At 37.6% G+C, this 144,179-nt stretch overlaps 1 long non-coding RNA gene and 2 pseudogenes across 1 annotated transcript; 2 read left to right on the forward strand and 1 right to left on the reverse strand.

The window, feature by feature from the left end:
- The first annotated feature begins 5,402 nt into the window (after positions 1–5,402).
- Positions 5,403–10,479, forward strand: LOC122738773 (annotated as a pseudogene).
- An 8,463-nt stretch (positions 10,480–18,942) lies between these two features.
- LOC122743472 lies at positions 18,943–21,289 on the forward strand (annotated as a pseudogene).
- A 17,757-nt stretch (positions 21,290–39,046) lies between these two features.
- On the reverse strand, positions 39,047–116,134 carry LOC122743753. The gene is made up of 2 exons (XR_006355019.1): positions 114,642–116,134; positions 39,047–41,018 (listed from the first exon to the last, which is right to left on the reverse strand). It is a non-coding gene; the product is annotated as an uncharacterized LOC122743753 (long non-coding RNA).
- Positions 116,135–144,179: the final 28,045 nt, after the last annotated feature.

The raw sequence follows: 144,179 nt of genomic DNA on the forward strand, positions 1-144,179 counted from the left end.
TCCACTCCCAGTCTCCAAGCATCTTGCAACAAGGAAGGAAGACAGCTATCTTCCTTCAGACTACATATCCTAGTGACTGTATGTCTCCTCTATCAAAGCTAGAAGCCAGAAAACCAGGATTTCTTTTCTCTCTTTTATCTCACCAACTCCATGCCTCATACAGGCTCTCTTCATTGGTGGAGATGGAGAGCCTTATGTTAATAAATAACCTTTGATACACTTAATGAATATAATAAATCATTTAACCATAATTTATTAAGTGTCTACTATGAGCCAATCATTATAATAGACATGGGGATACAAAGACAAAAATAAAAGTACCTGTCCTAAAGGAGCTTACATTCTATATTCCTATGGCATTTCATACACATGTGGCATTTAGTTTCTGAATATAATAACATCAAATTATCCAAAGAATTTGAAAATCAGCATGTGAGTGACCACATTTGTAACAAAATTAATACTCTTTCTTTCTTCTTCTGATATTAAGAGGCTTCAGCCTTTGTTACCAAGCCCCTTCCTTCTTCCAGGCATTGATTCGATTTGCTGGCATCATGCTAGTAGACTGTCCAGGTTTCACAGGAATAAAACATGAAGTCAGGACAATGGCTCTGTAGACCTTCAGTTTGGTATGCAACCTAATACTTTTTCTCCCCCTCCCCACTTTCTTCTGGAGCCTCCCAAATATTGAGCTAGCTCTGGCAATATGTGGGTTAAGCTCATCATCTATGTGGACATCTCTGGAAAGCATATTCCTAAAACAAGCAAACTTATCCATAGTATTCAAAATATCTCCATTTGCTATAACCAATAGTACTGAGTATGAATGGTGCATTGCTGCCTGATGGAGAATCTCTGTTTCTTAGTATTGACTTTCAGGTCAAAATTAACACAAGTAGCAGAGAATCAATTCATACTTTGTAGTATACTAGCTTTGGAGGCTGCATTGAGTACATAATCAACTGCAAAAACAATTGTGCACCAACTCTGTCTCTACTTAGTCTTGGATTGTAACCTTTTCAAGTTAAATAGTTTACCATTGGTGTGGTAGCTGTTCTTGATGCCATTTTGGTCTTCATTGAAGACATCTGTCAACATTGAGCAAAACATCATGCTAAAAACATAGGAACCATCCTTACTTCACTCCATTGGTGACTGGAAATGTGTTAGAAGATCATTCTTTATCCAGAACCCAGGTAAGCATGCCATTGTGAAACTGGCATACAATACAGATGAACTTCTCCAAGCAACCAAATTTCTCCATGATTCTCCACAATCCCTCACAACTGAAAGTACCAAAGGCCTTGGACAGGTCAACAAACATTATGTATAGTTAGCAAACACTATGTTGACCATTCCTTGGACCTTCCTGAAGCCACACTGGTTCTTGGGGTAGATGATAATTTTTCAGGTAAAGGATAAATTGATTAAGGAGAACTTTGGCAAGAATGTTGCTAGCAATGACTAGAAGCAATACCCCTTTGTGATTGTCACAGGATAATTTGTTTCCTTTTCTTTATAGACATGGACAGTGGAGACTTCCTTGATCTCCTGGTGGATAATGTCTTCTTGTCATAGAACCTAGAAGATTTTATCCAGTTTCTGTATGAACACTGGATGCCCTGACTTATAGATTTATACTATGATGGAATCAGTGCCAGGTGTTTTGTCATACAAGAGCAGCCTATGGCATCCAAACCCCTTCTTCATTTCAAAGTTCAGGTAGAGAGGGATTGACTTCAACCTGAGGTATATGGTCAATGACTTCAGAACTGGTTGATGATGGTCCATTGAGAACACTATGGAAGTGTTCAGCCCTTCTCTCCAGGATCATGTCATATCAGGATCAGTGTGTCACTCAGCACTGAGTGGTTGAGATGCACCAAAGATCTTTGGTCCATAAAAGACTTCAGTGAATTCTAGAAGGATTTTGGATTGTTGCTATTGAAATAAAACTGAATCTTTTTTGTTGAGAATGGAGATAAGAATGCCTATGTTCCATGGCTTTTGGGATTATTGTGTGAAAGTACCAAAATGGGTATAAAATTTCAGCTATTATTATCACAATTCTGAATATAAAATACCACTTTTATATTTAGTCATAATTATATTGGATTTAGAGCTAGAAGGGAGCCTTGAGATAATCTAATCCCACACCTTCATTTCATCAATGTGGAAACTAGACCCAGAAAAAGTAAGTGACTTATTGAACATCACAGCTAATAAGCACATGTCATTTGACTCCAAATCCAGTGTCTTCTTTCAGCAAAAATATGGTATTACTTCAGAACAAAGGTGGAAAATGGCATATACTTAAATGAATGAATAGGTATAGCTCCAGCAATTATGTCTAGAACCTCATTCATCCCTATTGGCTGGGAAAACAGCATCTAGGAACTGTTCTTACCCAGAATTAACAGAGCTATTCCAGTCCCAATCAGGAAAAAATAAAGTGTTTTCTCCAAAAGGAGATTCCTCAAGGGTAATATCGGGGTTCAGAAAATAATGAGAGACCTCTAGGTCCAAAGTTTCCTCCCTTCCAAACTGTCCTTTTAGTTCTTCTCCCAGGCTAATAAGAAAGGAGATTAACAGACTCTTTTCCACAAACAAATCAGGTTTTATTAATGGGAACAAAATGTACAACAAAGGTGAAGTTAATAAAGCCAGGGACAAGGGAATAAGGGAAAGGAAAAACAAATAAGCTCCCTGGCTTTATCAAAGACTGACCCAAACCCCAAACTTGCTTTCTGGTCAGTTAGCTCAAAGAGCTGGCCTCAATTCCACTTACCACCTGGGGTCCATAGTTTCAATGGGAGTCAGCTGTGCAGTCCCTCTCCAATATTCTCCTCCGCTCACCAGAAGGAAAAAGAGAAAGCTTCTCTGAGCCAGCATTCCCTTTTTCTACTTTTTCTCTCCCTCCCCCAAAAGGGAGATCCTTCAAGTTGGATGGCTGAGAGTGGTCCCCCTAGTCAGGTCAGTAGTACACTAACATGTCACTCAGGGCAGGCCAGGTGTAGCCTATATCTAATCATCCCCAAGTAGGTACTTTGTCGGTTTCTCATTCTCACCCAATTCAAACAATACCAAATCAATCGGGTGGGGCCCCTGGGCATCTGCCAAATTCCATTATTTTATCACAGTTACTTACACTTGAGCTTTTACAAACTGTAAGGTTTTATGGGCTGCAAACAAGATTATTGCCCATAAGGTGCTTAGAACTAAGATTTACCCACAGTTTCTAAGTGTAATGAAAACAGAGAAGGAAATGTTTCATATATTAAAAATATTTAGCTTTTGCATGAGATTGAAGACATATCCTTGACAGCAGGTACCAGGCATCTTTGGACATGTGCATTGCCACACATTTCTTCTCCTACTTCTTCTTTGGAAATAATTGGCTCCAACTAGAACTCTCATCTTCAAGATTCAGAGATTTCTGTGACTGACAAGGTTCCTATATAAAAAACATAGAATGCTAGTGCTGGAAAGAGCCTTCTAATCATAAAACACAGAATGAAAAAAACTAGAATTATCAGCTGGAATATATAGTTATAAGTTGGAAGGAAAATTAGAGATCATATGATCCTATCCTGTCATTTTGAAGATGATCAAACAGACCCAGAAATAACTTATTTTCATGAAATCAATTAATGTTCTGGTTGTAGTGAATTTGTTTTGCTGTTGTTCATAAAAAGCCTAAAGGTAGATCTCATTAGAGTTGACCCTTGGTGATTTGGGGAAGTAGCTGCAAACAAGCACATAACCTGGTTATTGGGGAACACAAAAAGGATAAATAATCTGGTCCATAAAAAGTAGGAAGGAAGAGAAAGGCAGAAGGGAAAAGGGGAGAAGGGAAGGAAATGCATCTTTTCATCTAGGGTATGGGAACAATAAACAGTTTCTGGACCAAAAGAATGGTTTCAAGTGCCTAATGGCCTCTCTTCTTTTATTGGTTACACGTTTTTGGAAGGAATTCTATCTACATGGATGAGAGAACAACGTAACTACATTCATACTTCCTCCTGGTTGTGCCCATCTTGGTTCTCAACTCACAGAGAGATCATAGTCTACCAGATATAAAGATGTAAGAGATGTTAGAGATAATTTAGTATGGCCCTTTTATTTAAAAAAGTTTTTTACATCACTTTTACTTCTAAAGATATTTTCCACTGCACTACTAAATTAGCCAATCTAAATAATAAAGAACAACAAAAAGAATGACAAAAACAGTTCAGCAAAACAAACCTACATGTGAACTAAGTTTAACAGTATATACAATGTTCCACATTTATAGTCCCCAATCTTTGCAAGAAGAGAGACTAAACATTTTTACTTCCTCTTTAGGGTCAAAATTGGTCATTACAATTACCCAGTATTCAGGTTTTTTGCTGTTGCTCTTTCCATTTATATTGTTGTAGATATTGTTATTTTTTCTAGTTCTGCTTACTTCATTTAGCATCATTTCACATAAAGCTTCTCATGGCTTTCTTCAGTCCTCATAATTACTCAGTATAAAGAGATTACATGCCAGAGGAGGAGTCAGTGACAGACAAGGAGGTAGGTAGCCCATGTCTAATTCAGCACACAGGAGGGGGGGCAATGCCCAAGGAGCCAAAACCCAAGCTACAGCAGGAGCCACAGTAAGAGATAAGTCCAGGATATTATTTGTGATGCAAAGTACCTAAGGTCTTTCAGCAAGACTACTACTAGTATAATCAATAACATTTGGTTGGAGTTAAAGTTGGATTTTTAGATTGTGCAAGGAAAAAGGAATCAGAGAAGGGGTTGAGGCTCAAACCTAAGTCAAATAATAAGGAAACTGATTCTGGCAGAGAGGGTGGGGCATAGTCTTAAATACCAAATCAGACCAATGGGAGCCTGCTCACTCCATGCAAAAGTATGGGGGAAGTAGAGTATGATCCAAGAACAATATCTTAATCTAGAACCTGTCTGGAAAGATGAATAAACAGAAGAAAACATCAAACACAGTGAAGAAATATTCTGGCTTGAAAGAAGCCTAAGAAGAAACTGCAAAAATCCAAGTAGAAAGTCACAGAAAAGAATGGCTTGACCACAATGATTACCAGAGGACTTGGAATAAATTAAATAAAAGACACAAAATGAGTGTTATAAAGTTATAATTGGAAGAATTGATACCTTAGTCAAAATTTTGACTTCTTGAAAATTAGAATAGAATAAACAGAAATCAATGACTCCATATGAAAATAAGGCATATTAGAACAATATCAAGATTTTTTAAAAGGACAATGTAAGGTGTGTGCCATCAAAAACAAATAATGTGACCTTCTGGGGGGAGCTGTAGCAAGTGGCTGTGCAGACAGCAATGAGTTCTTCAACTTTGGCCCTTTCTCACTAGCTTTCTTTTTCCAACATCCATAACCATGACAGAAAAAGCCATCTCCTTCACCAAGGACTTACTGGCCGATGGCATTGCCACTACTATCTCCAAGACTGCAGTGGCCCCATAGAGAGAGTCAAACTACTATTGCAGGGGCAGCTAGATGGTGCAGTGGATAGAGCACCGGCCCTGGAGTCAGGAGTACCTGAGTTCAAATCCGACCTCAGACACTTAACACTTTACTAGCTGTGTGACCCTGGGCAAGTCACTTAACCCCAATTGCCTCACTAAAAAAAAAATTAAAAAAAAAAACCCTACTATTGCAGATGAAGTATGAAAGTAAAAAAACTGCTACAGATAAGCAGTACAAAGGCATAATGAATTGTATAGTCTGATTTTCCAAAGAAACAAGGGATGCTTTCCTTCTGGTGAGGAATTTAGCAAATGTCATCAGATATTTCCCCACCTAAGTCCTTAACTTTGCTTTAAAGGATAAGTATAAGCAGATGTTTTTGGGAGGAGTGGACAAGCACACACAATTTTGAAGGTATTTTGTTGGCAATCTTGCCTCTAGTGGTATAGCTGGAGCAACTTCTCTCTGTTTTGTCTACCCCTTGGATTTTGCAACAACATGCTTCACAGCTGATGTTGGGAAATCTGGCACTGAAAGAGAATTCAAAGGCCTGGGAGACTGCCTTGCAAAAAATCACCAAGTCTGATGGAATTCATGGCTTGTATCAAGGTTTCAATGTCTCAGTGCAGGGTATTATTATCTATAGAGCGGCCTACTTCAAAATCTATGATACAGCAAAAGGTATGCTCCCAGATCTGAAAGAAAAACATATTGTTGTGAGAAAATAATGGGATTTGGCAGATACTCCAAGGCCCACCTGAAGATTAATCTACACTGATTGAATTAAGTGAGAGTGATTGACTTTGAAGATTAGCCTAATTAAATTTAATTAGATTGTAACCACACCTGGCCAGCCCTTAAGAAGGTATTGTTCTCAGAAGCTAAGGACTTTGAACTCAACAAGAGACCACCTTCAAGTCCAGTGAACCAATGATTTTGGATGACACTAACCAATCAGCTTGAAACAGTGAGAAAGGACTGCCTCTCCTCCAGGCCTATAAAAAGCTTCCACACTCAGTTTGCTCAGGGGGTTCATGGTTGAAGCAGGCTCATGGCAGAAGACTTGAGAAAGAACCAGACCAGGCTAGATAGGCCTTTTCTTAACTCCGCATGTCCTTTTTTTCCTAATACCTAGTATGCCTTAATAAATGCCCAAAGACTGGTGCTAAAGCTTCTAATTTAAGGCAACCACACTTTAGACTTTTTAGACATCACAGCTAGATTTTAAACATTACATTGTGATAAGTTGGATGATTGCACAAATAGTGACTGCATTAGCAGGTATGGTTTCCTGTCCCTTTGATACAGCAAGGTGGCAAATGATGATGCAGTCTGGGTGCAAAGGAGCTGATATCATGTACACTGGGACAATTGACTACTGGAGGAACATTGCTAAAGATGAGGGTGGCAAAGCTTTCTTTTATCTTATGTATATATGATATTTTATTTTCCCAAATAACATGTAAAAACAGATTTTGACATCAATTTATTTAAAACTTTGTGTTCCAACTTCTCTTCCTCCCTCCGTTCCCACCCCCTCCAATGAACTCAAGCAATTCAATATAAGTTATACATGAGTAGTCATGTAAAACATCTCCACATTAGCCAGGTTGTGAAAGAAAACAGACAAAACCAAAACTTCAGATTAAGGAACTATCAAAAAATTATGCTTCAATCTGTTTTCAGATACCATCAGTTCTTTCTCTGTAGATGGATTGTAATTTTCAAAAGTCCTTCAGAGTTATCTTGGATTATTGCATTGCTGAAAATAACCAAGTTATTCACAGCAGTTCATTTTATAATACTGCTGTTACTTTGTATACAGTATATTTCACTCTTCATAAGTTCATGTATGTCTTTTCAGGTTTTTCTAATACCATCCTGCTCATCATTTTTTTATTTCCAATAAAGGAACTAACAAAAAAATTATGTTTCAATCTGTATTCAAGTACCATCAGTTCTCTCTCTGTAGATTGATTGCATTTTTCATAAGACTGTCAGAGTTTTCTTGGATGATTGCATTGCTGAAAATAACTGTAATTCACAGCAGGTCATTTCACAATATTACTGTTATTTTGTATACAGTCCATTTCACTTTGCATGAGCTCATGCAGATCCCTCCAGGTCTTTCTGATAGTATCTTGCTCATCATTTTTAATAGTAAACAACATTTTTATAGTACTTTAAAGAGAGATCTCCTTACAATAAACCCATGAGGTTGAGGATTGCAACAACAGTAATAGATAACATTTATATAGTACCTTAAACTTGACAAAGAATTTTCTTCACAATAGCCCAGCAGAGTAAATACCGTACATTTTGCCATCCTCATCTGCCAATCCTCATCATAATCTTCAGTCAGTCCTAATTATTTTCAATCAATGCTCATCTTCTTCATTCAATTCTCCTCATCATCTATCAGTACTTATCATCAAATAATTCTCATCAATCGATCCGCATCTTCCCCCAATTATCATCAATCTATCAATCCTCAATCATCATCACCATAAATCATCATTTTACATTAGTCTTGCATCTGTTTCAAAATTTTTTCACAATTACTGTTGTTAACTATTTCTCTCCATCCTGTTCATTACTCTATTTTCCATCTTCCTTTACCCTATCCCTCCTCAAAAGTATTTTGCTTCTGACTGCCCCCTATCCTGCTCTGCCCTCCCTTCCTTTTTCACTCCCTCCTTATCCCCTTCCCTTCCTCCTTTCCTGTGGGGTTAGATAGATTATTCCAGCCAATTGAGTGTTGGCCAACTCTGACAGGATTAATGTCTTTGAGCTAATTCTGATGAGTATAAGGCTCATTCACTTCCCCCCTCTTCCCCCATCTCTCCCCCACTTCATAGGCCCTTTCTTGCTTCTTTAATGTAAGATTTCACCACATTCTATCTCACCCCTTCCCCATCCCCAAGTGCAATCCTCTCCCCCCCTCAATTTTATCCTGAAGATGCCATCATGGGGCAACTAGGTGATACAGTGGACAAAACACCCACCCTGGACCCAGGAGGACCCAATCCCAAATTTGGCCTCAGAAACAAGACACTCACCAACTCTGTGACCCCAGGCATGCCACTCAGCCCCAACTGCCCTACAAAAAAAGATAAACATAAATAAATGCTTTGCAGATATCATCCCACTAGTGCCCTCTGTCTAAATTTATTCCTATCATCTTCCCTAATACTCAGAAAGCTCTTATGAGTTAGACATATCATCTTCCCAGGTGGGAATGTAAACAATTTAACCTTTTAACATTTCTCATGATTTCTTTTTCCTGTTTACCTTTTTATGCTTCTCTAGGGTCTTGAATTTGAAAGTAAAATTTTCTATTCAGTTCAGGTCTTTTCATTACAAATACCTCAAAGTCCTCTTTTTCATTGAAGTCCCATTTTTTCCCCCTGAAAGTTTATACGCAGTTTTGCTGGGTAGGTGATTCTTGGTTGTAATCCCAATTCCTTTGCCCTCTGGAATATCATATTACATTCCCTCTGATCATTTAATGTAGAAGCTGCTAGATTCTGTGCCATCCCGACTGTGGCTCCACAGTATTTGAATGGTTTCTTTCTTGCTGCTTGCAATATTTTCTTCTTGACCTGGAAGCTCTGGAATTTGGCTATAATATTTCTGGAAGTTTTCATTTTGGCATCTCTTTCAGGAGGTGATTGGTTGATTCTTTCAATTTCTATTTTACCTTCTGATTCTGGAAAATCAGGGCAATTTTCCCTGACAATCTCTTGGAAGACAATGTCTAAGCCCTTATTTCGATCATGGTTTTCAAGTAGTCCAATAATTTTCCATTTATCTCTCCTAGATCTATTTGCCAGGTCAGCTGTTTTTCCAAGAAGATACTATTTTTTTATTCACTTGTATTTACTTTATTGTGTCTTGGTTTCTCATAAAGTCACTAGCTTCCATTTGTTCAATCCTAATGCTTAGGCAATTATTTTCTTCACATTGCTTTTGTATCACCTTTTCCATTTGGCTTTTCAAGCTGTTGACTTTTTTCTCATGACTTTCCTTCATCATTCTCATTTCTCTGTTCATTTTTTCCTCTACCTTTCTTACTTTATCTTCAAAGTCCTTCTTGAGTGCCTCTATGGCCTGAGACCAATTCACAGCTTGCTTGGAATCTTTGGATGTAGGAGCCCTGATGTTGCTATCCTCTGCTGAAGGTGCACCTCAATCTTCCTTGTCACTGAAGAAACGTTCTACGGTTTGCATCTTTCTTTGCCTGCTCATCTTGCCTGCCTATTTCTTGACTTTTAACTCCTTCTTAAAGTGGGGGCACTGCTTCCAGGCTTCACAGTGCCAAGCTTCAGAGGGTCCCACGTGGTATGATTTAAGGAGGGGAAGGTTATTCTCTCACGTGGCCTACGATCTGGTCTGAAAATATCCCCAGGCCAACTTGCTATTTAACCAGGCAACACTATTTTTTTGCTGATTGTTAGCTCTGATGAGCCTGAACCCCTTTCCCACCTGGGTCTCTGCCACTCAAGCTTTCTCTTGGTTCCCCACAGAGGTAGGACAACTGAATTCCCCCTCAGTGCCTACTAAAACCCCTGTAGCCCACCCACCCCCCACCCCGACAGCTCTTCTGCCCTCTTACCAGACTATGAGCTTAGTTCTAGAAGATACTGGTGCTGTAGCTTGTTTGGAGGCTTGGGGTTAAATTTCTCTGGCAGGGTTGGACTCAACGCCCATTCAGGCACTGCAGCCCCATCCTGTTGAACTTCTAAGCTCTCTTTGGCTGGAAAAAGATCTCAGGCCAACTTTTTGTGGGTTCTGCTGCTCTAGGAGTTGTCTTATGTCTATGTTTGGAGTTTTTGGAGTTATTGTGTTAGGAGCTCTGAGCGTTTACTGCCTTTCCTCTGCCATCTTGGCTCTGCCTTCCAAGACTGACAAAGCTTTCTTCAAGGGTGCCCGGTCCAATATTCTTAGAGGCATGGGTGAAACTTTCATGTTTTTCCTGTATTATTAATTGAAGATAGTAATCTAAGTATACCCTAACTAAAAATAAAACTAATGAATATAGGTAATGCAGAATACTTAATCATACTTAGCATTTTGGAGTATTGACCTTCAAGAAATTCCTGTTGTTTTTTTATCCAGAAAAGATAATGTTTGTAGAGGAGCCAAGAAAAGCTCTTAGAAAAAAGGAGCTCATTGATTGTGATCCATTATTCACACAGTGAAACTGATGATGATTCAGTGTATCAATTCTATTGGTTTTGGGGAAAATAACAGTTATTGTGGGTTCAAAGAGGCAGATGAACTTAGACCTTCTAGTTTAGATGCTCTTTTTGTAGGACCATAAATTTGAGTTTAAGTATTTTTTTAAATCATGTCCCCCTTTTGTACTTAAGCACTATATATAATATTTTGCACAGCTGACTATTTGACAGTTATGATGATTTGCGTTGGACATTCTGTTGTAAAACAATAAATACACAGAAGACTCTAAAATAAGACTCTAAAAATAATGTGGAACACAAGTCAAGGGAAAATAAACTAGTAATCCATGGACTACAGGAAAACAGTGAAAAACAAAAATATGCATGCCACATTTCAAGAAGGCATAAATGAAAATTTCCCAGCTCTATTAAAACCATAGAACAAAAGTAAAATAGAATAATGGTCATGTCATAAGGGAAATACCTTAATTAAAACTGCTCAGAATGTTGTAAATAAAACCCAATGGGTCCAGTTCAAGGGAAGGAAAGCAACAAACTCTTGGAAAGTAGAGTTCAAGTTCCAAGGAACCAGATTTGGAATCACATAAGACTTGACAGTTACCACAATTAAGGAAAAGAGATATTGTAACATAATATTACAAAAGGTAAAACCAAGAATAAGATGGAGTATAATGACTATAGGGAAAAGGAAAAGTTTTGTGTCAGCAAGAAATCATCAAAAAGGTCAGTGTGATTAGGCCATCTAGTTAAGAAATTTGGGGATTCATACAAACCAAAAGTCAAGTAAAATCTGTTACATACTGAGAGTTTTTAAATCTTTTGTAGTGGAATAGCTTAAACAAAAAACACAGGAAAAGTATGAAAATGCTTAGAATATATAGTTCTCGGCTGAATTAATACTAAAATGAAATTATCAATTGAGGTTCTATATGATATCATTTGGAAAATAGATTCAGGTGTAATTGAATAAATTCTGATCTCATTTTAAGTGAAATTTATTAATATGATGCTCTGTTAGGAAATGTTTTCAGTTTAAGCTATTACCTCAGTTATGTGATTTGTAATATGTAAAGGAAAAGTGCCCAACAGTTTAATAGTTCATTGTATTAGAGATATTCTCAGAATGAGGAGTCTTTAAATTCTTTTGGGTTATGAATTTAATTGACTGTAATAATGGTTTTCTGTGAAATAGCCATAGTAAGAACTTTTTAGAATATCTTCAGCTGTATTTTAAGGCTTTAAGATCTACCCACATGCTCAGTAAAGTACAGTGATTTGGTTTTGTTATGAGCTAGAAAAAAAAAAATCAGTCTCTAACCATTGGACAATACAGTCCTGAACATGACTTTCAGAATTCTGTCTTCGGTTTCCCAACTAGCATGGTTAGATAATCATCTACTTAATCATGTCTAGCCATCTTTTAGGATAAATCTCTAGAAAGACATGAAAACTAATGTTCTATAAGTATTGAATATGGTAAAAATATTGGTTATTGGTTAATGTGCTTATTATATGGAATCTTAAATATCTCCTTGTGCTGTCCAAAGTGAACAATTATTTAACTCCTGTGAAATAGGGCACACCCTGTCAACATTTAATGAAATTCTTTACCTGCAGGCTAGAAAACCCTTGTGACAGAGAAGCCACTGTAAGGAAGAAAAAAAAAAGCCTGTACATTCTAACCTCAACTTTGTTATCTGATTTCAAAGGTAGGGGCAGAGGTCCCAATTCCTTAGAGAAAAGCAGGAAACAAATCTTCACATAGCAGGGAAATTGTCACTACATGCCTATCACAAATGAATTACATGACTTTTTGAATGATAATGTTTTTCACAGAGTACTAGGCCATAGAAATGAAAATGTTACCATTAGCTATTATAATTCCATAGTTGATTTGATTTAAGCCAAAATCTGGCCTAAAAGAAATAAAATGATCTGATTGTATGCTCTTCTATCAGGATTATTATGGTAAACTAGGACTTAACATTAAAAAGATTTGGCATTAAGAAAAATCTACAAGCTATGTGACCCCAAGGAAGGTCTATCTGTCTCAGTTTACTTTTCTGTAAAGGGGATGATAATGAGGATGACATGATAGTAAATTTATTAGCATGGGGCAAATATTATACAAATTATTTTTCTGTGTAAGGTATAGAGCAAAAGCACATGTAACTAAATTAAGAACATCTTATTGGTAATTAATTGTTTTTGTTTCAAGTAAAACAAAGAAATATTCCTAATATTTGTGGGGGTTTTTTGTTTTTTGTTTTTTGCAGGGCAATGAAGGTTAAGTGACTTGCCCAAGGTCACACAGCTAGTAAGTGTCAAATGTCTGAGGCCGGATTTGAACTCAGGTCCTCCTGAATCCAGGGCTGGTGCTTTATCCACTGCACCACCTAGCTGTCCCTGTTTACTATTATTTTAATGAAATAATTGAGCAAAGAAATAAAAAGAAAAGGAAAAGGTACCTCAAAAATGATATAGTGCAAAAGGCTAGCTGCCCCAAATAATGTTTTTTCATTATATTTTATGATGAGATTCTTAATCTCTTTTTCCATATAAATATTTTATTATTTTCCAGTTACATTTAGAAATAGTTTTCAACATTTGTTTTTATAATATTTCTAGTTTCAAATATTTCTCTCTCCCTCTCCTCTCTCACCCCTCCCCAAGACAGCAAATAATCTGATATAGGTTATATATGTACAATCACATTAAACATATTTCTACATTAGTCATGTTATGAGATAAGAATCAGAGCAAAAAGGAAAAACCTCAAAAAAGAAAAAAAACAATAGAAATAGTCTGCTTAGATCTGAATCTAGATTCCACAGTTCTTCTTTTTCTGGGTTTGGAGAGCATTTTCCATTATGAATCCTTTGGAACTATCTTGGACCATGGTATGGCTGTCACAGGTGATCAAAAGGTAATGTTGTTGATACTGTGCACAATGTTCTCATCAGTTCATGCAAGTCCTTCCAGGTTTCTTTGAAATCCGCCTGCTCATCATTTTTTACAGTGCAATAGTATTCCATTACATTCATATACCACAACTTGTTTAGCCATTCCCCAATTGATGGGCATCTGCTCGATGGGCATCTGCTCAATTTCCAATTCCTTGCCACCACAAAAAGAGAAGCTATAAATATTTTTGTACATGTGGGTCCTTTTCCCTTTTCCATGATCTCTTTGGGAAAACACCTAATAATGGTTTTGCTGGGTCAAAGGGTATGCACAGCTTTATAGCCCTTTGGGTATAGTTCCAAATTGCTCTCCAGAATGGTTGGACTAGTTCGCAGTTCCATCAACAGTGCATTAGGGTTCCAATTTTTCTACAGCTTCTCCAACATTTATTATTTTCCTTTTTGTCATATTAGTCAATCTGAGGAGTTGTTTTAATTTACATTTCTCTAATCAAGAGTGATTCAGAGCATTTTTTCATATAGCAATAGATAGCTTTGATTTCTTCATCAGAAAACTGCCTGTTCCTGTCCTTTGACCATTTCTCAATTGGGAATAACTTGGATTCTTAGAAATTTGATTTAGTTCCTGATATATTTTAGAAATGAGTCCTTTATCAAAAGTACTGGCCATAAAAATTGTTTCCCAGCTTTCTGTCTCCCTTCTAATTTTGGATGCATTGCTTCTGTTTTACAACTTTTTTATTTAATGTAATCAAAATCATCCATTTTGCATTTCATAATATTCTCTATCTTTTGTTTGGACATAAACTGTTCTCCTTTCCAAACATCTAAGAGGTAAACTATTCCTTCCTCTCCTAATTTACCCATGGGATCACCTTTTATGTCTAAATCTTGTGCCCATTTTGACCTTATTTTAGTATAAGTTGTAAGATAGTGGTCTATGCCTAGTTTCTGCCATACTATCTCCCAGTTTTCCCAGCAGTTTTTGTCAAATACCGAGTTCCTATCCCAGAAGCTGGAGTCTTTGGGTTTATCAAACACTATATTACTAGTGTCATTTACTACTGTGTTTCCTGTGCCTAGCCTATTCCATTGATCCTCCCTCTATTTCTTAGACAGTACCAAATAGTTTTGATGACTGATGCTTTATAATATAGCTTCAGATTTGTTGCAGCTAGCCTACCTTCCTGTGAAATTTTTTTTATAATTCATTCCCCTGGTATTCTTGATCTTTTGTTTTTGGCAGGTAGACTCCCAAGTGTTTTATATTGTCTACCTTTTTTTTTTTATTTTTAGTGAGGCAATTGGGGTTAAGTGACTTGCCCAGGGTCACACAGCTAGTAAGTGTTAAGTGTCTGAGGCCAGATTTGAACTCAGGTACTCCTGACTCCAGGGCTGGTGCTCTATCCACTGTGCCATCTAGCTGCCCTGTCTACCATTACTTTAAATGAAATTTCTCTTTCTATCTCTTGCTGCTGACTTTGTTGGTCATGTATAGAAATGATGATGATTTATGTCGATTTATTTTATATCCTGCTACTTTGCTAAAGTTGTTAATTGTTTCAAGCAGTTTTTGAGTTGATTCTCTAGGATTCTCTAAGTATACCATCATATCATCTGCAAAGAGTGATAGTTTTGTTTCCTCCTTGCCTGTTCTAATTCCTTTAATTCCTTTTTCTTCTCTGATTGTTAAAGCTAATATTTCTAGTACAATATTAAATAATCGAAGTGATAATGGACATCCCTGTTTCACCCCTGATCTTATTGGGAAGGCCTCTAACTTATCTCTATTACCTATATTGCTTGCTGATAGTTTTAGGTAGATACTGCTTATTATTTTAAGGAAAGCTCCACCTATTCCTAAGCTCTCTAGTGTTTTTATTAGGAATGGGTGCCTTAATATTGTTTTAATGTATTATGCTTCTAAATTTTCCTATAGTGTATAAATTGGTAAACAATTGTACCAGCAATGGTATAAAAGCAAAATCTCTTATAATCTAGATGGTGTTAGAGAAAAAAATGTACTGTTAAAAAGAGAATGAATGGGTTAAGAATTTGGTATGCTCACCATGCGGTTTTTTTTGAAGTACTGTAACTAAGAACTTATACTGTTAACTAAGCTATTTAGAGTTATTGTTTTAATCATATATTTAGATTAAAAATAGAAAAATGGTTACTATAAAAAGAAAATACCCTGTAAAATATCCTTGTGGTTTAAAAAATTTTTTTTTGTTTGCTTTTTTAAATGGGAGTGAAATTTTCAGGCCTACTTGTGGAGTGGAGTGAATTTCATCTAAAGTTGTTATGTATCATTTGTGAAGGCTATATACATCTTGAAGTTATTAATTTTGATTTAAGGGTGGATGTGAAATTCCCTTAGGGAAGAATGTGCGGCTATCTGTTCATCCTTTTCTAAGGGTTTAATTAAACTCTCTTATAGTACCTATCAATGTGGGATTCTGGAATGTAATCAATTGTTTTGATACCTAGTGATCAGAAGGAGAGACATTAATTGAACCAGATGATTGGGTCTATAAAGAAAGACATATCCATAAAGACTCTTGTAAGACTCCTGAGAACTGATTCCTTGACTACATATCTCACACTTGGAAAGGGCTGCTGAACTGGTTTGGACTGCCTAGCCCAGTGAAAATCTTTGACTTTGACTCACCCAAGGCCCTAAGCAGAGAACAGCTGCTGCAGACAATATACCCCTGGAACCCCAAGGACAAGAAGTAGATGGGACCCAGAGGAAACTGTATTCCCAAGAATCTGGATGAGGTCTGAGTGTATGCATCCCAAGGACTCTGAGCCTTGCCCTCACAATTCGTGTACTATCCACCTTGTCAGGTCACCCTATGGTTTTGAATTTTCCTCAAGGTGAGATTGATTTTGGTATCTGGTGGTTTATTTGTGGTGGCTTTCTTCACAGCCAGCTCTGCCCCCCCATTTGATAATGATCAATTCTTCTCATGTGACCCCACACCCACTCAGACCCCTAGTTGAATAGGCTACAACCTTCCTGAATCTATTCTCCTTCTGGCTTTGTATACCTACTCAGACAGAAGCCTGGCCATTCCACTTTGATTTATGGATCAGTACTCCTGTGACAGGAATCCCTCATGTGTTGTTACAGTGAACCTCCATTCTTTTGTCAGATTTTTCAGGACTTACAGGCCTTCCTACTATTCTATTATCTCCCTGACTCCTCACCTTTCCCAATACCTTATTTTGCCTCTATGTATGCCTCTGATTGCCATCAAAGGAAGAGTTGGGTGCAGAGCAGCTTCTACTGCTGCCTTGATTGTGATTGTTGAATCACAGCTCTTTGGGAATCTTCCCTTGAGTTCTCACACAGCATGCAAGAGAAAAATTCCCTGACTTTGCTGAGATAGTGCTCCAGAACCAAAGGGCCCTGAATGCTGCTATGTTTACAATGCAAGGTGAAGTCTGTGCTTCTCCAAGTAAGGAGTGTTATTTTTCTGTAAACTCATCCCAACAAAATCACTGCCGGTGTGAGCAGGCCTTTAGACTAAAGACACAGGGCATATAATTTCCTTTATTTCCTACTGGAGGACTTGGAAGATTCATTCACTCTCTCCTGTTTGGTGCCATAATCCTCCTGTTCTTCAATCTCCTTTTCTTTCTTGTTATGAAGGCATCCTACGGTCATTGGAATTATCAAATGGTGTTCCTGTGAAAGTTAGGTTCCAAACAGAAGTTCCTTGGTCTATAGGGGTAAGTGAGACCCTTTGATCAACACGTGGTATTGTTAATGTGAATGTATGGATCACCTGTATTTGATGGAGTTACCTTATTATCCAAAATTATTTTTATGAAACCTTAGGTTAATATGAGAAAAATGTCCTTCAACTAAACCCAGATAGCTGGCAGATAAAAGTCCCTACCTGGTGACTTCTTTCCTCAGGATAGTAAGTCCCTAACTTATGGGAACAACTGGGCATCCTCATCCTTGCCAAACCCTTTTATGGAATCATGTAATGTTATCATGATGCTTCTGAATTTCTTCCATACTTGTTATAACTGAAATTTCTAAACTGCTTTTGCTTCTGGACTGAATTTATCATACTATAGAAACTGATAACCCTCTGTAACCAGTGGACAAAAAAACCTTATATACCCTCAGAAAGAGGGAGTCCCAGAGCTCCTTTTGGAAGGGGTCTCCACATGATCATAGTTCATTCTTCTTGGGATACAATGAATTGGTATTATGTTTTTCCTATCTGTCCCTAATCTGGTTTATCCTGTAGGAGACATCATGTTCTCTGATCTGGTTTTGTTCTGTAAGAGACATGTCTCTGATCTGTTTTTATTTTTTTGTAGGAGATATTATCAAATTAATTTTCTCTGATCTGTTTATTATATTTTTGCAGGAGACAGGCAGATTAAAAAAACTATATATTTAATTTTCAACAAAGGTTTAACGTGCAAACAAAGAAGTCAAGAGAAAACTAGAATAGACAGTACATTTTGAGTATTCAGAAGGCACCGTATAACAATAAAGTCCTTACATGTAATAGAGAGAGATGAAGCAAGTGTTTTTGTGGAATACAAATCTCTTCAAGGGTCATAGAGGGATGGAAATAAGACACAGAAGTCTGGGTTATGGTTTCGTTATATTTTGATATTCTTTTTTTTTAACATATAAGGTATTTTATTTTTTCCGTTACATGTAAAGATAGTTCTCAACTTTTGTTTATACAAGCTTTCCAATTTCAGATTTTTATCCCTCCCTCCCCCCTCCCCTAGACAGCAGGTAATCTGATATAGGTTATATCTATATATCTATATACATAGACATATATATATACACACACACGCACATATATATATACACATAATAACATCAATCCTATTTCTGCATTAATCCTGTTATAAGAGAAAAAATCGGGGGCAGCTAGATGGCGCAGTGGTTAAAGCGCTGGCCCTGGATTCAGGAGTACCTGAGTTCAAATCCAGCCTCAGACACTTAACACTTACTAGCTGTGTGACCCTGGGCAAGTCACTTAACCCCCATTGCCCCACAAAAACAAAAACAAAAAAAATAAGAGAAAAAATCAGAGCAGTGATGCAAAACCTCAAAATAGAAAAAAAAACAACAACAGCACCCAAAACAAAAGAAATAGTATGGTTCAATCAGCATCTATACTCCACAGTTCTTTTGTTTTTCCCCTTGGATTTGGAGATCCTCTTCTATCACGAGTTCCCTGGAACTCTTCTGTGCCATTGCATTGGTGAGAAGAGAGAGTCCATCACAGTAGGTCAACACTCAGTGTTGATGATGCTGTGTACAATGTTCTTCTGGTTTATATTTTGATATTCTTAAGAGAAGAAATTAAAAAGAAGCATGAAGGCAATACACTAGAGAAGAAAGAGGAAGGACAGGAAATTTGTTCTACTATGCCGCAGATGTCTTATGACCCCGGAAACTTACTCCAAAGCTCTATTTCTAACCCTGGAAGTACTCTTGATCCCTAGGATCTTTTCCTCTGATTGGCTTCCATTGTAAATAAATTGAACTCACTGAGCTTCCATTTTTAATGAATATCCAAGCCAGTCATATATTCATCATTGCCAAGCTTTACTTCTGACCCCCAAGATTTTATCTACCATTCCCTTACTCAGATATTTTTCTCACTTCCCCTTGCTTTTCAGGTCCCTTTTGTGTGTTCTTTCTTTTATTAGAATGTAAGTTCCTTGAGGGCAGGGGCTATATTTCTTTCTACTTGTATTGTATTCCCAGTGCATAGCACAGTGCCTAGCATATAGTAATAACATAACAAATGCTTTTTGACTTACTATTCACATAATTGAAGTACATGAGATGAAGAATATATAAACATGGGGAAAAGGGTAGTGAATTGTGGGCATCACATGAATGTCACTTTAATTGGCATCTGACAAGGGACAGTTGTCCATTCTCATACTGAAAAATAGTTTAGAAATGTAGGGTATTCCAAAAGTATCAGTGAAGTTTTAAGTTATGAAAGCTTAAAACAGCACTGATACTTTGGGGACACCTTTCATATTAAACTTATCAAGAAAACAGAAAAGGACAATAAGTGGAAGAGTAAAGTTTAAGGGTAAGAGTCAGATCACTGTGAAATTAGTCAAAAGAAAACAAGCTTCAGCTTCAGAAAGTGGCTCATGAAGTGGGGATTAAAAGGAAAGAAAATAAAAACCTATGAGCACTGATAGTGCAAGACAAAGAGAAAAGGAGAAGCAAAGCAGAAACTGATTGCTCCATATAATATAAAGTGCTAGTGTTAAGCATATTCCATTTCCTGTTTTTGTCAACATGAGCACAGGGGGGAAGAGCTTTTTTTTTTTTAAGTTTGAGAGTATAGGATGGGAGGAAACTCACAATTAATAGTCATAACATAAATGGAATGACCTCACTTCACAAAGTAGAAGATAACACAATAGATTAGAAAGCATAATTCAACGACAAGAAACACACCTGAAAAATAAATATTCACAAAGAATTAAAATGTTTAGAGTAAAATCCATTAGGCTTCAAGTGAATTTTTTTAAAACATGGATATCAGTCACGATCTAAGACAAGAAAAGAATAAAAACATTGTATAAGAAAAGATAGGGGGCAGCTAGATGGAGCAGTAGATAGAGCACCAGCCCTGGAGTCAGGAGTACCTGAGTTCAAATCCGGCCTCAGACACTTGACACTTACTAGCTATGTGACCCTGGGCAAGTCACTTAACCCCCATTGCCTCACTAAGAAAGAAAAAAAAAAGAAAAGATAGGGAGAAGGAGCCTTGATGGAGGCACAGCCGCCAAACCTGGCGGGGGGCAAGCCCCAAGCTGAAGAAAAGGGGCAGGGGCGGCAGAAACAGCAGAAGGAGGAGGACGCCATGGACGCCCTCTTGGGCAAGTTTCACAGCCAGTTGTTCTGGGGCCGCCTGCATGAGGACACGTGGGAGCAGGAGTTGGATGTTCATGAAGAAAGCTCTGTCGGAAATCAATCCCCAAGAGAATCCGCAGTTGGCTCATCGGCAGTCCCTTATTTTTGATGACCAGAGACCTCAGGAAGACCAAGCCAAAACCTACAAAGATGAGGGCAACAAATACTTCCAGGACAAAGACTATCAGAGAAGTCACCTTTGGCTTCTTACACAGAAGCCTGAAGAAGAAGTTCTGGGACCCGTCTCGATGTTGTGCTGCTGAACAACTCAGAGGCCATGAGCTGGTGTGATGAGGACCTGAGGATGGATTCCAAGGAGAAGAAGCTCCTGGACATGAGAACCAAGGCCAACAAGCTGAAGCAGGCTCAGCAGCGCGATATCAGGAAGGCAAAGCTGAAAGAGAGATAGGAGGTCGCCCAGCAGGGGGTGTTGCTCCCTACTGCCAAGGCAAGAAAGATCTGGTTGGCGTCCCAGCCTCAGATGAGGAGAAGGAGCCAGTGTCCCCTGACGGTGGCAGCGGCTCCCAGAATGCTGTGGGTGTCAGGGTGTCTCTGGAAGACTGCAGCCTAATAAACTGGCCCACACTGCTCCTGTACCCCGAATATGGCCAGACTGACTTTATCTCTGCTTTTCACCATTGTTCATCACACGATGTTGCTGTTACTGTATATAATGTTCTCCTACTTCTGCTCCTCTCAGTCAGCATCAGTTCATGTAAATCCTTCCAGGTTTCTCTGAACTCCTCCTGCTCATTGTTTCTTACAGTACAATAGTATTAAATTCATATATCACAACTTGTTTAGCCATTCCCCAATTGATGGGTATTCCCGATTTCCAATGCTTTGCCACCACAAATAGAGCTGCTATAGATATTTTTGTACATGTGGGTCTTTTTCCCTCTTCTTTGATCTCTTTGGGATACAGACTTAGCACTGGGTAAAAGGGTATGAACAGTCCCATAGGTCTCTGGGCATAGTTCCAACTGCTCACCAGAATGGTTGGATCAGTTCACAGCTCCACGGACAATGCATTAGTGTTCCAATTTTTCCACAGCTTCTCCAACATTTATTATTTTCCTTTTTATCATATTAGCCAATCTTATGGATGTACCTCAGAGTTGTTTTAATTTGCATTTCTCTGATCAATAGTGATTTGGAGCATTTTTTCATATGGCAATAGATAGCTTTGATTTTTCTTCATCAGAAAACTGCCTTTTCATATCCTTTGACCATTTCTCAATTGGGGAATGACTTGGATTTAGTTTCCAATATATTTTAGAAATGAGGCCTTTATCAGAAATTCTGGCTGTAAAGATTGTTTCCCAGTTTTCTGCCTCCCTTCTACTTTTAGCTGCATTGCTTCTGTTTGTATAACTTTTTAATTGAATGTAGTCAAAGTCTTCCATCTTGCATTTCACAATATTCGCTATCTCCTGTTTGGACATAAATTGTTTTCCTCTCCATAGATCTGAGAGGTAAACTATTTCTTCTTTTCCTAATTTATCTATGGTATTACCCTTCATGTCTAAATCTTGAATACATTTTTACTTTATTTTTGTATAAGGTGTAAGATAGTGGTCTATGACTAGTTTCTGCCATACTATCTTCCAGTTTTCCCAGCAATTTTTGTCAAATACTGAGTTCCTATCCCAGAAACTGGAGTCTTTGGATTTATCAAACAGTACATTTCTAAAGTAATTTACTACTATGTCTCCTGTGCCTAACCTATTCCATTAATCCACCACTCTATTTCTTAGCCAGTACCAACTAGTTTTGATGACTGCTGCTTTATAATATAGCTTCAGATTTGGTGTAGCTAGCCCACCTTCCTGTGCATTTTTTTATTAGTTCCCCTGATATTCTTGACCTTTTGTTCTTCCAGATGAATTTTATTAGTATTTTTTCTAGCTCTATAAAATAATTTTAGGTGATCTGATTGGTATGGCACTGAATAAGTAAATTAATTTAGGTAGAATTGTCATTTTTATTATATTAACTCAGCCTATCCATGAGCAATTGATATTTTTCCAATTATTTATATCTGATTTGATTTGTGTGAAATGTGTTTTGTAATTGTGTTCATAGAGTTCCTGGGTTTGTCTTGGCAGGTAGACTCCCAAGTATTTCATATTGTCTACCATTACCTTAAATGGAATTTCTCTTTCTATCTCTTACTGCTGAGTTTTGTTGGTCATGTATAGAAATTCTGATGATTTATGTGGGTTTATTTTATATCCTGCAACTTTGCTAAAGTTGTTAATTGTTTCAAGCAGTTTTTTTAGTTGATTCTTTAGGATTCTCTAAGTATATCATCATATCATCTGCAAAGAGTGATAGTTTTTTTTCCTCCTTGCCTATTCTAATTCCTTTTTCATCTCTGATTGTTAAAGCTAACATTTCTAGCACACTATTAAATAGAGGTCATAATGGACATCCCTCTTTCACCCCTGATCTTATTGGGAAGGCCCCTTACACATAATGTTTGCTGATAGTTTTAGGTAGATACTGCTTGTTATTTTAAGGAAAGATCCACCTATTCCTATACTCTCTAGTGTTTTTAATAGGAATGAACATTGTACTTTGTCAAATGCTTTCTCTGCATCTATTTAGATAATCATATGATTTTGTTTAGTTTTGTTATTGATGAAGTTGATCATGTTGATAGTTTTTCTAATATTGAACCAACCTTGCATTTCTGGTATAAATCCCACTTAGTCTTAACGTATTATCCTTGTGGTCACTTGCTGTAATCTCCTTGCTAATATTTTATTTAAGATTTTTACATTGATATTCATTAGGGAAATTGGTCTGTAATTTTCTTTCCCTGTTTTGGCTCTGCCTGGTTTAGGTATCAATACCATATCTGTGTCATGAAAGGAATTTGGTAGAACTCCTTCTTCACCTATTTTTTCCAAATAGTTTGTATAGTATTGGAATTAACTGGTCTTTAAATGGTTGGTAGGATTCACTTGTAAACCCATCTGACCCTGGAAATTTTTTCTTAGGGATTTCATTGATGACTTGTTCAACTTCTTTTTCTAAAATGGGCCTATTTAAGGATTTTATTTCCTCTTCAAGTAACCTGGGCAATTTGTATTTTTGTAAATATGCATCCATTCCATTTAGATTGTCAAATTTGCTGGCATACAGTTGGGTAAAATAGCTCCTAATTATTGATTTAATTTCCAGTTCACTGGTTGTGAATTCACCCCTTTCATTTTTGATACTGGTAATTTGGTTTTCTTCTTTCTCTTTTTAAATCAAATTAACCAAAGGTTTAACTATTTTGTTGATTTTTTTCATAAACCAGCTCTTAGTTTTATTAATTAATCCTATGATTTTCTGGCTTTCAATTTTATTAATTTCTCCTTTGATTTTCAGGATTTCTAATTTAGTATTTAATTGGGGGGGGTTATTTGTTCATTTTCTAGCTTTTTTAGTTGCATGCTCAATTCATTGATCTGCTCTTTCTCTTTTTTATTCATGTAAGAATTTAGAGATATAAAATTTCTCCTAAGCACTGCTTTGTCTGCATCCCATAGGTTTTGGTATGTTGTCTCATTATTGTCATTCTCTTGGATGAAGTTATTGATCGCTTCTATGATTTGTTGTTTGACCCACTCATTCTTTAGGATGAGATTATTTAGTTTCCAATGAATTTTCAGTTGAAGTTTCCATGGCATCATGATCCAAGAAGGATACATTTGCTATTTCTGCCTTTCTACATTTGACTATGAGATTTTTTGACCTAGTACATGATCAATTTTTAAATATGTGCCATGTATCACTGAGAAAAACATATATTACTTTCTATCCACCTTCAATTTTCTCCATATATCTTTTCTAACTTTTCTAATATTTTATTCACCTCTTTAACTACTTTCTTATTTATTTTGTGGCTAGATTTATCTAATTCTGAGAGGGGAAGATTAACATCTCCTACTGGCATAGTTTTGCTGTCTATTTCCTCTTGTAAATCATTTAACTACTCCTCTAAGAATTTGGATGGTAAGAATTTTGTATTGATATTACTTCATTATATATTATACCTTTTAGCAAGATGTAGCAAGATTTCCTTCCTTATCTCTCTCTCTCTCTCTCTCTCTCTCTCTCTCTCTCTCTCTCTCTCTCTCTCTCTCTCTTTTTTTGGTGAGGCAATTGGGGTTAAGTGACTTGCCTAGAATCACGTAGCTAGTAAGCGTTAAGTGTCTGAGGCCAGATTTGAACTCAGGTACTCATGACACCAGGGTCGGTGCCCTATCCATTGCACCACCTAGCTGCCCCCTTATCTATTTTAATTAGATCTATTTTTGCTTTTGCTTTGTCTGAGATAAGAATTGCTACCCCTTCTTCTTTTTACTTCAGCTGAAACATAATATATACAGCTCCCACCTTTTACCTTTATTCTGTGTGTATCTCTCTGCTTCAGATGTGTTTCTTGTAAATAACATTGTAGAATTCTGATTTTTAATCCACTCTGCTATTTACTTCTGTTTTATGGTAGAGTTCATCCCATTCACATTCACAGTTAAGATTGTTGACTGTTTATTTCCCGCGATCCTGTTTTCCCCTTTGTTTGTACTCTTTTTTTTCCTTCTTTCACCCTATTATTCCTGACCACTGTTTTTCTTCTAACCACTGCCTCCCTCAATCTGCCCTCTCTTTTATCAGCCACCCTTCCTTTTCTTGATCTTCCCGTGCCACCCCGCCCCCGCTTCTACCCTCCCTTCCATCAATACGACCCCTTTCCCCTTCCCCTTTTGCTTCTTCAAAGAGTAAGCTAAGTTCCTTTATACAAATGGGAGTGTATTTTATTCCCTCCCTGAACCAAATCTGATCAGAGTAATGTTGAAACTATGCTCACACCTCCCTTCTTTCCCTCTATTTGTAGGAGGTTCTTTTTGTGCCTCTTCATATGATGTAATTAACCCCATTCCACCTCACCCTTCCTCTCCTCAGTTTTGCTTCCTTTTATTCTTCCCGTTAAGTTTCTTATATCATCATATCGAAGTCAATTTAATAACAATACCTTAATAGATATACAGAGCCCAAGAGTTAAAAGTATTATCCTCCTTCATATGGATGTAAACCGTTTAACCTCATTGAATGACCCTATCCCCCCTTGTTTACCTCTTTATACTTCTCTTGAATCTCGTATTTGGAGATCAAAATTTCTGTTCAGTTCTGGTCTTTTTCTCAGGAAACCTTGGAAGTCCCCTATTTCATTGAATGTCCATCTTTTCCCCTGAAAGAGAATGATAGTTTTGCTGGGGAGTTGATTATTGGTTGTAATCCAAGCTCCTTAGCCTTCTGGAATATCATATTCCAAGCCCTGAAGTCCTTTAAAGTTGAAGCTGCCAGGTCCTGTGCAAACATGACTGTGGGTTCATGATATTTAAATTGCTTCTTTCTGAATGCATGAAGTATTTTCTCCTTCACTGGATAATTCTGGAGTTTGGCTACAATATTCCTTGAAGGTTTCCCTTTGGGGTCTCTTTCAGGCGGTGATCGGTGGATTCTTTCAATGATGATTTTATCCTCTGATTCTACAATTTCAGGGCAGTTCTTCTTGATAATTTCCTGGAATATGGTTATAGACTCTTTTTCTGATCATGGCTTTCAGGTAGTCCAATAATTCTCAAATTGTCTATCCTGGATCTATTTTCCAGGTCAGTTGTTTTTCCAATGAGGTATTTCACATTTTCTTCTATTTTTTCAGTTTTCTTATTCTCCTTAACAGATTCTTCATGTCTCATGGAGTTATTAGCTTCCAATTTTCATTTTTAAGGCATTATTTTCCTCAGTAAGCTTTTGCAGTTCTTTTTTCCATTTGGACAATTTTTCCCTCCCATTTGGCCATTCTTTTCTCCCATTTGGACAATTTTTTCTCTCATTTGGCCAATTGTATGTTTTTAAGTAATTGTTTTCCTCAATCAATTTTTCTGCTTCTTTTTCCATCATAACTCTTATTTCTCTCATTTCTTTTTCAATTTTTTTCTTCTACCTCTCTAATTTGGTTCTTAAAGGCCTCTTTGTGCTCTTCAAAGAAGGCCTTTTGATCCTGAGACAAACCTCTTGCCACCTGAGTTTTCACATGTAGACATTTTGACAAACTCATCTGAGTTTGAGTTTTGGTCTTCCCTTTCACCATTGAAGCTGTCAATGGTAAGGGTCCCTTTTTTGTTTCTTACCCATGTTGTAGCCTATTTTGAAACTTATATTGTTGAAGTCTGCTCCTGGGGCACAGGGGTCACTATTGCTAGCTTCTTACTCCTCTGAAGTGCCCCACTCTCAGCTGTGTTGAGCTGCCCACTGAACTGATCGGTGCTGAGCCAAGCAGTGCTGAGGCTGAGCATAGCTGAGCTGTGCTGAGCAGCCATCCACTTTCACCCAGGTGAGACAGACTTTCCCTGCAGTCCTCTAAATTATCTCAAGTAGGAGGATTGTGTCTCTCTGTCTTTTTGTAGGTTCTGTAGTTCCAGAATCTTTATAGAGGTTTGATTTAATGCTGTTTTTGAGGGAAACACGGGAAAGCTCATGCAACTTCCTGGCTTCTCTCAGCCATCTTCTTGCTCTTCTTTTTAAAAATCTTTATAAATATTTTTAAATTGTTAGTTCCAAATTCTATCCCTCCCTTCCTCTATCCTTCTCTCCCCTCCCCCTCCCAGAGGCAGTGAGCAATCATATATAGGTTATACATGTAAAATTATGTAAAACATTTCCATATTAGTCATTTTTTATAAGGCTCAAAGGAAAAAATTAAACAAAGTTAAAATAGCATGCTTCAGTCTGTATTCAATCAATATCAGTTCTTTCTCTGGAGGCAGGTAGTATGTATCTTCATTAGTCCTTTGAAATTGTCTTGGATCATTATGTTGCTGAGAATAGCTGTCATTTACAATTCTTCATCAAACAATAAAATAAAATATTAAACCAAGAGAATCCAACCTCAACATTTGTCAAAAGCCATTCCCGCGGCCATACCTTGACTTCATGCATGTCTTCCCTCATGTGACAGTTCAATGTCTGCTCTTGCATGTATTCCTCTTGTGATTGGATGGCATCTTGGCCAACTGGCATCTGATAACTCAGAATAAGGGCAATTAATGTCTTAAATGATAAGTTCCCCTAATCCAAGTCTCATATGGATTTAAAAATTGAGGATAATAAATGATCGCAAAAAAATGTGTACCTTGACTCAGAATATAATATACAATTATGCAACAATTTCAAATACTACCTTTTTTTAACTTAGTATACAATTACTTTTGTGAAAAATCAGAACATATTTAAATACAAGTAAAAGCACAACACAATCTCAAAGAAAACTTTTTTTTTTGAAAAAAGAAAACTTTTACAAATGTTCCCCTCTTTTTTTTGGAATAGGCTCATCAAAAATAATATTTCTAGAATCAATTTACACTTGCCATGGCAACCAATTTGCCAGGGAAATGCTTTATAGAGTTTGATCAAATAATCAGTTAAGAGAAAAAAATAACAAAAACAAACAACTCAGAATATGGGAGCACAATATTCCTAGAATTAAAATTGTATTATGAAATCAAAACCATCTTGCAATGTTTCAAAATTAGATAGATGAATGAATAGAAGAAAATACACATGGTACATTAAAAGACAATGAAATTCAAACTAGGGAAATCTAAATGAATATGAACCTAATATTAGTAAGAGTATTATAAAATATAAAGTTGATCGCATGACTATAAAAAGCTTTCACAAATACAAATATTCTCTTAAAAAAAAAAACTAAGTATAAAACACAATCTCAAAAGCATGAAAATCTCTATGAAAATAGACCCATACCATTAATTTCAAAATGTAGATGTAATAGCATAGAAATCCTATGTAACCTCTGAACTGATACTATTACTCTGAGTGAATTTAGAACACTTTTGATTCCGGTATCTAAAATCCCCAATACTCATATCAATACCTTGCTGCTTACTTCTACATTTCTGTAAAATATGTACCCTTCCATGGCAAAAGAAGCGGAGTCTTGAACTATGATGATGATTGTCATTTTTATTCAGCTTAAGTTTTTCTTCTTTACCCCTCTATATTATCTGTTGGTCCTTTCATAATACAAATACTTTAGAAGGTTACTAAGTAAAGACAAAAGCAGATTGGCAAAATTATGAACAAAACAAGCATATCTGGAATTTAAAGGGTTTTCTAAGGTTGTCTCAGAATCACAGTTCAGCTGGGGTAGGGCTGAAAATGCAGGTAGAGAAAGCTGCACATGTGCAAGATCAGGACCTGAGAAAGGTGGATTATATCTTGTGACCTCCAGGGCAGGAGAATCAAGGAGAGGAGGGGGAGGAGGTGGGGTCCCTAGAGAAGGGGAGGGGACCACCTCTCCCACATGGTGCACAGCCCAGGAATCAAACTCAGGCCTGGGTTCCCCTTCCTCCACTTCTAGGGGATTAAAAGCTTCTAGAGAAACCTCCAGGCATGCAAAATTAGAGCAACAATTAGTGTTAGAATTTGGAAAAGCTGCAGAAATCAGAGGCTTCTCTGAAAAAGCATGGCTGGGAGGGGAGGGGTTATTTATATTCCCTTGTGTGAGCACCTTGCTGGCTCTTCTAACAAAAATAAAAATAAAAATAGAAAATCCACAAAAACAAAGCATTAACATGATCTTATCTCCCATTTGTCTGGTTAAACAGACTAAACTCAAAAGTAGGGCAATTAGGGAGTTTAAAAGGTCCATTTGAAAAAATTTAAAGGGAAAACAGCTGGTACTCAGCAGTTTAAAGGGACAGGGTAGGGGAAATTTTTTACCTAACCAGAAGATCAGAAGACAGGTTCAGCTTTCCTCTTCATGGTTAGCCATCTGTGAAGGCTAAAATTCTAGCTAGTCTGTCTAAAATATCTCATGAGTGGTTGCCAATAAATTATAAGCTTTAGCAAGAGTTGGACTTTTAAGCATTTATTAAGGAGAATAAGAATTTGGTAAAGAGAGAGAGAAAGGCCTGATTCATCTATCTATTAAAGGGAGAGAGCATTCCTAGCCCCGCTCTCCACCAGAGTCCTCAGGAAAGAGCAAGAGTCAGAGTGCCAGGCTCCCCCTTCTTCCTCTCACAAGAAAATGTCACTAGCTAACACCAAAGAAAAGACGCATGGTCTTGCCCTCAGATACCTTCACCTTATGGTGGAGCTTTTCTACAGTAAGTCTCCAGCAGGTGGTGTCATTCCAATCATTACAGCCTATATGTGAAGTCTCAAGAGGGAAAATGAATTGGTCTCAAGACCAAAAAGCCTTCTTGGAAGAGCTCAAAAAGGATTTAAAAAATCAATTGAGGGGCAGCTAGGTGGTGCAGTGGATAAAGCATCAGCCTTGGATTCAGGAGGACCTGAGTTCAAATCCAACCTCAGACACTTGACACTTACTAGCTGTGTGACCCTGGGCAAGTCACTTTACCCTCATTGCCCAGCAAAAAAAAATTTTTAATTTTTTGAAAAGGCACTAAAAATCAATAGAGAGAGGTAGAAGAAAAATAGTGAGATAAATGAAAGCAATACGTGAAAATTATGAAAAAAGAATCAGCAGCTTGGAAAATGAAGTACATTCCTTTAAAAATTCAGTTGGCCAAATGGAAAAGGAGGAGTAAAACCCTACTGAAGAAAACAATGCCTTAAAAATTCGAATTGGGCAGATGGAAGCTAATGACTCCATGAGACACCAGGAATTAGTCAAATAAATCAAAAGACTGAAAAAATAGAATAAAATGTGAAATATCTCATTGAAAAGACAACTGAACTGCAAAATAGATCCAGGAGAGACAATTTGAGAATTATTGGACCACCTGAAAGCCATGATCAGAAAAGGAGTCTGGAAACCATATTTCAGGAAATTATCAAGGAGAACTGCCCTGAAATTGTAGAACCATAGGATAAAATCATCATTGAAAGAATCCACTGATCACCTCCTGAAAGAGACCAAAAAGAAAAAGAAAACTCCAAGAATATTGTAGCCAAATTCCAGAATTATCAGGTGGAGGAGAAAATACTCCAAGCATTCAGAAAGAAGCAATTTAAATATCATGGACCCACCGTCAGGCTTGCACAGAACCTGGCAGCTTCAACATTAAAGGATCACAGGCTTGGAATATGGTATTTTGGAAGGCAAAGGAGCTTGGATCACACTCAAGGATGAACTACCCAGCACAACTATCATTCTCTTTCAGGGGAAAAGATGGACATCCAATGAAATAGGGGACTTTCATGGTTTCCTGATGAAAAGACCAGAACTGAATAGAAAATTTGATCTTAAAATACAAGACTCAAGAGAAGTTTAAAAAGGTAAACAGGGGGAAAAAAGTTATCCAGTATGGTTAAACTGTTTACATCCCTACATTGGAAGATAATATTTATAACTCTTGAGAACTCTATCTCTATTTGGCCAGACAGAAGGAGTTTACATAGAGGGTATAAATAAAAATTGGTTTTGATGTGATGATATAAAGAAAATTAACCAGAAAACTATATAATTAATCAACAAAATTAAGAGCTGGTTTTATGAAAAAAAAAACAATAAAATGGATAAACAACTGGTCAATTTGATTAAAAAAAGAAATAAGAAAGTAAATTTACCATTATCAAAAAGGAAAAGTGTGAATTCACCACCAATGAACTAGAAATTAAAGCAATAATTAGGAACTATTTTGCCCAATTGTATGCCAATAAATTTGACAATCTAAATGAAATGGATAAATATTTATAAAAATACAAATTGCCCAAATTAAGTGAAGGTGGGATTTATACCAGGAATGCAGGGCTGGTTCAACATTAGGAAAACTATCAACATAATCACCCACATCAATAAGAAAACTAACCAAAATCATATGCAGAGAAAGCTTTTGACAAAATACAGTGCCCATTCCTAAAAGAAAAAAAAATTAGAGAGCTTAGGAATAGGTGAGGCTTTCCTTAAAATAATAAGCAGTATTGACCTAAAACCATCTGCAAGCATTATATGTAATGGAGATATTAGAGGCCTTCCCAATAAGCTCAGGGGTGAAACAGGGATGTCCATTATCACCTCTATTATTTAATGTTGTACTAGAAATGTTAGCTTTAGCAATCAGAGAAGAAAAAGGAATTAGAATAGGCAAAGAGGAAACAAAACTATCATGTTTTACAGATGATATGATGTTACACTTAGAGAATCCTAGAGAATCAACTAAAAATTACTTGAAACAATTAACAACTTTAACAAAGTTGCAGGACATAAAATAAACCCACATAAATCATCAGCATTTCTGTACATGACCAACAAAGTCCAGCAGCAAGAGATAGAAAGAGAAATTCCATTTAAAGTAATGGTAGACAATATAAAATACTTGGGAGTCTACTTGCCAAGACAAACCCAGGAATTCTATGAACACAATTACAAAACATTTTTTCACACAAATCAAATCAGATCTAAATAATTGGAAAAATATCAATTGTTCATGGATAGGCCAAGCTAATATAACAAAATGACAATTCTACCTCAATTAATTTATTTATTCAGTGCCATACCAATCAGACTACCTAAGAATTATTTTATAGAGCTAGAAAAAATAATAACAAAATTCATCTGGAAAAACAAAAGGTGAAGAATATCAAGGGAACTAATGAAAAAAATGCACAGGAAGGTGGGCTAGCTGTACCAAATCTGAAACTCTACTATAAAGCTGCAGTCATCAAAACTATTTGATATTGGCTAAGAAATAGTGTGAAGGATCAATGGAATAGGTTAGACACTGGAGACATAGTAGTAAATGACTTTAGTAATGGACTGTTTGATAAAATCCAGGTTCTGGGATAGGAACTCAGTATTTGACAAAACTGCTGGGAAAATTTGAAAATAGTATGGCAGAAACTAGGTATAGACCAACATCTTACACCTCGTACTAAAATAAGATCAAAATGGGTACAAGCTTTAGGCATAAAAGGTGATACTGTAGGTAAATTAGGAGAGGAAGGAATAATTTACCTTTCAGATCTTTGGAAAGGAGAACAGCTTATAACCAAACAAGAGATAGAAAATATTATGAAATACAAAATGGATGGTTTTGATTACATTAAATTAAAAAGTTTTTTGTACAAACAGACGCAATACATCCAAAATTAGAAGGGAGACAGAAATATGAGAAACAACTTTTATAGCCAGTATTTCTGATAAAGACCTCATTACTAACATATCGTGAACTAAATCTAATTTATAGGAAACCAAGTAATTCCCCAATTGAGAAATGGTCAAATGATATGAAGTTTTCTGATGAAGAAATCAAAGCTATTTATTGCCATATGAAAAATTCTCTAAATCACTATTTATTGGAGAAATGCAAATTAAAACAACTCTGATGTACCACTTGACACCCATCAGATTGGCTAATCTGACAAAAAAGGAAAATAATAAATGTTGAAGAAGCTGTGGAAAAATTGGAACACTAATGCATTGTTGGTGGAGCTGTGAACTGATTCAACCATTCTGGAGAGCATTTTGGAATTATGCCCAAAGGGCTATAAAACTGTACACACCCTTTGGCCCAACAATACCATTATTAGGTCTTTCTCCCAAAGAGATCATGGAAAAAGTAAAAGGACCCACATGTACAAAAATATTTATAGCTGCTCTTTTTGTGGTGGCAAGGAATTGGAAATTTAGGGATTGCCCATCAATTGAGGAATGGCTGAACAAGTTTTGGTATATGAATGCAATGGATGACTATTGTGCTGTAAGAAATGAGTTGCAGGCGGATTTCAGAGGAACCTGGAGGGACTTACATGAACTGATGCTGAGTGAGATGAGCAGAACCAGGAGAACATTATACACAGTATCAAAAACATTATTTGTGGATCAACTGTGATAGACTTGATTCTTCTCAGCCATACAATGGTCCAAGATAGTTCCAAAGGACTCATGATGGAAAATGCTCTCCAAATCCAGAAAGAAACAACAACTGTGGAATCTAGATGCAGATTGAACCATACTATTTTGTTGTTTTTGTTGTTGTTGTTTTTCTTTTTTGAGGTTTTTCCTTTTTGCTCTGATTCTTCTTTCACAGCATGACTAATGTAGAAATATGTTTAATGTGATTGTACATATATAACCCATATCAGATTACTTGCTGTCTTTGGGAGGAGGGAGGGAAATGGGAGGGAGGGAGAAAAATTTGAAACTAGAAATCTTATAAAAACAAATGTTGAAATCTATCTCTCTATATAACTTGAAAAGAATAAAATACTTTTATGGAAAAAAATTTTAAAAATGTTAAAATTAAGGAAAAAAAAAAGAGCTAAGGCATCATCTTCCAAGAGATTGTCAGGGAAAATTGTCCTGATATTCCAGAAACAGAAGGTAAAATAGAAATTGAAAGAATCCACCAATCACCTCCTGAAAGAGATCCCAAAATGAAAACTTACAGGAATATTACAGCCAAATTCCAGAGCTCTCAGGTCAAGGAGAAAATACTGCAAACAGCCAGAAAGAAATAATTCAAATACTGTGGAGCCACAGTCAGGATAGCAGAAGACCTAGCAGCTTCTACATTAAAGGATCAGAGGGAATGTAATATGATATTCCAGAGGGCAAAGGAATTCGAACTACAACCAAAAATCACCTACCCAGGGGAAAAACAGGACTTCAGTTAAAAAGAGGATTTTCAGGTATTTGTGATGAAAAGACTTGAACTGAATAGAAAAAATTTGACTTTCAAATGCAAGACACTAGAGAAGGATAAAAGGGTAAACAGGGAAAAGAAATCATGAGGGATGTTAAAAGGTTAAACTGTTTACATTCCTACATGGGAGGATGATATATGTAACTCATTTTTTTATTTTTTTATTTATTTTTTATTTTATATTTTAGTGAGGCAATGGGGGTTAAGTGACTTGCCCAGGGTCACACGGCTAGTAAGTGTTAAGTGTCTGAGGCCAGATTTGAACTCAGGTACTCCTGAATCCAGGGCTGGTGTTTTATCCACTGCGCCACCTAGCTGCCCCCGGTATATGTAACTCATAAGAGCTTTCTTAGTATTAGGGCAGATGACAAGAATAAATTTAGACAGAATGCACAGGTAACAATTGATTTTAAAGGGATTATATCTGTAAAGAATTTTTTATTGTTTTTTTGTGCCTGGAATCATGGCATTGTTGATTGTCTTGTGTCTGAGGCCAGATTTGGGATCAGATCCTCCTGGGTCCAAGGCAGGTGCTTTGTCCAGTATGTCACCTTAATGTCCCATGATGGCATCTTTATGGTAAAATTGAGGAGGGAAAGGATTGCACTAGGGAAGGGGGAAGGGTAGAGATGAAATGGGGTAAAACCTTACATGAAAGAAGCAGGAAAGGGCTCATGTATTAGGGGAAGAGATGGGGCAGTGAATAAGCCTTACACTCATCAGAATTAGCTCAAAGACCTTAATCACATCAGAGCTGGCTCAAGGAGTGAATAACATACACAGTCAATTGAGTGGAGTAATCTATCTAACCCTGGAGGAAAGTAGGAGGGCAAAGGGATAAGGAGGGAAAGGTGAAAGATGGGAGGGCAGAGTGGGGGAGGGTGCAGTCAGAAGCAAAACATTTTTGAGCAGGGATAGGGTAAAAGAAGATAAAAATAGACTAAATATTATGGGAAGGGAATAGGATGGAGGGAAATAGTTAACAATAGTAATGGTGAAAAAATTTGAAGCAGAAGCAATAGTAACATAAGATGATGATTGATGGTGATGGTGGTGGTGGTGATGATGACCAGAGGAAGATCAGGATTAACTGATGGGGATTGAGGAGGAGGGCTGAATGATGATCATGAGGATTGAATGAAGAAGGTAAGCATTAATTGACAGTGATGAGGATTGACCGAGGTTGATGATGAGGATTGATGGACGATGATTTATTGATTGATGATAGCAAACCATATGGTACTTACTTTGCTGGGCTATTGTGGAGAAAATTCTTTGTCAAGTATAAGGTACTATATAAATGTTATCTATTGCTGTTGTTGCAATAACCAACCTCATGTTTATTGTAAGGAAATCTCTCTTTAAAGTACTATATAAATGTAGTTTACTATTTAAAGAATGATGAGCAGGATGCTATCAGAAATACCTGGATGGATCTGCATGAGAAAGTGAAATGTACTGTATACAAAATAATAGTAATATTGTGAGATGAATAAAAAGGTGCTATAGCATTCACAATAGAGTGTCATTGGAATTTTCATGTAGGAAGGCACATTAAGAAGGATTTTATAATTAAGAACCAGATCCCTAGAGGTCATCTAGTGTAAATTCTTTCTTTACAGATGAGGAAAATGAAGCTCAGAGAGGTGAGGTAACTTACTGATAGCCACACAGGAAGTAAGCACAGGAGCTAGGTTTCAAACTTAGATCTTTTGATTCCAAATTCAATCTGAATTTGAATTCTTTGCTTCTTCTAACCAACACTGGCTTTGAACTAGGCTGTATTGAATCAGTAAGGGGAATCAGTAGGAGACATGTTTCCTATAGAGGAGCATAGAAAAGAAAAACACAGTAGTAGGAAGGTGTAGGACATGTTTATAATATGATGAGTAGCTCTTTATGGCTATAGAATAAAAGGAGATAAGGTCAGGAAAGGCTGGCTGGGGCCAGATTATAAAAGGCCTTGGATAAAAATGATCTTTGTTTTATAGGACAGGAAGTATTTGGAAAGCTCTTAAGCAGGTGGAAAGACATGAGGGGTGCTAAGTGATTTCTTTTATTAGTTCTAGTAACAGGGGGCAGCTACGTGGCACGGTGGGTAATGCACCAGCCCTGGATTCAGGAGGACCTGAGTTCAAACCCAACCTCAGACATTTGACACTAGCTGTGTGACCCTGGGCAAGTCACTTAACCCTCATTGCCCCACAAAAAAATGTTCTAGTTACAATACCATCCTTTAATTTGGGAATTAGGTAAGATGATATAAGAATCCTTTAAAGGGCAGGTTTAACCCCAGGAGTAGTTACCTAACCTCTTTCACTATATCAGAAACAACTGTTTTTGGTTTAATTTCTATATATGATGACACTGATGATAAAAGTGTAATAAGGTTATGTCCCATGGCCCAACTTCAACTTCTGCAATTAACAAGATACTCTAAACTCTGAAAACTTTGTTCAAGTATATAAAGGTATTTATACCTCTTTGAGTGACAGGGGAAAAGTCAATCAAAAGAGTAAGATAAGTAGAAACAATTCCTAGGTACCCCTATTTAACCAACCAACCAATCAACCAATCCATGATATAAACTAAATGGAAAAAACCTAGTTTATAAATTTAGGAAGGAGTGAAGTATTGAAGTTATAGGCTGAAATCAGATAATGGAATGTATTAGGATTTGTTGAAAGAATTCAGCACACTTCTGGTCCTAAGAAAACCAGAGGTACAAGAGGGAATTCCAATAAAATTAATACTCCTGGTGGTGAAAGGTCTTGCCAGTGTCTTCTAACTTCATCCTTTGCTCTTTCAACTGACCAACACTGCTTTCCAAAGACAAATGATAAGCCCAATAGGTGAGTGGGACAGTTTCTTCAATCTGCTAGCTGATGGATCAGGGAATGGCTAGAGTACTCCATTCACAAAATAAGACAGAGACATGAAGATATTCATGATTTTGATGCTTTTTAAAAAATATAAACTATGGTTTGTATTTGAAGTGTGGCATAGCCAATCACCAAAGTGAACTGAAAAATTTCATAGATACACCTACATTTGCTCCCTGGCTGTATATGGCTAATGACACTCATGTGAGATATTCCAAATTGTTAGTGAAACCTCATTTGGCCAGCGCAGACCATAACTATTTTCCATGGCTAGCTTGTTCCTTTAAGCCTGTTTGTGCTTCAGAATAAAGGAGACAGATGGAGAACTATCCCTGGATCTTATAATAAGCTGCAAGTTCCCAACTTCCCAAAGAATTCCCCTGATGAGAAGATAAAAGGACTCTCTTTTTCCCTGTACAAGGTAAATGCCCCTACCTAGAGTAAACTAGAGACAAAACTGAATGATATGATGGGGAAAAAAATCAAAGGACCCCTAACATGTGTTAGAATATATGACCCTAAGTAAGTCACTTATCTTTTCTGGGCCTCAACTTCTTCATCTGTAAAATAAAGATGATAGGGATACTTATCCTACTTACCTCCCAGGATTGTTGTGAGGAAAGTTATTTGTAAATCTTTAAAAATGTGATGAAAATGCAAGTTGTTAATAATAATAATAGTAATAAATTAGGTTTGTTTTTTGTTTTGTGGGGGGGGGGGTGGCAAGGCATGAAGGTTAAGTGACCTGCCCAAGGTCACACAGCTAGTAAGTGTCAAATGTCTGAGGTCTGATCTGAACTCAGGTCCTCCCAGGATCCAGGGCCAGTGCTTTATCCACTGAGCCACCTAGCTGCCCCTATAAATTAGTTTCTTAAGAACAGAAGAGTCAACCAGGGTGGCTGGTTTATTTTAAATGTTACTACAGTCAAGAATATGATGTAAAATTGTGTGTGAAGAGCAAAGATAAAACTTCATAGTGGAAAGAGATCAAGGACACTAGTTTCAGTTCTAATATTGGTGAAATGTGTTGAATGGGAATAATAAGATTTATACCCTCAAAGGGTGTTTGTGAAGAAAGTGCTTTATAAAATGGAAATCACCATTAAGATAAACAATTATTAATATAGAAAACTGAATTCTGGGCATTCCCCTATAACTGGTCAGCACTTTAGTTGGACAATCTCCTTATTATAGACTCTTCAGATAAAAATTTCCTAGTAAAAAAACCAAAAAACAAAATAAAAACAAAAAGCAACCCTCACCAATTGAAGCTCATTGAAACTTAAATTCTATCTATTCTAACTGATCACCTCTCTCTACCTGGGGAAAAAAGGTTCATATTCAGTTATCAATTGACATTTTCAAGAAAAAAGGAAAATTGGAACCCATTTGAGAATATGTGCTTTAATTGAAGATCATTATCAAATCAATGGCAAAGAGCCTTATAGGTCATCTAGTCCAAACCCCACTGTGTGAGATGTGATTTTCTCCTACAACAGTCCTAATACTACTGATATGGCTTCAAAATATCCCATGAGAGCTGTTTTGAAAAAAAAAATCATGATATGCTTAATTGTTATTTTTTCCCATTGCACCTTTATTTATTTTTTACTGTAGTTTGCTGTTCAGTATTTTTACATAAAACTTTCCATAATCATATTACATGTCCCTCCTATTTTCATTAAATCCTATTCCTGATCAGTCTTTATGGATACTGTTGTTGATTTTCATTTTATTCTCTCAACATTTATATTGTTTCCTGGGTTTGGGTTGGAATTTTGGGGTGAGGAGAGCCAGCCCTTGGTAAAATTGTGGAGTAGGTGAAGTTTGTCTTTTAAGTCCATCACATCCCCTATCTGGACCTTTTCCTCTACTGGGGATTGAATTTTCCTCTATTGAAGATTGATTTTTTTTTGTTTTTGTTGCTGGGTTTTTTTTTCTTTTTTGTTTGTTTTATATCACCCGGGCACTTGTTAGGATAAAAGTCACTAACACCTTAATATGAATTAGTTGAAGACTAAATCGCAGGGATTATTTAGTTCAATTCTTTCCATGTGTCAAAATTCCAAGAGTATTTGCATTTTTAAAAAATCTAGCCTATGAAAAAAAAACAAAGGAAAAACTGTCTCCCATGGTAGAAAAGCAGGCATGTCCTATGTGCTAGATGAGTTATTTTTGGCAGGAGGACTTCTTTGCTGCCTAAAAATTTCACTATGTAGGTGATTGCCAATTTCACCTACATGGAAGGCCAGCCTTAGGTGAGGGTGAGGTGCCATTCTTAGGGAGGCATTTATATTCTAGGAGAGATTGTTCAAGTAGTATCAATACATCCAAATTCTTTCAGAGAACAAGCTTTTGGGGGTGTAAATCAGTTATTTTATAAGTGTATGTCAGGGCATTAGTGGGTACCATTTACTGCAATGGAGGAGTCATTTATGTAAATAGTCCCCTGCAGGAGTTAATATATGCCCCATGATGCATAGAGATCTCTCAGCGAGATAATTGGCAGGGTCTGGCTGATTTTCTCCATTTTAAAATTTGCCATTTTTTCTTGTACTTTCCTGATACATCTGACTGATATCTCAATACATCTGTCATTTAAATCATGATATGATAAACTGATTTTTGCAGTGATGGAATTGTAAATAACTCTATTAAGTATTGGCTGTTTTATGTGGGTACTCTCTTTTTTAAAAAAAAAGTTCAATTAAAGATTGGCTCTTCAAACAGTCACATCTCTCCCACCAATCTTCAGTGTTTGTCTCTAATTGACCCATCACATAGGCCTTGTTCATGCATAATCCTCAGTCAAGATAGCATGCATCTCTGGTCTGCATGCCCATGATATTTTAATATTTCTGACAATTCTGCATAACACCTTACCATAGACTGATTCACCTGAAGTCATGCACTAACCAAGGCTGAGGTTGATACTGTTTTAAAGTGGTTTGGAACAAAAAAGTAAAAGAGATTGTAGAGGCAATAGAGTCATAACATCTAGAGAAAGGGACACATTATTAACGGATCATTTCAGAAAACCAAATCAAGTTTTGGACATCCAAGGGGACCTTTCCAGATATTTGGCCCATGCTAAATAAAAGATAACATTTATTAAAAATAGAGATTTGTAAATACCAGCATGATCTGATACATATGTCAAGCCAATGAAAAAAAAGAAAAATAAATTATTCCTCCCTCCTCTCAGTATCAAAGCCTGAGATAGATGGCATTTATATGATTGTTGATAAATAATTGTTTTAAATTCAACCCCACTATATGGGCCCCAGAGTTAATGGACAAAGAAGCTGGTCAATGAGTTTGACCAGTGATGAAGACAATGTTAATTTTTGAGAAGACACAATCCGTGTTCACATAGTCCTATGTTGAATGTGTTTTTCTCTTGTCTATTTTTAATTAACTTTTCTGTTTGACACTGTCAATCCCATGAGACTTCTGCCTTGATCCATCCTTACACAGAAGTTTTTCTTGATTCTGTTCAGACAAGTTTCACTGAATCCATTGTGCTTTTGTGTCTGCTATTTGCAGATTGGTGTGTTCTGTTGATAACCTGTTTGAAGAGCCCAAAAGACCATCTGATCTTGCAGAATGTGGACAGCTATGGTGCTTAGACTTCACAGCCAATTTCTTTCCTTCTAGGAGTCTGTGGTGTCTCAGCAGAAAGATCCCTCCCTGCTCTGCCCTTTACAAAGTTGTATAAATATATACAAAGATGATGACAATGAGGTTTAGGATGGTCCCGATAATTCCTAGCATTGCCAGGATACTTTCTTCTTTGTTTTCCTTTTCTTGACTGCCCCTGTCTTCTTCATTACCAATAGTGATTACCATCTTGGTGGCCAATGTCTTTATCCTCCTCCTTAGGCTAACCTGTAATTATAAAGAAACATCAGAGGACATTACTTTTGGTGAAGACATTCACTTAGCTAAACATACCCTATAATTATGGTCAATCCATTCAATGACCTTGAATAGAAAGGTATGTAGAGTGGCTAGGTGTAGTGGTAAAAGCTAAGAATGGGAGAAGGAAGTCAGTCAAGTTGAAAGAGAAGAAATAACCAAATATTGACCAATTCTGGGAACACACATTTCTTGACCATACATATAGGAGATGCACACACACACGCACACACACAACTGGACCTATGACTTCATTGGTATAGAGAAGTCTCAGTGAGAATACAAATTAGCTTTTCTGCAACTTAAAGTCTTAGTTGCCTGATTAAGTGAATTGTCCAGCTTTGGAATTGAGAATTGAACCCAAATTTCCTTGATTTTGAGGTCAACAATCTATCTACTTATACCCTGCCACCTTTAATAATAACATATAATACTAAACTTAAAATAACAAACTTAGTGGTTTATTTAAAATTACATGTCATTATTAATCAAACACTGATTCTACTACTTTACTGTTCGTATGATTATGAACAAGTCACATGAGTTAAGAGTCTCTTTTGGCCTAAATTTTGTCATCCCTGAATGTGAGAAGGCTTTAAATTCTGTAATGCTATTAGTCAGATACTCCTCTAAAGTTGTCTTCTCAGGAACTATGCACTTAAGAAGGATGTATAGCCCCTTCATTACATGTCCCTATAGAAGTTATATGTTCAGGGCTAATGTGTCCTGGCAACAGAAAATGCTGAAAGATTTGAGGTCATTAACAGCTTCAATCTGGAATCCTCCTCAATTTTCTTGGGAGTTTCTGCAGCAGAGGTAATGTGATCTTGACAGTCAGACTGCTTAGATAGTATATTACTCCTATAACTAAAGAACAAGGAGTGGCTTGTGTATGAAAATATTTTCAATTTACTGTGACTCAACTGAATTTAGTCTGTTCAAAGTTCAGAACTCTCTATATTGTGCTTCAGTGAAGGAAGATCAGGTCACTGTTATTAAGAAATTTAAGAAGTATGAGTCATATCAACTTTCTAAGTGATTTCCTCAGAACTTGGACATTTACAAAGGTGTATAATTAATTGAGGCCACAACTTTGGGCAATTTGCACATTTTTTTAGAAGTGTCTATGGAAGTGGGGTGAAGGGTAGGATACCCCTGATGTGAGATCCTCATCCAATGACTAACAAGGAACATACTACTCTAGAACCTGGATCATACTAATATTAACATAAGAATAAAACCCGAAGATGGAAGTAGTCGGCTGCTAAATGGAAGGATGATAGACAAGTTCTCCTTGGAGAGACAAATAACAAAGTTGGTCTTGTTATTTACCAAAATCACCTCTCCTTTAAAACAATTTTTTTAACATTGGATCTATAGGACCCCAAGGAGTCTGGATAAAATTCAAAAGGTATTTGGACTTACATGGAGAAAATATTTCATTTTTATTTTCATAAACTTCTATCTGAAATCTAAAATTTAGCATTTACTTCAAACATTTAAAAGCATATTCTGAGAAGGAGTCCTTAAGCTTCACCACACTGCCCAAGGGGTCCATGACATAAAAGTTAAAAATTTCTGCTTTAAAACTTATTTCTAATTCTTCTTTTCTTGATTCCCCAATTTGGCAACAACTTTTAGTCTCAAATCTCAACACATCATTTTATAATTCTTAAATTCACTTATTATATTGCATATTTATAGCAATCTCTTCTGTTATCTTATCACCCTAATATTGTCCATAAATATCTTGAGGGCAGAGATTTCACCTTATCTAAAATATCTATAGTAAACAGAACCATGCTCTAGAGGCAATAAGAACTTGAGAAGTATTTGTTGCTTTGTATGACACTTGCAAGATGCACAACCACACATTATTTTTAGTTGTAATGATTATGTTATAGTCTATAAAACCTGCTAGGAGGTTTTTTCTAAGATAGGTCTAATCTTTCTAAAATTTAATGTCAGGAATTTAGCTATTTAAATAGGAAAGATCAATGTCACCTTCAAATTGTTGAGATATTGCTATATGGTATGATGGGGAAAAATTGGTGGGCAAAGAGTCTGGAGGAGTCCTCATATCTGATCACCTTTTACTAATCTCCTGTGTGACTGTAAGAAAGACTCTGGCCCATTTAACCCTTTTTTTGCAGGTAAATCAACTATAAGAAGAAATAATACTATGAGATAGGTAATATGAGTATAGTTATCTTCATTTCACATATAATGGGGCCCTTCTTTTATCTTCCCTCTACTTTTCCCCTCTACATTGAAACATGAATAAAATTTCCCTGCCTGTTTCCAGGCAACCATATGGAAACTCTAGGGTCTGGCTTCTGGACATGTATGTCTCATGGCAGAGAATTCTCAGATTAGATGGTGAGATAGAAGAAGTAAGGATTAGAAGTCACAGTTTCTGGCTAGTTTTCTCTTCACTGCAGCTTTTAAGGTGACGAAATGTGATTCCAGTGAAGAACAATGGTTTTTCTCTACCATGATGTAATGGTAATCCCACTGCTACTTCCCATATGAAACATGGACTCAGCTAGGCAGGTTTGTATCAGAGCCCCTTGTTCCCTTTCAGTAAGTGACCTCTGGACTATTCAAAGGTCCTGTAAAGTTGGGAACAAGGGCTGCAGTGGGTGTAGTTGTAACCTCAGAAGCAGAAAACAATATTAGGCTGACATCAAATAAATAGTAACATCAGAGAGAGAAGGGTCACCAAAAAGAAGATCAAACTTGGTTTTTTGATGGAAAAAATTCATGGCATAGGTAAATTAAACAAAATGAGTGAATTCATTATGTTTTGATGAGGCCTATAAACCTTCATAACAAAATATATCTGTAGTTTCTGGGATAAAATATCACCTCTGATAATTACTATATTTTTTACCTTGGGTAAGCCCTCCCATTAGTTTCCTGATCTGTAAAATTGGAGGAGGGGTAGAATAGCTGGCCTCTGAGATCCTTCCATCTCTAGATCTGTAATTCTATGATGTATAAGATGATCATGGCAATATAATAGAAATGATATTAATTTATAGATTTAATGTCACAGGTTTCAATCAAGGAGAGTAAAACAACTTGGACCATAACATCACAGTCTTTGAAGAACTTACAGAGAAGAAAGAAATAGTACTAAAGGAAGCAAATTTGGGGAAAGCAGCCAAATTAGATTAAGTATACAGAGAATAGATTGGTGCTTGAGGCAATACCATGATGAGGGCATTGAAGGTTCGATATATGAGGTACCTGGAGGAGGAGGAGATACCAGAGGAGGATGATACATTTACCCAGGTTCAACTTTGGAAAAGTTTGACTTCTCAGGGTATTGATCTCCCTATTCTCAAAGTAATTGGCACATAGCCCTCATCTCTTCAGTCCCAGGGAAAGTTGTTAAATATATGAATAGTTATAGCTCAAAAATCTTTGAGTCCTAAAAAGAGAGGGAATTTTGAAAAGAGTTACCCAGTGCATAATATAAATCAAGAAGGGAATAAGTCATTTGTTCTTGCACAGAAAATAATGCTATTTCTTGAAAAATCACAGTATGCATTAACAAAACGGTTTTTAAAGGATGTAGTAACTTAAGTAGTAGCTACTCTAACACTCTACCAGCTTTCCTCCTAATATGCAAAAAGGTTGATTTTTGTTATTTTTTTCAACTATACCATGACTAGATGAGTTCCAAGAACCTTTCTTGATATGACATTCTATAATACCTCAGAAGCACTCAACTTGAGCTCATATTCCTAACACTTGGCACAAAGCTCTCTATACAAGGGGTATTTACTAAATGCTTTCTATTGTTGTTATCTTAATTTTTTTATGTAGACAAACCACTTCCCCTCTAAGAATCTGTTCTGATATATATATATATATATATATATATATATATATATATATATATATATATATATATATATATAAAATAAGACAGTTGGGTTCAGTGATTTCAAAGGAAATGAATGAACATTCCAAGTCATGATGTTCTTACTGAGATTCCAAATGCCCCTCTAAATCTCTTATCCTGGGGCTCTAATTCTCATCTGTGAAAGGGCGGGCGGGGGGGGGGGGGGCACATAAAACTAGTTTGCCACTAAGATTCCTTCCAGGATTATAGATTTTAAGCTTTAAATGGCATTAGTGATAATCTACTCCAACTCCCTCATTTTAAAAATGGGGAAAAAGTGAGGTCCAGAGAAGGGAAGTAGCTAGTCCTCAGAGGTAGGAAGACCTGAGTCCTCTGACATAATGGCTATGTGAACCTGGGCAAGTGACTTAGCCTCTTACTGCCCCAGAAAACTATGACTATAAGGTGTTTGAAATACATTGATGATGTTCCCTCATCTAGGAGTCTTCTATAGCAATATTCAGTTTCTGTCTCTAGGGGCAGTCAAGATACATAGGGAATTGACACAAATATATAATAATACCATGCGTCATTCCTCAGTAGATAAATGGCAAATGATGTGAACATTCTTTAAAGAATTGTGAATTAGATCGAATTTAAATAATTTTGAGTTTTCATCCTATATCATGAAAATTAACAGTGATTAATATATAACATACACCCCCACAAAAACCCAAGAATGATCAACGCTGGAGGCAGCTATAAGAAAACATGTACAATAATACATTGATTATGGAACTGTGAATTGACCCAATTATTCCGTATATCATTTTGAAATTATTCAAGAAAAGTCACTAAATTGTTAATGCCCTTTTATCCAACCATCCCAATCCTGGGTACTTATCTATAGGAAGTCAAATATAGAAACAAAGGCCCAATAATTACAGAATATATAAAAATTTGTTACATAATATATAACAATTGTTATGTAAGCAAATAACCAAAAATAAAATGGTTACTCGTGAACTGGAGAATGACTTTTAAAAATTCCCTTAGTATATGAAAGTAATGGGATGCTTTTATCCTGTTAGTAATGACAGATACAAGAAATTCAAAGAAAAAATGAGAAATTTGTAAGAACTGATGCAGAACAAAATTATAAAAATCTTTTTTCCCAAAGCAATAACATTGACTGTCACTAAAAATGAAAAGAAAAAAAAATGAAGGCTCAGAAGAATAGTTATCTTTTCTCATGGCAAAGAGGTATTGAACTACTAGGATAGAAGTATAGATGTTGTTAGATGTAGTAACTATATGCAATATTTTAATTTGCTTTCTTTATCACAAAGAAGATTCAATCTGGAGAGGGGAGATTTTCTCCTCCCCCTCCCACAAATATCAGGAAAATGTATTTTTTTAAAAGATAGTTGTAGGGGCAGCTAGGTGGCATAGTGGATAAAGTTCCAGCCCTGAATTCAGGAGGACTTGAGTTTGAATCCGGCCTCAGACACTTGACACTTACTAGCTGTGTGACTCTGGGAAAGTCACTTAACCCTCATTGCCCTGCAAAAAACAAAAAGCAAAAAATAAAAAAGTGTACTTTAAAAATAGTTCTTATTCTGTTTATTCTTTGTTAGTGGGGATGACTCTCTAGGAAGGCATGGAAAAATATTCTGGAAAATGTAGGTAATATAAAAATAAAACATATCAAAGACATTTTTAAAAAGGAGTTTGTAGAAGAGAAAAGGAAAAAGAGATAGAAATCTTGGCTTAGGGCTACACAATTAGCCAGCTGGCTATGATCAACTCAGTTAACCTCATTGAGCCTTACTTTCATAACCTATAAATAGAGGAAGTTGCAGTACATGATCTCTAAAGTCCCAAATATTATACATTTCTCTCAGACTGATAACATATTTCTTAGGCATGTTATAAAATATGATGATGGTGACTATAGTAATAATAATACCCTCATAGTCCAACTTATCCAAATTTTTTATCTTATTCTTTGTGCTACTTTGACTTTTTGTATAAACCTTAATCTGTTCATGTTGACTTTTGCTGCCAATTGCTGATTAAAGGAATCTAGAATTTTTCCAATATATTTTCATTTTCCAGATATTTCCCCATGTTTCTATTCCATTGCTTTAATTGGTAAATTTCATTGTTTTCAACTTTGTATCACAGTTAGATATTGATATAGTCTTTCAATGCCTTTACATAGATCTTTGATAGCTCTCTCAAGTCCCTCCTGTCATACTGGAGTGTGATTCCTGACTTTATTTGTATTTTGTGAAAATTCTACTTTTTCTCCTATGTTTCTTACTTTGGAATGGCCACTGAATATACTGTTATTTGAAGCTCACAATATTGTTCACTCTTTTTATAAAAAATATAGAGGAATGCATTTTTTCACAATAGCTTGATGCATGCCTTAAAATATCTAAGGGACAGTGATTAATAAGCTCACTATTATTGTTTATCCATAAAAACTTAAGAACAATATTTAAAAAGATATGGATCACAACATGGATCACAACAAAATGTGGCAAGTCCTCAAAGAGACAGGTGTACCAGATCATTTTACTTGTCTCCTAAGGAACTTGTACATAGAGTAAGAAACAATAGTTAGACCTGAAAATGGAACAACTGATTAGTTTAAGTTTGAAGAAAAAAAAATATGACAAGGCTGTATATTGTCACCTTATTTATTTAACTTATATTCAGAGCACATCATCCAAAATTACAGACTGGACAAATCAAATGCTGGAATTAAGGTTGCTGGGAGAAATATCAACAATCTCAGGTATGCAGATGATACCATTTTGATGGCAGAAAGTGAAGAGGAATCAAGAAGCCTCTTGATGAGGATGAAAGAAGAGAATGTAAAAGTTGTCTTGAAGTTTAACATTAACAAAAAACTAAGATCATGGCAACTAGTCCCATCGCTTCCTGGCAAATAGAGGGAGACGAAATGGAGGCATTGTCAGATTTTATATTCTTAGGCTCGAAGATCACTGCAGATAGCTACTGCAGCCATGAAATTCAAAAATGCTTGCTTCTTAGAAGGAAAGCTATGGCAATTCTGGACAGCATACTAAAAAGCAGAAGCATCACCTTGACAACCAAGACCCATAAAGTCAAAGTTATGGTTTTTCCAGTAACATACATTACTACTGTAGGAATTGGGCCTTAAGAAAAGGTTAGTACTGCAGAATCAAAGCTTTCAAACTGTAGTACTCAAGAAGACTTGAGAAAAACCCTTGGTCAGCAAGGAACTCAAATCAGTCAATACTTAAAAATTAATTTAGAGTATTCATTGGAAGGACAAATACTAAAGCTAAAGCTTAAATACTTCATTCATATACTGAGAAGACAGGACTCATTGGAAAATACACTGGTATTTGGAAAGAGTGAAGAAAAAAAGGAAAAGGGAATGGCAGAGGATGGGATAGCTAGATAGCATCACAGAAACAGCAAATATAAGCTTGGACAGACTTCACAAGACAATGGAGGATAGAAGATCCTAGGGTGCTATGGTTCATAGGTTCATAGAGCGTCAAACATTACTAAACAAATGAGCAACAAACAACCAGCAACACACCAATTATTCGCAATCTCTAAGCTACATGCAATCAAAAGTTTTCAAAACATGAACACCTAGGAGAAGAGATCGAAATCATGAGGCAACTAGGTGGTGTAGTGTATAGAGTGTATAGTCTGTAGTCAGGAAGACTCAGGGTTCAAATGCAGCCTCAGATACTTGCTGGCTCGGTGTCTCCGGGCTCATCATTAAAGTAAATAAAGTCAATTAAGTCAAGCCCTTAGCACAAATCCTGGCACATAGTAAGTGCTTAATAAATATTTATTGCATGACTGAGTGACTGACTTAATCACTGTCTGCCTCAGTTTTCTCAACTTTAAAACAGATAAAATAACACCTATTTCACAGGGTTGTTGTGAGGATAGAATGAGATTATATTTGTAAAGTGCTTAGCACAGTGTGTAGAACATAGTATGTGCTTATTAAACCATCTAAATGTGAGAACGGAATGACTTCTCTGTCCAAAACTAAAAGTCTCACGTTCATCTTAATATGCCTGGTCTCAGACCCACCATTCTACTTACTAGCCATCTGTATGCCATGTTATAAAATAGGTTTTCATTCATTCACTTATTCAGGAGGTACATATCATCTCTGTATGCTGAACTGTAGCAATGATGTTTTCAGTGAGCCTATGGGGAATGATTTTATTCATAATACTTCTATTAAACTTCTAAAAGCAGTCATTTTATCCAGCTACGCAATAATGTCTAGAACACATGGCCATGGTAGTAAATGCCTGTAATCTAAGTTACTCAGAAAGCTGAGGTTGATGGATCTCTTAAGCTCAGGAGTTCTGAGCAGTTGGCTATGCTCATGAGGAGTTCAGATCTGACCTCAGACACTTGACACTTACTAGCTGTGTGACCCTGGGCAAGTCACTTAACCCCCATTGCCCTGAAAAAAAAGAAAAAGAATGATTTTTTTCTTCATAAGCTAACCTATATCCTGCACTATATCCATATTGTAGAACAAATGCTTAAGCAAGTAAATAAGGAATTTAAGTCTATAGCCTTAGATCTAAATTTACATAAATTTTAGTTCAATCCTAGGAATGTCCCAGTGATTATAATCTCTTGCTCTTTGCCTACTGCCTCCACTCTTAGAGCATCAGATTTTGGTTCTTGTCTTGAGGGAGGTCTTAAGGGAGGCAGTGTGGCATAACGGATAAAGGATTGACCTCAGAACCAGAAAGGAGTTTAAGTTCCACCACTGATAAATACTGACTGTGTTGTCTATATTGGTAGAAGTTTTCTCTGCCAGTGAAGTCACAGTTTCAGTACCTATCCCCAGGTCTCTACAGCAAAGGTAAAGGGCATTCAGCTCCCTTATCAACTGTAAGGCTAACAATGCATGGAATATAGGATTGGTTTTATTTAACCCCAAGGAAAATAGAAAGGGGTCATGCCTGAGCTCATCAACATCAAGACAACTCTTCTTTCTTTGTGGTTTGTCTCATCTCCTGAAATCATCAATAGAATCCTCTCAGCTACCCTATGATTGAGGTTTCTCTATAATGGGAAAACACTCAATATTGGTAAAAAGTGAATCCCTTTCCCCAAGATCTGCAGAGAACCGGGAGAACATTGTACACAGTAACAGAAACATTGTAAGATGATCGACTATGATAGACTTGACTCTTCTCAGCAGTGCAATGATCCAGGGCAACTCCAGGGGAGTCATGATGGAAGGTGTTCTCCACATCCAGAAAAAGGAGCTGTGGATTCTGAATGCAGATTGAACCATACTGTTTCTGTTTTGTTGGAGGTTTTTGAGGTTTTTCCCATTTTTTCTGATTTTTCTCTCATTACATGACTAATGCAGAAATATGTTTAATGTGATTGTACATACATGACCTATATCGGATTGCTTTCTCTCTTGGGGAGGGGGGAGGGAAGGGAGGGAAGTAGAAAAATTTGGAACTAGAAATCTTATGAAAACCACTGTTGAAAACAATCTTTACATGTAACTGGAAAATAATAAAATACCTTTATGATTAAAAAAAAAGACCTGCAGAAAACTCATAGTATTCAATCTGAGTTTGCTCTTTTTATATCACAGTTCTCACTGTCTTGACTATGCCTCTTACTTGGCCCAGGAATTTCTCCACTTGTCCAGAAACCTCTTCGCTGCTGCTGACCATTACAAGTCTTAGCCCAGCCCAAGAACTCTTGGAATATCCACCACTGCTTCCATACACTGGCATTTCCAGGGCCATAGCATACCCTGAACCAGTTTCCTAGGGAAGAGTCAAAGGACTGTCAGCTTCTCTCTAGGAAACTTGGGTATTTGTATATGTGCTTCCTTCTGTCTGTTTTCTACACAGCTCTATAACTCTTCTTTTTAAAGGTCAAGTTCAAAAGGTGTAGCTCAAGTCACTTGACCATTCTCAATTGTAGTCTTGAAGGGCCAATAAGTACCCAGGGCAAATCAAATTCACAATTTATCAACAGGCTATGATAAATGTCAGGACAAAGGCCTCATTCATGCAAAAAGGTCAAGGGAGAGTTACAGCAGGGCCTTATCACCCTCTACATTCTTACTCCAGTTAAAATATTTTCAGTTCCTGTAAATTATACCCCAGTACCTTCTGGGCATCATGCTAAGAATCTAAGAAGGTTCCATTATACCAGAGAGTTCACCCAGTGCTGTAGATGGAACAGTATTTTTTTTTCCTGATTACCAATTTTTTTTTGGTGAGGCAATTGGGGTTAAGTGACTTGCCCAGGGTCACACAGCTAGTAAGTATTAAGTGTCTGAGGCTGGATTTGAACTCAGGTAGGTACTCCTGACTCCAGGGTCCGTGCTCTATCCACTGCACCACCTAGCAGCCCCTCCTGCTTACTTTTGCCAGCACTGTTTCCCACAGATCTTTGACAGGGGACATAAAATCAAGAGTTACCTGGGGAACTGAGAGGTTAAGTTATTTGCTCATGGTCACACAGGTACAATGGGCCAAGACCAGGACTTGAATGCAAGCTCTCTATCCACTATACTGTAAAAAATATTTTAACTGACTAGCTGGGCCTAATTTAACTGGGGGGGGGGGGGTGACACCCGGGTTGTGGGCCTAATCTGACTTGAGGACTAATCTGGGGACTAATGACTATTGTGTGGACATTTAACTGGCTGGCTATCTGACTGCTATTAATTTAATATGGGCCATTTACAAAATTTCTCCACACTGGCTGCTCCCAAGTTGATAAGCAAAAGATTAAGAAGCCTCTTAATTAAAAAATCAAAGCAGAATTTATTTATAAAAATCAATGTAAACGATAAGGGTTAAGAAATGCAAATTTTACAACCCCTCTGATTTTAATATAAGGGCCTGTTATCGCCTCTTGCCTTAGGGCATGCTCCAGCTTTCTTCACTCTTTCTCCTTCACTCCAGCTTCTCTGTGCTTTCACTCTTTAACTTCTCTCTCACTATTTTAGTGATGAACCCCTGAAAAAGCTCCTTACTCCGGATTGCTCCTTCCTCTGTCTTCTCCAACCTCCTGTTTCGTCTACCCCCTGCTCTCTTAATCTTCTGGCCTCCCTTGTGTCCTCCTTCCTAGTCCTCAGCGTCCCAGTCTTCTTAATCTTCCGGCCTCGATTTTTTTTTTGTTTGGCGAGGCAATTGGGGTTAAGTGACTTGCCTAGGGTCACACAGCTAGTAAGTGTTAAGTGTTTGAGGTTGGATTTGAGCACAGGTCCTCCTGACTCCAGGGCCTGTGCTCTATCCTGCACCACCTGGCTTCGCCATGGCCTGGGGTTTTTCCTCCGAACACCTTAGCCCAGTTCAGACAGCCCCAGCCCCACCCCCTGCAGTTGAAGCTGAGGGGGAGAGGAAGCTCCCCTTGTGGAGCCTGAGGCTAATTTCAATGCCCACAATACCAATATTGTCAAAAATTTTAAAAAAAGAAATGGCTAACTACTGGCCTGCATATTGACTTAAAAAGCCACAAATTTATACTATCTTTTTTATTGTCTATTTTTATTTATTTTTTAAACATTTCCCAATTACATTAGAATCTGGTTCCAGGTATATTTGGGAGTTTTGTGAGTGCCCAGGGATTGCTAAATTGATACAGCTACACTACAAATGTTGCCTTTCTCCCAGCACTTTAAATTACTATAGTACAAATATTTTTTAACCTTTTTTACGTCACAGTCCTCCTTGGGAGTCCAGTGAAGCTCTATGGATTCCTTTTTCAGAATGTTTTTATATTCAGTTTTTTTGTTTTGCTTTGTTTTGGTGAGGCAATTGAGGTTAAGTGACTTGCCCAGGGTCACACAGCTAGTAAGTGTTAAGTGTCTGAGGCCGGATTTGAACTCAGGTACTCCTGACTCCAGGGCCGGTACTCTATCCACTGAGCCACCTAGCTACCCCCAGAATGTTTTTAAATGTATAAAATAAATGGTAGGATTATCAAGGAAACCAACCATATTGAAAAACAGTTGTCAAAATAATTTTTTAAAACTTCGCAATCCAGACAGTCTGTTGTATCTTCTATCATAGAAAAAATCAAGGCCAGGGATCTTCGTGGGAAGAAGAAGGAGGAGCTACTTAAACAGTTAAATGGTTTAAAGGTGGAACTTTCCCAATTGAGGGTGGCTAAGGTCTCTGGAGGAACTTCTTCAAGCTATCTAAGACCCGAATTGTCTGAAAATCTATTGCCTGAGTCCTGACTGTCATCAACCAGACACAGAAAGAGAACCTCAGGAAATTCTATAAGGGTAAGAAATACAAGCCCCTGGGCCTTCAGCCCAAGACAACCCATGCCATGCACCACAGGCTTAATAAGCACGAGGAAAACCTGAAGACCAAAAAACAGCAGAGGAAATTTGCTGTTAAGGCATAATTTGTAGAAGTGCTCAATAAAAAGACAAATTGTTGTTTAAAAAAAAAATTCACAATCCCCATAGAATCTTTCCACAGATCCCATGTAGATTGCAGGTTAAGAACATTTTGCCTAGTGAAAGGATATGAAGAAATCAAAGCTATCTATTGCCACATGAAAAAATGCTCTAAATCACTATTGATTAGAGAAATGCAAATTAAAACAACTCTGAGGTACCACCTCACACCTATCAGATTGGCTAATATGAGGAAAAAGAAAAACAGATATGTTGGAGAAGCTGTGGAAAAATTGGAACACTAACGCATTGTTGATGGAGCTGTGAACTGATTCAACCATTCTGGAGAGCAATTTGGAACTGCCCAAAGGGCTATAAAGCTGTGCATACCCTTTGACCCAGCAATACCACTATTAGGTCTTTATCCCAAAGAGATCACAAAAAAGGGAAAAGGACCCACATGTACAAAAATATTTATAGCTTCTCTTTTTGTGGTGGCAAGGAATTGGAAATTGAGGGGATGCCCATCAATTGGGGAATGGCTGAACAAGTTGTGGTATATGAATGTGATGGAATACTATTGTGCTGTAAGAAATGAGTTGCAGGCAGATTTCAGAGAAACCTGGAGGGACTTACATGAACTGATGCTGAGTGAGATAAGCAGAACTAGGAGAACATTGTACACAGTATCAACAACATTGTGTGTTGATCAACTGTGATAGACTTGACTCTTCTCAGCCATACAATGGTCAAATTTCCAAGAGTTCCAGAGGACTCTTGATGGAAAATGTTCTCCAAATTCCCCCTCCCCCCCCCCAAAAAAAGAACTGTGGAATCTAGATGCAGATTGAACCATACTATTTCTACTTGTTTTGGTCTTGTTTTTTTGAGGTTTTCCCCTTTTGCTCTGATTCTTCTTTCACAGCATGACTAATGCAGAAATATGTTTAATATGATTGTACATATATAACCTATATCAGATTGCTTGCTTTCTTGGGGAGGGGGGAGAAAGGGGAGGGAGGGAGAAAAATTTGAACCTAGAAATCTTATAAAAACAAATGTTGAAAACTATCTCTACATGTAACTAGAAAATAATAAAATACTTTTATGCTTAAAAAAGAACCTTTTGCCTAATGAATCCACTACAGTTGGTTAGATTTATTCAGTAGTACTCTTGTCACAGTCCATAGGTACTTTTGAAATCAATTAATTTTAGTATGTGTCCCAATCATTAATACCTGGGCAACCATGATGTTTCCGTTCACTTTCAACAAATAATTGTATAATGTCTACCCTTATAAGAGTTTATTTTAACTTTCCCAATGCTGTGCAAAAGGTCATGGCCTGGAACAAAAAATTAGTGATCATAGATAAACCCCCAAACTGAGCCAAATTTTCCTGCCTCAGTTTAAATATGAGTAAAATTTTAGTAGCCTCAGCCAATAAACTGGATCTATACCAGATGTCAATCCCTCCACCAAGCTAATAGTTCTATGACAGTTATTCTGTTTCTAATAATTATGTCTTTTATATTGTAGCACATGAGGTAACTCATTTTACATTAACCTTATATTTATTATATGGCTTTAGTCAAAACATACAGGTTCCAATCTTGGCTCTTCAGATAAAAACCTGTTACTTCCCCCACTGTGATCTTCAATTCCCTTCCTCTGAAAAATTAGATAATTAGACGATGATTTCTAAGGTCCGTTCTATCATATGAATATAGGACACTTTGGGGATAACAGAACAAGATACTAATTGTAGGAAGAGGATGATAATGTTCTATTATAGGGAACTTTGAATGAGGCTCCTGACTTGTGGGATTGATATGGAAAAGAAATATGGCCAGCCAATGTGAGTTCTGGTAAAACTCTAATGAGGTTCAAAACAGCACTTAAGGGGCAGCTAGGTGGTGCAGTGGATAGAGCAGTGGCCCTGGAGTCAGGAGGACCTGAGTTCAAATCCAGCCTCAGACACTTAACACTTATTAGCTGTGTGACCCTGGGCAAGTCATTTAACCCCAATTGCCTCACTTAAAAAAAAAAACAAAACAAACAGCACTTAAATTTCCCATTCAAGTCACTCAAATCATTATACCCATAGTAAAAAGAATTCTCCTAATTGTAGAAGTGGGGTTGCAGGAAACCATATACCTGAATCACAGTGTCTTGGAAAAGGGGAGAAGGTTACCAAATATATAAGAAAATGTATTCCTTCTTCTAACACAGAGTAGCTTTGTGACAATGGGCAAGTTCTTTAACCCTGAGATATCTGAGGTAACCTCTAAAACTATAAGTTACAGACAATTGGTGGACTGAGTTTTCATACCAAACTACACCCACCTAAGCTTTCTTGTTAACTTTTTAAATGTAAATTAATTCATTTGGTGTGAAAATATCATAACAAGCTCCTAAGTCCCTATCAGTATTCTTTAAAAATATTATTCTGGGGGGCAGCTAGATGGCATAGTGGTTAAGGCACCAGCCCTGGATTCAGGAATACCTGAGTTCAAATCTGGCCTCAGACACTTGATACTTACTAGCTGTGTGACCCTGGGCAAGTCACTTAACCCCCATTGCCTAAAAAAAAAAAAATTATTATTCTGAAGTTGACAAAACCAATAACAATTAACATTTCCATAGTCAAAGAATAGAAAATCAGAATTGTATATGAAACCACAAATCTCCACAAAGCTCTTGTTGTGGGTTTTTTTTTTAGTATAAAACATATTCAGCACCTTAGTTTCAAAGCTGTTCTGTTCTTCTGTGTCTCTAAATATCCTTTGTTCTTGTCTGTGATTTTTTTCTATTTCAGTTATCCTCTTTTGTCTTGCTTCTTTTTTATGTCACTATCACTAATGCCCCTCTGTTCCCAAATTCACTCCCATTTTAGAAATCCTCCTTGTAACAAATAAGCATTGTCAAGCAAAACAAATCAAAATATTGGCAATGATCAAATATATATAGATTATTCTGTACCATCACCCCTTTGTCAGGAGATAGACAGCATGCTACATCATTAGTGTTCTTTTTTCTTTTTTTGTTGTTTTTTTTTTATCATTAGTCTTCTGAAGTCAAAATTGGTCACTGAAATGATCAGAGTTCTGAAGTTTAAATCTGTTTTTATTTACAATGTTGCAGTCATTGTATAACTTGTTATTTTTATTCTATTCCCTTCACTTTGCATCATTTTATATGTCTTCCCATGTTTATCTGAATCCATTCCCTTCTCATTCCTTTCTTTCAGTGCAAGTCTTTTTTTTACTTTTGACAAAGTATGACACCCATTTCTGTTTAAAATATAAAATAATATAAGAATAAAAAAGCTTTCCTTAATCTGCTAATTTTATCCATTTAAAATTAAGAGCAGCATTACATGTAATGGAGAAATGTTAGGGGCCCTTCAATTAAAATTACTAGCTAGGCAATGACTTCCCTATTACTATCTAGGAAAGCATCATCTTCCCAAGTCACTCAGGCTTGCAACTGTGAGATTTAAAATTGGATATTAGATCATAAATCTCCCCTCTTTAACCTTTCCCTTAATTTATCTCCCAGACTAGTAAATGGAAGAAGCTTCTGGTTTTCTAGTTAGAGCTTTTATTGTATGGTAGTCACAAGGTGATGTTGATTAGAAGGATAGGAAAGTAGAAATACAATACAAATCGTCTTAAGTCTAAGCTTAGTCTATATTCCATATAAAACTCACCAAAAGCCAAAGGCCACCTTTGGGGAGAGAGAGAGACCGTGTCAAGTGCATGCTTCTGCTAACCGTGAGCTGGGCCCAGTTGAACTCTCGTCAACATCAGCCTGTGCAGCGCAGTCAGGAGACCAGCAGAGCAGGAAAAGGTACCTACTTCCGTTCTCTCCTTGCCTTTTAAGCTCGCACCCCAGAAGCGGAGTGCTAGCAGGTCTCCTCCTCGAAAGGGTGGTCCTTCAAAAACTGGCGTCTTTCAGTTATCCTAACCGACTGTTAAAAACTTTCATTTTTTTTTTTTACCACACAACCTAGGTCATCTCTCAACTCCCACATACGATGTGTTCCTAAGCCTTGTTAATTTTACTTTTATAATATCTTTAGCATATGCCCTTTTCTCCTCTGATACTTCAAAATCCTGGTACAAGCCCTCATCACCTCACTCCTGCACTATTCCAGTAGCCTTTTCGTGGGCCTACCTACCACATGTCTTCCCCCACTCTAGTCCATCTTCTATTCACACAACAAAGTGATCTTCCTACAAAATAAGTCTGACTACGTCCCTCATCCCTAATGACTCTCCACACACTTAATAAATCCTAACAGCTCCCTACCAGGATCAAATATAAAATCCTTTGTTTGGCATTCAAAGTCCTTCATATTCTGACATATTTCTACTACCCCCACTTCTTACTCCCCCAAACATTTGAGAATTCTTAATCTTTACATCCTTCATCTTTTCTTTTCTTTTCTTTTCTTTTCTTTTCTTTCTTTCTTTCTTTCTTTCTTTCTTTTTTTTTTTTTGCAGAGAAATGAGGGTTAAGTAACTTGCCCAGGGTCACACAGCTAGTGTCAAGTGTCTGAGGTTGGATTTGAACTTAGATACTCCTGAATCCAGGGCCGGTGCTTTATCCACTGCACCACCTAGCTGCCCATCCTCCATATTTTCTTCATCGCAGTGATGCTGGCCTCCTGGTTGTTCCTTGAAAGAGACTCCCCCATCTTCTGACTCTAGGAACTTTCCTTAATTATCTGTTGGATGTCTATAATGCTCTCCCTCCTCATTTCTGTTTCCTGTTTTCCTTAAATTCCTTTGTGGTAAAAAGTGAAAGTTTTTAACAATTGGTTAGGATAACTGAAGGAGGCCAGTTTTTGAAGGACCACCCTTTCGGGGAGGAGACTGTGACGAACTGCCCATGCATCTGCTAAGCACTCCACTTCCAGGGTGCAAGCTTAAAGGCAAGGAGAGAATGGAAGTGATGTCTTCTCTCTTCTTGCCCGCTGGCTTGCTCTGCACACACAGACGCTGACTCAGGTTTGACAGCGTGGTCCTTGGTGATTGGCCTGGTCCTCCATAACAGCACGTGCTTGATGCGGTTCTCAGCCTCAGAGGTGGTTTTGGAATTTGGTGAGTTCTATACGGAATATAGACTAAGCTTAGATCTAAGACTATTTATTTGTATATCTACTTTCCCATCCCTCTAATCAACATCACCTTGTTTTGTTGGCTAATTAATTCCCAAACAATAAAAGCTCTAACTAAAGCTCAGAGGCTTCTTTCACTTACTGGTCTGGGAGATATACAAGGGAAAGGTTAAAGGGGAGCTTAATGCTCTTGTATCCAATTTTAAATCTCACACCTTCAAGTTCCAGATAAACTTCCACTTTCTAGAGAAAGCCTTCCCCAGTCCTTAAATCTCGTGCCTTCTCTCTGTTATTCATTTTCATTTGATCCTGTATATAGCTTGTTTGTATATAATTGTTTTCATGTTGTCTCCCTCATTAGATTGTAAGTTCTTTTTGAGCAGGGACTGTCTTTTACTTTTCTCTGTATCCCCAGAGGTTAGCATAGTGCCTGGCACATAGTAAGTGTTTGATAAATATTTAATGTCTGACTGATAAAGGGTATGGGCATTTTAGTCACTTTATTTGCATAATTCCAAACTCCTTTGCAGCTCAACTACTTACTAGCTGTGAACTCTAAGGAAATCATTTCCCCTCTGTGAGTCTCAGTTGTTTCATGTGCAAAGTCTTAATAATCAGCACAATATAACTTAAAAGGGGTGTGTGTTAATGTGTGTCTATGTGTGTGTGGGGTGGGGGGCACTCCTATACATGTATGTATATATATATAAAGAAAGTACTTTGTAGACCTTTTAGAAAGAAGCAGTGTGGCAAGTACTTATTTATTTGGTCAAAACTTAAGTGTGTATAGTAAATAAAGAATTAGCTTCAGAGTCAAGGAAACTAAGTTCAATTTCTACCTCTGACACATCCTGGCTTTGTGACCTTGCTTCTTCTACCTAGGTGACTACTCCTTCTCAGTCTCTTTTGCTGGATTCTCATTTCTCATGCCTTCTAACCACAGGTGTCCCACAAGGTTTCTTTAAGAGGCCATCTTCTCGGGAGCCAAGATGGCAGAGGAAAGGCAGTGACTCCTCTGATCTCTCCCCCAAATCCCTCCAAATAATGCTGTAAGATAATTCCTGGAGCAGCAGAACCCACAAAAGGATGGGGTGAGATAATTTTCCAACCAAAGACAGCTTAGAAGGTCAGAAGTAAATGTCTGTTGTACCAGGAGTGGAGTGCAGATCTTGGCTGCACCACACAGCCCCAGCCCCAGCCTCAGCCCAAGAGAATCAGGCCTCTAGAGCTCTGGAATCAGCTGAGGCAGCAGCTACTTCCACAACTCAGCTCTCAGACCAGTGAGGGGATCGAGTGGTTGGCCAGGGGAAGACTGCAGGGGTGTCTTCTGACACTGAGGTGCAACTCTGTTGTGATGCCCATACTTAGAACCAAGAAGCAGTCTTTAGTGGCAGCCCAGGTAGGGTAGGGGCACAGACATGCTAAAGCTTGCAACCACAGTGAAAAAGAATTCTGTTCCTGGTTAAAGAGCAGGAAGGCCTGGGGTGACTTACAGAACAGAGCACAGGACAGGGAAATGTTGAACGTGCCTCTCCTTGAATTGTACCACCTGGGACCCCCTGAAGCATAGAAGAGTGTGCCCTGGAAGCAGTGCCCCACTTTAAGAAGGAGTTCAAAGTCAAGAAATAGGCTGGCAAAATGAGCAGACAGAAAAAAAATGGGGATGCTAGAAAGTTTCTTTGGTGACAAGGAAGATCAAAATACACCATCAAAAGAAGATAAGAAAGTCAAAGCTCCTACATCTGAAGCTTCCAATAAAAATATGAATTGGTCTCAGGCTACAGAAGTGCTCAACAAAGGGCTTTGAAGATAAGGTCAGAGACATAGAGGAAAAAATGGAAAGAGAAATGAGAGTGAAGCAGGAGGGTCATAAAAAAGTCAATAACTTGAAAAAGCCAATGGAAGCTAATGATTTAGTGAGAAATCAAGACACAATAAAGCAAAGCCAAAAGAATGAAGTAAGTGTGAAATAACTCCTGAACTGAACTGGAAAATAGATGCAAGAGAGATAATTTGAAAATTATTGGACTATCTGAAAGCCACGATCAGAAAAAAGAGCTTAGACATCATCTTCTAAGAAACTGTCAGGGAAAATTTCCCTTATAATCTAGAAGCAGAAGGTAAAATAGAAATTGAAAGAATTCACTGATCACCTCCTGAAAGAGATCTCAAAATGAAAATCTCCATGAATATTATAGCCAAATTCCAGAACTCCCAAGTCAAGTAAAAAATATTGCAAGCAGCCAGAAAGAAACAATTTAAGTAATGTGGAGCCATAGTCAGGATAACACAAGATCTAGCAGCTTCTACAGTAAAGGATCAGAGGGCTTGGAATTTGATATTTGAGAGGGCAAAGAATTGGGATTACAACCAAGAATCAACTATCCAGCAAAATTGCATATAATCTTTCAAGGGAAAAAATGGAAATTTAATGAAAGAGAGGACTTTCAGGCATTCATGATGAAAAGACCTAACATGCATTAAAAAGTTGACTTTCAAATAAAAGACCCTAGAGAAGCATGAAAAGTTAAACAGGAAAAAGAAATCATATGGTATATTAAAAGGTTAAACTGTTTATATTCCTGAATGAGAAAATTGCATTTGTATCTCATAAGAGCTATCTCAGTATTAGGGCAGCTGAATGGAGTATATTTAGACATAGGGTACAGGTGTGAGTTGAATATGAAGGAATGATATCTTTAAAAAAATAAAATTAACGGGTGAGAGAAATGCACTGGGATAAAGGGAAAGGGAGAGGTGGAATGGCATAAAGTATCTCACATAAAAGAAGCAAGAAAAAACTGATGGAGTGGAGGGGAAGATGAGAGAGGTGTTGGGGATTGAGGGAGCCTTACTCTCATCATAATTGGTTCAAAGAGGGAATAAATAGACACTCAGTTTGGTAAAGTAATCTATCTAACCCTGCAGGAATGTAGGAGGGGAAGGGGATAAGGGTGGAGGGGTGAAAGAAAGGAGGGAAGATTATAGGAGGGAGCAGTCAGAAGCAAAACTCTTTTGAGGAGGGATAAGGTAAAAGAAGATAGATAATAGAGTAAATATCATGGGGAGGGAATAGGATAGAGGGAAACACAGTAATAGTAACTGTGAAAAAATTTAGAAGTAGAGGCAAGAGCAATGTAAGATGATGATGGATTTATGGATTGATGATTGGATGAAGACAAGGATTAATTGATGAGGAGAACTGATTGATGATGAAGATTGATTACTGCTGATGATTGATTGATGATGATGATGATAATTATGATAAAATGGTACTTTTCTGGGCTATTGTGAAGAAAATTCTTTGTCAGGTATAAGATACTATATAAATGTTATCTTTTACTGTTATTGCAATAATCAACCTCATGGGTTTATTTTAAGGAAATCTCTCTTTAAAGTACTATATAAATGTAGTTTACTATGAAAAAAAATGATGAGCAGGATGCTATCAGAAAAACCTGGAAAGACATACATGAGCTGATGCAAAGTGAAATGTACTCTATACAAAATAACAGCAATATTGTAAGATGATCTGCTGTGTATTACTTGGTTATTTGCAGCAATGCAATTATCCAAGACAACTCTGAATGAAGAGGGAAATAGCATGCATGTCCATTTACAGAGAGAGAATTCACTTGTGAATCGATCTGGTCTGGGAAATTGTTTCTTAGGAAGTTCATTAATGGATTGTTCAATTTGTTTTTCTAAAATTGGGTTATTTAAATATTTATTTCTTCTGTTAATCTGGGTAATTTATATTTTCATAATAGTCATCCATTTCATTTAGATTGTCAAATTTAGTGGCATATAAGTGTGCAAAATAGTTCCTAACAATTGTCTTAATTTCCTTTTCATTGGTGGTGGGTTCACCCCTTTCATTTTTGATATTAGTAACTTGGTTTTCTTTTTTTTTTTTGATCAAATTAGACAATGGTTTATCTATTTTATTGGTTTTTCATAAAACCAGCTTCTATTTTTATTTATTAATTCAATGGTTTTCTTGCTTTCAATTTTATTAATCTCTCCTTTGATTTTCAGGATTTCCAATTTGGTGTTTAGTTGGGTATTTTTAATTTCTTCATTTTCTAGTTTTTTTAGTTGCATGCCTAATTCAGTGATCTGCTTTTTCTCTATTTTATGGATATAAGCAATAAGGGATATTAATTTTCCCCTAAGTACTGCTTTGGCTGTATCCCATAAATTTTGATATGTTGTCTCATCATTGTCATTTTCTTTAATGAAGCAATTGATTGTTTCTATGATTTCTTCTTTGACCCACTTGTTTTTTAGGATCAGATTATTTAATTTCAATTGATTTTTAATCTCTCTTTCAATTGTCCATTATTGAATGTAATTTTTATTGCATCATGATTTGAAAAGGATGTGTTGACTATTTGTTTTCTGCATCTAGATTTTTAGGTTTTTATGCCCTAATACATGTTCAGTTTTTGTGTAGGTCCCATATATTGCTGAGAAGGAGGCATATTCCTTTCTATTCCCATTCAGTTTTCTCCACAGATCGATCATATCTAACTTTTCAAGAATATTATTCATTTCCTTACCTTATTTCTTGTTTATTTTTTGGTTAGATTTATCAAGTTTTGAGAGGGAAAGGTTAAGGTCTCCCACTAGGATAGTTTTCTTATCTATTTCCTCCTGTAACTCATTCAACTTCTTCAAAAATTTAGATGCTATACCATTTGATGCATATCTGTTAAGTATTGCTATGACTTCACTATGTTACCTTTCAGCAAGATATAGTTTCCTTCTTTATCTCTTTTAACTAGATCTATTTTTGCTCTTGCTTTGTCTGAGATCATGATTGCTACCCATGGTTTCTTATATTATGTTCCAGCCCCTTACATTTACCCTGTGTGTATCTCTCTGCTTCAAATGTGTTTCTTGTAAACAACATATTGTACGATTTTGCTTTTTAATCCATTCTTCTATGTGCTTCTGTTTAATGGTTGAGTTTATCCCATTCACATTTATAGTTATGATGACTAACTATATCTCTTAATGCTATTTTTCACCTATTTATCTCCCCTTACCCTCCCACCCTTTCTCTCCTCTTAAGTGTTTTACTTACTTTACTGCCTTCCCAAATATCCCCTCCCTTGTATTTGTTCCTCTTCCCCCTTCTATTATCCCCGTTCCTTTTTAAACTTCCTTATAGGATAAGACAGATTTCTATATCCAACTGAGTGTGTTTGTTATTCCCTCTTTGAGCCAATTTTTATAAGAGTAAGGTTTAATTTTTGCCCCCCCCAATCTTCCCCTCCATTATGATAGTTCTTTCATGCCTCTTTTTGTGTGTAAGGAACAATTAACCCCATTCATTCCCACCCCCTTTCTCCTTCCATGAATTTTCTTTCTTACCGCTGTATTTTGGTTTTTTTGGGATATCTTCCCATCAATGTCACCTTATAACCATAGCCTCGTCTATATATACTCCTTTAAATTATTATAATAAAATTGTAAAGATTTACACATGGTGGCTTTTGTTGGGCTTCAGGGCTTAGCTACTTGCTTTCTATGTAGAATAAGCTTCACTTCTGATTGGTATTGGAGGCTTATTCCTCCCTTTTGGCCTCCCCTGGGTCTGGGCTGGCCTTTTCCATGGGTGGTGTCCTGGTGCTGGGTTGCAAAAATAACAGTTGTTTTGGTGGCTTCCCCTGGAAGAGTGATTTTGTTGTTGGTCAGCCCCAGGGGTGGTGCCCTGCTGCTGGGTTGCTCTGTTAGCAGGGTCTCTCTGTTGACAGGCTGGGGAGGAGTAATTTTGTTTCCAATCTGCCCAAGTGTGTGTGGGAGGCCCTGTTGCTAGGTTGCTATGGTAACCAAGTCCCTCTGCTAGCAGGCCCTGGAAGGATAATTTTGTTGCAGATCTGCTGAGGGTTGGAGCCCCTTGCTACTTGTTTGCCCTGGAAACGGTCTCTTTTCTGCGAGGTCCCAGGGACAGGTACTTGCTATTGACTAGTCTTGCGTGGGGCTTCACTACTGGTCAGCAGTGGGGTCAAGACCTCCCTGGTGGTTTGTACTAGCTGTGGAGTACCTGGTGAGGGTCTGTATTATACTGCCCAGACTGCTCACCTGCCTAGGGGGTTGCTGGCTTGCAGGAGGGTGGAGCCTTGCTAGTGATTTGCCCTAGGCTCAGAGCCCTGCTTCAGGCTCCCTGATGGGAGAACAGAAACTGCTGCTGCACCCGCTGCTCCTGGACCTCACTTCCCTCCCACCCGGGTAAGACAGATCTTTCCTGATGGGTTGGTAGGCTGCTTATCTGCTCACAAAAGGATTCAGAGGCAGTTTTATATTGTTTTGGAGGAGAAATTTGGGAGCGCTCCATAGGGTTGCTTTCTCACTCCACCATCTTGGCACTGGAAGTGCTTTGTTTGACACTTAACATTCTTTATAAATAGCTCTTCCCTTCCTTTCCAGTCTTGTTACATTTTACTCTCTATCGTGTTCTCCTTGATCCAGTGACACTTGCTATTGCACAAACAAGACATTCTCTCTTAGATCTAGGCATTCTCCCTGGCTGTCCTACATGGCTAGAATGTTGTTCTTCCTTATTTCCATCTACTGACTTCTCTGCTTCCTTCAAGTTTCAACTGAAACCCCATCTTATATATGAAACCTTTTCCAATCCTTCTTAATTCTAGTCCATTCCCTCTCATCTTTATGTCCCTACATATTTTGTACATAGTTTGTTTATAACGTATTTACTTGTTGTGTCCCCATTCAATTGTGAGTTCCTGAAGGTAGTCAGTCAGTGAATAAATACTACTAAGTGGCTCTTATATGCCAGGTACTGTGCCAATTGTTAGGGATACAAAAAGAGGCAAAAGATAGTAAGAACAGCTGCCAAAATAATCTTTCTAAAGCACAGCTGTATTTGAAGCCTGAGTTGGAATCCTGATTTTACTACTTACTACCTTTTATTTGACCTTTGGTAAATAACTTAACCTTTCTCCACCTCAGGTGCTCATATGTAAAATTAAGAGGTTGGACTAGATGTCTTCCATAGTTTCTTCCAGCTTTAAATACATGATTTCATGCCTTTAGAATAAAACACAAACCCCTTATCCTGGTATTTAAAACCTCATAATCTTGTACCACTCAATCTTTCCAGTCTCATTTCACATTTATTTCTTTTCATTCAGTGTATGTTCCAGCCAATCTGGCCTTCTTACTGCACCATAAAGCAGAATTTGTTCTTCTATCTGCATCCCTTCTCTTCAAGTGGTCCTCCATACCTTGAATCTATTTCCTCGTCTTCACCTCTAGATCTCGTTGTGTGCTCGCTCACTCTCTCTCTCTCTCTCTCTCTCTCTCTCTCTCCTCAAATTACTGTGATGTTTAAAATCTATGTTGTGTGATCACCTTAAATTGGAAGCTTTAGCACCAGTCTTTGGGCATTAAACATTTATTAAAGCATACAGGTGTTAACATGGAGTTCAGAAAGTTAAGAAAAGGCCTATCTAGCCTAGAGTTCCAGCCTGATTGGGTTCTTCTTCAAGTCCTCCTCCACTAGCCTGCTTCTTTTTCCAGGTGAAAGCAAATAAATATTGGAAGTCCTCATGTAAGGTAATGGAGGCCAGATCCTGGACTCTGGACTGGAAAGCTGGATTCTCTTCTTTAACTATTTGAATTGCTGGATTTTTTTTTTTTTACTAAACTTTAGCATAGTATTGTCAATGATCAAATTTAATACATTCCATTATATTCCCTCCTTTATATAACAGAGTGTTGAGGTAGTTATGCAATCTATTACACTTCTTACCACCAAGTGTCTGGATCTTCATCTTGTCAATCCTGTGCCCCCCTCTGAGGGAGACCTGTGGAGCAGCCCGAGCAGATTCGAGATGCTGTGTTAGTCACACCTGGTGCTATCCAGGTTCTCTTAATAGAGAACATGATGCCTTGTGTGCCAAATGGCCTTTTTTGGGTTACTATGATTCTGGTTGTCTTTCTGTATCTCTCTGATAGGGTCTATAGTTATTCTGATACTGTCTCTCTGTATTCTCCCAAAAAGATCTATTTCTATTTTGATTTCACTTGTAATTAAATTCTCTCCTCCAAGTCCCACATTCCCTCAATGAGCACCCCTCCTTTTCACATTACCTTGTTCTTACCTATGTGTACATATTGTTCTCTTCCTAGCCTGGTAGAATGTGAGATTTTTTTTTCATTTCTGAATTTCTATTCCCATTTAGAGAGGCATAGTGGAAAGAGATCTGGACTTGCAATCAGGAAGACCAGAGTAGTCACTTTAACTCTTAGGGCTCTTGGCAACTCCCTAAGACTATTAATTGCAGAATACTTGCCAATCTGTACTGGAGGAGAGATTTTCCTCACTAGAGGAAGAAATGAACCCTAAATAAATGAAATTGATTTGCTAATTCAATACATTTTTTAATAATCACTTTTTACCTACCTAATTCTAAGGGATAGAAGAGAAGTGTAAGAAATGGGACCCTTGTCCTCAAAGAGTTTGGGGTGAGGTATAGCTATTGAGATAAGGCTTAACACATGAAACAACAATGAACAATATAAGATAATAATTAAATGTTAAAATGTATGGTACAGAAATAAAGTGCTATGGAAATTTAGAGAGGAAAGGCTGCTGTAAAATTTAAACTATGCCCTTGGGGCTTCTCATCAATTCTTTTAATCTTCAGTGTCTTACTATTGCCTTTAGCATAAATTATAAACTAATATATGTAGACTAGCATATTGCCTTTTGCTATCTCCATGCACCAGCTGAACTGGAGGACAAGATATTCTTCAATTTAATCTTTCCCTATCTTGTGTCTAGGCATTAATGCTGTGTGAACACTATTTCCAGAATGTTCTCTCTCCACATTTCCACCTCTTCAAATTCTTATATATAAAGATCAACTCATTTTACCCTGTTCCATAGTCTTCTCTTGATCATCCTAGACCAAAATCCCTATCCTATTCTGACTCACATTATGCTTATTTGTGTACAAATTACCCTTCTGTTATGAGAATTTATGGTCTTTGAGGACAGGGACTATAGTTCAGATCATTTGAGTGAAAATAATGATTCTCCCAAAGTGGTTGCATTACATGATCTGCACTGCATATTTCTACTCTAGTGGAACTAATCATCACATTTTACATAATTATAACTTTGAATAGTGCAAATCTCAATAGATAAAATTATTTCAGGGGACACATTCACACTAATTGGGACCTAACTATACAATTTTTTCATCTTATTTCTCCAGTCCCTAGCATAGGTCTGGCAAATAGTAGGTGTTTAGTACATTTTGATGAACTGAGTTATGGTTTGCATTATTTCCTTGTATATTTCCCACTGTGACTATTCCACATTAATAATGGCAATAGATGGGGAAAAAAAGATAGATTGATCTTGTGCTACACCCATTCCCATAAAATATACAAAAACCTGGAAGAAGGTCTCCAACATGGGTAGATACCCTTGGTCTTCTCCTGGCCATCATCACTACTGCAGAGGAAACAAGGCATACTGCTGCATCAAACACCAGACTTAGAAGTGGGAAGACTAGGGTTTGGATCCAGCACTTATCTTGATGCTTAAGCACATAGTAGGTGCTTACTAAACCTTGAATGGTTAATATCATCTCAGGCACAGTAGTTGGGTGATCCTGTGCAAACTACTTCATGGATTCACCTACTTCAGAGGGTTGTTGTGAGAATCAAATGAGATAATATATTTAGGGCAAAGGTGAAGTAGAAATATGAACTATCATCATAAACAATTGTAGGGGGAGGGCTTGTTTAGCAAGAAAGCAAGACAGTTTGAACCTTTTTGGTTTAATAATATTGATAAAATTGAATACCATGTTCTATTTACAAAAAAAGGTCTCTAACACATTCAATTACCTCTTTTTAGAGGATATAGAAAAGTATATGGGGGCAGCTAGGTGGCACAGTGGATAGAGCACTGGCCCTGGATTCAGGAAGACCTGAGTTCAAATTTGGCATCAGACTCTTATCACTTACTAGTTGTGTAACCCTGGTCAAGTCACTTAACTCCAATTGCCTCACCAAAACAAAACAAAAAAACAACAAAAAAAGTATATGGAAAAGGGGACTTTGTGGGTGGAGCCAAGATGGCAGAGGATAGGCAGTGACTCCTCAGAGCTCTGCACCAAATCTCTCCAAATGCCTTCAAATAATGCCATAAGACAATACCTGGAGGAGCAAAACCCACAAAAGGACTAATGTTGCAAGAATCAACATCATGGGTTTATTGTAATGTACTTTACTATAAAAAAGATGAGCAGGATGCTATTAGAAAAACCCAGAAAGACCTGCATGAGCTGATGCAACCTGAAATGTACTGTATATAAAATAACAGCAATACTGCAAGATGACCTGCTGTGAATGACATAGTTATTTTCAGGAATACAATAATCCAAGACAACTCTGAAGGTCTCATGAAAAATGCAGTCCATCTACAGAGAGAGAACTGATGGTGTCTGAAAACAGATTGGAGCATAATTTTTTGTTAGTTCCTTTATCTTGCTGGGGCCAAATTTAATATGGGGAGAGTTAAATGGGTGACTTGCCATAATATTGGGGTTCAGAAAATAATGAGGCACCTCTTGGTCCAAAGCTTCCTCCCCTCTCCCAGGCCAATAAGAAAGGAGCTTAATAGCCTCTTTTCCACAAACAAATCAGGTTTTTATTAAAAGTCAAGGACAAGGTGGGCAGCTAGGTGGCACAGTGAATAGACCACCAGCCCTGGAGTCAGGAGGACCTGAGTTCAAATCCGGCCTCAGACACTTAACACTTACTAGCTGTGTGACCCTGGGCAAGTCACTTAACCCCAATTGCCCTGCAAAAAAACAAACAAAAAAAAGTCAAGGACAAGGGAATAGGGAAAGAGGAAAATGGATAATCTCCCTGGCTCTAGCAAAGGCTGTCTCAAAACCAAAAACTCGCTTTCAGGTCAGCTATTTCAAAGAGCCGGATTTTATAAATGCAGCACCAGGGGTCTGTAATTTCTATGGCAGCCAGTCTCCAGTCTGCTCCAAAAGCTCCTTTGAGGCCAGAGAGAGAGCTACTTCCTGTTGGGGTCCCTTTTTCTACTTTTTTTTCCCTCCCCCAAAAGGGGAGGTCCTTCAAGTTGTATGGCTGAGACCAGTCCTCTGCTGATGATGCAGTCCACAGCCTCTGAGGACACTCCTTCTCAGAGTTGGCCAAGTTAGGCTAGGTTTAACAGGGCAGGCCAGGTGTGGCTCAAGATCTAATCACCTTAAGTGGGTACTTAGTAGTTTCTAATTCATACTCAAGTCAAACACTACTAAATCAATCAAGTTGGACTCCTGGGTTTCTGCCAAATTCCATTATTTTACTACATTACCCCCTTTGTTTCTTCAAGGAACACTGAGTGTTTCCTTGATGAAACAATCTGAAGTTTTGCTTTTGTCTGTTTTCTTTCAAAACCTGACTAATGTGGAGATGTTCTGCATGACTGCTTATGTATATCTTATATTGAATTGCGTGAATTCTTGGTCAGGGGGAGGGAGGGAGGAAGATAATTTGGATATGAAGGTATTTTTTTAAAATTTTGTCAAAATTTATGTTTACATGTAATTTGGGAAAAAATAAAATTCTAAATATAGAGAATAAAAAAAAGAAGCATATGGGCAAGAATTGCCCATAATGAGAAGGCATAGAGTAATTGTAATCTGTACTGATGGAGTGAATATTCAGGTTCACAATTACAGGAAAAGCTCTCAGACTACAATAGAACTACTTATCCTTTTACAAAGATCATCAAAGGGGTTAGGTATATTAGCAATGGAGGATATATGTTGAAAGTTGGACTTAGTGTCAATTGGACTAGGCTCCCTGTGCCTCTGTTAGCCTCTCATAATGACAGCAGTCTATGTGAATGTTGTGAGTCTCAGAAGGCTAGAAGAATAAGGATGCTTTCACCATAGACGGCTTCTATCTCTCAAATATTAAATGGCATGTCGTCCTGTTGGTCACTTCAGCAAGTGTCAAACATATTGTCTATGTAATTTAAGGGTATATGGTTCCAAACTTTTCCATTTCTCTAATTTATAACTGTGTTTTTCACATAATTTTCTACTGTGCTATGCAAAAAAGAGGTATTTTCATATCATGACTATGTAAACAACAGGGACTTGGGGAATGCAGCAAGGCCTGACTTAAATCCACTTCACTGAAATACAGATCAGTTAAAGATTTCAAATGAGGTATAAGAGGAGAGGCCCATTCCATTATACCACACAACCACTTTTCATAATGAATTCAATGGGTAAAAATTTTAAAAATAAACAATACTCAAATTATATTTATTAACATCTAGTTTGGCTATCTCAAAATATTATTCATAAATCCTTTATTTTTAAAAATTAATTTGTTGATAGCTTTTTTTACAGCATCTAAAATTCTTCTATTCTCCTCTTCCAAAAAGCCACCTCATAAATAATAGAATATTTTTAAAGAAAAAAGAGGGAGAACAGAAAAATCAATCTGCAAAAGGAAACAATATACTAAAAAATCTATATGATATATTCAAAGTTGTACAACTGTGGAACTTCCACCTCTGCAAAAGAATGGGTGAAGAGGGATTTATCATCTCATATGTCTTCTTTGGTACCATGTCTGTTCCTTATAATTTTACAGTATTCCAAATTACATGTAAAAACAAATTTTGACATGAATTTGTTAAAACTTTGTGTTCCAACTTCTCTTCCTCCCTCCCTTCCCACCTCCCACCATCAAGAACTCATGAAATTCAATATAAGTTGTACAGGAGTAGTCATGGAAAACATCTCCAAATTAGTTAGGTTGTGAGAGAAAACAGATACAAACAAAACTTCAGATTAAGGAATTGTTAAGAAAAAAATGTTTCAATCTGTTTGCAGATACCATCAGTTCTTTTTCTGTAGATGGATTACAATTTTCCTAAGTCCTTCAGAGTTATATTGGATCATTGCCTTGCTGAAAATAACCACATGCTTCCCAACAGATCATCTTACACTACTGCTATTATTTTATATAAAGTACATTTCACTCTGCTTCAGTTCATGTGGGTCTTTCCATGTTTTTCTGATAGCATTCTGTTCATTATAATTTTTATATAGTACCTTAAACGTGACAAAGAATTTTCTTCACAATAGTCCAGCAAAGTAGGTACCATGCGTTTTGCCATTGTAGTCAATCATCATAACTATTTCCCTCCATTCCATTCCCTTCCAATGATATTTACTCTATTTTCTATCTTTGTTACCCTATTCCTCCTAAAAAGTGTTTTGTTTCTGACTTCCCCCTCCCCCATTCTGACCTCCCTTCTTTCACCCTTCCTTCCTTATCCTCTTCCCCTCCTACTTCCCTGTAGGGTGAGATAGATTACTCCTCCCAATTGGATGTGTATGTTATTCCCTCCAGAGCCCACTATGATGAGATTGAGTTCTTTGAGCTAATTCTGTATTCTAAATTTTTCTTCTTCCCTCATTCCTCAACCCTCTCTATGAAATCAAGCAATTCAATATAAGTCATACATGTGCAGTTAGGCATAACATCTTCATCTTCCTCAACAGTGCTTTGCTTTGGTTCTGGGCTCAGAATCAAGATGGCAGAGAGAAGTGTAGGCCTTAAAATTGGCCTCAGGGGGCAGCTAGATGGTGCAGTGGATAAAGCACTGGCCCTGGATTCAGGAGTACCTGAGTTCAAATCCAGCCTCAGACACTTGACACTTACTAGCTGTGTGACCCTGGGCAAGTCACTTAACCCCAATTGCCTCACCACAAAAACAAACAAACAAACAAAAATAAAATTGGCCTCAGGTTCCCTGAACAGAGCTGCCCCTCCCCCTCCGTTTCAGCTGTGGGGGGCCTCTGAGGCAGGCTAAGCTGCATGGAAGAGAAACTCCAGGCCCCAGGCATGGCACAGCGTGGCCCATGTGCATAGCAGAGAGGTGCATGAAAAATCTCAGGGACACTGGAGTTTGCTTTGCTCAGCCCCCAGCTCCCAGCAAAAGTAGCACAGGGCTGAGCTGTCCCTGGGGAAGCCAGCCCAGTTTCACCTGAGAGAGGTGGTTAATAAAAAGAGATGCAGGGAGACATAAGGGGGGGGCGCTATGGTACAGAGAGGGTGGTTGACAAAATGAAGGGGGCTTGGAGTTAGAAGAAAAGAGTAGAGCAGTGAAGCAGGGAGTTTTTCAGTTAGAAAGTAGAGAGGAGACTGAGAAATGGAGAGCAGAGGATGCTAAGAAAGTTGCAGGCATGGCGGACAGTGAAGAGGGCCAGACTAGGGAAGGAGACGTGGCTTAGGTAATAAGTACAAGCGTCAGCAGCAACCGTAGGAGAGAAGGTTTAAAAGTCAGGTTGTAGGGCAGCTAGGTGGCACAGTGGATAAAGCACTGGCCCTGGATTCAGGATTACCTAAGTTCAAATCTGACCTCAGACACTTGACACTTACTAGCTGTGTGACCCTGGGCAAGTCACTTAACCCCCATTGCCCCAGAGAAAAAAAAATAAAAGTCAGATTGTATAACTTTGCATTTCTTTACCTTTATCTCTTACATTTATTTTTATAAATAAACCCTGCTTTGATTATTTAAATAAAAGAGGCTGTTTGCTTATCAATTTGGGAGGAACAGAATGGCTTAGGAAATTAATAGCAGTCAGATAGCCAGCCAGTAAAAAGTTGACAGATTAGGATTACAATTAGTTAATAAAATTATTTTTACATTTGAATGGTGACCATGAAGGGACTAACTTCCCAGTTATAATTTTTCAGATATAGATATAATTTTTCTTATAGTTATAATTTTTCATGTAGCTTATAGCTATAATTTTTTTTTACAGAAGCTAGGAAGTTGAATGAGCTTTCCCATACTTCCCTCAAAAACAACATTAAATCAAGGCTCTAAATAGATTCTGGAACTACAGAACCTACAAAAAGAGAGACACAATCCTCCTACTTGAAATCATTTAGAAGACTTCAGGAAAGGCCTGTCTCACCTGGGTGAAAGGAGAGGGCAGCTCAGCACTACTTGGCTCAGTGGGCAGCTTGACACAGCTGAGAGTGAGGCAGCTGAGAGTGGTGCAGCTGAGAACATTAAGAAGCTTGCAACAGTGACTCCTGTGCCCCAGGAGGAGACTTCAACTTTATAAGTTTAAAAATAGGATACAACATGAGAAAGAAACAAAAAAGGACCCTTACCATTGGCAGCTCCTATGCTGAAAGGAAAGACCAAAACTCAAACTCAGATGAGTTTGCCAAAATGCCTATAAGTGAAGACTCAAGTGGGAAGATGATCTTGTCTCAAGACCAAAAACCCTTCTTTGAAGAGTTCAAAAAGTTTTTTAAAAACAAAATGAGAGAGGTAGAAGAAAAAATGGAAAAAGAAATGAGAGAAATGAGTTACATGGCAAAAAGAAGCACAAACATTGACTGAGGAAAACAATTCCTTAAAAAAATACAATTAGCCAAATGGGAGAAAAAAGTGGCCAAATGAGAGAAAAAATTGGCCAAATGGGAGAAAAAATTTGGCAAAAAGGAGAAAAGAAATGCAAAAGCTTACTGAGAAAAATAAGACCTTAAAAATTAAAATTGGACAGATGGAAGCTAATAACTACACGAGAAACGAAGAATCCATGCAGCAGAATCAAAAGACTGAAAAAATAGAAGAAAATGTGAAATACCTCATTGGAAAAACAACTGACCTGGAAAATAGATCCAGGAGATATAATCTGAGAAGTGGACTACCTGAAAGCCATGATCAAGAAAAGAGTTTAGACACCATATTCCAGGAAATTGTCAAGGAAAACTTCCCTGAAATTGTACAGAGGACAAAATCATCACGGAAAGAATCTACCAATCACATCCTGAAAGAGACCCTAAAGGGAAAACTTTAAGGAATATTGTAGCCAAACTACAGAATTATCAGGTGAAGAAGAAAATACTCCAACCAGCCAGAAAGAAACCATTTAAATATCATAGAACCACAGTCAGAATTGCACAGGACCTGGCAGCTTCAAGATTAAAGGATCTCAGGGCTTGGAATATGACATACAGGAAGGCAAAGGAGCTTGGATTACTACCCATAATCAACTACCCAGCAAAACTGACCATTCTCTTTCAGGGGAAGGGGTGGACATTCAATGAAATAGGGGACTTCCAAGGCTTCCTGAGAAAAAGATCAGAACTGAACAGAAAATTTGATCTACAAATACAAGACTTCAGAGAAATATAAAGAGGTAAATAGGCAGAGGGAGGGAAAGGTTCAATGATGTTAAACTGCTTGCATCCCTATGAGGGAGGATAATACTTTTAACTTTTGGAATCTGTATCTCTGTTAAAGTATTGTTATCAGAATGATTGATGTGATGATATAAAGAAACTTAAGGGGCAGAATAAAAGAATACTAGGGGGAGGAGAGGAAGGGGGAGGTGGACTGGGGTTAAATACATCATATGGAGAGGCACAAAAAGAACACATTACAATAGAGGGAAAGAAGGGAAGGGTGAGCATTTTTTCAACCTTACTCTCACCAGATTTGGTTCAGGGAGGGAATAAAATACACTCCTATTTGTATGAAGGAACTTATCTTACTTTTTAAGGAAACAAAAAGGGAAGGGGAAAAGGGTGGTATTGATAGAAGAGAGGGCTGAAGCAGGGAAAAAGGGGTAAGAAAAAGAAGGGCAGCTGATAAAAGGGATGGCAGATTGAGGGAGGCAGTGGTCAGAAGCAAAACACTGGTCAAGAGGAATAAAGTGGAAAAAGGGGGAAAAGGGTACAAAGGGGAAAAGAGGATGGAGGGAAATAAAGTTAGAAATATTAACTGTGAATGTGAATGGGATGAACTCTCCCATAAAACAGAAGCAAATAGTAGAGTGGATTAAAAATCAAAATCCTACAATATGTTGCTTACAAGAAACACATTTGAAGCAGAGAGATACACACAGAGTAAAGTTAAAAGGTTGGAACAAAATATATTATTCTTCAGCTGACATCACAAAAGCAGGGGTAGCCATCCTTACCTCAGACAAAGGAAAGGCAAAAGTAGATCTAATTAAAAGAGATAAGGAAGGAAACTACATCTTGCTAAAAGTATGATAGATAATGAAGTAATATCAATACTAAACCTGTATAGACCAAGTGATATAGCAACCAAATTCTTAAGGAAGAAGTTAAATGAATTACAAGAGGAAATAGCAAAACTATACTAGTGGGGGAACTGAATCTTCCCCTCTCAGAATTAGATAAATCTAACCACAAAATAAATAAGAAAGATGTGAAAAGAGGTGAATAGAATATTAGAAAAGTTAGATATGATAGATAGCTGGATAAAACTGAATGGGAATAGAAAGGAATATACCTTTTTCTCAGCAGTACATGGTACATATTCAAAAACTGACCATGTATTAGGACACAAAAACCTCAAAGTCAAATGTAGAAAGTCAGAAATAGTAAATGCATCCTTCTCAGATCATGATGCAATAAAAATTACATGTAATAAAGAGTCATGGAAAGGTAGATTGAAAATTAATTGGAAACTAAACAATCTTATCCTAATGAATTAGTGGGTCAAGCAACAAATCATAAAAACAATCAATAACTTCATCCAAGAGAATGACAATAATGAGACAACATACCACAACCTATGGGATGCAACCAGAGCAGTGCTTAGGGGAAATTTTATATCTCTAAATGCTTACATGAATAATAAAGAGAAAGAGGAGATCAATGAATTGGGCATGCAACTTTAAAAGCTAGAAAAAGAACAAATTAAAAATACCCAATTAAATACCAAATTAGAAATCCTGAAAATCAAAGGAGAAATTAGTAAAATTGAATGGAAGAGAACTATAGAAACAGTCAATAAAACTAAGAGCTGATTTTATGACAAAACAATAAAATAGGGGCAGCTAGATGGCGCAGTGGATAGAGCACCGGCCCTGGAGTCAGGAGTACCTGAGTTCAAATCCGGCCTCAGACACTTAACACTTACTAGGTGTGTGACCCTAGGCAAGTCACTTAACCCCAATTGCCTCACTAAAAAACCAAAAAAACCCAAAAAACAATAAAACAGATAAACCTTTGGTTAATTTGATTTAAAAAAAGAAAGAAGAAAACCAAATTAGCAGTATCAAAAATGAAAGGGGTCATCTCACCACCAATGAAGTGGAAATTAAAGCAATAATTAGGAGCTATTTTGCCCAACTGTATGCCAATAAATTTGACAATCCAAATGAAATGGATGCATATTTACAAAAATACAAATTGCCCAGGTTAACTGAAGAGGAAATAAAATTCTTAAATAGGCCCATTTTAGAAAAAGAAATTGAACAAGTCATCAATTAACTCCCTAAGAAAAAATCTCCAGTGCCAGATGTGTTTACAAGTGAATTCTACCAAACGTTTAAAGAAGAATTAATTCCAATACTATACAAACTATTTGGGAAGATAGGTGAAGAAGGAGTTCTACCAAATTCCTTTTATGATACAAATATAGTGTTGATACCTAAACCAGGCAGAGCCAAAGTAGAGAAAGAAAATTATAGACCAATTTCCCTAATGAATATCAATGGAAAAATCTTAAAGAAAATATTAGCAAGGAGATGACAGTAAGTGATCACCAGGATAATGCACTGTGACCAGGTGGGATTTATACCAGGAATGCAGGGCTGGTTCACCATTAGGACTGTTCATATCCTTTGGCCCAGTGGTACCAATGCTAGGTCTGTATCCTAAAGAGATCACAGAAGAAAGAAAAGGACCCACATGTACAAAAACATCTATAGCAGCTCTCTTTGTGGTGGCAAAACATTGGGAATTGAGGTGAATGCCCATTAATTAGGGAATGGCTAAACACGTTGTGATATATCAATGTAATGGGATACTATTGGGCTGTAAGAAACAATGAGCAGGAGGAGTTCAGAGAAACCTGGAAGGACTTACATGAACTGATGCTGACTGAGAGGAGCAGAACCAGGAGAGCCTCGTACACAGTAACAGCAATGTTTTGTGATGAACAATGGGGATAGACTTGTCTTTTCTCAGCAGTACAATGATACAAAACAGTTCCATGGAACTCATGATAGAAAATGCTCTCAACATCCAGAAAAAAGAACTGTGAATTATGCATGCAGATTGAACCATACTGTTTCTACTTTTGGACTGTTTTTTCCCTTCTTTTTTGAGGTTTTTCCCTTGTGCTGGGACTTTTCTTTCAGAAGATGACTAATGTAGAAATATGTTTAATGTGATTTTACATATATAACCTGTATCAGACTGCTTTCCATCTTGGGGAGGAGGGAGGGAAGGGAGGTTGGGAGAAAAAAATGGAACTAAAAATTCTGTGAAAACAAATGTTGAAAACTATCCTTATATGTAACTGGAAAATAATAATATACTTTAAAAACAAAAACAAAAAAAGGAAAGGGTCTGAGAAAAGGTAGGAAGGTTTATCCAGAAGAATAAATTAGAGTCCAAGTGGGATGAATAGTAAGGAAGAGTCAGATTCAAGGGTCAGATGCTGTGGAGGTGAATTGACAACACCTGGTTGAAAATCGGACATGGGAGGTAAAGGAGAAGGAAGAGTGAAAGACAATCTTATTTTTTAATTCAACCAGGTTTCCCTTTTTACACAAAACGTTCCCCCTCTGCTTCACATCAGTAGTGTTTCAATTTTTAATTTCAGAGGGGTTTTAGGAGAGTTACTGGCAAAGGTAAGTACAGAAGGATCATTTCTCTTATTTCCCTTAGAATAAAAATCTGTTATCTATGGAGAAAAAAGAAAATGCTTTGCTTTTTACTACTCCGTCCACCATTCTGTTCCTCCCTACTTCCCCTCTTACCCCCCCCCCACCTTATCTCCTTCACCTCCCACTTTCCCTCAGGGCAAAAATATATTACTATACTCACTTGAGTATGTATGTTATTCCCTCTTTGAGCCAATTATGATGATAGTAAGGCTCACTCATTCCCCCACTCCTCCTCCCTCTTCCCCTCTCCTCCATAAGCTTTTTTCTGGTTTCCTTTATGTGAGATACTTCTCCCCTTTCCCCTCCCCCAGTGCATTCCTCCTACCACTCAACCCTATTTTAAAGATGTCATCATGGGTCAGCTAGGTGGAACTGTGGACAAAGCACCAACCCTGGACCCAGGAGACTCCGAGTCCAAATACTGTCCCAGACATAAGACACCCCACCCTGCTTGCCCCACAAAGAACAAGAATAAACAAAAAATAAATGCTTTTCAGATATCATCCCTTCATATTCAGTTCAGACCTGTGTCCTCTGTCTACGTGTATTCCTTTCAGCTACCCTAATAGTGAGAAAGTTCTTATGAGTTTGAAGTATTACCATGTAGGAATGTAAACAGTTTCATCTTTTAATATCCCTCATGATTTCTTTTTCCTGTTTACCTGTTTATTCTTCTATAGGGTCTTGTATTTGAAAGTCAAATTTTCTATTCAGTTTAAGTCTTTTCATTACAAATGCCTGAAAGTCCTCTTTTTCATTGAAATCCCATTTTTCCCTCTGAAATATCACACACAGTTTTGCTGGGTATGTGATTCTTGACTGTAGTCCAAGTTCCTTTGCCCTCTGTAATATCATATTCCATGCCCTCTGGTACTTTAATGTAGAAGCTGCTAGATCTTGTGTTATCCTTATTGTAGCTCCACAGTACTCGAATTGTTTCTTTCTGGCTGCTTGCCATATTTTCTCCTTGACCTGGAAGCTCTGGAATTTGACTATAATATTTCTGGAGGTTTTCCTTTTGAGATCTCTTTCAGGAGGTGATTGGTGGGTTCTTTCAATTTTTATTTTGCCTTCTGCTTCTAGAATATCAGGGCAACTTCCCCTGACAATCTCTTGAAGATGCTGTCTAAACTCTTATTTTGGTCATGGTTTTCAGGTAGTCCAGTGATTTTCAAATTATTGCTCCTGGATCTATTTTCCAGGTCAGCTGTTTTTCCAAGGAGAGATTTCATATTGCCGTCTATTTTTTTTTTATTCATTTGGATTTGCTTTAATGTGTCTTGGTTTCTCATAAAGTCACTAGCTTCCATGTGTTCAATCCTAATTCTTAGGCAATAATTTCCTTCAGAGAGCTTTTGTATCTCCTTTTCCATTTGATTCTTCAAGAAATTGACTTTTTTTCTCATGACTCTCCTGCATCACTCTCATTTCTCTTTGCATTCTCTCCTCCACCTCTCTAAATCATCCTTCTATCTCTCCTACTTTATCTTCAAAGTCTCTTTTGAGTGCTTCCATGGCCTGAGACCAATTAATATTTTTCTTGGAAGCTTTGGATGTAGGGGCCTTGAGGTTGTCATTCTCTTCTAAGGGTGGACCTCCATCTTCCTTGTCACTAAATAAATTTTTATAGTTCTCAACTTTCTTTGCTTGCTTATTTTGCCATCTTTTGCTTGACTTTTAACTCCCTCTTACAGTGTGGTCCTACTTCCAAGCTACACTTCCCCAAGCTTCAGAGGGTCCCAGGTGTTTTGGTTTGAGGGAGGGCAGGTTTTTTTCTCTCCTGGAATGTTCTCTGGTCTGAAGATAACCTCAAGCCAACTCATGAATTAACCAGCCAGAAGAACTTTGTGCACTGTGGTGGCCCCTAGCTTACAACGAGCCTGCAGCTCACTGGGGAGGGATAGTTGAATTCTTTGCTAGGTCCCACAGACACCCCTTGACTTTCCCCCCTCACCAACCATTCAGCCCTCTTAACTGACCATAAGCTTAGTTCCAGAAGATGCTGGTGCTGCAGCCAATTTGGAGGGTCTGGAGTAAGTTCCTCTGGTAAAGTGTGTCTGGGGTCTTTGTAGGCATGATCAGGGAGTTGGACTCTTCTTGCAGCCCAGCATGGCACCCTTTAACCTGTCTTTCACTGGAAAATAATCTCAGCCTGGGATTTTTTTATTGCTGTCTTTGGGGTCATTGTGTCAGGAGCTGTGTTCATTTAATGCCTTTCCTCTGCCATCTTGGTTCCATCCCAAGAATTCAAGAAAACAATTCCTTAACAAATACAATTAGACACATGGGGACAACAATTGATCAAATGGGAAAAACAATTCATCAAATGGAAAAGGTGGTGCAAGAGTTTATGAAAGAAAATAATGCTTTAAAAATTAGAATTGCAGGGGCAGCTAGGTGGCACAGTGGATATAGCACTGGCCCTGGAGTCAGGAGTACCTGAGTTCAAATATGGCCTCAGACACTTAACACTTACTGACTGTGTGACCCTGGGCAAGTCACTTAACCCCAATTGCCTCAAAAAAAAAAATAGAATTGGGCAGGTGGAAGCTAATGAAACCATGAGACACCAGGAATCAGTAAAATAGAATTGAAAGAATGAAAAATAGAAAAACATGTGAAATACCTCATCAGAAAGACAACTGACCTGGAAAATAGATCCAGGATAGATAATTTGAGAATTATTGGACTACCTGAAAGGCAGAAAATCAAAGGAGTGATTAATAAAATTATAAGTAAGAAAACAATAGAATTGACTAATAAATCTAAGTGCTGGTTTATAACAAAAATCAATAAAATAGATAAAACTTTAGTTAATTTGATTTTAAAAAAGAAAGAATAAAACCAAATTACCAGTATAAAAAATAAAAGGGGTGAATTCACCAATAATGAAGTAGAAATTAAAATAACAATTAGGAGCTATTTCATCCAACTGTATGCCAATAAATTTGACAATCTAAATGAAATGGATGAATATTTACAAAAATACAAATTGCCCAGATTAACTGAAGAGGAAATAAAATCCTTAAATAAGCCTATTTTAGAAAAATAAATTGAACAAGCCATCACTGAACTCCCTAAGAAAAAATCTCCAGGGCCAGATGGGTTTACAAGTAAATTCTACCAAAAATTTAAAGACAACTAATTCCAATCCTATACAAATTATTTGGAAAAATAGGTAAAGAAGGAGCTCTACCAAATTTCTTTTATGACACAAATATGGTGTTGATACCTAAAGCAGGCAGAGCCAAAACAGAGAAAGAAAATTATAGACCAATTTCCCTAACGAATATTGATACAAAAAAATCTTAAATAAAATATTAGCAAGGAGATTACAGCAATTCATCAACAGGATAATATACTATGACCAGGTGGGATTTATATCAGGAATGCAAAGGTGGTTCAATATTAGGAAAGCTATCAACGTGACCACATCAACAATGAAAGTAACCCAAATCATATGTTTACCTCAATAGATGCAGAGGAAGCTTTTGACAAAATACAGCATCCATTCCTATTAAAACACTAGAGAGCATAGGAATAAATGGAGCTTTCCTTAAGATGATAAATAGTATCTATCTAAAACCATCAGCAAGCATGATATGTAATGGGGATAAGTTAGAAGCATTTCCAATAAGATCAGGGGTGAAACAAGGATGTCCATTATCACCACTATTGTTCAATATTGTACTAGAAATGTTAGCCTTAGTAATAAGAGAAGACAAATAAATTGAAGGCATTGTAATAGGCAAGGAAGAAATAAAACTGTCACTCTTGGCAGACAATATGATGGTACACTTAGAGAATCCTAAAGAACTAACTAAAAAACTACTTGAAATCACCAGCATTTCTATATATGATCAACAAAGTGCAGGAGCAAGAGATAGAAAAAGAAATTCCATTTAAAATAACTATAGACGGGGCAGCTAGGTGGCGCAGTGGATAAAGCACCGGCCCTGGATTCAGAAGTACCTGAGTTCAAATCCGGCCTCAGACACTTGACACTTACTAGCTATGTGACCCTGGGCAAGTCACTTAACCCCAATTGCCTCACTAAAAAAAACAAACAAACAAACAAACAAACAAACAAACAAAAACTATAGACAATATAGAATATTTGGGAGTCTACCTGCCAAGGAAAACCCAGGAACTATGTGAACACAATTACAAAACACTTTTCACACAAATAAAATCAGATCTAAATAAATGGGAAAATATCACTTGCTCATGGGTAGGCCATGCTAATATAATAAAATGACAATTCTAAGTAAATTAATTTACTTATTTAGTGCTATACCAATCAAACTACCAAAAAATTATTTCAGAGAGCTGAATAAAAAATTTGACTTTCAAATACAAGACCCTAGAGAAGCATAAAAATGTAAACGGAAAAAAGTAATCACAAAGGATATTAAAAGCTTAAAATATTTACATTCCTATGTGAGAAGATGATGCTTGTAACTCATAAGAACTTTCTCATTATTAGGGCAACTAAATGAAATATATTGAGAAAGAAGGCACAGGTGTGAGGTGAATATGAAGGGATTATATCCTTAAAATATAAATTTAAGGCACGAGAGGAATGCACTGGGAGAAAGGGACAGGGAGAGGTGGAATGGGGCAAAGTATAAAAAAGGAATAAAAAGCTTATGGAGTGGAGGGGAAGATGGGAGAGATGCGGGGGAGTGAGTGAGCCTCACTCTCATCAGAATTGTCTCAAAGAGAGAATAACATACACACTGAATTGGGTCTAGTAATCTATCTTACCCTGCAGGAAAGTGGGAGGGGAAGGGGAAAAGCGGGGAGAGGTGAAGGGAGGGCAGATTGGACACAGGGACAGGGGTGAAAGATAGAAAATAGAGTTAATATCATGGGGAGGGAATAGGATGGAGAGAAACACAGTTAACAAAAGTAAATGTGAAAAAAAACTTGAAGCAGAGGCAAGAGCAATGTGAGATGAGGAGGAGGAGGAAGAGGAAGATGAGGATGAGGATAAAACGTGGTACTTACTTTGCTGGGCTATTGTGAAGAAAATTCTTTGGCAAGGATAAGGTACTATACAAATGTTATCTATTATTATTATTGCAATAATAAACCTCATGGGTTTATTGCAAGAAATTCTTTCTTTAAAGACTATATAGGGGTGGGGCAGCTAGTTGGCACAGTGGATAAAGCACCAACCCTGAATTCAGGAGGACCTGATTTCAAATCTGACCTCAGACACTTGACACTTACTAGCTGTGTGACCCTGGGCAAGTCACTTAACCCTCATTCCCCTGCAAAAAAATACTATATAAATGTAATTTAGTATAAAAAAAGAACAGGATGCTATCAGAAAAATCTGAAATTATATGAGCTGATGGAAAGTGAGATATATTGTATACAAAACAACAGGAATATTATAAGATGATCTGCTGTGAATGACATAGTTATTTTCAGCAACACAATGATCCAAGACAACTCTGAAGGACTTATGAAAAATGTAACCCATCTACAGAGAAAGAACTGATGATATCTGAATACAGATTGAAGCATACTTTTTTTGTTCATTCCTTTTTCTAACTTTTTTGTCTGTTTTCTTTCATAACCTGACTAATGTGGAAATGTTTTACATGACTACACATGTATTAAAAAAAAGTTCGATATCTTGCCCCTCCCCAAAAAAGAAGTTCTGGGCAGTTCTCTTACATCATTTGTCACATTATATTGCTCATGGTTTTTTTTTAACTTATCTTTCTCTGGGAGATTAATGCTTAAGCTCATCAAGATCAATGTGTTTTTCATGTATAGGGATCATCTATTCTTTTAATGGTATTGCACTTTGTTTCTCTTCTTCCAAATTGTCCTACATTTCAGTAACTTTTTTGTATTTCCAATCTGTTGTTCTCTCTTTTGTTTCTTTGGAGAAATTTGCCACCACAAATTCAAGTTTTTCTAGTCTGCTAATTATTTCTGCTCGACAAGTAATAAATTAGGCCCTTTGTTCCCATTTAATATTTGTTTTCAAGATTCTTATTCCTCCCTTGAAGCATTTGGGAACATCCTGTTGTGGTTCCATTATCCCTTGAAAAACCAGAGTTCTCTGCCATATCAGGTGTTGGTTCTATTTCCTTTGTCATACAATATTTATATAGAAATATTTGTACTTATTTAGATTTTTTGGTGACTATCTTCACTGATTATTCATCTTCTTATGCTCCAGACTTTTAACTTAATTTCACTTTTCCTGAGAACTTTGGTAATTCCAGTCTTTCCTCCCTTATGTTTCCCTAACACTCAGTTTTTTTTCCTCCCCTTTTGAAAGTGAATCCCCCCAGTGGTTGAATCCCAAACTATCTTCCTCCTAGGTTGGGAAATTTACTTTTTATCAGCCTCAGTGCCTTACCACAAGCAGCTTCTAGAGGGACCAAATAGACTTCAGTTGGATCCTAGGCTCCCTTTCTTCAAGCCTGGTACAGCTACATATACATAACTGCACATTAGCTCAGTTATCTCTATTCTTTGGTTCTCTGGATGAGAGCTGGTTTAGTGAGTTGCCACCCCAATCAAAACATGCTTCTATTTTCCTATATGGACCTCTTTTCCACAAGGAGATGTGCAGAGTTCAAGTCAGTGCTTTTTGCCATAGAATGGTGGTGTTAGGGTATGAACAGAGTGTTCTGGTAGAGAATACAGCAATAGCAAGGAAAATGACAATTGGTAATCAGAGCATAAGCGGTTTCTCAAGTATACCAGGGTCTGATAGAAAGAGGTCATTGAGTTAGCTGACTGAGGTTAGCCTTATCTGTTGTTAATTCATCGGGCTGTTACATTGTTAGACTTCTTGTTGTCTTGGTCAGTGGAGACAGCTATAATTGTTTTAACTCTTGTGCATAATTCTTATGATGGGAGTTTTGAGAGCTCATGAGAACCAGAGAATATATCTTGTCTACCATATTATTGGTGACATGACCTGGAGAACTTCAATAGTCTCCTATTTTAAAGTTCTAGTAAGCACTTACTAATTTCTTTGTGATTTAAACTGAATCATGACCCTTTTCTCATTACATAGATCATTCACGTGGAAGCATAGTGACTGTCCTGGCACAGAGAATATCTCTTAGGTATTAACACAGCTTTACAGCCTATGAGCACTTGATCCCTGCTAAAGAAGAACAGCATCCTCTACCTCATGGAGAAGTATACAGGCTCAACATTAGAAGAAGCAACCACATACTCTAACCCATATCTGAAAAATAATCCTATCTCCTATATGCCTGATCATTTATTTCCCTGTCTCTGCCTGAAAATCTATAGTAATGGGGCATCTATTACCTCTCAAAGCACCCCATTGTCTTTTTTGGATAGTTACAAATGTTGGGAAGTTTTTGAAATATTTTTGAAAGGCAACATAAAACTTATTTTGTAAAAAAGAAGATATAGCTTCTAGAACTGAGCAAAATGTTTTCTCAGTCACTATTCAATGTTTTGCAATCTACTCTTCTCCCTTATCACTCAAATGAAACTGCTTTCTCAAAATTAACAGTGATGTCTTAATTTTCCAATCTGATAGTCATTTCTCAGTCTTTATCTTTCTTGAACTCTCTGCTTCATTGATGTTCTTGTCTACTTTATCCTCTCAGATATTCTCTTCTTTCTAAGTTTTCATGACACTCTTCTCTCCTGTTTCTCCTACCTGTGAAACCATTCCTTTTCAGTACTTTGCAGAATCCTCATCCATGTTATGTGGATAATGTGAGTAATCCTTCAGATTTCCCTGCATCCTTTTCTCTTCCCCTCTATGTTTTTGTAACCTCATTAACCTCATTGCATCAACATGAATGAATCACAGATTTATAAATCCAGCCCCATTCTCTCCCCTGAGTCTTGTTCTTGCATCACCAATAGCCTGTTTGACACTTCTAATTGGATATCAGAGAGACAACTCAAACTCCACATATCTAAAACAAGTCTCATTATTTTATCCCCAAATATGCCTCCCCAAAATTTCCCTATTTCTGTCAAATGCAGTACCATTCTTCCAGTCTCCAAGGTTTATAGCCTTGACATCATTCATAGTTCCTCATTCTTTCTCACCCCACATAACCAATGAATCGCCAGTGTTGGACTTGAAGTCAAGGAGATTCCAAAACCTGAAGTCTGACATTTACTAGCTGCATGACCTTGGGCAAATAATTTAAATTCAGTTTGCATCAGTTTCCTCATCTATAAAATGGGGAAAATATCACCTGCCTCTCTGGGTTGTTGTGAGGATAAAGTAAAATGTTTGTAAAGTGCTTTGCAAACTTTAAAATATTGCATAAAATTTAGCTACTATTAATAGTACCTTTATTACCAATTCTTCCTATTTCTACCCTACAACATCTCTCACATCTAATTCTGTTTCTCTACTCTCACAGTCACCACCTGAGTTCAGGCCCAAACAGCCTCTCCCATAGATTAATGCAACAGCTTCTTTTTTTTTTTTTTTAATGCAACAGCTTCTTAATGAGTGTCTTTGACTCTATGTCTTCAAACAGGTCGTCTCCCAAACCTGGGATATAGTCAGAGATATGCTGGAGCCAGCTCTAAATGGCTTACAAATGATTGTTAAATTTCCATTGTGAGCATTTATCCCCTCAGAAATGAGCGATCTCTACAAATATGTACTTGATTTATAGTTCTGTTAATTGTCTACACTTAATAACGTATGAAAAATGTATGTGAATACATTTTTCTCATGTGTTAAATATTTATCAGCACATCCATGCCTTGGTCTGTAAACATTGTTTGAGCTCAACAGGAGTACAATGGAAGACTTAGGAAATGAAGTCATCACCAGACTAGAGGATAATGGTAATAATTACAATAATTTCAATTACTGACATTGATGTAGTGCTTTAAGGTTTGCGAAGGGCTTTACATCAATTATCTCATTTGAACTTCATACCATAGGATGTCCTTCTCCTCCATCTCATGGAATTATGCCCAAAGAGTTATAAAACTGTGTATACCCTGTGACCCAGCAATACTAATATTAGATTTGTTTTTCAAGGTCAATCAAGGAAAAAGTGAAAGAACCTTTATGTTCTATAATGTTTATAATAGCTTTCTTTGTGGTGGCAAAGAACTGAAAATTGAGGGGATACACGTCAATTGGGGAATGACTAAACAAATTGTTGTATGATTGTAATAGAATGCTGCTGTGGTAAAGAAATGATGAGCTGGTTGATTTTAGGAAGATATAGAAAGACTTACATGAAATAATGAAGACTGAAATGAGCAGAACCAAGAGAACAATGTAATAGTAGCAGTAACATTATTTGAAGAACAACTAGGAATGACAGTTATTTTGAGTATTACAAATTACACAGGACCTATGAAGGAAGATACTATCTACCTCCAGAGAAAGAGTTGATAAATGGAAATATGTATAATATGGTTTTACATAAATACATACACACATGTCGATGTCTAATGGTGGGCTTCTCTAGTGTGGGGTGGGGATGGAGAGAGAAAAAATTAAAAGGGCACAACAGAAAACAAAAGAAAACTCAAAAAGAAGCACAGAATAGTTGAGTAGTTTTGACAATGATATAGTTTTATTAAAAATTAAAAGTGTGAAATGGAGATTCATAGCATCTTCATATTGAATACTTTTTTGTCTTTTTGTATTTAAGCTCAAAATGAACAAAAAAGAAGTAATTCCATTGCAATAAGAATGCTTCCATTTACCTACTTATATTGCCTTTTATTTCTAGAAAGGAGAGATAGAGTTAGATGTATAGCTACTAGATTAAAGTACCAATATGCATGAGGCATCTTAGGTTCACCATGCCATTGGGAGGTTTCTTGACAACTTAAGTGCAAGTTTTAGATGAGAGTGATAAACCAATGAACTCCATCCAGAGTGCAGGGTAGGGATAAATCTGAAAATAGAATAGCTGTATTCTGAAGAAAAAAAGGTATGAATCTTTAAAAATCCATGGCTGCCTCTTATTAATACATCACTTTCATTTCCAGATATATAGCTTCCCTACCAAACAGGTCATCCCTTTATATCAAATATTTTTTAAAAAGAAAATAAACAGGGGACAGCTAGGTGGCACAGTGGATAAAGCACCAGCCCTGGATTCAGGAGGACCTGAGTTCAAATCCGGCCTCAGACACTTGATACTTACTAGCTGTGTGACCCTGGGAAGTCACTTAACCCTCATTGCCCTGCAAAAAAAAAAATTAAATTAAAATTTAAAAACAATTTTTTAAAAAAGAAAATAAGTGGCAGCTAGGTGGTGCAGTGGATAGAGCACCGCCCTGGAGTCAGGAGGACCTGAGTTCAAATCCAGCCTCAGACACTTAACACTTGCTAGCTGTGTGACGCTGGGGGCAAGTCACTTAACCCCAATTGCCTTACCAAAAAAAAAAAAAGAAAAGAAAGAAAATAAACAGTTCAAAAAGATCAAACCTACCCATTGGGAATTTTGGTATATTCAACATTGCAAACCTGTAGTATTTCATGCATGTCCTTCATACTCCTGATAGAACTCAACTAGAAAGCACCAAACTGAGTATTTTTCTACTATCTCCATTCTATCCGTACAGCTATCTTTGAGTGTGTGTTTCAAAATCAAATTAGACTCCTCCACACCCCGTAAAAACATCTTGTATGTTTCAGCTTCCATTTTCTCATACCATGGCCTGTGCTTGGAATGTTCCCTATTTATTGTTGCCTTAAAGTCCAACTCAAATGCCACCTCGTTCATGAAGCCCACCCTGATTTTCCACCTATGTCAACTTTCCCTTTGGATTTTATATTATACTTTTTTTTGGCCTCTCTTTTGTATTTACCCTGTAATATGATGGATAACTATCAAAGCAGCTAGGTGGAATAATATATAGAGTGCCAGACTTGGAGTCAGGAAGCCCTGGGTTCAAATCTGTCCTCAAACACTAGTTATGTGACCCTGGGCAAGTCACTTAACCCAGTTTGCCTCAGTTTTCTCATCTGGAGAAGGAAATGGCAAACCACACCAGTATCTTTGCAAAGAAAATCCTAAGTGGTCTTATGAATGATCAGATGTGACTAAAATGACTGAAAAATAAGAATCATGTATAACAATTATCTGCATGTTTCATCCCTTTATTATATGTAATTTCCATAAGTAGGGATTATGTCTTAAGTAAACTTTATCTATCCTTCCAATAGCTTCCCTTCCCCAACTACCTAACACCAACAAATTTTATAAATATTCCATTCATGCCTAAGTTATATGTTAAAATGTTAACCTGTACATGGTACCAAACAGATTCATATGGAAAATATATATGTCAATATTCAGTCAATCAAAGAGGATTTATTAAGAACTTACTATATAACAGTCACTATGTGCATCTGTGCCTTGGCTATCCCCATTTACTATACTTGGAGTATTCTCCTTAGTCCTCATCTATTCCTTTTTAAAATTCTATTGATCCTTAAAGGCCTTGTTCTAACATCATCTCCTCAATTAAGTTTTTTCTGATTTCTCTCCACAACAGTCCTTAACTTTGCTCCTCAAATCTTTCTCTCCTTGGACTTCATACAGCACCTTTATACTTCTCCAGTTCACTTAATGTATTTGTGTTCCATTTTGTACAACAGTTATCAATATCCTAATATATAGAAAGCTCTATGGGGACAGTGGGGCTATTTCATTTAATCTTTGTAGAAGTCCACCATAGAGCAGTGTGGAATTGCATTAAGACCACCGGACTTGGAGTTAGCATTGATTGAATTTTAGTTCAGGGACTTCTACTTCCTATTTTTGTGATGCTGGGAAAATCTCTTTGTTTTTGTGACCGTTGGTTTTCTTATCTATAAAATGGGGAGAATAACACTTAAATTACCTTCACAGGATTGTTGAAAGGAAAACTCATGCTGTAGAGCAATGTAGAAATGTGAGCTTTTATTAAGGCACTTGTTTACTATTAATTATATAATATATAATATTTATATAATTAATTATATAATATACATATTAATATAAAGCACTGAAGTGCTTTGGCCTTATCGAGACTTTTATTTCCTGAAAAAGATGATGCAGTGCCCCCACCAGGGATTTTATCACTCAGTGAGATAATTTAGCCCCAAATGTTTCATTCTTTAGGCATGAGGTGGGGAGAGATTAAAAAGGCAGTCCCTTTAAATATCATCATACTTTTCTGCCAATCACACTTTGATATTTCTTCAGCAGAAAAGACATTTCAGATACCTGCAGTATTGGTTTTTAGGAGCCTCATCTTTCAAAAAAGAAATAGTGAAAGAGATTTTTTTCTAGTTCTATATTTTCCAAAAAGCACTTGTGAATAAATAGATTTGAGCCTGCTTTCATTGTGGGCTTTATCTAGATTTTCTGTGATCTCCACTGACCCCTTTCAAAAGTCGGTCATCTCCCCAGTGAAGTAAAAGGGAAAAACATGCTGTTAATGATGTGCCATTCTGCAGTCCAACGGAGTACACAAGAAGTAGCATGGGGAAGGCAGCACTTTATAGTAGAAATATCACTTTTCTTTAAATTAAAAAAACAATGGTTTTGCTACTAACTGTGTAAAACTGGCAATTCCCTTCTCCATCCTTGGCCTTAGTTTCTTCATCCATAATGTGACACTATTAGGATTGACTATTTCTAATGTCCTTTCTTACTCTAATATTTTATGATTCAATGCTTACCAGCAAAGACAGCATGGTATAATCAATAGAGGGCTGGCTTCAGAGTCAGAAATACCTGAGTTCATATCCTGCTTCTGACATATCTTGGCTTTGTGACCCTGGGGAAAGTAATTTAACATCACAGTGTTCAAGACAATCTTTAAAAGCTAGGATAGAAAGAGTATACCAATAAAATCACAAGTCCAAACCTTTTCTCTGTCTCCTGTGATTATTTGCAGAGCTCTATGTGAAGGGCTTTGAAAAAAATTAAAGAAAAATCCAGCATTTTCAGAGAAATTTTTATTTCTCTGAAACATTAGACTCCTAGTGTTTTTAAGGGCTGCCCCAGGTATTTCTCCCTTTCTAGTATACTATTTACAAACAGGTAAAAGCAGATTCCAAATCACTTTTGCATGAATTAAGGAGGAACTAGTTGGAGAATCACAGAATTTAGAGAAGAGATTCTTAACCTGGGTCCAAAGATCATCAAAGGGTCTGTGCATTGATTTTTAGGGTGGTTGTGAACCTGAATGGTAATATATATGTATATATATATATCTTTATTTTGATTGACCTCTAACTGAAATTTAGTATTTCCTTCTATAAAATATTTAAAAAATAAGTCAGAAAAGGAACACACAGGCTTCACCAGACTGTCAAAGGGGCCTATGACGCAAAAAAAGTTAAGAACTCTGATCTAGGACACCTCCTTCTTTTACAGAGAAAATTAAGGTGTGGAGAGAATGTGACTTGCCTATGGGTTATAGCATCAGAGATGGAACTAAAAGTGAGTCTCTTGAATCTCTGGAATTCTTGGACACCATGCCCAGTCTTTAATTTTAATGGCAGGCTGGAAATAGTAGTTGCCTCTACATGGAAGAGAAACTGGAGACCTAGTTCTTGGTTTCCTCTGGTGACACAGTGTCTAGAGGGGAAGGCAGAAAAGCAAGCTTCATCTGAACTGGAAAAGACACTTAGATGAAATGTTGGAGCTCAAAAAGTTCTTTGAGATCATCTAGTTCCTAGTCCATCCACATCTTGTTACAGAAAAGAAAACTAAAGTCCAGAAGGAGGAAACTATTGGAAGGAACAGGACTAAAGTCCAGATTTCCCTATATATTCAGGGGATTTCATATAACACATGGCAAGTCACTGGTCTAGCTGGGATTCTAATACATGGCTCCTGGCTTCAATTCTTGAGCCCTTTGCACTATTTAATTTTTGAGGTAGCTGAGGATTTTCCTTTTCCTTTTCTTTTTATTGCTTTGATCACTTATTTCATTAAAATAAATAGTAAACATGAGCAGCTAGGTGGCGCAATGGATAAAACACAGGGGTCTCAGGCACCGGCTCGCTCCACCAAGCAAGGATGCGCATGGAAACTCTGTGCCCCAACCAGCCTTGGGCACAGCCCCTAAAGGTCCTGGTTTTTGCTTTTGTTGAAAGGAGGCTTTTTAATCTTGTTTCTTGTTAGTCTGGGAGAAGCAGCTGTGGATGGAGCAGGCCCTTACAGATTGGGTCCCTGTGTGGAGCTTAACGAACCTGGGGGATTTTTTAAACCCCCCTTACAGATTGGAAGCTCCAGCCAGCCAGGAGTTTACAGACTGGCTAGGCAGGTAGGAGCTTACACACCCTGATGTCTTTTTTCACTTGTCTCTCTGAACAACAAGCCCCACCCCCATGAACAAGAGTGTTGGATCCAGACTGATGAGCTTTTAGACCTATGAGATGATCTTAACCACTTGGATGAGTGGCCAACATAAATTCTAAGGATCTGATGACCTCCTTTTCTTTAACACAATCTAGTAATTCATGAGAAGCAACTTCTTTGATTTTCTTTTTTTTCTGTTTAGAATTTTATTTTCCAAATTACATATAAAAACAAATTTTGACATCAATTTTTTAAAACGTTGTGTTCCAACTTCTCTTCCTCCCTCCTTTCCCACCCCTACTCCCAAGAACTCATGAAATTCAATATAAGTTATACATGAGTAGTCATGGAAAACATCTCCATATTAGCTAGGTTGTGAGAGAAAACAGATAAAAACAAAACTTCAGATTAAGGAATTGTAAAAAAAAAAGTGTTTCAATCTGTTTTCAGATACCATCAATTCTTTTTCTGTAGATGGATTACAATTTTCATAAGTCCTTCAGAGTTATATTGGATCATTGCCTTGCTGAAAATAACCATGTGCTTCCCAGCAGATCATCTTACACTATTGATGTTATTTTGTATAGAGTACATTGCACTCTGCTTCAGTTCATGTAGGTCTTTCCAGGTTTTTCTGATAGCATGCTGTTCATCATAACTTTTATATATTACCTTAAACTTGACAAAGAATTTTCTTCACAATAGCCCAGCAAAGTAGGGACCATGCATTTTGCCATTGTAGTCTTTAATCATAACTATTTCCCTCCATCCATTTCTTCACCTAAAGTGAAAGGATAATATTTGATGCTATCTAAAGTCCTTTCTAGTTCTAGCATCCTGTGTGCATTTCTATCACTTCATTTATCTGTTTATCTGGCCTTTCTCTCTCTGTCATACTAAACTGTGGGCATATTTTGACAGCATTATTTTTAGGCTGAGACTGTACCAAAAGGTTTTCTGAGAAAGCTGGATACAAAGCTTTATGAATCATGATGGGGTCAATGAATGCCTCATTTTTATATAAGCTGTCACTCCTCATAGTTATGCAGGCATTTTCAAAACAATTAGCTCTATTATTCTCTCTCTTGAAAGCCTTATAATGTCCTTAATAGCTGAAATTTGAGGGGGAAAGGGGTCTAAAGGACAATAAGCAGTTCAGGTGAATTGGTCAGCTAATTCAGGCATAAATCTACTGACAAGTAGCAACCTAGGGGAAGAGATATGACCCAAAGGCACTTGAAATTGAGGAAGTTGATCCACATTTAGAAACATTTCTCTTCAGTATTCATTTTTGTGTATATTACATAAGCATTATATATTATAAGAGAATCACAAGAAAATTATGAAGTTATTCTGGTCTGGGCCTGATTCAGGCTAGTCCCCTGGTGGTTTAGGCTTGATATTGAAGAGAGACACAGATTATCCAACAGCTAACAAAAGGGTATTTATTTAGCTGTGGCAGGAAGAGGATATTATAAATATAATGGGAGGGGCACATTGAAATCCCCTTGAGTTGATTCACCCGAATGAAGCTCCCATTGCAATCTCCTAGGCAAGCATCAGAGATCCCCTGAAGCTCCTTGTAGCTATTTTGTAGATGAGGAAGTGACATCATAGTCTGAGTCTTTATTCCTCTGAACCAACTAAATCTCAAACATGGCCTCAATACCTTTTAAGGAAAAAACTAGTCTAACTTTTATGGTGGAGGGGAGTATCAAGGGGAGACAAGGAAAGATTAGAATATTGTTCCTAATATAGAAAGAGGTTTTTTAAAAAGAATTTTCACTATCTTTGGAGTGGGGCAGGGCACAAAGGAGACAGAATATGGAAGAACCACCAGTATTAGAATCATAAGACCTGGGTTTGGTCACTCACTAGTTCTATAATGAGGGGCAAGTCACTGAATCTCTTTGAGTTTTAATTTTCTTTTTAAAAATGGGACTACAACAGGCCTTTGAGGAAAGTTATAAACTTTATAGTATTACCAAGCGGTGAGCTATTATCATCAATCAACTGTATTCAATATATCATCTGTGCACATAATGCAATAATAATAGCTCACTTTTCTCTAGCACTTCAGGGTCATCACAACATTTCTATGAAGTATGCAGTAAGAGTAATAGTAGTAGTAACAACAACAATAATAATAACTGACAGATATTTGATGCCTTAAGGTTTGCAAAATCCTTTATATGAATCATTACTTCTTTCAATTATCACAACAGTCCTGTAAACTAAGTGCTATAGATAATTTTTAATGAACCTTCAATATCATCATTACAGAGAGGTCCATTTGGAGGAATTTCCTCTTTCAGTGGCATTCAGTACCTCCTCTGTAACTGATAGACTTAGTGAATTGCCTAGGACCCCTAAGAAGTTAAATTCCTTGCCTTGGTTTATGAAAGCCAGTTTTTGTCAGAGGCAGGGCTTTAACTTAGGGCTTTCCAAATCCAGCTTTTAATCTACTAGGCCATACTACATATTGCTCTGGATATGGTTTCCATTTTATAGATAAGGTAACTGAAGCCACTGTGACTTGTCCAGGGTAACACTGCTAGTAAGTAGTTATGGTGGAATTATAATCTAAGCCTATATGATTCCAAGTCCAGGGTTCTATATGCTTCGAACAGGTATTATTTTCATTTTACTAATTAAGAAACTGAGTCTAATAGAGGTTAAATGGCTTAGCATCATAGGATCTGGAGCTGGAACAAACTTTAAAGATTGATCCCAATTAATTCAGGACACTGAGGTCCAGAGAACAGAGTAACTTGACAATAATTATCTTAACTGCTAAGTGGAGTCACAAGGATTCAAACCCTTGTCCTCAAATTCTAAACCAAATATTCTATCCACTAAATCATGCTATTTGATGCCTGAGGATAACACAGTAGCTAAAATCCATTCCCCTGTATGTTTAGAGTGCATCTACTAGTAGTTCTGCTGAAAAAGTTTGAAATACACTGTTTGTTCTTTAAGCTTAATCAGGAAAAACTAGAAAATCTCTGCCAAGTAAGCTAGTTTTCCCCTAAAAGGCAATGAAGTGGGGGCAGCTAGGTGGCACAGTGGATAGAACACTGGCCCTGGAGTCAGGAGGACCTGAGTTCAAATCCAGCCTCAGACTCTTGACACTTACTAGCTGTGTGACCTTGGGCAAGTCACTTAACTCCAATTGCCTCACACAAAAAAAGGCAATGAAGCCATCCTTGAAGCCTGATTGATCCAAGGGGATAAGGCTTGAAATATTAATGGAATTTGTGGTCACCTAAGCTCAATACAAAAGGAGTCCTCCTACATTCCAGCCAGTTTATTCCCTGTACATGAGATTCCATCTCCTGCCTATGTTTCTTTGCTCATGCTCTTCCCCACACCTAGACTATTCTTTATCCTCACCTCCACCTCTTAGAAGACTTGGCTCCCATTGAGGCTTAACAAAAGTACCAGCTCCTTAAGAACACCTCATTGGACTTGAAAGTCTCTCTATTGCCTTGCCAAGAACCTAAACATCTCCCTGGAGATAAGGGCAGAAAAGGGAGCTGAGATCAATTTAGTCAACATGTCTCCTTTAATATTGTTTTTGAATCAATCACTTTGATTAATAATTAAATGGTCTAAGACAGTTGTGTCAAACTCAAGTAGAGGCTGATCCCTACTGTCCCACACATTGAGCTCAAAAACTACTAATTATAATGTTATTTTATATATATATAAACATATATCAGATTACCTGCTGTCTAGGGAGGGAAGGAGAAAAATTTGAAATTGGAAATCTTATATAAACAAATATTAAAAACTATTTCTACATGTAACTAGAAAATAATAGAATACTTTTATTTTTAAAAACCACTAATTAACATAATTTATGTTATATCACATTTTTATTTATTTTGTTAAACATTTCCCAATTACATTGGAATCTGGTCTGGAGGTAAACACTCTGGGAATTTGACAACTCTGGTTTAGGAGTAAATTATTTCACAATTCCAAATCCAGTTCTACACCACTGTAACAGTGAAAGTTGGACTCGGGCCCAAACTTGGAGGGGCTAGGCTAAGTCAGAAAAAATTCTCTTGAACAAGTGAGACCTACTTGAGTCTAAGAGCAGTTATCTTTTTCACATTGATGAATTTCTCTATAGGCAGAGCCACCACTGGTTTAATGTGTTGTACAGTATACTTATTCGTTTGGGTGTTTTTTGTTTGTTTTGTTTTTGTTTTTTGGTGAGAGAATTGGGGTTAAATGACTTGCCCAGGGTCACACAGCTAGTAAGTGTCAAGTGTCCGAGGTCACAATTGAACTCAGGTCCTCCTGATTCCAGGCCTGGTGCTCTATCCACTGTACCACCTAGCTGCCCCTGTACAGTATATTTAAAAGGTTCTTTTTGTCCTCTCCAAAACTCACTTAACTACTTCAATGGTGAATTTAAGCAGAGAGTATGCATATCTATCCCTCTAGAAATAGTAAATATCTCTGTGAAATATTCATCAAATCATAAGAGAACATGGAAATATTCATGTCTTTTACTCAGAAAGCTGCCACAGTTTTTCTTTTATTCATTAAGAACAACAAAAGGAACCTGAAACATTGCATAATATTTGCCACATTCTATAATTCTACTTATTTGAAAGAGATAAAGTAGTAGGGTTATAGTGGCAAAAGATGTTTTATATGATTACCTAACCTATGTCCCTACAGAACATTGTACCTAAAGCAAACAGGGAAACAAACCTTTTGTCCTGGAATTTTTTTTTTAATTGGATAGATATATTGGTTAGTTTTAGTGAACTTTTTCCCCTTAAGCTTTTATTCTTTATTAAAAGGGATAGTATACTGGATAAAGGATGGGGAAGTAGAGATTCAGAGATAAAGGTAATGGAAAAATGAAAGATATTATTACTAATTTTTAAAGTCAGTCAGAGATTCCCAAAGCTACTTGAAGTAATCCATTTCTATGTTTAACAACTCCTAATAATGTAATTTTTAAGCTACTCTTCTTAGTAGCTTTTAACCACATTTGGTTGAAAATTTTGCAGTAGACAAGACAGTGGAGGAAAGGCAGTGAGCTCTCGAACTCATGACACAATCGCTCCAAAAAATATCCAAATAATGCCATAGGACAATGCCTGGAGCAGCAAAACCCACAGAAGAATGTGCTGAAATCATCTTCTAACCAAGAATGGCTTGGAAGGTCAGAAGGAGGGAGCTACTGTGCTGATACAGGAGTGGAGCCCAACCCCACAGTCACCCTGACACAGATCCAGTCCCAAGAAGGTCTCAGCAGAGAAGGAGAGCCCCAGAGCCTCTGAATCAGCTGAAGCACCAGTGTCATCTGGAACTAAGCTCACAGTCTGGTGAGAGGGCTGAGCCCTTGGCAGCGGGGAGACTACAGGGGTCTGTGCTGGTGCTGAGGCAGAACTTGGGTTTTTCACTCCTGCTGAGAACCAGGAAGTAGGCTTGAGAAGCAGTGGCCCAGATCAGGGAGGAGAACAGGCTCATCAGAGCTGACAACCACAACACACAAAGCTGGTTGATTAGCAACTTGGTCTGGGGTCATCTATGGACCAGGGAACAGTTCAGGCAAGTGAAGAACCTGATCCTCCTTAAATCATACCACCTGGGACTTCTGAAGCTTGGGATACTGCAGCCTGGAAATAGTGCCCCACTTTAAGGAGCTAAAAATCAAGTCAAAGAAAGGCAAGATGAGCAGACAGAGAAAGGTGAGGACCATGGAAAGTTTCTTCAGTGACAAGGAAGATCAAGGTGCACCCGCAAAGGAAGATGTCAATTTTCCTTATATCTAAAGCTTCCAAGAAAAATACTAATTGGTCTCAGGCCACAGAGGCACTCACAAAGGACTTTGAAGATAAAGTTAGAAAGGTAGAGGGAAAAAAAGGAAAGAGAAATGAGGGTGATGCAGGAAATACATGAGAAAAAAATCAACAGCTTGATAAGTCAAATTGGCCAAATGGAAAAGGAGTTATAAAAGCTCTCTGATGAAAATAATTGCCTAAGTATTAGGATTGAACAAATGGAAGCTAGTGACTTCATGAGAAACCAAGACACAATAAATCAAATCCAAATGAATAAAAAAAATAGAGGGCAATGTTAAATATCTTCTGGGGAAAACTGCTGACCTGAAAAATAGGTCCAGGAGAGATAATTTGAAAATTATTGGTCTACCTGAAAACCATGATCAAGGAAAGAGCTTAGACATCATCTTCCAAGATATTCTCAGGGAAAATTGCCCTGAAATTCTAGAAGCAGAAGGTAAAATAGAAATTGAAAGAATCCACCGATCACCTCCTGAAAGAGATCCCAAAAGGAAAACTCCTAGGAATATTACAGCCAAATTCCAGAGCTCTCAGGTCAAGGAGAAAATTTTGCAAGCTGCCAAAAAGAAAGAATTCCAGTACTGTGGAGCCCCAGTCAGGATAGCACAAGATCTAGCAGCTTCTACATTAAAGGACTGGAGGGCATGGAATATGATATTCCAGAGGGCAAAGGAATTGGAATTACAACCAGGAATCACTTACCCAGCAAAACTGAGCATAATCTTTCAGAGGAAAAATGGGAATTAAATGAAAAAGAGGACTTTCAGGTATTTGTGATGAAAAGTCCTGAACTGCTTGGCAAATTTGACTTTCAAATACAAGACCCTAGAGAGCCATAAAAAATTGGAGTTGGGGGGACATACCTGGGGTCATGCAGTGGGTGACTGTCTTGTGTCTGAGGATGGGTTTTGGCTGGGATCCCCCTGGATCCAGGGGCGATGCTTTGTCCACTGTGTCACCTAGCTGCCCCATGATGACATCTTTACGGTTGAAAGGAGGGGTGAGGGGAATGCACTGGGGGAGAGGGAAGGGCAGAGGTCAAATCCTACATGAAAAAAACAGGAAAAGGCTTATGCAGTGGGGGAAGAGATGGGGAGGAGCAGGGCAGTAAATGAATTTTACACTCATTAGAAAAGGCTCAAAGGCCTTAAACTCATCAGAGCTGCCTCAAGGGGGGACTAACACACACACACACACACACACACACACACACACACACAACTGGGTGGAGTAATCTATTTAATCTGGGCAGTAAATGAGCCTAACACTCATCAAAATTGGCTCAAAGACCTCAATCTCATTAGAATTGGCTCAAGGAGGGAATAACATATACACTCAATTGGGTGGAGTAATCTCTCTAACCCTGCAGGAAAATAGGAAGGGAAGGGGATAAAGAGAGAGGGGGAAAAAAAAGGAAAGGCAGATTGGGGTAGGGGACAGACAGAAGCAAATCCCTTTTGAAGAGGGATAGGGTGAAAGAAGATGGATAATAGAATAAATATAATGGGAAAGAGAATAGGATGGAAGGGAAACAGTTAACAATAGTAATCTTGAAAAAGAGAAAAGGGGAAAAATTGTACAAAATATTTATAGCAACTCTTTGTGGTGGCTAAGAATTGAGAATCAAGGGAATGTCCATCAATTGAGGAATGCCGGAAGAATCTGTGGTATATGATTGTGGTGGAATGTTCTTGTACTACAGGAAATGACAAACAGGATGATCCCAGAAAAACCTAGAAAGACTCATGAACTGATGTATAGTGAAGCGAACAGAGCTGGGAGGACATTGTGCATAGTGACAGCAGTATTATTCAATGAACAATTCTGAATGACTTAACTACTCTCAGCAATGCAATGATCCAAGACAATCCCAAGGGACTAATGACGAAGCTTACTATCCACCCCCATAGAAAGAACTGATAAAAGGAGCACTTGTGGATTGTACATATACAACCTGGTTGTGGTCTTGTGGAGGGGGGATGAAAGGGAGGGAGGGAGAAAAATTTGGAACTCTAAATCTTATGAAAATGAATGTTAAAAACTACCCTTACGGGGGCACCTAGGTGGTGCAGTAGATAAAGCAGCGGCCCTGGAGTCAGGAGTTCCTGAGTTCAAATCCGGCCTCAAACATTTGACACTTGCTAGCTGTGTGACCCTGGGCAAGTCGCTTAACCCCCATAGCCCCACCAAAAAAACAAAAAACAAAAAACGACAAAAACTACCCTTACATGTAACTGGAAAAAATCAAATAAATATTTGTTGCTAAAAAAAAAAATTGCAGTAGAAAGATCCTTGCTTTCCCCTGAAGCCTGTTCTTCTTCCTCATTTTCTTCTTCTATCTGTTAGGCAAAAATCCATTCTACCAGCCAATTTGGTTCATAGCCTATGAATCATCCTTAATTCTTTGCTCTTTTTCACCACCCCTTATATTAAGTTTCCAGATCATTTTAATTCTATCCCTACAACATGGTTTTCATTTTTTTTCTCTCCTCTCACATGGCCACAATCCCAATTCATGCCCTTATTACCTCTTGTCAAGACTTGGAATTCTCTCTGCTACCAGTCTCTCCCATCTTGAATTCATTTACCACAAACAGCCAAACTGAAATTCCTAAAGCTCAACTGCAGCTATGTTACTCCTCTGTTCATGAAGCTTTAACAGCTTCTCAATTCTTCTAAAACAAAACATAAACTCCAAAATTGAAATCTCTTCATAGTTTGACTCTAACCTATCTTTTCAGACAAGTTTCACATTATTTCCCTTCACACATTCTATGTTCCAGCCAGTTTATGCCCTGGATGTAAAATTCCACCTTCTTCCCACTTGTCTTTGCACAAGCTGCTCCTCATATGTGGAATGTTCTCTTTATTTACTCCCACATATTAGAAGTCCTCACTTTCTTCAAGGCTTATATCAAATTCCATTTCCTTTAAAACAACTTTCTTGGTAGCTTCATTGTTAATGTTCTATTTCCTCTCCTTAAATTACATGGAAGCATTCATATGACAAAAAAGTTTCTGAACCTCCTGTCCCTACATGTACGCAACTACAAAATAAGACAGACACAAACATTTATTCAGAACCTACAATGTGCCAGGCACTGTGCTAAGATGCTTTATAAATATTTCATTTGATGCTATCCTGAGAATGTAGATATTATCATTATCGCCATTGTACACTTGAGGAAACTGAAGCAGAGGTTAAATGATTTGCCCAGGGTCATAGAACTAATAGTGATTGAGGTTACATTTGAACTCAGGTCTCAGAACCTGTGCAATTGAACAGTCATGTATTCAGGCATCCTGGGACAAATTATATGTTTGTATGTACATTGATTCCATACTATAATGGTATAGACTTTCTGAATTCAACTGATTTAAAATATTTAAAGGACTATAGTGGGGCACAAAAAACACCCACGGAATTTGCATTAAGACTGAGAAAATATTTTACCCTCCCACAACAGTGTAAGCATTTTTATTATCAAAAAATGAAGGCTTGGAGGGGTTAAGTGACTTGCCAAGGTTCATATAACTAGTGTCAGAACCAGATTTGTTAAGTGAGGGTGTTAGGCACAGTGTGCTGGTGAATGTTCAAAAGTAGCTCTCCAAAATATATATATGTATGTATTCTTGACAATCAACAAAACAATAAGTCAAGCCCTGATTTTAGCATTTGCTAGATTCTGAGATACAAATGCTCACACTGACAATTGGCTTTTGAGCCTGTACTACCAGGCTCTAGAACACTGCTGGGTTAAGCCAGGTGATCTCTGGTGTTTCTGATTCAGGTCTAAATCTAGGATAGTGCTATGATGACTCCAAGTCCAGCACTATTTTTATTCTTCTATACCTCCTCCACAAAAAGGATTGCATTTATTCTGATAACTTCAAAAAGGGGAAATTAGGCCCACTGGGTAGAAGCCAGAGCCTAGAGACCCTTTTTTTGCAGGGCAATGAGGGGTAAGTGACTTGCCCAGGGTCACACAGCTAGTAAGTGTCAAGTGACTGAGGCCAGATTTGAACTCAGGTCCTCCTGACTCCAGGGCCAGTGCTCTATCCACTACACCACCTAGCTGCCCCGCTGGATAGAAGTTATATGAAAGGAGGTTTCAGTTTACTCTAAAGAAGAACATATTAGATTAAAGAAAAGCTGTATGGTAAAGATTGCATGGGGAAGTAGTAAGTTCTCCATCATTACAGATATTAAAGAAGAACAGGAGCAGGAACACCATATGTCATAGACACTGCAAAAGAAAACTATGCAAAGGGCAATGGGTTGGACTAAATGCCTTTCCCAACTCCTTCCAACTCTTAGATCTAATGAACGTGAGGGAAAAGTAGTGTCCCTGTCTTTGCCATGTGAAGTCTAGTAGCATGTTTATTCCATAACTGAAAACTCCTTCATGATATAGAATGCTCATATCAAACACCCACCAAATCAAAACAAACAAAAAACAATAGTTCTGACTACTATTCCATGTGAGTCAGGAGTTAGTCACAAAAACAAAAAATGAGACTATTCCTAGTTCCTGGTTCATATATGATAGCAGCCAAAGCAATTTTTTTTGTGTTTTTTTTTTTTTGGTTTTGTTTGGGTATGTTTTTTTAGATTTCAGGGTTTTTTTTTAAAAATATGGTTTATCAGGACTATTTCCAGGGCACCAGAAATGAGTTGAGCCATACTAATAAATTTATATAGCACTTTAGGCTTTTAAAGTACTATATTTGTATTTTCTCATTTGATCTTCACAAAAATTGCTCTGAAATAGAACAATGACCAAAATTACAGGCTCACAACCTTAAGAACAAGATGAGAGCTGAGAGGCCATACAACCCACCCTCTCATTTTACAGATAAGGAAAATGAGACTCAGAAAGATTAAATGAGTTATCCGAAGTCATATAAGAAATACCAGAGACATTTTATACTGGGAATCTAAGACTCTAAAAGGTCAAGTGACTTCCCCAAGATGCCACAGTAAAGGGTAACACTGGTTCATGACAAAGTCTAAATTCAAACACAGTTTTGTTTTTTTTCTTCTGGCTGCAAGCCTGGTGCTTTCTGAAATAGTCCACTTTACCTTACTCCCACTCCTATCCCACAGAAGTTTTCTGTATCTAGATTGCCATCTCCATTAACTCCATGAAGCTTTTCCCGATTTTCCCTAGCTGTTAGCCATTTTTCCTCATCTGATCTCACAAGACTTTATACTCATCTTATATACTTAAATATTATACAGATTTAAATAGGCTAACTACGTACCTGTCATGTCTTCCCCATAGACTATATGTTACTCAAGGGCAAAGCACACATCTTATTTTTATTATTCTCTCTCATCATGTATAACACAGTAGATGGCACATTGTATGCCCTTAGTAAATGTTTGTTGAATGAAAGACAGCTCAAAAAGTTACAGAATACATCCGGAACTATGTATAAAATCTGTTCTTTGTATAGATGGTGCCAATTACATTTAGAACTGAAGTGGTACTCTGTAGCATAGAAAAGGGGACTCTTGTATTCAAACCATTTCAATATTAATCTGTTTACTTGTTTACAGATCACTCAGAGTAACATAACACATAACACAAACTCATAATTTTAACCTACATTTTATTCAGGAAGGTGTCAGGGTATAGTTGTACCATTTAACATATAAATTAGCTAAAGATGGATAATTAAGACAAGAGCAACAACACCACCCTCTGCAATTAACTAGGTGGTGAAGTGGATAGAGCACTGGCCCTGGAGTCAGGAGTACCTGAGTTCAAATCTGGCCTCAGACACTTAACACTTACTAGCTGTGTGACCCTGGGCAAGTCACTTAACCCCAATTGCCTCACAAAAAAAAAAAAAGAAAGAAAAAAAAACACAGTAATCAATCTGAAATTTTATGACTCATTTAGCCTAAGACCCTTAAATGTTCCAATGCCTCATTGTGGTGTAGAGGTAATCCAGTATTCTCAAAAGGCCATATCAAAGGAAGACTAACTAATCAAGGTCTCACAAAGTTAGAAAGACTATAGGAAAGGCTTGGTAATGGGCTCATCACCAGAAAGCTGGTCATTAGTTCATAATGTTTGGGGGCAAAGCAACTTATAAAAATCACCTACCACGGTATAGTGAAAATTGACAATGTGAATTAATCTGTGGTGGCAGCAAAAAACACTCAAACTAATGAAATCCTTGGTCTTTTGAGGTATTATAAAAAAAATCTCAAAATAAATAAATGATTCTTGTCCATTAGAAAGTGAGCTTCTTGGGGCAGCTGGGTGGCACAGTAGAGAGAGGACCAGCCCTGGAGTCAGGAGGACCTGAGTTCAAATGCAGCCTCAGACACTTGACATTTACTAGTTGTGTGACCCTGGGCAAGTCACTTAACCCAAATTGCCTCAAAAAGAAAGAAAGAAAGAAAGTGAGCTTCTTAAAGTCAAGGGGCTCCTTTCTTCTTTTTGTATCCCCAGCACTTAGCACAATGCCTGGTACCTAGTCGGCTCTTAATAAATATTTATTTAGTTACTATCTGACCAGTAGTACAGTATAGGTGCATAATATAGGCAACAAATAAAAATTTGTTTGTATCACAATAAATATTTCCTGTGTCTGGAATGCCTTTTCTTCCTTGATCTCAATCTTTGCCTTTCCTTCAAGGAACATCCCAGGTGTCACTTCCTCCATGAAGTATTCTAGATCCCCTATCTTGAAAAGTGATTAATCCAGGGGCAGCTAGGTGGTGCAGTGGATAAAGCACCAGCCCTGGAATCAGGAGGACCTGAATTCAAGTCTGGCCTCAGACACTTGACACTTACTAGCTCTGTGACCCTGAGCAAGTCACTTAACCCTAATTGCCCCACCAAAAAACAAAAAAGTGATTAATCCCTCACACTTTATACTCTTATACCTTTAGATTCTATACAAATCAGAACAACATTTAGTGATTAGAAAGCTGGTCTCAAAACCAGGAAGAAATGGGTTTCAGACCTGACTCTGACACATTTTAGCTATGTGTAAATCACTCGGTCTCTCAGACCTCTAGGAAACATTCTTGGATTATAAATTGCTGAGAAGGTGCTGTCTTGATGTTTCTTCACTTGGTAGTTTTCTGTAGCAATGAAATAACAGGTCCAAAGCCTGCTGCTATCCATGTATAGGTCTTAGATGCCCCTACTGAGTTCCATAAGAGCAAGAATCATGAGATATTTACGTCTGTATCTCCCTGGACACCTAGAAGAGTGCACCTAGCATTGAATATCCTTATTTAAACTTTAAAACACTGTTAATTTCAGCAGTGTGGTTACTCCTGCCACTAATATAGACCTCAATAGTTGGTCTTCATGAATTACTATGGCCAAAAAAAAAAATTATTTAGTGGCCAATTTTTAGGATATGAGCTTCTTTGAACTTAGTCCAAGGCTATTCCTCAAATGGCAGACATGCTCAACCAGAGCTTGAGCTCCTTTGAAAATTATGGATCATGGGGCAGCTAGGTGGCTCAGTGGATAGAGCACCGGCCCTGGAGTCAGGAGGACCTGAGTTCAAATCCAACCTCAGTCACTTGACACTTACTAGCTGTGTGACCCTGGGCAAGTCATTTAACTCCAACTGCCTCACCAAAAAAGAAAGAAAATTACGGATCATTTCCATACTATGATCAAGCCTCAGAGGACGACCTTAGAGGAATAGTACACATTGTCATAAGCTTTTCATAAACCTCTGATGAATTAATCAATAGGAGAATAAAAGTAAAGAGTGAATTAAAATATATCTAAAACTATGCATAGTCTTTTTATTTATTTTTAATATGATGCTAATTGAGGCATAGGCTTGTTAGAATTATGTACATATCTTTGTTCACCAGAGGAAAATGAAAAATAATGAACACAAATTGGTAATAAATATAACAAGCTTTTAATTAACAGGCTTTCCTTGTTAATGGCTATGAATGGTATGTGGCTAGTCTATTGATGATGATGGTGATAACTAGCATGTCTATAGCACTTTAGGGTGTACAGAACCCCCTTACAAATATGTGCTTTTATCCTTACAACTCTGGGAGACAGGTGTTCTTATTATCTCTATTTTATCTATGGGGAAACTAAGGCAAACAGGGATTAGGTTACAGTTCAAGGTCACATAGCTAGGAAGTATGTGAGGCAGTATTCAAATCCAGGTCTTCCTTACTTCAAGTGCTGCACTATCAAATGTATCACCTAGCTGCTTCCAATTCAAACTTTTACTGTTTAAAGAAAATCAGGGAGGGAGCTAGGTGGCTCAGTGGATTCAGGAGGACCTGAGTTTAAATCTGGCTTCAGATACTTGACACTTACTAGTTGGGTTACCCTGGGCAAGTCACTTAATCCCAGCAAAAAATAAAAATAAAAATCAGGTTGTTTTTAATCCTATATGAAATATAATTCACATTTCTTTTAATTCCCCTATTACAACTTCAAAGAAATACAGAAAGTGCCACCCGTCTTAATTCTAATGATTTCCATCTATTAATTCTTATTTATCGTGAACATAGTTTGTTTGCATGCTGTGTCCAGCATTAGATCATGAGCTCCTTGAGATTGCCTTTTCCTGCTTTCTGTATATCCAGTGCTTATCACAGTGCTTAGAGCACAGTAGGTACTAAATAAATATTTATTGATTAATTGAAGTATTAGAACTAAGGGATTCTGAGCTTCTTGAAGCTTTTGCCTCATTGCTTTGCCACCCTTACATCTATTTAGCACTTAACACTTTTCATATCCTTTATCTCATTTGACCCTTACAAAAACATTGTGAAGCAAGAAGGGCAGGTTTTATGGCCTCCATTTTATGGATAAATAAACTGAAGCTCAAAGTTTACATGATTTTCCTAGAGGCTTTATAGCTATCTATGTGTAAGACTAAATTTCAGGTGCCCTTATTTCCAAGCCAATATGCTTTTTAGTCACAAAATCACTGCCCAAATAATTATTGGGGTCAACATGACCTCAAAGATTCTCCAAAACTATTCATATATATATATATATATATATATATATATATATATATATATACACATACGTACATAGACACATAGACACATATACATATATATACACACACATACTTAAATAGCCTCTGTCAACCAAAGCCCAACTCCTGGCCTTCTCGCGGCGGAACTGTTTCCATTAACAGGAGAAGGGGCGAAGGCGAGTCACTGGTGCCTTAAAACCAGTTGCTTCGGGCAGGTGGGGCTTGTTAGTCTTGGCAGGCAACCCGCCTAGGGGAAGGAAACCCTGATTTTTAACCTCCGCTGCCTTGTGGCTATACCCATAAATGGGAAAGGCTTTGGGAGTTAACCCTGAGGAAAAATCAGGAGTCGGAGTCCCTTAGGCAGTTGGATGTTGGACATCACATCCCTCTGGCAACTCCTGCGGTGGCACTGGTGCCAAACTGTATTGGCTCTGCCTCTCCTTTGGATCCACCAATGTCGCAGAGAGGGAAAACCTGCTGCATGGGCAACAGCTTGTTTTCCATATTGATCTGCCCAGGCCAGCGCCCTGGAGAGGACACTTCTCATGGGGTAGATACAACATGGGATGCAGCAGTTACCAGTTATAAGTCACTCAGGAGCTGTGGCTCCCGTGTCGGACTGCACAGCCAAACTGTGGCCTGTGGTTCTTCTAGGCGCTGATCCGTGGTCACCCACAACTGATGGAGGCCTACACACATACACACACATATATAGTATGTAAGTATGTGTGTACACTCACACATACATATATACATATGTGTGTATATGTGTATGTATATAGATATATGTGTATATATATATGTATATACATATATATACCTCTCACAGTATCAATATACAGTATAAAATACAATACACAGTATCAATATATATTGATACTATAAGAGGTATTGTTTGGGAACTTATTACCTCCCAAGGCAGCCTATTCCATTAGCAGACATCACTAAATTGCAAGATTTTCTCCTACTGGGGGCCAAAATTAACCTCTACCCAACATGAACTCCTTGCTCTAAGGAGCAACATTCTGGGTGAAACCAGTACAAGTCCAATTTCTTTTCTATTGCCAACTCTTCAAATATTTTAAGATAGTTTGGATTCCCTTAGTTTTTTCTTTATCAGACTGAACACTCCAAGTTTCTTTGCCTGATCCTAACGTGGCAAAGTTTCCATACCCCTCCCTGCCCTGAGAAATTTGTTAGTGTTCTTCAAATTCATTGCCCTAAATTGAACACAATACTCCAGTTGTGGTATAAGCAGGGTGCAGTATGGCAGGACAGTCACCTCCCTCAACCAACAGTCACCTCCTTCACCTTTTTCTTTGGAAACTAGAAATGCAATCCTCTAACCTCGCATTTACACTATTGACTATATCAGAAGGTTTGTTCTTGACTTCTGAAATAGTAATAAAAAGTATCTAAGGCATATTCCAGTAATCTCTTCCCTTTTATATAAATAACATGTCTGACGGAGAAATTTATGATCCCATGGGCCTTGAATAATTAAACTTATTAGCTAAGAAAACATATTTAGAATTTGAACTTCTGTGAACTCACAGTAATTATGCCAAACAGATAATCAAATATTTGAAGCACAGAATGTCAGAAATGAAACAGACTTCAAAGATCACGTAAACACAACTCTTTATTTTTGGAGAGAAACAGAGACCCAGATAAGGGAAATGACTTGCCTGATGTCAGAAAACATGTTTGTAGCAGAGCTGAGACTAAAAGCTTAGTGTCTTATTTCTCAAACTGGCATTCTTCTGTTTTCTTTTCTTTTTTTGTGGTCTTAAAGACATTTTTAAATCTATATTTTCTGCCACTGTGATTTGAGTTGTACATGAATTTATAAACACCTTTTTGCTCTTAGTTCTTCTCCTCTGCTTCATGTAAAAGGAATAACTTGTAAACCTCTTAAAAGAGAAAACATACACTATGCTTTGAAGGGGCTTTGTTATGTAACATGGCCTATGCTTAAATATGCAAGCCAGGTTGCATTATCTATACTAAAGCCTTCCAAAAAAGTCCCACTCATCACCATGCTCCAGAGAATCATTGAGCTAGAAACAGAGCTGTACTCAGGATTTTTATGCCAGTGAAGTCCCAGAAATTTCTATGAAGCACATTAAAAAATCAAAGAGAATTAATGCTTATCCTCTATAGCTCTAGTAAAAACATATTTCTCACAACCATCATTTTAGGAAGGTATTGTCAATATTATTATTCCCATTTTACTTATGTAGTAACTGAGACTCAGAGAAGTGATGTGACTTGCCTAACCCACATAATTAGTAAGTGGAAGAACTCATACTTGAAGATACAAGTCTTCTAACTAAAAGTCCAAGGGGGTCAGAGAGGAGAACTTCTTGTTGGAATCCAGAAAGCAAAATGTAAGTCACCAAGTCAAATATAAGCAGTGATAATCTTTCTTTTTATCTTTATTCCTTCAGTGCTTAGCACAGGCTTTGTTCATGGGAGGTTTTTAATAAATATTTATTGAATTGGATCTGAGCATCCCAAATGTGGCCATCCGTCCTTTTTAAACAAATGCCATGGTTTAATTAGGACCATTCATGATAGATAGATAGATGGATGGATAGATAGATATGTGTGTATATGTGTATATAATTTATATTCATGAACATTAAATGCTTAAGGTGTTATTTTGTATCCCCCTAGAAAACTAATTTTATTATGCCCTGACAGCCTTGGCTTTCTACACTGTTCACTGGGGTGGAGAATATCAGGAAATGATGGTGAAACACACACAAAAGAAATTAAAGGAAGAAATAAAAGAAAATATTGACTCTATTCAATAAATGGAAATCAACTATCCCAATGAAAATTTGTATCAATTTGATTGTATATATCCAAGTGAATCACATAATTTATTTGCTTGAATGTAAATCTTGGATAAAATACAAGATTCAGAAGTCACCTGCATTAAAGCATTGGTGTAGAATTGTTTGCATTGAACTAACTTATTTTGGTTGGCCACTGAGGGGAGATTTAGAAGTAATGAGCGGCATTTGTGAAAAGTAACATTTAGCCTTGTCATAAGGAAAACTGTTTAATAATTAAGTACTATCCAGAAGTGGAATGGCCCCTCTTGAGAAATGGTGGACTTTTTGCTGGGAGATTATGACAAAGGGTGGATAAATGCTTCTAGGATATGATATAGAAGGGATTCTCAGTCAAGTATTGGGTTTTGTTAGATGCCCTGTGAGGTCCCTTCCAACTCTGAGATTGACACTTTAATAATACTTAAAAGAAATTACCAGAATCATTTTGTCACCTAAGCACATATACTATCCACTATCCATTCATGTTGTTATCCATTAGGCTTTAAAAGGTTATCATGTGTATGCAAGATGGTATAACACTTGGCATGGTCATTTTCCCATGAAGCTAAAAGTTTTGAGTAGCTTTGATGTTTTCCATATGGTTTTCATGTTACTATTTATAGTGCTAGTTTATCTTTAAAAACAATTGTGTAGGGGCAGCTAGGTGGTGCAGTGGAGAGAGCACTGGCCCTGGATTCAGGAGGACCTGAGTTCAAATCCAGCCTCAGACACTTGACACTTACTAGCTGTGTGACCCTGGGCAAGTCACTTAACCCCAATTGCCTCACCAAAATAAAATAAAATAAAATAAATTGTGTATATTAAAAAAATGACATGTCCTCCCCACCTGTCATCCTGGAATAAAATAATGCTGACACAAAAATCATTGAGTTCCTTGGGTAGAAGTGTCATCTACAAGCAATGTTCCATTATTTTTACCCTCGTTGAATAAAATGACATAAAGATCTGTATCAATCTTGCTATGTAGGTCTCATTTGTAAAGTTGTCTGATCTCTAGCATGCAACTTTATTCTATTATATGATTATAGTTCTCTTGGAGTACCCCACACACTGGATAATAATTTCTACTGGAATGAAAATACTGAAGGCAAATAGTGATAGACTGCAGAATATGAGAGCTAGAAACTAGGGTCTTAGAGCTCTTCTAGGCCAAACCCTCTGATGCCCATCATACCAGAGGGTGCTCAGTGTACTTGAAATTGCACTGGATTTGCAAATAACTGCCAGAATCATCTTCCTAAGACATAGTTCTAACCATGTCACTCTTCTCCTTAAAGACCTTAATTGGCTCCCCATTGCCTCTAGCATGAAATACATATCTTTCAGTCTAGTATTTACAGCCCTCTACAAACTGACCCCAACCCATCTCTCAAGATTATTTTCCCTTCTAAATTAGATTGTGAAGCTGTTCCCTAAACTTGGCATGCTGTCTTCTACATCTTTGTTTTGACTCATTTTTAATTATCAGACTCTTTTCTTATTTCAGGTCTCAGCTCAAGTGCCACTGCCATGATATTATTCCTGATATACACTGTTGCCAGTGTTCAATCACTATTCACCTTAATTTGTATTAATTATACAGATCTTCATATGCATTGTCTTCTTGCTCCTTGAGGGCAGAGACTATTTAATTTTTGTTTTTCTATCATCAGTTCCTAGTCATCACCTTGCACAGAGTAGACAATTAAAATGTTTGTAGAATTTGAACATATCCATTTGGAAAAGCTATACAATCTTGAAGATGTATGCTTCAATGGCCAATACACTATTTGTATTTGTATAACTGAAAACAATGTATTAAATGGTAAGGTATAACAGGGTGGATTGTTTTCTCTAGGAGAGTTCATAATCAGTCAGTGAATTATAGATAATAAGGAGAAAAAAAATTTCAGAGTAAAGGGCTAAGTGCATCTAGTTTAGTGAATCTAGTTCTGTACTGGAGACTTTCTAAAAGAAGTGGACCCAAAAGAAAAGCAAAAAATTGCAAAGGGAGAATACGTGATGAAGTAAAAAAGGAAAATGAAGCTCCAGGAATGGGAGAAAATTAATGAAAGCAATAAGTTAGAAGACAAATATTAGAGGCTTACTACATTGGACAGTTGTCCATCAGAACATGAACATTATAGCATTTAATATCAAAGGAAAAATCAGTCTCATTTTATAATGACATGTCCTTGTCATTTGCATTTTTCATAAGTTACTTCCCTATTGTAATATTTATTCAAAACACAGGTGATACAGATTAAAAATCCAACTGTGTACAATAAATTATACATGTGCATAAAATGCAAGATTTCCTATATACAGGACTTCTCTATGTGATAGAATAAACATAGGCCCGCTCTACTGACTTTTGGGGATGGAACAATTATATAATATGTCCCAGCTGGCATTTAGTCTTTGGTAAATACGTAAGACACTAATGTATTTAGAAGTATTATGTTTCATTTATAATTCAATAATTCTTCAAAGGGTTCATTAACTTAAGTCTTAAAACTAGCTATGAAAACAATCTTAATTCCCCATAGGTCAAGGTGATTAATTTAATTGTAAACTACAGCCAAGGAACAAGTAATGAACTAAAAGTTTTTTTATCTACAATTCTAAGATAATCAGGGTACCTCTGGATACTTGGTGGAATTAATTAGTCCATTACTAAGGTAATTAGTAAACAATATATTTGGAAGTGTTTGAAAAATTAGGTTTTTTTACTCCTACTAATTATTTGACTAAAAAGTCTGACCTCTGCAAAGAAAATTAATTGTGATTAGAAGGAAAATTCAGGGGCTATATACTTGTAGCTGGACTTCATGGTCATATATTATATCTCCTCCTTCTGAAGGATCACTGTGGCACCCATTTAGATAGGCTCAAAGTATATTACCAATTTCATTTAGTTCCATAGTGTGCTAAATTGAACACTTTGAAGCACTGGATAGTTTCCACCCATCTCTCCTAGGATGGGCTTTTAAAATATGTTTAGCTTTCAACCTTCTCTTGTTCTATCATATTTGACTCTTGTAATCTCTACCACATCCACCGTTCTCCTTGGAAATCAACCACCTATTCATTTTGTGTGGCCCTGAGCACCCACATGATTCTGCCCCCATTAATTCCCTAGCACAGATCAGTATAAATACACATACTTCTTCCCATCCCCCTCAAATAACAATGCAAATCTCACTTATTGGGCTGAATGTGGCCCTCTAAGCTCCATAGTCATCCAGTCTGAATTTGAACTAGGGATTCTGCTTATAAATTGCCTAAGCTTTACAGAACCAGAGCTAAATAAACTTTTCTTTATGACCTTGCTTTCTTATTACCTAAGAATGACCCAAGAATGTGTATGAGAACATTTAAAAGCTACAAAGAGGGAAAGTTAGGCACCAAATGAAGAAATCCAGTGTACCATATTATATTAAAGCAGCCTTTCCCCTCTGAAAGGTAGGAAGTGTCACTTGCAATACATACACTTATATGACAAGCATGCATTGAGAGACCATTATCAATAGGGTTTGTAATTTTTATGCTGTCTCTGATCACAGTGTTAATAGCCAAAGATGACTAATTGCAGAATACCAGAATCAGCTGACATGAAGAAATTGGCTTTTCTACCTGAGATCTAATATACGTATCCAGTTTGAGGGCAGAAAACATGTAAAACAAAGGTAACATATACTTCACATGCTAATTACAGGGTAGGCACATTAGTACAAACCAAATGTTACATGTTGCATCATTCAAGAGGTAATTTGTAAAGATAAAATCCAAGCAAAGCCTCAGATGTTGATTAAAAGAAGTATTAGAAAGAAAAAAAAGTAGTATTGGGCATAAACTTAATTTCAACATTCACTGTGCTTTAGAATGGGTGTCTTGGTTTTGGCTTTTTGCTTTTTCTTTACAAGAGGAAGGACATGCTGGTTTAACGTTTGTTCAATACTTATTAGAACATGTATTTGACCAGAAATACATCTTCCCCCGCCCCCCCCCACACACACATACCAAAGTAGCTTTATCTAGAAAAAGATGGGACATACTTGTGTCTACTGGGGGCCAAGATAAAGAAGACTATTCGTTATAATTTGAATATATTGTCGTTCCTACCAAACAGGTCTTTCTCTTTCCCTTTTTGATGGGACTGTGGGTGATAAAACCTGATTGAGTATACCAGGTGTCTTCAAACACGCATTAAATATGCAGGGGTATGAAGGAAGCTACAAAATGTTAGTGGAAACTATACTGTCAATCAGGTGTCCTCAGCCACGGAAAATGACAACTCTGGAAAACAAACAGGTTATAAGGCTGAGGGTGGAGTGAAATAACAAAAAGGAAAGCCTAAAAAAAATTTTTAAGCAAAGGGGCATTATTACAAAGGCAGAAAAGGGCCTTACCGTGCAGTGCATCAGGAAGAAGAGAGGGGCAGGGAGCATTCTGCAGACGCTGGGCTGAGCATGGCATCCAGGTATCCTGTGAACTGGGCAGGCGTCTTCAGCACCATTCTCCTGGACAAAGCGACAAGTTTTCAACGGGCTTCAGATGGCTACTGGGCACCAGATCCCTAGAGCTCATTTCATTTCCTTCTCCTGGAAAGATTTTCCCTCCAGTGAAGTCTCAGGTCAGCACTACCATTTCCTTGCTGCTCCCAGGGGATCGTCATGCCCAGCTTCTGGGGTCATCACACAGACTTTGGAGAAGCAAAAGAGAGAAACCTTATTGAAGCCCGGGCACTAACTACAGTCCTAAAGTGGATAGGGAATGGATGGGTGGGGAGGCCTTAGAAGGCAAAGAAGAGTAGCTTTAAAAGAACCATCCCCACCTAGATTCTCTGACGACTGGGCGATCTTCAGAGAACACAGAAAACTTTCCCACGCGGCGAGTTCGTATGCTTGCTTCTTCAAGGTACAACAATAACCCACGTCCATTAAAGCAATTTGGGAACCATCTTACCGACGCCAACAGCAATAGCAGCAGCGGCGAAGGCAAAGGCGGCGGTGGCGGCGGCGGCGGCGGCAGCAGCAGAGACACTGAAAGAAGCAGGAGCGACCACCTCAGCTTCCGCGGGTCCAACTAAGTTGGGGGAACGGACAGTGCTGTGGGTGCCAGACGGCTTGGAAGGGTGGTTTGCAATGTCAGGAGTCCTCTCCCCCACCCCCAACCCCCGAGATGGAGATGGGGTGGGTGGAAGGTCCCCTCTTGCCTTCTTTCCAGCGGGGTAGGGGAGCGGAGCGGGTCAATGAATCGAGTGGAAGGTGGGGATAGGAAGCATGCCTGTTTGTGTGTATGTGTGCGTATGTGCCTGTGTGTGTGCGTGTCTGAGTGTGTCTGTGCGTGCGTGTGTGTGTGTGTGTGTGTGTGTGTGTGTGTGTGTGTGTGTGTGTGTGTGTGTTCACACTCGCGTATCTAAGGTAGGGGCAATCCGGGAGTGCCTGGTTGGAGATGGAGGGCGCGGAAGAGGAGTGGTTCCTGCGCCCCCTCCTGCCTTCAGGGTGACGAGCAGCTCGGGCTTCCCCACTTCTTGGTCTGCGGAGCTCGGTTACCTAGCGACTCACTCCGGGGAGCCCACGCTGACGCCTATTAGCTGGAGCTGCGGCAGCCGCCAGCCAAGGGGAGGGGGAGATGCGGGTGGGGGCGGGCTCATGGTTTCTCAATCTTCTAGGTTGTGTTATGGGCCCTCTCGTCTCCTCCCTCCTCTTCCTACCACCCCTCTACTTTTCCCTTATCCTTCTAGGTTAAAGGGGGTAGCAGGCCCTCACCCCTAAATCGGGAAGGGGAGAGGGCAAACGGGGCAGCAGAGGGCATTAAAATAATCTTATTCTCCATCCTCTCCAGTTCAACGCCCTGCCTCTCTCCGGTTTCCCCACCCCCCAGCCTTGCGCTGGCTAGATTTGGCCAAAATGGGGGAAGAGGGGTGGAGGGAAGGAAGGGGAATTGGGGATGGAGCAGTCATTGGATAGAAGCCACAGGCTAGAGAAGAAGGGAATGTCCTTTATTAGGAGGGTAGGGCTTCCCCCGACCATAGACTGGGATTGCCGCCCTGGTGCTCTCACAAAGGGCCCGCCCAGGGTCGGGGCAGTAGAAGGAGAGGAGCAGCAAGTGGCTGCGCTCCTGCCCGTGGGGGGACGGGCTGGATAAACTGGGTGATGGGGATGAAAAGAATGATGTCTTCCCAGAGTTTTCAGTGCATGTGGGCAATGGGAGCAGAGAGAGATGGGCCCAAGGCTAATTTGGAAGCTTGCAGAATATAAGCACGTGGGTGTGAGTGTGTGACACACAAATACACCTAACATCCACGTGGGTTAAATGGGGACAGTTCTGTTGCTGGTGAACAGGCCTCCAATTTGTCCACTCTTTTTCTAACAGGTATAGGGAGGGCTGCTCTCTCCCTTTCTCCTACATCTTCCTCCTCTCTCTATCCCTGCTGTGTGAGAACACCAGTGCTTAGCACCTGGAACATAGTAGGCACTTAATGAATGCTTGTTGACGTGCTTTCTAAGATCTTCACCCAAACCAAAGAAAACCAAGTCTCTTAGCAATGACCTGTCACAATCAGTCTCTCTAAAATCAAAAGCTTAGTTTTGACAGAGGAGCATTTGCTTTCTGGCTTCTGCCTTAGAAATGATCTTCATTATCCAGTCATCTCCCCTTATTCTAGTCCTTGCCTTATTTTCCATGATGTGGTCATATTTCTTTTTTTCTCCCTGGTAGATTATGGGAAAGGGGATGTGGAGGTTCACCAGAGAATCAGGAAAGGAGCTAACTAGATTGGGGTAAAATCAGGCCACTGCTGTATCTCAATCAATCAATAAGCATTTATTTGGCACCTACCATGTGCTAGGTAACTGAGAATGAAACAGGCTCTATCCTCAAAATATTTTCTCAGGGGAAACAACATGTATATATTCTTGAAAGAAGGGATTATTTCATTTTTTGCAATTATATCCTCATCTCCTAGCACAGTGCCAAGCACATAATAGGCATTTAATAAATGCTTATTAATTGGTTGAGATATATACAAAATATATCTCTTCTTGAAATTAGCACTGATTATTGGAAAGGTGGATTTTTTACCTTGTCATGGTAGTTTACTTATAATCAAGTTTTGCTATATAGACCCTAACTCCTATCCAAAGCTTTTTCCTGCCTCCTCATAAGTATGTTTGTATATGTGATCTGACCAACCCACAAAGAGTTTTTCTTCTGGACCTCCTCCCTGGTGTGTATCATTAGAAAGAAAGACAGACAGAGAGGAGAAAGGGAATATCTTTGTATAACTCCTACTATGTGCCTGGCACTCTGCTAAGCACTTAAGAAATATTATCTCATTTAATCCCCACAACCATTTTGTGAGATAGGTGATATTATTACCCCCAATTTACAGTAGAGGAAACTGAAGCAAACAGGTTTAGTGACTTTCCCACAGTAACACAGCTAGTAAGTGTTTGAGGCCAAGTTTGAATTCAAGTCTTTCTGACTCCAGGCCCAATATTCTGTCTGCTCCACCACCTAGCTGTGAAATGTATATAGGAAATAAATAACTGTCTTATATCATATTCATAATGTACATTTTTACTACCTTTCTACTTCTTTTTTTGAGGGGAGACTCGATAAAATCCAATACTCATAGGTATTTTTATCTATAGGTGTTGGATGGTTGAGTTGGGTAAAGAGCCAAAGAATATGAGAAAAGGGGACCCTACCCTCCATCCCCCTAGCGGGCCCCATTAGAATCCAGGTTTCCCCAGGAATGAACTTGGCTAAGTCCATATCCCTGAATCCAGAGCAGATGGGCCCCTGGAGGAGAAGGGAGTAGTAGTTGCAATTCCCCAGCTGGTTGGGCTCAAAAGTACTTCTTAGTGTTAGAAAAGAATGAAAGAAATAAATCAAATACACTGGAGCTTGCTTTTGTGAGATCCATTGTGGCTCTTAGCTTGGGAAGACAAGGATCTATTGTTAAGAGTGGGAGACTATATCCCAGAAGAAGAGAAATATAGATATATCACCTAAAAAAAATGCTATCTGCTTATGTTGTAGGTATGGGCCTAGGGATTTCATAGAATACACAAACTGTAAAAGACCTTGGAGATGATATATATTCAACCAACATTTTACAGAGAAGAAAACTGAGGCCCCATATAATAAGTTTACTTGTCTAATATCACACAACTAGAATGTGGTTGAGACAGATTTTGTTTGTTTGTTTGTTTGTTTTTTTTAGTGAGGCAATTGGGGTTAAGTGATTTGCCCAGGGTCACACAGCTAGTAAGTGTTAAGTGTCTGAGGCCGGATTTGAACCCAGGTACTCCTGACTCCAGGGCTGGTGCTCCATCCACTGCGCCACCTAGCTGCCCCTGAGACAGATTTTGAACCCAAGTTATCTGGATGCAAGTTCAGTATTTAAAATCAGAAGGCATGGGTTCAAATCCCATTTTTCCCACTTATTGCCTGTGTAGCTTTCAGAAAATAACAATCTCCCTGAGTCTCATTTTCCTTATCTGTAAAATGAGGAGTTTGTATTAGATGGCCTCTAAGCTTCCTTTGAGTTTATTTATGATTCTACAAACCATGCTTTCTCTAGTCAATGTTTTCAGTTTAAGGGAAAGTACCTTGACTCATGACATTTGCAGCTCATTTCAAAATGGCAGCTAATATCAGTCATTCAGATTTTCCCTTAGTACAGAAATAGCACAATGGGTACATTTTTGGATCTGCCTTCCAGATATGTCTTTATTAATCACACTTATTGTTTTCTAGGTAAGTCCAGTGTTTAGAACAAATTTGAAAAAGCAAAATTCTCCCTGAATTTCCAATATTATCTGCTGTTTTGCCATGATATTCCTTAAATAAATGTGTCTCAATAAAATTACATTTGACAACAAAAGCACTTCATACATATGTAGTAAAGATTGGGTAAACATTGGTTCATGAAATTTATAGCCTGAAAACAACCAAAAACTTTCAAGCATTTTGGGATCCTTTCATCTATCTCACCCACTGCATTCATCCTCTCCTTTTAAAAAAAAAAATTAATCTGTAGAGCAATATAGAATTAAGAAATATCAGAAATGCATTATTTAGAATGGCTTGGTATATCCATGTAGAATGTTATTTTGATGTAGCTATCACTTGTGCCTGGGCTAAACTTATTCACAAACCCAAGAAGAGCAAAAAATCCTTTTTGCATGATCCACTCTGCCCCACCAGCTAAAAGTATGTCTGGGTTTTTTTGGTTGTTTTGTTTTTGTGAGGCAATTGGGGTTAAGTGACTTGCCCAGGGTCACATAGCTAGTGTCAAGTATCTGAGGCTGGATTTGAACTCAGATCCTCCTGACTCCAGGGCCAGTGTTCTATCCACTGTGCCACCTAGCTGACCCTAGGAGGAGTTTTTACCCTAGGAAAAGAAGGGAACAAGAAATAACCACATTTCTTGGGAAGAATTACCTGCTACAGAGATAATATCTCAGAAAAATATTCTAGTTGTACTTTCTTCAAAATATAAAAGATTTTTCTAAGTTTCAGATGAAGGCCTAAGAAAGAACATTTATTGAGTTTGAAAATAATAACTAACATTTATATAGCACTGCTCTAAGCACTTTACAAGCATTAATATCATTTGATCCTCACAATAAACTGGGGGGAGGCAGTAATTGCTATTATTATCCCCATTTTTTTTTTAGAATTTTATTGTCCAAATTACATGTAAAAGCAAATTTTGACATCAATTTTTTTTTAAACTTTGTGTTCCAACTTCTCTTCCTCCCTCCCTTCCTGCCCCCCACCCCAAGAACTCAAGCAATTCAATGTAAGTTATACATGAGCAGTCATGGAAAACATCTCTACATTAGTTAGGTTGTGAGAGAAAACAGATAAAAACAAGACTTCAGATTAAGGAGTTGTCAAAATAATGTGTTTCAGTCTGTTTTTAGATACCATCAGTTCTTTCTCTGTAGGTGTATTTCAATTTTCATAAGTCCTTCAGAGTTGTATTGGATCATTGCCTTGCTGAAAATAACCATGTGTTTCCCAGCAGATCATCTTACACTATTGCTGCTATTCTGTATATAGTACATTTCTCTCTGCCTCAATTCATATGGGTCTTAACAGGTTTTTCTAATAGCATCCTGTTCATCATAACTTTTATATAGTACCTTAAACTTGACAAAGGATTTTCTTCACAATAGCCCAGCAGAGTAGGTACCCTACATTTTGACATTGTAGTCAATCATCATAACTATTTCCCACCATCCTATTCCCTTCCACTGAAATTTACTCTATTTTCTATCTTATTTTGCCCTATTCATCCTCAAAAGTGTTTTGCTACTGACTGCCCCCTCCCCTGCTCCGCCCTCCCTTCTTTCACCCTTCCCTTCTTATCCTCTTCCCCTCCTATTTTCCTGTAGGGTTAAATAGATTACTCCTCCCAATTGGGTGTGTATGTTATTCCCTCCTTGAGCCCACTCTGATGATGTTAAGGTCTTTGAGCTAATTCTGTTTTCTTAAATTTTTCTTCCTCCCTCCCTCCTCAACTCTCCCTATGAAATCAAGCAATTCAATATGTCATACATGTGTTGTTATGCAGAACATCTTCACATTCCTCAAAAGTGTTTTGGTTTTTATAGCTCCCTCCCCCAAATTTCCCTTCCCTCCTTCTTCTCTTCTCCCACCCCCACCCCCTTATCTCCTTCCCCACCCACTTTTCCACAGGGCAAACATATATTACTATACCCACTTGAATATGTATGTTATTCCCTCTTTGAGCCAATTCTTATGATAGTAAGGTTTACTCACTGCCCTATTTCCTTCCCCCTCTTCCCCTCCCCTCCATAAGGTTTTTTCTTTTTTTCTTCATGCTAGCTACCTCTCTCCAGTCCACCTCTCCCCTTCCCCCTCCCCAAGTCTATTCCTCCTAACCCTCAACCCTATTTTAAAGATGCCATCATGGGTTAGCTAGGTTGCACAGTGGACAAAGCACCAGCCCTGGACCCAGGAGGCCCGAGCCCAAATCTGGCCCCAGACATAAGACACCCCACCCTGTTTGCCCCACAGAGGATAAGGATAAACAAAAAAAATGCTTTACAGATATCATCCCTTCATATTCAGTTCAAACCTGTGTCCTCTGTGTATTCCTTACTGAGAAAATTCTTATGAGTTGGAAATATTATCTTCTCATGTAAGAATGTAAACAGTTTAGCCTCTTGGTTGTTTTTTGGGTTTTTGTTTTTGGGGTTTTTTTTGCAGGGCAATGGGGGTTAAGTGACTTGCCCAGGGTCAGACAGCTAGTAAGTGTCAAGTGTCTGAGGCTGAGTCCAGGGCCAGTGCTTTATCCACTGCACCACCTAGCTGCCCCAACACTTTAGCCTTTTAATGTCCCTCATGATTTCTTTTTCCTGTTTACCTTTTTATGCTTCCCTATGGTATTGTATTTGAAAGTCAAATTTTCTATTCAGTTCAGATCTTTTCATCACAAATGCTTGAAAGTCCTCTTTTTCATTGAAATCCTACTTTTCCTCTGAAAGATACAATTTTGCTGGGTAGGTGATTCTTCGCTATAGTCCCAATTCCTTTGCCCTCTGGAATATCATATTCCATGCCCTCTGGTCCTTTAATGTAAATGCTGCTAGGTCTTGTTTTATCCTTATTGGCACTCCACAGTATTTGAATTCCTTTTTTCTAGCTGCTTGCCATATTTTCTCCTTGACCTGAAAGCTCTGGAATTTGGCTATCATATTCCTGGGGGTTTTCCTTTTGGGATCTATCTCTTTCTGGAGGTGATTGGTGGATTCTTTCAATTTCTATTTTACCTTCTGCTTCTAGAATATCAGGGCAATTTTCCCTTACAATTTCTTGGAAGATGATGTATAGGCTCTTATTTTGGTCCTGGTTTTTAGGTAGACAAGTAATTTTCAAATTATCTCTACTGGATTTGTTTTCCAAGTCAGCTGTTTTTCCAAAGAGTTATTTCACATTGCCCTCTATTTTTTCATTCAATTGGATTTGCTTTACTATGTCTTGGTTTCTCATAAAATCACTAGCTTCCATTTGTTCAATCCTAATTCTTAGGCAATTATTTTCTTCAGACAGCTTTTGTATCTCCTTTTCCATTTGACTTTTCAAGGTGTTTACTTATTTCTCATGGCTTTCCTGCATCACTCTCATTTCTCTTTCCATTCTTTCTTCCCTCTCTCTAAATCTTCCTTCTATCTCTCCTACTTTCTCTTCAATGTCCCTTTTGAGCACTTCCATGGCCTGAAACCAATTAATATTTTTCTTGGAAGACTTGGATGTAGAGGCCCTGAGGTTGTTATCCTCTTCTGAGGGTGTGCCTTGATCTTCCATTTTATAGATGAGGAAACTGAAGCAAACAGAGATGAATGATTTACTCAGGGTCACTCAGCTAATAAATACCTGAGACTGGATTTGCATTCAGGTCTTCCTGACCCCAGGCCCATCACTTTATCCAGCACCAAGCCTGACAGGAACTGCTGATATATTGGCTGATAGAACCAAAATCCCCAAATGTATAAGATCTAAAAGATTGGTCAAGCTGAATAAGGTACAATTTAACAAGGATAAATGCAACATTTTATACCTAGATTCAAGTGATCAATTACATAGGGAAAGTGTGCCTAAATGCCAGCTCATAAAAAAATGCCTAGGCTACCAAACACTCTTCACACAAATCAAATCAGATCTAAATAATTGGAAAGATATCAATAGCTCATGGATAGGCAGAGCTAATATAGTAAAAATGACAATTCTACCTAAATTAATTTACTTATTCTGTGCCATACCAATCAGACTACCTAAAAATTATTTTATAGAGCTAGAAAGAATAATAACAAAATTCATCTGGAAAAACAAAAAATCAAGAATATCCAGGGAAATAATGAAAAAAAATTCACAGGAAGGTGGGTTAGCGGTACCAAACCTGGAGCTTTACTATAAAGCGGCAGTCATCAAAACTATCTGGTACTGGCTAAAAAATAGAGTGGTAGATCAATGGAATAGGCTAGGCTCAGGAAATGCAGTAGTAAATGACACTAGTAATGTAGTGTTTGATAAACCCAAAGACTCCAGCTTCTGGGATAGGAACTCAGTATTTGACAAAAACTGTTGGGAAAACTGGAAGATAGTATGGCAGAAATTAGGCATAGACCAACATCTTACACCTTATACTAAAATAAGGTCAAAATGGATACATGATTTAGACATAAGAGGTGATACCATAGGTAAATTAGGAGAGAAAGGAATAGTCTACCTATCAGATCTTTGGAAAGGAAAACAGTTTTTGACCAAACAAGAGATAGAGTATATTATAAAATGCAAAATGGATGATTTTGATTATATTAAATTAAAAAATTTTTGTACAAACAGAAGCAATGCATCCAAAATTGGAAGGGATGCAGAAAGCTGGGAAACAATTTTTAAGGCCAGTGCTTCTGATAAAGGCCTCATCTCTAAAATATATAGGGAATTAAATCAAATTTATAAGAATCCAAGTCATTCCCCAATTGAGAAATGGTCAAAGGATATGAACAGGCAGTTTTCTGATGAAGAAACCAAAACTATCTATTCCCATATGAAAAAATGCTCTAAATCTCTAATGATTAGAGAGATGCAAATTAAAACAACTCTGAGGTACCACCTGACACCTATCAGATTGGCTAAAATGACAAAAAAGGAAGATAATAAATGTTGGAGAAGCTGTGGGAAAATTGGAACACTAATGCATTGTTGGTGGAGCTGTGAGCTGATCCAACCATTCTGGAGAGCAATTTGGAATTATGCCCAAAGGGTGATAAAGCTGTGCATACCCTTTGACCCAGCAATCCCACTTTTAGGTCTTTTGCCCAAAGAAATCATGGAAGGGGGAAAGGGTCCCACATGTACAAAAATATTTATAGCTGCTCTTTACGTGGTAGCAAGGAATTGGAAGTTGAGAGGGTGCCCATCAATTGGGGAATGGCTGGACAAGTTGTGGTATATGAATACAATGGAATACTATTGTGCTGTAAGAAATGATGATCAGGAAGAGTTCAGAGAAACCTGGAGGGTCTTACGTGAGCTGATGATGAGTGAGATGAGCAGAACCAGAAGAACATTGTACACAGTATCATCAACATTGAGTGTTGACCTACTGTGATGGACTATATTCTTCTCACCAATGCAATGGTACAGAAGAGTTCCAGGGAACTCATGATAGAAGAGGATCTCCAACAACAAGAAAAAAAAAGAAAGAAAGAACTGTGGAGTATAGATGCTGATTGAACCATATTATTTCTTTTGTTTTGGGTGCTGTTGGTTTTTTTTTCTATTTTGAGGTTTTGCATCACTGCTCTGATTCTTTCTCTTGTAACAGGATTAATGCAGAAATAGGATTAATGTTATTATGTGTATATATATGTGTGTGTGTGTATATATATATATATCTATATGTATATGTATAGAGATATATAGATATGACCTATATCGGATTACCTGCTGTCTAGGGGAGTGGGGAGGGAGGGGAGGGAGGGAGAAAAATCTGAAATTGTAAAGCATGTATAAACAAAAGTTGAGAACTATCTTTACATGTAACAGAAAAAATAAAATACCTCATACATTAAAAAAAAATGCCTAGGGGAGTAAGGAGTACAGCAAACTTGTAAGTCAACAGTGTCACAGCCAACAAAAGGCAATGTAACCTGAGATTACCTTAACAGAGGGATATAGTCCAGAATGATAGCTGACTTATACTTTGCCCTAATCACATCAAAACTGTAATATTTTGTTGAATTCTAGGTGCCACAGTTTAGGAGGTCCATGGACAAACTTGAGTACATATAGGAAAGGGAGTCCTGAGGTTAGCAGTGGTTTGTGAATATCTCATGGGGCAAATGGTTCAAATGCAAGTTAAGAATCATTGCAAATGGAATTTGGTGTGCCTGTGAAAAAATTATATGGTTTTTAAAAGCAGAATGAGATGCAGACAGACCTTTATTGTGATGTCATAAGAATAGTTTAATTCCTATGAAACATATGAAGATACCTCACCAGAAGGGTAAGGGATGGGTCTACTGTGTCCATTAGAAAAGCATCATCTGAAGGCAGGTATAGAAGTAGATATGTTATAGTAGAGAAGCAACACTGACTAAAATTAGGAACTTTCTCAGGAGAGAACTCATTCTTTCCAGGAGAACAACCATAGAAAATCTTATTACACCCACATCATTGAAATTACAAAGAACAGCATGATGGAAAGTCTCAGTGGCAAAGCTTATGTACTTATATGTGGGGGAGAGATGCTGAAGGCTGCTAATCCATATAGCAAACTCATTTATAAAAATGTGAAAATAGTTTTGGGGTGGTAAAAAGCAAAGTATACATATTCTACATTTATGGTATCTACATTTTCTTACATATGACTTTCTAAATCTTATAGATATCAAATTATGGAGAATGATAGAGATTGGGTACATTAGAGACTAAAGCTGAGGTGAATATCAGGTCAGGAATAATAGACAAGATTCTGAAATGCAGCAAACTAGTAGGAACAGAATTGAGTAGCAAAGACTATATGGATTCCACCTGAAGAGTTGTTAGACTTAGTACATAAGATGGAAAATAGGCCCAAAGCTGTCTAGAAGAAATCCAACTGGGAAGATCCAGCTGCAAAAAACTAACAAACATTTGACCAAACATGGGCTAAGGAATTAAGGTAACCAAAATGGGCATGCAGAGGCTAAAGCAGAAGCCTGTAAGGACTAACTCTTAAAGGCAAGTACTATGAATAGTAACAATATCCTTGGGAAAATAAAATACTTGAGTATAGGGATTGAAAACAAATTGATACATGAGCAGTATCATTTGGAGAGAGAAAGAGAGAGAGAGAGAATGAGAATGAGAATGAAAGAGAGAGCAAAATCAGAGCAACTTCCATTGTGAAGACAGACACAGAAAAACTGCATGCAAGTGAGCAGTATATATACCCTGGTCCTACAGAAGATAAGAGTAGCAGCTCTAGTTTTGAGAAAGGAAGTGACTCCAGAGAAAGAGATCACTCAGTTCTCCATAAGCAATGACCTTGACCTCATTAACAATTCTAATGTTGTTGTATTTTGTTGTTTGGTTTTTTTTTTCCTGGAATCATAGGACCTCATATAGAGGTGTCTTAAAATTGAGAATGTTCCTGGAGAGTGAGTCACAAGTAACCATTGCATTCCAATCATTCTACAAAAGGCATTTGAAGAAAATACCTCTTTTGAAGACTTTGGTCTTGGAGAACTAAATGCCAAATATTAGCTATATTTAGGATATATTGCAGTGATTAGCACTTACCATTTTAACATTACCTCCTCACTTCCTGGCCTGTATAACTTCATATAGCAGTCCATCAACCATTTGCCCATTTTAGCAATCATCCACAGAATTGAGACAAAGAAGTTTGGTACATTGAAGTGAAGGTCACATAAACTTACTGTCATAATTTCTGATGAAAACCTCAACCTTTCAACTCTACTGCTATTTGCTTATAATCTAGTTCTTTGGCCGTTACACTTTGGACTTTGCTCCTTCTTTAGCTATCACCATAGCTTCAATGTCTAACATCCTTCTGATATGGGCATCTGCATCTGCATTTGTTTTCCCTGATTGAAATTGAATTTTGAATTCATATTTGGCTAGTGCTGCATCTTATCTCTGGCAAATAGTATTTAACTTGACACTCTGGTCACAATATGTTAGAGCATTATTATCAGTCCATATTTGTAACTTTGCTCCATACATTTGTTCTTTGAATTTCTTGGAAACAGATCGGTTCAAAGCCAGAAAATCTAGCTTGTGAATTGAGTAATGGATCTTGCTGTCAGTCATGCCTCTGCTCATAAATGCAACTGGTTTCATAAGACCATCACAACCAAGATATCTCTCCACTGAAAGAGAAGCTAACAGAAATATACCATCCAGCTTTATCTTCAGCTTGAAAGAATGCTGATCACCATTTTCTTTACAAGACCTTCAATGGGGTAGCAGAGTTCTGTTGAGAAATATTGGTATTGACAGGTCACATAAGTTAGCAGACTCATGGAAAGTTACTCTATGCCTAGTTGGTGAGAAACTAAACAATTTGTCTCTTTATAAAATATCCCCCAAAGACTTGTGGGAACTCGTTAAAGACAAATAACCAAAATCACTTATTACTTGTTGGTGAGTTAGTTGTACTTCCTGATGGGCAGGTTGGCATTGCTGGACACCCATTTCAGTAAGCTCTACAAAAAAGAGACCACTTGTCAGTGATTTGAAAACAGTCTAATCCAGAAAATGGATCAGAAACAGCTCATTCAAGTGAAGACTCTGTGTACTATACACCTCCCAAACCAATTTAAATGATCAGAAAAGACTGAACTCAAAGTTATCGCCAGTTCTGCTTACAATTTCATCAATAGAGTATAATAGGCAACAGACATAGCCCTCACAATGTAGGAACAGGTCTTGTCAGCCTACATCTTGAGCTTGGATTTATATAGGCAAGACTATAGTTTTGATGGGGATTATGAACATCTTATATCATTGACCAGCACAAGCACAGGGGTAGTTAAGTCAACAGATCATAGGAAAGCAAGAACTATCCAAACAAAGACCAGACTAGCTTGTGGTTTTTGAGTTAAAATTGGTGAGATGAGTTTAATTATTGCTGGATTCTGTGGCACAGGCCTCTAGTCTCTGATAATAGGGAATCAAAGGTAGTTAGATTTCTTGAGTTCAGAGTTCTGAGTTGCATTAGGTTTAAAGCCAATTGGGCTCTCACACTAACTATAGCCACAAATTGATGAGACCCAGGGAGTGAAGGGCCACCAGGGTGCTCAGGGAGTGTTGAACTAGACTAGGGTGAAAAAATGGAGCAGGTCAAAGCTTTCATGCCAATTAGTATTGGGATCAGACCACTGAGAGGCCATTGTACTCCAAGTCCAAGTAATAGGGAGATTTGGTTTCAAAACAAATTAAAACAAATGGCTTAAACACACCACTAGGCAATAATGCTAATGTTTTCTGATACAATGTGTGCCTTACATGTAATCATATTTGTTCACTGATGAATGTATTAATTACTGCATGTTCAATGGGGCTTTTTCTATTATTTTCTTGTTACACTTACATTAGCATTGTCATTATGTCTATATTATAGATACAATTGTTAACTTTTCTTAGTTTAGCTGTTGGCTATGTATACATAGTTATGATATTTTGATTACTTTGAAGGCCTGCTGTAGATAGGCTTACAGTATAAGTCATATTAGGGGGCAGCTAGGTGGCTCAGTGGATAGAGCACTGGCCCTGGATTCAGGAGTACCTGAGTTCAAATCTGGCCTCAGACATTTAACACTTACTAGCTGTGTGACCCTGGGCAAGTCACTTAACCCCAATTGCCTCACTAAAAACAAAAAAAAAATAAGTCATATTAGCTTTTACTTTATAGATATGTGTCTGTTGTGGTGGTTTGTGCATATCATGTTTTCTGCATGTACCATAGATATGTGCTCACTTAATCAGCCTGTCAAGTGATACCTTATATTGTACTGTGTCTATTATGTGTATTATTGATGTATATTTGCACAAAAAAAAGTCAACTTAAGGTGATTACCTAGGGTACTGGGTTAAACATACTTGTACTATTATGTACTAATGTGCATTTGATGCTATGATGCATTATTTCTGATGCCAAACACCTAATTTTGCAGGGGACTACAAAATTCTAAACCACAGGGAGGAATGTAGCCTTCTACCTCAGGAGAGAAATGAGATTATGTTATAGATTTCATAGGGATAAGCATTTCAAACACTGGTTAATCATAATGGTAAATGTAGATTGATTCTATTATTTAAAACAGCAGAAAAGATATAGAAAATCCCATGCAGTAAGGAAATGATGGAACAGGAGAAAGAGAAAAAAGACAGCAGAGGATGTAGTTGCACATTGACTCCCCAGTGCCATCAAGAGCACCTTAGAACAAAAATAGGGACAGTGCTGGTAGGGTTAACAGTGTCTGGATTTCCCCACAATGGTCACTTGTTATCATCCTCTGCCAAAAAAAAAAAATAGTGCTTTAGTGACATGAGAGGAAGATAAAGCTGAGCTTTTCTTCCTCCTGTGTGAATCCTTGTGGCTGGGCAAGGATCTTTTTTTCTCTTCCCACTTTCTTGGTTTTCTTTTGTCTGTCCTTTCAGATGGAGATTTAAATGCAACGTATCAAATTACTCCTTTAAGCTACTTCCTATGAATGAGTGAATTAATAAATGGAAATGTACTTACTAAGTATTCATTACATTTTTTTGTGTGGGGCAATGGGGGTTAAGTGACTTGCCCAAGGTCACACAGCTAGTAAGTGTCAAGTGTCTGAGGCCGGATTTGAACTCAGGAACTCCTGAATCCAGGGCCAGTGCTTTATCCACTGCGCCACCTAGCCGCCCCCATATTCATTACATTTTAAAGTAGTCTTTCACTCTGAGAATACAAGTTTTTTGTTGTTGGGTTTTTTTTTTAAAGGAAGATACCCCCTGCTCTCAAGGCACCCAAATTGGGGGAAATACCATAGACAATAAAGTTGAACTACGGGGTAGATAGAAAGATCTTTAATCTTAAGGGTACAGTAGTGGGGTGGATGGCAAGACTTAAGAGTCCTCCAATTACATAAGTAGGTAAGATGATGGTGCCAAGAGATTTCAAGGCATAGATAGAGTCATGGAAGATTTTAAGGCATGAAAGACATTAGGAAGCAAAAACAAGGCAGATGGTAAGGACTGGTGATCACCCACCTCACTGAAAGGAATAGAGTTGCCAAGTCTCATTTAATTTAAGCCCAGTGAACAGTCCAGCAGTCCAGGAGAAAAGAGAAGACAAAAGTAATCCCAATGGTGGCATGTCTTCATTGGCTGGTTGAGCTCTAGGACATCTCAAGGCCAGGGGAAGAATTGAGGAGGGAAAGCAATGTAAGGAGGGCACTTATTGGCAGTGGGCCTTCCAAATGCCTGTCTGGATTAGTTCTATGATTTTAATAGTATTGTGAAGTCTTATTCCTCTAGGTAAGCTATTGGACTTATTCCAACTATTCTTTCTGTACATGTACTTAATTGTGTGAAGAATGTGTGGATGATATAGGCTCAGAGAGGGATTTAGCTCACAATGGCAATTAGCAAGAATTCTCCTTTTTTCTATTTCTGGTTTACAGGCCACTTGGAAGCAAAAATGAGCTAGATGATATTGATATGTTTTACTTTGTGTTTTGTTCATTACCCAATAAATCTAAAAGGCAGAGATAAAATAAAGTCAGACTTCTCTTCTACTTCGATAAAGAGAGACAGTCTTCATTGTGATTGTAACCAAAAATGCCTGGTACTAAGTTATCACTTCTGTTCTGAACTGGAAGGCAGGGGAGGGGGAGTTGGAGGAAAAGGTTATGGCTAGGAGAGAACCCTTTCTCTGAGCTAGTCCCATTGGTCAAAGTTAGGTGTTCTCTGAGCGTGTTCTGTCTGTTTCTCCTATTGGCAGTGCAGACAGGGACAGAGTGAGGAGCGCTTAGCCAGCTGTCCATCATTTACTGGTTCCACCTGTGAAAATATTTTTTATGACTAGGGCTAATTTGGGGGCTAAACTGACTGGGTACTTATCTGGGGACTTTTGACTATTTGACTGTCTATCTGACTGCTATTAACTTAGCATGGGCTGTTTATAAAGTTCCACCACACTGCTCCACTCCCAAATTGATAAGCAAAAGATTAAGAAACCTCTTAACTAAATAATCAAAGCAGAGTTTATTTATGAGATACTATTTAAAATTAAGAATACAGGGAAATAAAATGTACAACCTGACTGTGTTCCATTCTGGTGCTTCCACCTGCTGCCCCAGGAACTTTTTTAATACAATAAGTGCCTTAGCCACCTCTTGACTTAGGGCACTCAGGTCCTTTATTCTAACTCTGAGCCCCTTTCACTTTGTAAATCCCCCTGCTTCTAATTTTCCTCTCCTTACTGCCACTGCTGACCCCCTGTGTTTCTCTCTCACCGACCTTCTGTGTGTCTGTCTGTCTGCTCTGTCAGTCTGTCCTTTGGCCTCTCTTTTCTCTGTTCCCATTCCTTCTCATCTGCTGGCCTTTCCTCCTTGCTTCTAGTCCTTTAGCCTTCTCCTGCGTCCTTGTAGGCCCCCCCCCACCCCCGCCGTCTCCCTTGTCCATCCCGTCTCTTGTCTGCTGCCCCTCCTGTCTAACTCCCAGGTCTATATATATTTTCCTTTTCTCCACTAAAATCTTGGGGCTTTTTGTACCCACACACCCTAAGCTAATCTGCCAGCCAGGGCTGCGGCTATGGCTGGGGCTGGGGGGATGCTCGAGCATCCCGTGCCTCATCACAGGCTACGCCAGAGCCCCAGCCTGGATGGGCCGGGATCTCTCAAATAGCTCCACTCAGGGTGGAGGGAGCTAGGTGCTTTTCCCCCCCAGCTGTGTGACCTGGCATCTCATACAGCCCACGGGGTTTTTTGGCTCAGCTGAAGCTGAGGGGGAGGGGCACCAGTACCTCCCACACAGAAGAGGCCCTGAGGGCCTAAGGCTTTCTAATCTCAGCCTAAAGGTAGGGTCCCCAAATCAAAATAAATTTCCACACACCTCAATGGTGAGATGACTGCATATATTGCTATTGAAGAATCAATTGAAGCAACTAGATCTGTCTAGTGTGCAGAAGACTGAGAGGACATAATTGTCTTCAAGTATTTGAAGGGCTCTCATGTGGAAAAGGGACTAGATTTGTTCTATATGGTCCCTAGAGGTGTTATAAAAGATATTTCTGTTTCAACATGAGTTGGACTAGATTATTTCTGAAGTTGTCTCCACATGAGATTCAGAGAATAAGAAAAAAAGCCTATGCATGATATACTATAACCAAATATGTATGTACAGGGGAAATTGTTTTGTTTAACTACTTTACCAAAGGCTGGTGAGAAAACCCCCTCCCCCACCCACCTCTCCTAATTAGTTGGCTTCTTGCCTTAAAAAGAAACAGGAAAACAGACTGCTGCATGAAATGCTGGTAGAACAACTCATTACATTTGATGTATCCTAAACACCCCGGAAAATGCAGTCTGAGATAATAGCAGTGTCTAGACAGCAGACACAACCAGACTGTGATACAACAGCAATGGTGAGTGTGCAATTCACTGCTGCCCATATGCTAAAATTCCTCGAGATGGGATGCAATGCAAACACACTCACTTCATCCAGATGAATTATTAAAGAAATTGTTGTAACTGAATACTTTATATATTCTGAGTCCCATTGACTAAACAGCAATATACTATTTCTTTGTCCATAGTAGGTATTCAATATATTTTTTATAGAATCTCAGAGTTGGAAGGGCATCAGAGTCCCTGGATGACTAAAGTAATCTAATCCAGCTTCTATATAAGCAGGAATCTCTTATTCCTCTTCCCCCACAAGCATTCCTGTTGAAGAGTAAATTACTTTCCTTTTGAAGGGTATCGTTAATGGAGAACTCATTTTATCTTGTCATCCTTACCAGCTTTTGAATAGCTCTGGGAATTTGTCCCCCTAAAATCAACACAAAACATCTGCCTCTCTAAAATGTCCATCTATTGCTCCTAGTTGCTGCTTGATTGGTTCAAGCAGAGCAAATTAAATCAACAAGTATTTACTAAGCTTCACCATCCTAATTGCTAATCTAATGCAGGACTTCTTAAACTTTTTCCACTCCTGACCCTTTTTTGCCTGATAAATTTTTACATTAACCAAGGTGTCTAAGTATGTAAAATAAGTATACATAACCTTTTACTGTTGCCAAATTTTTCACAACCCCTACATTCAGTTGCATGACACCATGTGGGGTCACTACTCCCAGTTTAAAAAGCTTTGGTCCAATGAATGACATAAATAGATAACAATTTTCCTCATTCTGAAATTTTGTCCTTATTATTACAACCTAAAATTTTGTTAGGTATCTGTTTTTCTGTCATATTATATTTTTTATTTATACTGATAGTACTGTCCACCTAATCCAATGAGATATTTGTAAAAAAAAATGCTTAGCACATTGCCTTGCATATAAGTTCTATATAAATGTTTATTTCTTTCCCTTATCCCTAATGGTGTTTTCAGAGGAACTATTGTCCAATTAGGTCTCCCTCCACCTAGACCTGTACATCTGATTTTTAAAAAATGTCAATGTAGAATGCTACATTTATCTCTACTATACTATATTATATTAGATTTGACCTACTTTCTAGCTTCTATAGTTCTTTTGAATTGCCTTTTTTCATCAAAAAGCTACACTCTGAGGTTCAAGCACACATCTGATAAACATTTTTGCCTTTACCCAAGTCATTGATAAAAATCATTGAACAGCAAAGACAGATTTTCAGCATGTGCCACTGGACCTCCCTCAATCAACACATTTTGGGTCTTGCCATTCAGTTGAATTCTATTAATCATTTTCTCATTAAGCCCACATCTCTCGACTTTGTCCACATGTATATTATGAATGGTTTTATTTTGCCAAACAACCTGCCAAAATTGAGGAAATAAATTTGAAAATCCAAGAATTGAAATATGTCCTGGCATTGCCTAGTTTAAAATTATATAGAAAATGACCACTACCCACATAAGTGAAATGAAATAAAATTGCTGAAAAAATTAAGCAATTTTACCTAAAGGAGAAAAGATTTAAGTTAGATATTAAAGTTTCCTTTCAAGTATTAGTAGGATTTTCATGGGGAAAGATGAATGAGACTAATTTTCATGGCCCCAGAGAGGCAGACCACCTAATATAAAAGGGAGAAAATGGTTTATTTGGTTAACCACTTCCTCTCTTTGAGACCCAATTTCCTTATCCCTCAAATTAAAAGGGTTGGACTAGCCAATCTATAAGTTTCCTTCCAGCTCTAACATTCTAGGATTCTGAGTTGCTCAACTCTCTGGTCTGTCTCAGTAGGCACAACCTCAGTCTTTTGACTGACTGCCTAGGTAGTATAATATTTGCTTTACAATTTCATCATTAGTATTGCAAGCATAAAAGGCAACATGGAAAAGTTAAAAAAAAAAAAAGGTGAGCCAGAATTGGAATTAGAAAGACCTGGGTTCAAGGCTTGCCTCTTACACATGCTGGCTGTATGACCATGGATACGATACATGATTTCCCATGTCCCAAGACAATTTTCTAATATGAATTTACAGATGAATGACCTGCTGATTTGCATTGGTAGAAGAAGTTCCCACTCCAGGAATTGCCCATGCTGATGAAATAGCAGGTTAAGACTTTCCCCAAAATGAAAAGTACATTAGAAATCTGTTTTACAATTTTTTTAATCAGCCAGGATATATGATATGTAAATTTGAAGAATCTCAAGGGTAAACATCTGCTGAATATTCTTTAACCCATAAACATGTTCCCACTAGGAAAAGAACTCTGGCATGTATTCTTTGGCAAAGCAGCAGTAACTGCTGTATCATTTCTGAACCAGCTTATACCCATAGGGCAAGAGCATTATATAGTATGTTAAAAAAAGGATTAGACAGGCATCAGCTAAATTAGCCTTATTCAAGTTCTGTTAGATTCTCTGTTATATATTTAATAACATTGTCATGGAACACCATTAGCAGAAATTTCCTTCCTTCAAGTGTTATTGCAAAGGAAAATGGTTTCTTAAAAAAAACTGCCAACATTTTACTATCTTAAGCAATAAAAGATTACTAAAACCAGGTTAAATTTTCCCTCCTTGAAGTACCACTCACACAAAATAAGAAGTTAACAAAACTGCTTCTTAATATTATCTGTAGCCTGTGCACAGAAAGTTCTGCTAAAGATTATAGAATTGCTTGTCATGGATAAAAATGCCAGGAAACAAATCTTAGGAATCTTGTCTTTGATTTATTTGTATAAAAGTTCCCTGTGCTTATCAAAAAGTCTAGCCCAAAGCACATTTTAACAAATCCCCCCATCATTTTTAAAAAGTGAAAATAATAAATTTTAACATGGTATTCCTCCTAAGATCGGACATATTTCCCCCCGCCCCAACAGAACCTTAAATCATTTCCTGCGTTGCTATTTTCTCACAGGAAGAAGATGTTATTGGACTTCAGTTTGGTTTCTTTAGATTTCTCCAGTCAATAGGAGATATATTTTAATTCAATCTCTTTAAAAGACACAAAAATCTTTTAGAGCCTAAAATTTCAGCATCCTGGGAACTCCATCAAAAGCCCATTAGAACTAAGGTTATTCTTTTACTCAAACTAGGTAAAATATTAGTATTCTGTTAAGTATTTGCAAAGATTTAACATAATCTGCCAAGGTCTCTAAAGTCTCTTTGAGATCTAAGGCTCCGTGATTCTATGATGCCTGGTGATGTTCCCTGGGCAACAGGCAAAGATAATTTAATAAAAATTATACCTGTGATATTTTCACAGGGCAATCCAAAGTAACATTTAATATTATACACTTTAAAAAGTAATTCTGGATTCTTCCCTTTCTCTTTTCTTGCTATGAAACGCACAAACATAAAATTCCATATCATCAAGCCAAAGTTTTATTCACAGATCTTGCCAGCCCTTCCTACCTCTATTAATTCACAGCAGTCTATACCTATCTTGCATTCATTCTATTTTAAATATTTTGAGCTATTTGAGTTTGCAATTGAAATTTGTTTCTCAGACTTTGTTCATAATTTAGAGGGCAGGGAGTGATAAAAACAATAATTATGCCCTAATTTAATTGCAATTAAAATTATTTATGTTCTTGATATTGAGTAAAATAAGTAATCATGAGTAATGTACATAACCTGAGCTTCTATTCTCATAATAAATTGAGAATACAATGTTTAAATGAAGTGTCCCATGTATACTAGGTCATACACTACCATATTCAAAAGATTAATATCAATACATTAACTCAAATTGGCTAAAAAAATTCACATAAAAATGTTTAAAATGTGAAGAGTGCCCAATTCATGCATTTTTCCTTATTCTAAACCATTTATAATATTAATCGCCCTAAAAGTTGGTATATATCCTCAGATGACAGGGAAGCCATGGTAATTAAGAGATACAAAATTGATTTATGATCAAAGAGTCTCCATTAACACATTTCCCTCCCTCCCCACACCTCCATTTAACCAGCTTACCTTGTAAATCAGGAAGTCTAATGTCAAGCCACTAATGTAAAGCAAGGAATCTCTTGACTATATGGGAGAAAGGAATTATCCCTCTCTTTGCATTTCCAGTAGAGAGACTTTCGGAGAGCTTTGTTTGCTACAGCATTTCTGCCAGAGGCAGACTTGTTTGAAAATTTGTGGAAGAAAATTCTAGTGCAGGGAAGCTAGTTTTTCCACCAAGTCATCAGATTTTTTTAATGTTGTAAAATGTTCATGCACTGTTCACATCATAGAAAATACATTAGCACTGAATTATTTGGGAGATCAACTTTGCCAACTGATGTGGGTATATTTCCAAAGCAGAACTTTCAGGGAATAAAGAACTAAGACTTAGGGTAAGAATCACCAGAATGTTTATTATATTTCTGCTATAATACCTTACTACATTTTGTCTTTGAAAAAAAAAGTTTCAATTAGAGATTAGAAGACTCTTCTTTCTTTCTTTATGGACAGACCTAGACTTCTTGCCTTACTGTGAAATGAATATAGACAGCTTGTCTGAAGTTCTTATGGACTATAGGTCCATAGGATCAGGCTTGCCTCATGTCCTAGAAACCCAGAGTAATGAACCTGAAGTGATTAGTGCCTTTGAAACTTCTAAATTTATTTTATTTCTTTTAAAGTCAGCCTGATAGTTCTAGTGAAGGGTGAGTTCAGTCTTCTATTTAGAAGACCCCATGTGTTGCAACAGTCCATTAGGGACATTTTAGGTCTAGTATGTGTCTCAGGAATATATTGAAAATTTTTGTCTGAACCTCCAGTTGAAATGTCTTATGTGTTGTAGACATTTTATGTGACTTGTGTGTTTTGGGGACCCAGAGAAATTTTTATATACAACAGTTTGGTTTATAAATATTATGTGAGAAGGTAACTTTAAGTCAACTCCAGGTCATCAATCCATCTTAGGAACATTGTTGGGATGAGATTTTTCCCCTCTGAAGAATGAAACTTGATTTTCTTTTATGATATTTCTTTTCTTTGTTGTCTCTGAGTTAAGTAGATGATTTGTAAGCATAAAAATAGGTGGTAACCTCTAAGAATATTGCAAAATAGTGTCTATTGAATTGTAGAACCATATGTTTTGCAATAAGTGTAATCTCCAAGTTCACCCACCAGCTTTGATATTCCTGGAACCCATTGTAAGAGTATGGAATTTTGAATTATCCACAATCTGTACCACATGAAATTTGCTGAGACACTTTAGTATATAACAGGGAATAAGGTGGGTTTTTTTTTTTTTTTTTTTTTTTTTTTTTTGGTGAGGCAACTGGGGTTAAGTGACTTGCCCGGCGTCACACAGCTAGTAAGTGTCTGAGGCCGGATTTGAACTCAGGTACTCCTGAATCCAGGGCCAGTGCTTATCCACTGCGCCATCTAGCTGCCCCAGAATAAGGTGTTTTAATGGATAATTCTGAGTATCCACAATTCTGAACAGAAAGCCATTCAGAATTGGGAATAAGGACAAATAGGACAAAAACACCTCAGTTGATTTGCTTCTTTGTCAATGAATATTTAGCTGCGGGGAGAAAGTAGTGATGAGAAGGGAGTTTATAAATTCATTTCACCCTGGCCCAAGCTAAACTGTTGGAATTGTAGAGTACAGAATACAAGAGAAGGTGCAGTTAACAGATAAACTTTATGTTCAGAGTTGTATTCTTGTTTGTTCCTCATTCTCAAAGAGGATCATTACATATGGAGGTGATGTCAAGACTTTCAGTAAACTAGTTTCAAGTGAGGGAGGACTATGCAAAGTCACCAGTCTCACTCTCTGTTCCAGAGCCATCTGGGTCCAGTGGCAAGATATATATATAAGGATTAGTGGACATGCCCAGGGATGCAGTGGAAAACTTTGGCCTTTTTAAGCTAAGGTCTTTCCCAGGTCTCAGTTTGTCTGAGGTAATGCTCATTCAGTAATTAAGGCTAGGTAAGAGGGGATACAAAGAATGGCCTCCTTTACCTAGTTAAAACAAATAAAAGAATGAATGGGTGGAAAAAGAAAGAAGGGAGGGAGGGATGGAGGAAGGAAGGAAGGAAGGAAGGAAGGAAGGAAGGAAGGAAGGAAGGAAGGAAGGAAGGAAGGAAGGAAGGAAGGAAGGAAGGAAGGAAGAAAGGAAGGAAGGAAGGAATACTGGGAGGGGAAAGACCTCAGGCTTTCTGGCCAAAACAAAAGCAATTGCTTTTTAGAATCAAGACTGAAAGAGGATAGTTGAAAAAGATATGTTAGTAATGTGAGGTGATGAGGAAGGGAGTAGCTCCTTGAAAATGGCCTCAGTATGTACAGTGAAATATGAAGTAAGGTCCCCAATGAATGGTGGAAGAAGGTGATGCCATAGGATGCTTATGGATGGATAATAAAGTTTGGGATAGCCACTGTGGTGAGTGAGAGGTTTCTTTGCTGCTATGAGGGCTAAATTGTGATTATGTGACATAAAATTTTACTGGACCTCATTAAGTATGATTTTGTGTTTTTCTCCAGTTCTGTTCATCAGTCTGTGAAAAAGGGATGAAGGAGGTAGGTGGTGAGAGCAATCAAAAGTTGGAATTTGGCAAAGTATGATTGGCAATAAGACAAGGGACAAGGGATTCAAGAGTAGAGGAAAATATTTAATTGAATATGTTTATTAAAGGATAGATATGGGGAAGGGAGGAGAGCATAGCCAGTGCAGGTGTGATGGCCTGAGAAAATACTAAGGGATTGAGTGAATGGAGGTGATGGTGAGGATGAAGAATAAAGTTAGGGATTTTAAAGAATAAGATGGAATGATTAAAACATTATAATCATATAAGGAATTGCAGAGTTCATAAAATTTATGTAAAACAGTTGTGGGTGATGATAAAATAGATGGTCTGACCATCTATTTTTTTTCTGATAAAAGCTGACCATCTATTTATGTAGCTAAGGTAGAATGAAGAAGTAGGTCATGAGAATTGAATCGAATGAGTCACTGGAAAGTTAGGGTTTGTTGAAGTTACCTAATACAAGTAGGAGCTGGGCTGAAGAGAAAGACTGAAACAAGCACTGATTTCATTGAAGAACGAAGAAGAATGTCCTGGAGAGTGAGAGATAATGACTATCAGAATCCGAATTAGGTGATAAATTGGTATACCATGAACCTCAAAGAGGGAAATTTTACTGTGTAATAGTGGTAGAGGAACAGTCTAGAAGTGGCATCGGGGAAAAAGTAGTATTCTAACTTCCTTATCATGACCAGTGAATGGCAGTAGGGAGGAGAGAGAAGGCAGTATGATTGAAAGTACAAGTAGTAGTGGAAAGGGTTATCAAGGATTCAGTGTTAGCAGGAGAGAGTCATATCTCAGTGAGTAGAAGGAGATAGAAAGAGTGGGAAAAACATATAAGATGAAGTGAAATTTGTTCATAATAGGGCAAGAAGTCCTGAAGAATACAATGAAATACTGGAGTACTTTGGAAGAAGTAGGAAGATCTAGATTGGGACACAGGGAGGAGTGGAGGTTTGAGATGTATAAAAGTAAGGAAGCAGGTAGATGAGAATAGGGGATGAGATTTACATCTTGGCATACAGAGGTTCAGAATCACTGGTATGGGGCTATTGTAAAGAAGTTGTAATATGCTAACCATTGAGAAGTATCAGTGGTTGTGGAGAGGTGGCTAAACTTTCCAAAATCCTCCTTCAATTTCCAGCACTGGGGCAGCAGGTGATATTGTGACCTGTGTTGTCCTTGCAGGACCAATTCATGGAAGGCATGAACAGAAGAAGGTCAGACCCTATGGAGTCTGCCCAGGGGCAGATTGTAACCAACTAAAGGCAACAGATCGACTAAAGAAATCTTAAGAGGTGAGGTCAGAGGGGGCAGCTAGGTGGCACAGTGGATAAAGCACCAGCCCTAGATTGAGGAGGACCTGAGTTCAAATCCAGCCTCAGACACTTATTAACTATGTGACCCTGGGCAAGTCACTTAATCCTCACTGCCCTGCAAACAAATTAAATTAAATTAAAAAATAAAGTATATTTTTAAAAAGAGGTGAGGTCAGAGGCTAGAAGGTAGGTGACAAGAACTGGTTGAGGGTTGGCTGCTGCCAGAGCACTAGAGAAGGTCCTTGGACAATGACAAACAGGAGGTGGTTAGGTAGCAACAGGGAATTTTACAAAGTGCACATTCATCAAAATTTGTCATAGAATAAAATCTCTTGGATTAAGTAAAATGTCTTAACAGAGGAATACAGAATATCAATTGCTGGATTAAATGTAAGTATTCCAATTGGACTGTGTGAATCATTTTCAAAGGTTATAATGTACATTTAGGGCTATGTATTATAGAGGAGGAATATAGGAAAAACTAAACTTTCTAATCATCTGGGGAAAGGGGTATTCTAATGTAATATAAGCTAATTAATATGTATTGTGATTTGCTATTGATATAGCTATAATACTTGATACAGAACTTTCTAAGAAGTCTACACACTAAGGAACTCATTTCAAGCTGTTATAACCTTATTAAGGTCTCTAGAATTTTTCATGTTTGTTGTTGGTCCAAAGGTGAATTTCTGGGATAATTCTCATTGCCATTGTAAAATTGAGGACAATGAATTTTAAATCTTGAAACGATATAAAAAATCACCCTTGTTTAGGGGGCAGCTAAGTGGTACAGTGAATAAAACACTGGCCCTGGATTCAGGAGAACCTGAGTTCAAATTTTACCTCAGACACCTGATGCTTACTAGTTGTGTGATACTGGGCAAGTCACTTAACCCTCATTGTACCACAAAAAAGAGAAAAAAAATTAATTCCAAAAATCACCCTTGTTTTATAGAAAAAGGAAACAGAGGATCAGTACTCAAGAATTTGAAAAGCTAAGATTTGGAAGAGGGATTTTCCTTGTTCTTGTCCCTAGAAGAAAAGGAGCAATAGATGAAAGTTGCAGAATGACAGATGTAGGTGCAATAGAAAAAACTTCCAATGCTAATTGTCAAAAAATGGAATATGCTACTTTTGGAGATAATAACTTTGTCTCTGGAGGAATCACAGCCAAGTGATCTCTTTTCAAGGGTAATATGTAGAGGAACATGTAGAAGTCGAACTAACTAACTTCTCAGATATTTCAATTCTAAGATTCATTTTTGAGCCACATTTTATAGATGAGGAAACCGAGAATGAGAGAAACTAAGTGACTTGCTGAAGTCTGTATGGCTAAAAAGTGGTAGAACTGGCACTAGTGGTCAGATACTTTGACTCCTTGTCCAAAGCACTATCCCATGTTGGCTTCTCAAATGTATTAAGGAGGCAGTATGGATAATTTAAGATGATATTACACTGGAAAGTATTGCATTCATCTGGTGGTGTTGTAATGGTATTGTAATCATAGCATTTGACAGGCAGCTAGGTGGCACAGAGGATGTACATTTTCATAATCCCACCTAGCATAATAATAGGCAATTAATCATTGTTTGCTAATTGTTGATTAATTGGCTATTTGGGTAACTGTGAGGGACTTGGAGTGGTCATCATATAGACAGAAAACAGAATGTGATTGTGATATAATTTGAGTGTATACAAAATGGGATTAGATTACTGGGGAATGAAAAGAGATGGTGATTTTAGCCCATTCCCTGAGTCAATTCTGTGTTAGCTTCAGAGTCTAGCATATGCAACCTCTGCTTGTAGAGATAGTTATCTCTACAAAGAAAGACCCTGTTTCATGTGTTTATCATTATCAGAGTTGGAGAATTTCTTAATTGGGACCAAAAATTAGATGAAGATCCAAATCCATAATCAGGTGTCCCAGAAATGAGTGTCACCATGGAGCTGCTGCAGTTTGCTGGAAGCTTCCTCCAATCAGGAACCCCAACCTTTTTAATGTTTGACATAGGGTCAAAAACAGTAGAAAAGTATAAACTTCCTGTCCTTTGTAAGGAATTAATTGTGATTAGGTTTTATAACCCCATCTTTGCTTTATTATGGTCAGACTGAAAAGATGCAAGCTTTAAAAGCTTAAGAGAAGATGGGTGTGTATTTTAAGAAATTATGGAATAAAGAACACCAAGAACATTTATTGAATCAAAGTATCAAACTAAGTACCTACCCCACACCTAGGAGTTCCCCCACACCCACATGGACCTGGCCAAATTATAATCAGTACAGCCCAGGGGTATGTTAAACAAATTGGAGACTCAGCATTGATATAGAACTGCCCTTCCTGTGAGAGAGGCAAGAAGAGAGAGAGAGACTTTCAGAGAGGGACAGAGGAGGAAGGTTGAGAGAGAGAGAAGCTGGTGTGTTTGATCTTTGGACCTAACCAGGAGACACTACAAAGCTGATTCTCCTTAGAACTGCAAATTCCAGATGGTGGTGAGTTTGTGTTCCTTCCAGTGAGGCTGGCTCGTTAAGCCAGTTAAGCTGGAAACAAGTTTGGGGTTTGAGTCAGTTTTTGTTTGAGATAAGATGTTCTGAGTAGCTGAGGAAGCAGAGCTTATTTGAGGTACCTGGGGGTCTTTTTACCCTATAGATTTAGATTCTAACTATCTGTGAAGTGGATCATATTTTTCCCTTTCTCTATCCCATTTCTCATTTTCCCTAGCTTTATTAACTCCACTTGTGTTGTGAATTTTGTTACAATTAATAAAACCTGATTTGTTTGTGGAGAAGAGGCTGTTAATCCTCTTTCTTACTAGTCTGGGAGACATAACTGGAAAAAAGGCAGTTTGGAGAAGTGGAAACTCTGGACCTAGAGGTCCCTCATTATTTTCTGAACCTCAATATTATGGCAAGCCGCCCAATTAACTCCCCATACTAAATTTGACCCAGACACCTTGTTCATATGTTTACAAGATGATTTAACTTAAGTAACTCTATATTTTAGTCCTATCACTGCAACATTAAACAATATATTTCAAAAACCATAATTATCACATTACTTTTCTGTAAATTGAGGCTTACGATACATTGCATACATTACAGGCTTATCATGAAGTGCTTTAATGAGACTCATTCCTTCTTGTGTGAGACAACATTATAAGAGTATACCTGTAGTTTAATGCTATTGTCAGATATAGGTTGGTTGATTTGGAGCCAGTTCAAATACCCTTGTTTTAAAGATGAAAATACAGAAGGGAAAGGAAGTGAAAGGGCTTAATTTTCCAGGTCACATAAAACAAAGCCAAAATACAAATTCAGGTCATCTGACTCCAAATTCACTTCTCTAAATCCAGTTTTCTTTCTTTCCATTGTATCATTCTGTCTCTTACTTATAGTTAATGTTCTTTCCATGTCATCATAGTTGTTGATGAATTGATCTTTAAGGTGATATTCTTTCATGTTTTTATTTAGCAACTACCAGATATAAAGGCAACCAACAAATAAATAGAATAGCACTGATTCACATTTCTATAGCTCAAGTATACTTTGGGACTTGCTGTTATTTTTGTTCTTTTTCTTTTAGTTGGGCTATACTCTGGACTATAATTCTTCATCCTGAAACCTCCCTTAACATTGGAATTCACATGTTAAGAGTACCCTTCACCCTGTTGCCTCACCCTCTGATTATGTGGCTCCTCCCAAAACTTCAATTTAAGGAGGGTATCTGGACCAGCCATGTCACATTCCTCTTCATTACAGATTTTTTCTTTTTTTCTTTTCTTTTTTTTTCCTTTAAAGTAATAAACATTTTTATTTATAGTTTTGGATTCCAATTTTTATACCTCCTTCTTTCCCACCTCTCCCCACTCCCTGATGTGGTAAGGTTATACATGTACAATTATGTAAAACATTA

The sequence above is a fragment of the Dromiciops gliroides genome, chromosome 2, assembly GCF_019393635.1.
Source record: "Dromiciops gliroides isolate mDroGli1 chromosome 2, mDroGli1.pri, whole genome shotgun sequence".
Classification (NCBI taxonomy): domain Eukaryota; kingdom Metazoa; phylum Chordata; class Mammalia; order Microbiotheria; family Microbiotheriidae; genus Dromiciops; species Dromiciops gliroides.